Below are 144,179 nucleotides of genomic sequence, written 5' to 3' on the forward strand. Positions count from 1 at the left end.
CTTCCTGTCTCCATGCCCAGTAAAATGAGAAGATATGCAAATAATAGGAAAATGAGGCTCCTACGCCTTTCTACAAAGATAACACAGGCCCAATCAATGACTGAAGTTCTTCCCAGCCCTCAACAATGGGGCGTGAAATGTAGATAACCAAAGCCAACACCAGAATACAGACCTTGAGAAGCTCCATCTCATTGCTTGTTTGTCAGCTGAAAGTTGGCTTAAAAGGCATGTAACAATATGGTTTATGGCTTTCAGGTTGGTAATAACAACCTACATTGGCTACAGCAGCTATGCCGTGGGGCACCCTCTCTCTTTGGCCACATGTAGTCGTACTTTTATGACACAGGTCTCGTTGCAGGGCTACTGCAAGCAGCTGGACCTTTTGCCATGTGTTTTCCTTGCTACAGCTTGAAATAATTCCTGGGGATGTGTTATATCCTGAAAGCTGAGACAGCCCCGGACCAGAGGAGCCGGGGAGCTGCCTGCACTCTCATTTCAAGAACCAGTTGGTGTATCACAAGTGGGCAAGTTACACCAAAACACTCATGTTTCAAATCCCGGATTTCTCCCCCAGAGGAAAGCTTATGCTCAAAGGGCTCGAAATAAGTGGTGTTCAGCAGAGGGTGACAATGTGCATCACAAGAGGAAAGGGGTCTTTGCTTTCATCTCGGACAGCATCCTCACTGCTGCCCCAGGGACAGCAAGGGATGGGGCAAGAGGGAGAGCTGGTGGGGGACACACAGGGACGGTGCAGGGGACAGGTGTAGAGGCTTGGTTAGAAATGCATTGGGGACCACTGGAGACATGCAGGGAGTTTGGTGGGACGTGTGGAGGGCGGGGGGGGTATGCACGGCATATGGGGACACTTATGAACGTGCAGAGGAACATGTGAAATACATTGAGGGGTGCATGTGGAGGCACAGGAGACACATGGGGGTGAAGGGAGACACATGGGGGTGTGGTGGGACACATGGGAGCATGGCAGGACACGTAGAAAAGCATGGAGGGACAGATGTGGGAGGACAGCAGGACACACGTGGGGAGGCAGTGAGATGTGGGGGCATGGTGGGACACATGGGCTTATGGTAGGAGCATGTGGGAGCATGGGGAGAGGTAGGAGTGTGGGAGCCAGGCATGATGGGGCATGGTGTGACACAGGTAGTGGGACTTACAGGAGTTGCGCAGTGGGGACACACTGGGGATCGAGGCGGGATGCGCGAGGCTTCTCTGGGCAGGTGTGCCCACCTCCCACGGGGCCCCACATGTATCCCAGTGCCACAGCCTGCGGTGGGCAAGGGGACGCGGGGGGCTGCGCACACTTTGGGGGCCAGGGAAGTGAGTACGAGCTGCCCCAGCTGCATCCCCCTGCATAAAAAAAAAAAAAAAAAAAAAAGTATGTGTGAATAGAATTATACACAAAAAAACCCCATATATAACAGATATGTATATGATGATATGTGCATATATACTTACAATTAATTTATATATATATGAAATAAGAAAGCAATGATGGCCAAAGAATGGATCTGGATGGCAAGGGAAAAGTACAGTGAAACCCCCACCCACTGGAGAGGAAAGGTAGCCCATCCCTGGTAAGGTGAGGCTGGGGTGGGGGGTGGGGGGAGGGAGGGAGTTAGTGGGGCTCTCGTGGGGGACATCTCAGGTATGCTCCCCCGGGGCCCAGAGCAGGCAGGGTTTCTTTTTTTCCTGGCATGCTCTTTGAAAGGGAGGAAAAAAACCTGCCTGTTCATTGAAAACCATGCATCTGGCCCAGCGAAACCAGTAGAGGAAGTGTCAGACCCCACCCAGCAAAAAAACCACATGTGAGTGTGTACATATGTCTCTATATACAGATGGCTCGTGGGAGTGGTGGCTTTGTGGCCAAAGGGTGCTGAAATCTCCCCTTTGCGACCATGCCTGGGCTGTTCCCCGGGCTCCGACTCCGGCATCACTCCACCACTCCACCAGCAGCAGGTCCACCCAGCCACCAACGCCGCCCACCAGCCTTTGGGCTGATTAAGCTGACAACAGACAAAAGCTGGCTTATGCAGGAGGGTTTTTCATTTAAGCCTAGCCTGCCTTTATTTAAAACTCATTTACAGCTCTTGCTTGGTTTAAATTCACCAACAGAAGGGGATAGGTGGAAAGAAAAGCGTGGATGTACTCCTTTCCCTTCTCTCCATCCCAGCGGTGCAGCTTCCCTGGGAAGGAAGGGGGTGATTTCCTGGTGTCCCAAGGTGGGAGGAGGGAGACCCGAAGCTGGGATTTTTGGGTGGCCAAGAGCAGAGCAACCCACTCCGCTTTGGAAGTGGGACTACTCTTCAGCTACATTTGGCCACAGTCCAGATTTACTGTTGAATCGCCCTCTGAAGATGAACTGTAAAAGAAAATATGTTAAGGCTCTTGGTGTTTTCCAGTCTTTACGAAAAACTGGTATATTTATGAAAAACTGGTATATTTGCTTTTCTTCCAAAAAAAAAATGTAATTCAAAGTCAACTATTACAAGCTAATTTAAAACGTAGTGTTTCTACAGCCCAGTGCCTTTCTGATAACAAGAAGCGAGGATTGGATTGTTGGATTATTTTTCTTTTTTTCATGTTTACTTTAAATCAAGTCAATCTGTTTTTCGCTCCTGCCACTTGTTGATGTGGGAAGCAGCGTTTGTGCTTGGAGAGCCCGTGACTACCAGCAGCAGTTACTGCTCGTGGCATACACAGCCCGGGATGCTCAGTTGCTGCTCCAGTGCCTCCTCTGCCCACAGTTCCACACAGCTCCAGGGCTCACCCCTTGGATCAAAGGGATGCTCCTGCTGAGTTGTGTTGTGCCAGTTAGTGGGATTTTGCACTTTCTGCCCCAAAATAGTGTTTGAAGCTTGGTTGTCACACTTGGCACAGAGCAGGGGCATTGCCCCAGGTGGGAGGGGAACCGATGTGGATAAGATCCCTCAGGTTGATTGCACTGAACCTCCTTCTCTGCTCAGTGGCTGCCTTGGGGATGGGGTCCAGCTGCCAAAAGCGCCCCCCAGGGCCAGCGGGGACCTGCCCCAGGACCTACCTCCATGGAGCGAGCACCCAGAGAGGAAGAGGGAGCTGTCGGAAGACACTAACAGCACTGAAATTAAAAATGAAAAGAGAAAAAAAAGGGAAGCCAAAGTAGAAATTCAGTTACTCTTCAGAGCCGGGAGGAAGGAGTCAGCCTGTTACACAGCTTTTACTCCACTGCTGCTAAGCTCTTCCCACTGAACAAGTTTAATGGGTAATTATCAGTATATGTCAGCTGTTACTTCAGTGCTGGCAACATCTGCATTTAGGGAACATCTGTTTATCTGTGAAGTTGTAAGTGCTATAGTTAACATAGCGGTATTTAATTCCTCTTTTTTTAAAAAAAAAATATTCAACCCGGTCCACGAGTACTGTGCTAGCGGTACACATGAAAATCAGTGGTCCAAAATTACTATAAATTAATGAACTTCTCCTTTCCATGTTCTTCCCCAGCCCCAGAGCCCTGTCTTGCACTGCTTCATTGTACTGACTCGAAACAAACTGAATAGAAGTTGCAATATCTTAGCACGTTTCACATAACGATATTCCTGGCACAGGCTGAAAAGCATCTACTTTAATGGGATTTGAGGGAGGGGGGTAGCGATTTAGCTGGTTGTTGGGAGGAGGTGCCTGTATCAATAGCGACTGAGGCATCTCAACAAGACAAAAAGAAGAAGAAGAAACCTCTTGGGAGAGAAATGCTATTGGGCTGTTGAAGCTTTCAGATCTCAGAACATCCTCTATTTCATTTACAGCTCCTCTGTGACTAAATACTATTTTCCAATTACTATATTGTGGTGGTGGTTTTTTTTTTTTTCAGTTGGGCTCCTTATCCTTTCTTCAAAGCAACGTGACCACATAGTAAACTGTTTTGGAGGAGCGTTTGCTGTTTGAGGTTAGAAGCTGAAACCACAGAGTTCCTTATCTTGTCTTTCTGCAACTGTTTTTGAGCTAGCAGGGCAAAAGAGCAAAGCGCTAACAGTCAAAATCTTTTTCCCCTCTCCCCACCCATATTTTCAAGGCCACAGGAGGAGAAGTTCCTTATGGGACCCAGCTGCTGGCACGCTCTGGTTTTGTTGTCTGCGAACCAGGTATGAACGTGCTTCTGAAGGGTAGGCAGAGAGGGGAGGCAGGGGGTTGAACTGGAAGATGGAAAGGAGTCACCAGACTGGCATGGTTCCCCCTGAAACCTGTCTTTGTGGCTTAGGCAAAAGCTCTGGAAAATGCAAAAAGGTTAATTTTGCTACCTTTCTTCCCCAAACTTTCAGTGTTCGTTATTTAACTGCTGCTGAGTCTTGCTAACAACTGTGTCTGGGTGCTAAAGCTGGTGGGAGTCTTCCTCAGTACCTGGGCAGTGTGGGAGTGCTGGCTGGGGTCTTTTCTCATGGGTTGCAGGTTGGCATCTAGTGCGGGAGGGTAGCGACTACCACTGCTGCTATCTGAAATAGCTTTAGTAACCCTCAAGAGAAGACCTTTGGATAAACCCAGGTGACACAATCTGCTCTCATGGTTTGATTTTAGGTTACAAGCTCATTAGAGGCTTCCAACTGGGATTAACTGGGCCACCTTCCCAGGCAGTGGTGGGGCCCTGGGGGGGCTGTGAGTGTCTGGTCCCCTGTGCTTCACCCTGCTCTAGAGGTACCTAGAGGCCTTTCAAACCCACTCAAGCTTTCCCAAGCCTTGAAGTGTATTTTGAAGGCATTTGTTTTGCACAAGCTCCAGTCGACCTAGTCAATATACCCCAACTTGATGTTTTTATACCAGAACAAGAGTGCTGGTATGAATCATTTTGTAAGGCTACCTCCTTGCAGCCTCCCAGAATTGCACGAGTACAACAAAGTCTAGGTTTGGTACTTAGTCCTGATCTTTAACAACAGCCATACTTGGGCTTCAGTGGCTTTTTGATTTGAAAAAAAAACCAAACCAAACCAAAACAAAAAAACAAGAGATAAACAGCTTCTTAGACATATCTGATACGTTATCATTATCTCCAAATAGTTGTTCCTTGCTGTGACAAGATACCCAGCCGTTTCAAGCATCCTCGGGCAGGTACCACATGCCTCCCTTGCTCCCTCCCTGTGGTTCGTCACATCAAACCAGCCCTGTAGGAAAAAATGGCACAAGATCTGCCCCAGAGCACCTAGAACACTGGGAAGCAGAGGAGGAGGAGGAAGAGGCAGCGAGCACAGGGGCTGGAGCGTGTTGTGACCGAGAGCGAGTCAACAGCACACAGCTGACTAGGTACCCTCACCTCTCGAAGCTCACGGCTGGGTTCAGGAGACGACACGATTTTTCTAGTGGTGAATGATTGCCTCGATTGATGGATTGATTTCTGAGCGAAAACATTTGTGGTATTGAACCCCGAGCGGCGTTCATTATTTGCAGTCAGCCGTCAGAAAATTACATGGAAATTTCGCCTGAGAAGCAGAATTAGTTTCATTATCTGGAGCCCCATCTTGAAAACACAGCGCTGATAATGACCTGGGTTTAGTGCCGGCTCTCAGAAACTCCAACTTTGTTCTTGAATAAGACGGCCAGGAGGGCTGTGTTTAAGCAAACACTTCCTGCTGGCAGAAGCCGTTTCCGAATCACTTATCAAGCATAATGAGAGCCCAGCCGGCTTCACCTCGGAGGCTGACTTCTCCCCACTGCTTGGCCCTTAGCTCAAAGTCTAACCTGAACCCTGCTCCTCCTTCAAGCTTCAGACCATTCCTCCTCAAATTAACACCCTGCCTTTGTTTCTGCTGGCACCTGTCACTAAAGCTGTATCCCTTCTTCCCAGGAAGAGTCCTTAGTGACCCCAGGAATTACATGCACAGGTCTGTGCCCGTCTTCTATGTATTTGAGCTAGTTTTTGTACGCCTTTCCTGAACACCACCGGTCAAAACCAGAAACTACATCTCAGGTTGGCCTCTATAGCTTCATTAAGCTCATGGCTTTTATGTGTAAACCCTCCTTCCTGTGGGACCAGCCATCATTTCACTTCCTAATGTTTTTCCCTGCAACCCTCTGGCTTTTAACCTAATACTTGCCTTGCTGGTGACTGCTCCCCATCCTAACCCCAGGGGCCTGGCAGGGGTTTGGGTTCACAGCTCCAGGGTCCCACCCAGGGGAATGATTGCAGGATGCGACAGCATTGCCTTCCCACCACACATGACCTGTCACCTTCCCAAATGGAGACTCCTGACATGCTATGTCACATTGGAAAGCGCATCTTCTCGATAGCTACTTAATCTCCAAGACAGAACAAGGCCTGATATGTCTTGGACATGAGGATGCAGTCTTATTCATCCCCTCCTTCTTCATTAATTTTCTTCTACAGCCAGTGGCAGCCACCATCACCCAGGGCGGGTGCTGCTCAGCTGGGGTTGCCTGGTGGCTGGAGCTGCAGAGGTGATGGGAAACCGAATGGAACCTCATAGTGATGGTGTGAGTGGAGCCGAGGTGTCCCTCCTCCCGGGCATCCCGACTTGCAGCATCCTTGCCTGAGCACCAACCCAGGCACTGCTGTGGATCAGCATGGGGGCAACGTGTCCCATCCAGAGGCAACATAATCCAGGTCTGCAGGGAGGTGTCTCCTCCTTCCCACTGGCTATTGAGAAGGTGGGGAGACCTGCTAAGCTCTAGCTAATTGTTAAATATCTACAAATCAAACCTGTATATCCCACTTAGAGTTAAATTAAGGTTTGCGAAGTGCCCAGGAGTGAAGGGCACCCTGTGGATGCACAATATCACTGCTGCTGACAGTGTCCTCATCTCTGGACAGCAGTGTGAGACTGGAGCACATTTCCATGAACTGGAGCTGGTTAAGGAAGCCAGTGACTTTTCTCTTTCCGTATTTTTTTTTTTGTTTTGCTAATTCATCTGTTGCACGAAGGCAGGGGTTGACAGGTCTTGCAGCATGTTCCGAATCACGGGCTGAGAGCATCCTTCCCCCAGATGCTCGCAGAGGGTGCAGCCTGTCTGGGTGCTGCAGGAGGCAGAGCCAGCAGCCAGTACCCGCTCTTCTCCCAGCTTCTCCCCACTTCACCCTTAGTGGGTCAGGGGCAGAGCTGATGCAATTGCCTTTGCCAGCCCTCAGGGGACATTCCTCTATCCAACCTCGTCCATGTCCTCACCGCGTGCCTCTGAGAGCACCCAAAATCCGGTGCTGGCCACAGGCCTGTGTGCGGAGGTGAGCTCAGACCCTCCGGCCTCACTGGAGCCTGAAAGCATCCCTCCATGTGCCCTCCTCGCCTTGGCCCGTCTCGCTCCCTTTCTCCGCTTTATTTCCTGTGACAAATTTGCCGTGCCGGGTCTATGGAAAGCAGCTGGAAGGGTTTCATGCCTGCAGTGTTTTTCTCCTTCTTTATCCCCCTCAGCAGGCTTGGATCTATTCAAATCACCCTTTCTTTTTCTTTTTTTTTTTCTTCTTTTCAGTGCAGCTTCCTACAATTTCAGCTTTTTGGCTGACTCGGGGCTTGAAATCTGTCTTTCCTCTTCCCTGACGCTTCCTCCTGCAGTAACCCTTTGTGCACCGTGGACTTGCTTTCCACAAGCACATGGAGGTGTGTTATGAAGAGCACAGAGGAAAATTGCTGCCTTTTCAGTGGGACGGCTCCCACCGCTCCCAAGTTACCACCTTTAACCTCCCAAAGGTGGTGGGGGTATCGGCTCCTTCACCCTGCAGATGCAGACACGCAAGGGGAGAACACTGGGGTGCTGTGCCTACAGCATCTATGCAGCTCCTCACCCTCCCATGGACTTTCCCAGGAAAAAGTGCTTGCAATCCCTGTGTCAGAGTCACCAGGACATGGGGTCTGCCTTCCCCCCAGCCCTCCTGGTGTGTTTAGGATTTGTCGTGAAGTTCCCAGCACCTGCTCTGAGTGACAGTAAATCTCTGAATCTACCGGTGAAGAAACCAGCTTGATGCCCCGGCTGGACATCGTTCTCTTTCAATGCCCCGCTGCCCCCCTCCTTTCTCTCTTTGGCTTTTTTCTAATATTATAGGCAACATCTGACAAAGCCACATACATGGAATCCCATGGCAAAAAGTTTTCAGGGCACACTGCAAGCTGTTCCAGCTCCATCCTGCCAGACGGGTAAGGCGGGTAGATGCCCAGCATCTTGGCACAGTTTGCAGGATCAGGCCCTTAGGGACAGTCGGGGAACGCAGCCACCCCATGTCGCAGCTGCCTCTGCTGATAGAGCAGCTGTGCCTCGGGCTTGGAAGCCCCCAGTTTTGATGGCATAAATGCAAACACATTTCTAGCCATCTCGCGTCTTTTGGGGAGTTGCCACAGTCTGATCCAGGAAGGCCAGCAGTCAGCTTCTCTCCCATTTGGCAGATGCCTGTGCAGCTGGGAGCCCGTATTGGGACACCAGTATGATGCCCCACCACCAGCCAGCCATGTTGCCGGCAGTGGTCCAGAGCTTGTGGGATGCAGATACTCACAAGCTCAGCTGTTGCTGTATCAGCAGTGATGGTTTCCCATTATTAGATAACAGTTAAAATAGGGCAGGATGAGTTATCGGAGGGGAATGGGGTCTCCCTCACTGGGCTTTTACGAACCTACCTGACGGCAGGGAGCTGCAACAGAAAAGGACATTTTTATTTTTATACTGATTTTAACCATATTGGTAAGCTGGCCCAGAGCTGGTCTGCTGATTTTCCTCTGCTCTCACCAGGGTGTGTTTGTGTGATGACTATGTGTGTGTTTGTTTCTGGATGCTGTGTGTATACTATCATACAATTCTGTTCATGGCTGGAACTTTTAAAAATATTATTACTATTATTATTATTACAAACGAATGCTTACACACAACAGTGTGACCTTGGTACCCACTTCCCGAATAGCCAGTGCCTGATGGTTTGAGTCAGACGGGGTGCTCAGCACGCTTATTCCTGGAACAGGTCCCCAGGTACCACAGTTAAACATCTTAACTTTATGCTCCAGACCGGGAAGCTCTTTTGGGTTTCGTTCCTGTTTAAGAAACGCATTCACCAAAAATATGCTTTTGCTCATCTAGAATTTCATTTTGGACGTTAAACAAGCCAACGGCAACAAGGCGAGAGTCATCCTTGTTGGACTGGTCAACGTCATGTCTCTTTTTAAACAAGGCGGGCGTTCCCAGCTCACAGCCCTGTCGACTCTGTGCCCCCATCCTGGTGGCACCGTGCAGGAGAGGCTCAGCACCCAGCAAGCCCAGACTGGTCAAAAATGAATGGCAAAGGAAAGACCCCCACCAAAAAAAAAAAAAATAAAAAAAATCACTCTCTAGAAATGCTCCTTCCTACCTTTGCTTCACTTTTTCTCTGTGTTTTTTGTTGGTTTATTTGGGGTTTTTTTCATATAATTTCATGGCATTTCATTAGTGCTGCATATTATATAAGAATATCTTACTATTTTTTTATTCTGTTTCATTTTAAAACTATTAAAACCATCTGCCACTTAGTAAACACTAACATATTTTCTTTTCTAGATCAAAGTGTCTCCTGTCTGTGTTGTAATGGAAGTTTGACATTATTTTTTTTACAAGACAGGCAGGAGACACTTTGATCAGGTGCCAAACTGTTTCACTACAACAAACAGGCAACACTCTGAGCTAGAAATGATAAGATGTTATTATGAGCTGTGATGATTTCACGACATGTCAGCCGTAATGTTAAAAAACCCACCCTACATAACATATAACATTCAAAATATCAGTGTGAAATTCCAGATTTTTTAAAAAATGAACAATTTATGAGTTGAAAGCATTCCTTTTATATTTTTCACTACAAAACTGTGACCCTTTTTTAGCGTTTTTTGAATATTTTTTTGTAATCCTTTTCATTTCAACAAATGGGTATCTTCTGTCAAAAACGCTCCATTGAAAAAATTCTGATGGAGTCGACTTGAAAAGCTTTTCTTGAAAGCCTTTTTTATATACAAAAGATTATTGTCCCTGTCAGAGAACAAAAGAATCACCTGCTGGCTTTTTTGTCCTTCCTAAATAAATTAATTGCTCGATGATTGTTTCATCCATGTTTCTCAAACACGCTGCTCTCTGCTGCTCCAAACAGCCCCCCCATACATTTGCCTTTTATCCTGGGATGCAGGATGCCTCCACAGAGAGCCGCCGGCTTTCCAATAACACAAATACTGTAGATACACGCTGGGGAAATAAAACATGTGTACTGTCATTTCTGTCTTAATTTACATGCTGAAGAGGAGAAGGGCTCTTCCATGGTCATCTATGTCAAGTGCCCAGGCACCGAAGAGGGGCTGGGCATGAGTGTGTAGGCCCTGGAAGCTGCAGGTGGGACAGGTGAAGGCAACCAGACCCTCTTCCACCCCTTATAAGCTGGCCTACTCCTGCTTTGTTGAGAAAAGCTATTCTAGCTTTCCAGGTGGACAACCATGGCCAAGAAAGGGTTAGTTGTCTCCAAAGGGCATGGCAGCTGGAGGGGATGTCCGCAGCCCAGAATAACTGGTAGCAGAAGGGCAGCAGCATGCACGAGGGGAGCCTGTCTCACCAGTGTGGAAAGACAGGCACTTCTCATTTGAAATTTGCAATTTATCCCACCCTAAAAGAGGTGAGAAACTTCAGGGGCCCACAATTTGTTTCTCTACAATGGTTAGAAAGGAATCAAAGGTGACTCTGTTGTAGAAACCAGACAAAAGTTGAATCCAAGAAAAGTTTGATTGGGTATTAGGGAAAAAAAAAAACATCATAAAAACTGGAAAGGGTTGACCAGAGAGGCTGTTGGATTTTCATCCTTGGAGGTTTCCAAAACTCAGCTGGGCATGGCCTGAGGGACCTGCTATAAAGCCAAAATTAGCCATGCTTTGAGTGGGAGGTTGAATCAGATGACCTCCACAGGTCCCTTAAAGGCTCAGCCATTCTACATCCATGTTATGACATCCCTACAACTACGTGGGATGAATACCAGCTCAGGAGATAACAAGTCTGACATTTCCCTGAATCTGGTCTCACATCCTTACCCACAGCCCACTGCATCAATCACGTTTGCTGCATCGGTGGTGGTGCAGATCGACATCTCCTATGCCTGGGATGTGCTATTGGAGGCACAGCACTCAACCCTTCCAAGAGAAAGTCCTTCGCTTCCCAGATGACTTCATTTCAAAACATGTGTTGGAACCAGCCTGGGGTTGAAGGACGTGTATCACATCGTCCAAGGTCAGGAGGAGACCCCAGGCAGCGTTGGTCTGCGGGGTGTTTCGGCATGGGGAGTTGTTTGTAGCAATACAGCCACACGCTGGTGCACTGTCAACACATGGAGCGCTTCCCAGCGCAGCCCAGGCCGCCGCACACTGGGGTTTTGTGTCAGCATGCACAGTAAAAACAGACGCCAAGTGTGGGCCACTCCATGTTTAGGTCGGCTTTCCTCCCCTGATGGTTCGGGTCGGTGGGTGTCACTGCCCCGAGAATGACTTTCCAGCATCGGCGGAGCAAAGGCTGCTCAAGAAACGATTGAGCCTTAGCTCCTCTTCTCCCCTTTTAAACACAGGCTGTTTAGAAACAAAAGCAGTGAGATTGTGTACATTTTGTCATTTCAACCCAGCAGCAAGTACTTTAATGTGCAATAAATCATTATTGAAGAGAAGGTCAGAAATCCAGGGCCTGAGAGGCTAGAGGGTGCACTGGGCATTGCAAACCAACCAACAGGAATAAGTGTCAGTTGTTTAATTGCCTAGGGCTCTCCCAAAACTCACAGCTTTCATGTTTTTCTTCCTGAACGATGGCATTCAGGGTGCATCAGCACAAGGCAAAGTCTTATTTTTCCAGTTTTATCCTGGATTTATCCAGGATTTATCCTTATTTATGAGAATTCAGTGTTTTCTCCCCTATGAGAAGAAGACCTGCTTTCCACAAGTTGTTTATTGTTTATTATTACTGGTTGTCTGTTAGCACCGCTTCCCCTTTCTCGCCCTCTCCAGGCAAAAATCAAAGCCTTTCCTACAACCTGTGATGCTTTAGTACCCCAGGAGTTAGCAATTAGCTTGTGCTGTTCCTCCATGCTGGATGACCCAACTGACCACATGGCCCAGCATGCCTGAGGGCTTCGGTCCTCACCAAGACAGGGAAACCATCAGGATGCGACAACCACAACTCCCAAAGAGCCCATCTCTTCCCAAATGAAGATACCACAAAGCTGTAGCCTAAATACAACAGTTGTTTGCCAACAAGTCAAAAACGTCTAAAAAAATCTCCCCTCTGGCCCAGTGAAGGGACCACCTGGTGCCCAGGAGCAGATGAACACGACGTGGCACCATGAGCCTGTCCGGTTGCAGGAAGCTCCATCAGCCATGCCCGTTCATCTCAGTTGAAGAAGGACTTTGATTTGGGCTCGCAAAAGGGGTGGGGGTGATGCACACCAGGATAAACAGAGTTCATGGACCACAGCAGAGACCCTTGGAGAAGTGTAGCATTGCCTTCAACCGCCATGTTTGAGACCTCACATGGCTGTGCTTGGCAGCCACCGCTGTGTCCATACCGTCTGTGCAGCAGGCAGCAAATACCCCACCCTTCGCCAGCAGGAGGAATTTGAAGATCGCCAGGGGTACCATGCTGAGGTACACCACACATGAACAGTTTCCAGGTCCCAAACGTGTCATTTAAACACCTTTTTGTAAAACGTTCATGCCTCTCCCAGCACCAAAGACGCCTCCAGAAGGACTGATCTGTTATCCTGCTGCCCCCTCGTCGAAGTGCCTTGCCCGCCCATTAAGTAAACAGTGCTGGAAACCCTTCCTATTTACCCACTCCAGCAAAGCCCTTTGGTTTAACCTTGTCAGGATGCATCTGCCGGAGCGGCAACGTACTGTATGTTCTGCCTCTCTCTTCGCATGGGTCAAGGAAACCGGCTGCCTACACAGCCATCTTCCAGATGGAACGGTCCCATTCGCATCCAGACCTTCGTTAGCACTTGCCAGACTTGCGCGGTACGTGAGAAACGCCTCACGTGTAATTACAGGGCTTCGGTGTTCTGCTTAATCATTTGGCTGACAGTGGAATACAGCTGTCGAAGGATTTGCCCTCTTGGAAACCTCCCAGTCCACACATTTTAGGACAGGCGAGATAAACTAAACCTCCAATCAGGCTCATGATAGATACAGTTTCATGGGGACTGGGGGAGAAAAAGGTTGAACTTCTTCAGACTTCGTGTCCCTGCCCATGGGAGGCAGCTGGGAACAAGATGATCTTTAAGGTCCCTTCCAACCTAAACCATTCTATGATTATGTTTTTTAAAAGATTATCTCTCTTCTTTTCTCCTCTCCTGATGTAGTTCTGCAGAGACGACAGCACACGTAGGGGTCTGGAGATGGGATCGTTACTGAGGCTGGTTATTTTTGTTGGAAATGGCCCTTGCTATTTTTCAGTCTGTTGATTGAGCCAGCGGTTTCCGGAGAACAAAAAAGTCAGTGCTTTCTCTTGACCCTTCATTGCAAAACGCAACCTGAGCTTTAGGAAACATGTAGTCGGAGGGTTCCCATTCCTCGGACCTGCCCTCGTCGTTGGAGCTACTGTGAGAAAATACCGAGGGCTGTAGGGTGTCCATGCCACCAGGCGCAAAAGGACAGTAGCCCCAGCTGCCTGGACATGGTCCATGAGAGCCCCTTCTCCAAAGAACAGGGCAGTTGATGCTGCCCAGTGCCCAGGTTGTACATGCTATAACAAAAGCACTCCAGAGAGTTTTTTTAGGGTGAATGATGAACGCCATTGCTTCTGGAGGCAAAGTGAAGTCTAATTTTGAGGGGCTCAGTACATCTGCAGCTTTGACGGAACCCCAAGTTGAAGGCTGCTTCTCCTCACCTGTTTGCATGGCTAAAAGCAAGCTGGCGTTTGCTTTCTCCATCTTTGCAAACAAGGTTGCAACCTGTATCCCTGCCTTAAGGAACCTATTGCATCACTTTTGATGATCCAGAACAAGGTCATCATTTGTTCCCTCTCCAAAAGCAATTAGTATTTCAGCTTGATTATTTGCATGTAATAAAAGTCACCAGACAAAATACTGTGGGTATGAAAATGCTCCCTAATAAAGAAATTGATAAAAGGTAATTAAGATTAAAGATCCAACATACACTTAAATAACTTGAAACTGTCACACATCAAGAAAAAAACTTTGGCCCCACTTTGCGAATTGGGAAGATTGATCTCGTGTTTCTGTTTAACCCCAAACAGAATTAATTAATTAGTTTCAGGGCAGTGTAACACCAAAGGCAGCTTGTGCTACTGTCAGAGCACAAGAACAAGGCACAGCAGCTTTGCTCCAACACGATTTCAGAGCTGTCAAAGCATCCAAAAACCTCCTAAGTCAGGCTCGGATAAGTCACTTAATCTTAAGAAATAATTTTGGATTTTTTTTTTTCTTGTATTTCTTTTCTGATTTCTGGCTCAATGTAGCAGCTCATCATTGATATTTTCAGCTCTTTTCCTCGGAAACTGCAGGCTAGAAGCTGACTCATTCTTAATAGAAGGTAGAAGGAGCATAGGAAGCAGCACAGTTTCAGGAGCTCAGACTTTAATGGGAACATCAAATCTATCTGGCATTACGATAAGGTCATCAGAAATCAGCAATATTGAAGGTGTATCCTGGGTGTGCTTCTAACATAGATCGCAGCCAATATATACACGTGTATGTCTGTACTGACGGTGCCAAGTAGCCTTGTGGGCAAACTTTGAAGTTAAGTATAGCTAGAAATGGAGTTTTGTGAAAATTTAGACCAAAAGTTTTACTTTTCCCTCTTTTTAAAAAGAAGAAAGAATTTGATGTCTGTATGTTTTCATAAGCAACATCTCAAAAGGGTGGATGTGCTTTCATTTAAACCTTGCCTCAGCTGGGTTGGCCTCAGCCCTGCCAGGATGACATCCTCCTCAGAGAAAGAGAAAGCAAAACTTTGCACAGAAATTAAAGTGAGTCATTTAATGCTGTCATGCCAAATGAAAACCAAATAAAATCAATGCTAATAAGGGACGCCAATACCCAAAGTCCTCTCCTTTTCTGAAAGCAGAGAATTACTTCTTTTAAGTATCCAAGCGGACAGGCAAAGGTGGTGAAGGTGAGGAGAGAAGGTCTGTGGGGGACACCATGTTAGCCACGTGAACCTACTTGAAACTTCAAGGGCAAGGACTTGCAGAGGACCTCACGACACTGAGTGCCAGGCAACACATCCAGAGCAGAAAACTCCAGGTCTGAAGTGATGCCCATGGGCTAGCAGCACGGACTGTGGCCAGTGCCGGGCTCCAGGCGTGGCGCTATGCTGGGGGGCAAGCATGAGCACTGGAGAGCCTGGGGAGATAGACTGGAAAGGGACAACTGGTGAACTGCTCTTGCTGAGTGAGCAAAAGGATGGAAATGAATTTAAACACATGCCTACAGGACGTGTCCAAAGGCAACTTCAAAACATGGGTTTCCAGCTGCAGCCTCTGCTTAGGGAAGTCCATAAGTTGTTGGCTGCTGGCATTTGAGAAGATGATCAGGAACACAGATGGCTCCACGCCTTCCCTCGTGTGTCTGCTGCTGGTCACAGCCAGTTGGAGATGTGGGGCTAGCTGGGCCGGGCCAGTCCTCACTGACAGCCCAGGTAAGGACGTTAGGGATGGACAACACATTGAGTTCCTCAATTTATACTGAGCAGACGGCATCACTTTAAGTGTAGTAACATCGTTAGCACAGTACTTACCCCATCTGGAGCCCAGCATCTAGCTCTGGAGCCCTCAGCACAGGAAAGACATGGACCTGTTGGAGTGGGTCCAGCGGAGGGCCACGAAGATGATCAGAGGGTTGGAGCACCTCTCCTATGAAGACAGGCCGGGAGAGTTGGGATTGTTCAGCCTGGAGAAGAGAAGGCTCTGGGGAGGCCTTATTGTGGCCTTTCAGTACTTTAAGAAGGTTTATAAGAAAGGTGGGGACAGACTTTTTAGTAGGGCCTGTTGCAATAGGGCAAGGGGTAATGGTTTTAAACTAACAGAGGGAAGATTTAAACTAGATATAAGGAAGAAACGTTTCACGATGAGCATGGTGAGACACTGGCACAGGTTGCCCAGAGAGGTGGTAGATGCCCCATTCCTGGACACGTTCAAGGTCAGGCTGGACGGGGCTCTGAGCAACCTGGTCTAGTTGAGGATGTCGCTGCCCATGGCAGGAGGATTGAACTAGATGACCTTTAAAGGTCCTTTCCAATCCAAACCATTCTATGATTCTACTTACGCTGGATCGATTAAATAGGAGATTCTGTGATCCCAGCAAGGGGCTTGCTCTCTAACAGAAACCCCCACCTTTAAGAACACAACTGCATTTTTGGGGCAGTAATTTGGCAACAGCTTTTAAGGGACAATTTAGCAGGTGGGGTTCCAGTATCAGGTGCAGCATTTTTACACCAGGTACTTCATTAAGTGGTGTGTTTTCCACTCATGCCCTGGGTCCTGCAGCATGCGCTTGGTTGGGTGGGAGCTGGAACAGCAACGAGCTGCCAGGCTGTGCTGGACTGGGGTAAGATTTTTCATGAGCAGAGCCACCAAAGATCACCATGCGCAGAATTGCCCTCACCTTCTGCGGAGTGTTTTTTGTTTCTTTTCATTTGGTTGAGGTAGTTTGGTTATTTTTTCATTGCTCGTTCTTCTTGATTAATTCAAATGCCTACCTTCAATTTATCTTGAGAAAGACAAAGGATCTAACCCTCCTGTCACCAATGGACTGTAGACATGAGAGCTTCCTCCTCTCTAAATTACTAGTAACTGTTACCTGTATTTTCACATCCCCAAAAGGAAACTTTTTTTAAAGAAAGGGACGTTTGCCGCTGAAGCAGCTGACTCATGGTGAAATGCAAACAGGGTTGTGGTGGGGGTTGATTTTACCTCTGGGCTGACTGCAAGCAGCCACGTTGAGATGAAATAAGAGTGCCGTGGCCCAACCAGAGTGTTTTCTCCTGGGCTATGGGCTGAAAGCCCTCACCCAATGTTGCCTGGTCTTATGGGCCCTCCACCTCCTGAACCAACAGGCTGATCATAGATGGCCCAGAGGGTCTGGGCACATAAATCTGCTCTGCCAAAACTCAGAGGGCCCAAGAGTGAGTTTAAGCACTGCAGGTGTTGAGGATGCTCCAGTAAAAGAATATCCCCAAACTTCCTCCACTGGCAACCCTTTGAAACAGATAAGGGCCCACACCAGACTTCCCTTCCCCTGTAAGATTTCACTTCATTTATTACAAACATATTAAGAATTTCAATATTGGGAGAGAGGAGGTGGGAGAAAGGGTACTCTCTTCAAACTTCTTCACATTTCCCCTGCTCTGTGCGTGGTTCATCACGGCAGCTTGGCCCAGGTATCTGCTCCCAGACCTCACTGGCTACCAAGGCCACCAAAGCAGCCCAGGGCTGGAGCAAAAATCACTGCCCAGCTCTGATACTTCCAATATCAATATTGGCATCCAACAGGTCACATCAAAATATGGCCTTTCCCACTGCCTCCCTCTATCCTAGATTTACCTTAGCATCCCCAGCCCTGACTTATTTCTGTCCTATCGTTGGTTAAAGCTGCTTCAGTTTTCTCCATATGCCCTGGCATTACAGCTACTGCTGCTCCTTAGAAAGCCCGAGTGCATTTATGGCACTTAAGTAGTAAATTGGAGTAATTGCCTTCTGAGCAAACAGGCTGTCCTGGCTCAGATTCTCTTCACGAACCCATTAAATGGGGAGCTGCTGCTCATTAAGAGCATGACTGAATTTGATCCACCACCCCTGCTCACTGGATTTAAAGGTAAAGCTGATGGAGAAGGACTAGGGGACTATTTCCTGCACTGCCTACAAGTACTTAAACTTCCATTCTCCTCTCGCCTCCCCCGGACAGAGCTGAAGCGCTCTTATTGTCACTGCTGGGGTGGGTCCCTTGTGAATGGCAGGTGGAGAAAGCCCATGGCTGCAGGGCACTTACCAAGGCTTTGCTGAATCCAACGCTCAGGGGGTACGGATAGGCACAGCATCCCGACCCGTCGGGGCTGTACTCAGCTCCCTGAAGGCAGGAAAGCTTGCAGAGAGCTGCAAGCCACGTCCACTCCCCATGCTCACCTTCCCTCTTCACTTCTCTTGGGGTTTGGGGTTTTTGTCAACTGCATCTTTTCTACAAAGAAGCCCACACAAACCTCCCTTCTGACTGCTGTCACTTGTGATTTTGCGAGCCTTTACAATCGGTTCTTAGAAATGCTTTACGCAAGACCACTAAAACTCTTTGTAACATTCCTCTGGAACACCTTTAAACAAGGTTGTACTATGCGTCAGGGACCAGCCTGACATCACTTGGAGGTCACCTTCACTTCTAAGGTCATGGAATTATTTCCAAAGAGGTGTTCCTCACAGAGGCATGGTGGTCTGGCTTCACCAGAAGGTGTTTGGACTTAACACTGGGTCACCTCACAGAATCACAGAATCATCTAGGTTGGAAGGGACCTTTCAGATCATCGAGTTCAATCATCAACCCAACACGAACAAAACCACCATTAAACCATGCCCCTAAGCACTACGTCTACTTGTCTTCTAAATACCTCCAGGGATGACAATTCCACCACTTCCCTGGGCAGCCTGTTCCAATGTTTCGTTGCAGAAATTTTTCCTAATATCCAAACTAAACCTCCCCTGGCGCAACTTGAGGCCATTTCACCATGAGCAAGAATGGTGGCCCTGGAAGCAGCTGGCACCAGGTGATATGCATTTACAGCACTGGAGACAGCAAAGTCTGTGGAAATAAAGAAGTCAGACTTCTTTTGGCATGCATGTTGCCATCGATTCATCATGCTTTCATGCCCGTGCAAAAGGTGCAACAATTTACCCTCGGAGCTCCTTTAGACCTTCTTCATCCTACCTCCCAAGGCAGAAAGATGCTACTCTGCAGCAGCTGCTTTCTGTATGTTATAAAGCAGACATGGTGGCTGTGGAAGCAGTGCTGGGTTTCTAACTTCTCTCCTGCTCTGCAAGGAAGAAGGAATAAGCCGCTACCAACCTCCTATGCATTTCAAGCATCTGTAAGCTGTCGCTGTGCCACCACAGGGCCAGCGGGGCAGGAGGCAGAAGTGCTGGAGCAGAGCGAGCCCTGCAGCCCCGGCGAGCCCACGGCGTGGAGGGCACTGTGTTCTGGCAGCGGCTGGTTTTGCAGAGATCATGAGTTTAAGCACATATCTAATTGAATTGCAGATGTCTTTTCTGATGGCTATCTGGTAGCAAAGCTTTGATTAAAGCAGCAGCGGAGAGGCAGAACAGGCTGGTTCTCAGTAATAAAACTAATGGAAGGAAGAATGGCCATTTACTGCAGCCTCCGCAGGGAGCATAATGCAGGCAGATACTTTAAAACTAGATTTTGGGGGGAGATCTGAGAGCTCAGCACAGATACCCAGCTTCCAGCTCCTAAAGATCCTGAACGTATGTTGGACTGGAAAGCAGCTGACAGTAATTTAAATAATCCACAAATAAGCTCATCTCCCTCCCTTCCCATGCTCCCTGATGAACAACAGATCTGCTTTTCTTTTGGAAGGCCATAGATGTTTGTTCTACTTGACTTTGTTTTTCGAAAGCTGACAAATTCTATTCTGCTGCCCCTTCCTTACTTCCAGGATTCAGGTTGAGTTGCCCTGAGTTTACACTCACCAGATCTCAACTTCTCACTATTTTACAGTGCCTTCAGAGCTCCAAAGAGGGAGAACTTGAACAGTTCTCAGTCCACCCGAACTACAAGACTGTAAATTGGAGTGTTACGACCTTTCCTCCTTTTCTTTTTTTCCTGCAGCCACTTTCTCATGACAACTTGAGCCACATCCAATATGTATTACCACATACACATCACGAAAAGCTACCCCCACCCAACGCAGCTGAAGAATCAAAGTTAAGCCTCAAGATGACCTAAGAACCTGGCTTAGCTCAGGAACAAGGCTTTTGAGAACTGTTTTCCTTTTCTTCAGCTGGCCGTTATATTGTACCCGTTTTGCTACGTTTTGGGGGCTTCTTGGCCTTGTCCCAGCCAAGCCCTCTTGCCTCTTGGCCCAGCACAACTCTCCTGGGGGGCATCTCAATGAACACCCACCACCTGGGACTTAAGTTTCAAGGAAAGTCAACGCAGTTTTGCCCATTTCCCCTGTTGAGCTGCTGCCCTTTCCCCATGTATTTACAATGTAAGGAAGTTAGTTTATTCCTGGTTTGGCTTTTAACTTCATTGTTGAGCTTGGCTTTGCTCCTGTTGGAAACTGGACCCCGGCGCAGGAGGGCAGTTGCCAGTGTCTGCTGGAAAACTCCTTGCCATGGGATTTTTCAAAAGCGCCGTTTGTTGGCCTCGCTCAGCACATGCTAAATGCAGTCGGAAGAGTCTGCTTACTCATCGCAGGAAAAGGATCGGGGCAGTGGCAGGTGGTTTGGTGGGTTGGTTTTTTTTTCCCCAGAATATCCTCAAACAAGCATTTTTGAACGCCTCAGCTCCTTCCAGACTTCCCAGGAGTTCCCTTGAGCAGCCACCCTCCGTTTCGTTTCACACATCTGAAGTTACACTGACCGGCAATACTTGGAATTGGGCTGATTTCCAGTTTAGGCAAAGCCTTGGATTTATAACTCATTTCAGGTTCACCCCAGCAGAAAACTCTCCAGAAAGCTAAAATGCATAATCCCAAAGAGAGAGGAGAAAAGCAAGAAATAATGCAACGTCTGGAAGATGTAGAACTGTTACTAAAGCACTCAAGACACTTAACGAGAGGTTTTGCAAATGGCATATATTAAGCTAAACAAGTATGCCTTCAGTCAGCGAGCTCGAGTACTGCTATTTCACCCTGCAAGGAATAAATAATAATTAAAATTCTTTGTATTGAGATTAATATATTCACTGTAGCTACAGAAATTCAGGGTGGTAATTCCCAAATAGCCTCGGCTGGGTTCTTTCTCCAGTTGAAAGACGGGAAGCTGCCTCCCAGGCACTGATTTATTCCATAAGAATTAGGGAGAGGCATCTCTAAGGCACTGCATTTACTCCGCTGCTGCTGGGAGGTTTTGTCCGGGTGCTCTCCGGGCAGTTTTCAGGCATGTAATGGAAGCATTTTTCTCTTCCTCAAGTATTTGCAGAGCCCTCAGAATTTGGACAATCTGGACCTGCCTTAGAATTATTTGCCAAAAATTATTGGGTTAAAAAACAAACAAACAAACAAAAAAAAGCCGCCAAGAGGGAAAAAAACAGCAACTTGGTCTCCGTGATAATTTGCTTAGATCAGTTTATCATATTGCTGTTAAAAATAAAGCAAGTGTGCAGCTAAATGTCAACAAGAAGTTAAATGACAAACAGCTTGAAGATAGCCTGAAGACTTACTGAATTTGTGATACGCAGAGAATAAAAAGCCTGACACAGAAAAGACAGAATGCATTTCATTTGATTCCTACTGTGGATGAAAACCTGAGCATTTCAAAGTTTGTACAAAGAAAAATTCTGGTGAAAAAAAGACAACAGTCTTGACTATTGATAACGTTTGATTTAAAGCGCTCTGAGGAATGATTTACAAAAAGCAAAAATCAAAACAATTCATTCCAAAAGTATTACAACACAACTGACTGAAACATCTACTCTTTGTTTGGGTCTCCAGTGCAATTTTAATCAATTTGAATTCGCTTCATGGAGGGAGGCTGCAGTTTTGACAGAGCTGTTGCTACAATCATCTCAGCAACAAAACTTTGCTAACTTGTGCAATTAATAAACAGCTCCAAAACCCAGCTCCGTAGTTTTAAAACTATTCAGTACCTAAGACTAAATGATCAGATTTGCCAACATTGAAGCACAGTGTACTAAAATTATCACTGTATTACTCAATCAAAAACCTTCAGGCTTCCAGATACCGTATTAAAGAAGGGTTAAAAAAAAAAAAAAAGTATCTTGGATTTAGAATATGCTCAGGCTGTTCTTCAAACAAAGCAGAAGAAATAAACCCAGAGGTCAATCTCTTTTTTTAAACAAAAAAGAATTCTTTGCAAATTTGGTCAGTGAAGTGGGTGAAAAAGCCAATCTGCATTTTAAAATTGACTTTTTTATAAACTCAATGTTATGGCCTGGAAGTGCTAAAGAGACATCCAGAATATAAAGGCAACTGGAGACAATTAAGCCATTTAAAAAGCACCAAAATTAGCATTCCTTTTGTTGGATCCAAATAATTCAAGTGCTGTTCTGCCACAAAGGCTATCATCAATTTCTAATTTTAGCTTAATCCAAAAAAAAAAAAAAAAAAAAAAGCATCTCAACATTTCTCTCTGGCGTTTCCTCATTAAGAACGCTCTTAAATTACAGACTGAAATCTCAAGAACACAAACTACGAATTAAAGTTCACACTCCCACAGACACACTCATGCGTGCACTTTGATACACTAATTCCAAGAAAGGTAATGCAACTACTTGTGCTGTGATACAGCTAAGCAGTGCCTGGGCTGCTGCGTGGCGAGTACCCAAAAGCAAGAATTTAGCTATAAATCACACCAAAAAACCCCAGGTGATCTGTCCTGCCTTTGAAACCTCAGCCTTCTCGTTTTCCTCTGCTGACTACCTGACTACCCCTGATAACATGAAATTCCACAAGAAAGGTATCTCCCGATTTTCATTATATGGAGGTAAGCAGTCACCGAAGATGCTATTAAAAAAACTTTTAATTACTTTTGTAATTAATCAATTTAAGTCAAATTAATGCCTTGTATTCAAATTTTAGGACACCGCTTTCAGGGTCAAAGTACTGTCCCCACTACTCAAAGTACTGACCATTTTATCTCATTAATTGTGAATTAATCTGCAAACTATCCAAGATTCACATCCTCAATATCAGCAAACACAATCCACTCCAAAACTGCAAATTCCTTCCCTCCCCCAGTTGCAGGCTGTCAATCACGCTGTCTCCAGTCGTTCACCTCAAAAGCTGTAGGGTTAGATTCAGTTGTATTTTAATCATCTTTACAAAAGAGAAATTTTTCAAACTGAATGGGAACTTTTCTCTTCATACAGAACTGCAAACCCGTTTCAGAAGGCAGAATTAATACTACACACCAAGTTCACACGATTTCAACTCACAAAACAAGCATGAAATAATGAAGATAGGAGCTGCGGGGGTGAAAGTAAGAAATTCTTTGGAGATCGAGATTTCAGCCTGGTCTCATCACTGGATGTTTTAGGGAGGTGGCGGTGCTACAGCTGACCTGCTGGGGAGGCTATAATGCTCCCTGCCTTTGTCACCCTGAATTAAGGGAGTCAGAGCTGCTGCCAGCACAGGAGGACCCCTGCCCAGGCAAGGGTGCAGTCTGTGGCCAGAGAACAACTGTTGCACGAGATTTATACATTCTTGGCTGGTCATACAGGTGTCTGTGCTCCTGCTGATCTATGACTCCACATATAGAAGGCACCCAGAAGTCCTGACTGTACAGGACTGGACCAAAACAAGGAGCTTTGCTTAGTCAGGTCCCCTGCTCCCCCCTCCTTCAGCTGACTTCACGCTCAACGTGTTTTTAAGAAACTGGGAAACGGGAGCTGCGTTTTTTAGCTGAAACTCAAGCTCTCAAGCCAACAGGCAGGATCTCGCTTCCTGACCTCACTGCTCATGTAAAACTGCATTGCAACATGTTGAAAGTGATTGCAGTTAACATTAGTACAATATACAAACAGTGATTTATCAACATTGTATGCTTTATTGAAAGTTGACAAGTGCAACAGTTAAATACATTGACGTGTTACAACTGTTTAGAGAACATGCACAAAAACATATGCATACTACTATACAGATCATATGCAAAAAATCCATAGTGGGAAATCCAATTTTTTTTCTTTTTTTCTTTTTTTTTCTTTTTTTTAAATTCTTTGCTAGCAGGGTTTGATAATTTTTGGAGTGGTTTTTCCTGTCTTGAACCAAACTACAATGAACAAAGATTTACTTCAAGATAATCAGCAGCCAGGGAACTTCAGAAGTTACACAAACAGCATAAATCTGCCAAATTCTGAACAGTTGCGTAGGTGCATTCTTATTTACGTAGCTTAAAAAAAAAAAAAAAAAAAAAAAAGACTTTCCAAACTTCTTCAGATCAGCCAATGAAACAACTAAACTTCAATCTGTACAACCTAAATAGTTACAGTTTTCTATTTTACAAAGTAATTACACTAAATACACAAATATACAGTAGGCAAATAACCTTCATTGTAATTATCCTATGACCCAACCGTACGTCACCTACCTGCTTTCTATATATAATACAGCTTTATGCACCTGTCCACTGCTTCAGAAAACGGTGCAAGTATTTGCACTTAAGGTTTCAGGTGACAATTAAGTGTTAAACACTGACTTTACCTTTCTCCCTCTTCCTCTTAAGATCCTATGCACCAGTCCTCATTTTGGAACCCCAGTGCACTATGGGGGATTGAGCCATCGCTTTTTACTCCAGTCTATTTCTTCATATTTCCAAGCTTGAAAAGCACTTGTATCAGTTATGTCACTGGATGAGTGGAAGATTTAAAAACAAACCAAAAAATTTCAGGCATGCAGCTTCGTTTCTCAGCCATTTGCAGAAGCTGCTCGAGTCCCCAGTGTACTTGTGCTAATTCTCTGGAAGAAGTTTATTTTATTCAATCAACCTAAGAACAAAGACTCCTTCAAGCCAAAGGGGGAAAGGAGGAAAGAGAGAGACAGATGAGTGCCGGGGGAGAAGCCTCTCCTGATGTGTGCAGGGCATGGAGTCCTCAGTCTGGGTTGCAGAGTGCACTGAAATGGATGAAGGGTGGCTGTGGCGGATTCCCGCTAGTCCTTCTTGCTCTGGGCTGTCCAGAGGCCAGCGATCATGATGGCGACGACATCTTGAACTACGCTGAAGGCCCTGACCCCTGTGACGCTGGCTGAGCAGGCTGCTGTGTTGTCCCTTGTGACTGGGAAGAGGAAGGCGGGGAACCAGTCTGCAGCTGCGCTTGGAATTGGGCAAGCTGCTCTGGGCTGGCGAGTGTTTTTAGCAGAGTGTTTTCTTGCTCCAGCTGGGAGTTCTTCTCTATCAGCTCTTTGATTTGCTCTTTGAGGACCTCCACTTCCTCCCTTACCGCGTACATCAAGTGACTCTTTACCAGATCCTAAAGCGCAAAAGAAAAAAAAAAAAAAAAGAGTTTATGTGTTAGGAGAGCAGCTCACCACCACGCACGGCAATCCCACCCAGCTCGGAGGGAGCCGCGGCAGAGAGCCGGTGCGACCCCAGCTCTGCTCGGGCGCAGAAGAGCATCCCAGCTCTGGGGGCCACCTGGCTCATGGCCCAGGGACCAGCAATTCTCCCTTTGCAGTGGCCGAGACCCGCCAGGGGCTCCAGGCGGGATCACACGTGCGGCTGCAGGGGGCGGGGCCTAGCGGCGGGGAGGGGGCGGGGCCAGGAGACGGGGTTCGGCCCCGCCCCCGTCTCCTGGCCCCGCCCCCCGCGCACCGGCTGCAGCCAGTTCTCAGCGCAGGTTGCCGCATTTCCCGCCCCTCCCGCCGGCCGCGGGTGACGCCAGAGCGCGGCGCAGCCAATGAGCGGCGGAGTTATTTATAGCCGGGAGTTAAAGGCTCGGAGTTTGCCTAGCAACAGTCGGCAGAGGCTCCCGTGAGAACGGCTCCAGGCACCGCTCCAGTAACAAAGGGGCGGACGGGCCCCAGGCGGGGTGGCCCGGAGCGGGATGCGCCGGAGGGGGGTGGTTTAAAAAATAAATAAAAATTTAACTGAAATCACCCCGAAACACCCCCGGGCTTCGGTGCCTTCTGCCCCAGCGGCGCCCCTCCCCCGCCGCACGGAGCCGGCATCAATCGTTCGGCCGGGCAGGAGGCAAAAGGGATGCCGTCATTCCCTCCCCGGCATCGATAGGGAAACGTGCGCATTCCTCCCCGCAGGATGCTTTTTGATCAATAAAAACAACCACCACCACCCGAAAAAAAAAACCCAAACAACCAAAACCCAAACAAACAAACAAAAGAGATAAAGCCCCCCAAAAATTAAACTCACCCTCCCTCCCTGGCCCCGCTATGTAAAAAACCGCGTCCGCGCAGGGGTGAACCATCGCCCGCCGCATCCCCGGTATTGTTTACCGCTTTAAACATAAACAAGGTTTTATGCCCCAAATCGGTACCTACCATCGCTTGCTCGATTTTGTTGTCGATAGCTACCACGCTTGCACCAGAGGAGCTGCAAGAGAGAAAGAAAGAAAGAAAGAAAGAAAGAGAGAGAGAAAAAAAAAAAAAAAAAAACATACAACATTAGCAGCGGCTGAATTATTTAAGAGACAAGAGGCGCGGGCATTGGTAGCCAGTTGGCTGCGAAAGTCATCCTCACGCTGCCCTGCCGCCGCCGCCGCCTCACCGGGATGCTCCAATGCAGCAAAGCAACCTGTGAAGCCGCCCCGAACCCCCGCCTGCAGCCGGGATCAGATATCCCGGCATTTCCCCCCCCCGAACCCCCCTATCCCTTCTCCCCAGCAGACCACAAAGATGGAGCTCGATGGCAGGCTGCGGCAGCAGGGCTCCGCACCGGGGAGGGAGGGCAGCCCCTCCGGGGAGGCGAGGCGGGCGCCCGGTGCCGCCGCTGCGGGTTCCCCCGGACAAAGGAGCCAGCCCGGCGTTCACCTGCCCCTCTGCCGCCGCGCCGGCAGAGCCCCCCTCGGACACAACACTTATTTACCTACTGTCGAGCCTCAGGGACGAGTTGTCGGTGCCCAGCAAGGACGATAAGAAAGAAATCGAGAAGTGTCTTAGTTGATAAACTCCTAGATCCATTGCCACCCGTCTACAACATTGGGCATTCATGCAACCGCGGCCAGAAACGCTCCCCGGAGAAATCGGCTCTCCCTCCTCCCTCTCGCTCTCCGGGCGTTGCTGTGTGCGGGGCGGCGGGGCAGCTCCGCCGGGCGGCGGTGGTGGCGGGCGGCGGGACCCTGCGGGACGCGGGGCTGCGCTCGGCCAGCTCCGAGGTCAGCGCTCCGCCGCGCCGCACAAAACCTGGCCATCCCGGCCCCCCCCATAATTTATGCGCCGCCGCCGCCACTCATTGGCTGCGACGCCGACCGGGCCCCTCCTCCCTCGCATCTCATTAGGCGCGCTTCCCCCCCCCCCCCCCCTTTACCTCCCCCCAGCTCCCTTCCACGGGCCGGCAGCGCCCACGCGGGACGGGGGAGACTCTTCCCCCCACCCCCGACACGCCGCTCACCGTGCCTATTTCCACCCGTGAGAATGGAGGGGCAATTAAAAATAATCATAATAACAACAATTAAAGGCGCTCGGGAGCGGCGGGGAAGCCCAGCGCGGCCCGGCCGGCTAACAGTCGTCGTCCCCCGTCCCCCCCCGCCCCTACACCCCCCCAACCCGCTGGCGGGAGCGCGGCCGCCCGTTGCCGCGCCGACAGCGCCACCTGTCGGCGGACGGCAGCGCCGCCCCGGGCCGGGCCGGTCCGGTCCCCGCCGCAGCCGCGGGCCGGTCCCCGCCGAGGTAACGACTGTCCGGGTCCCCGGGGCTAGATCCACCCGGCCGTGCCACCGCCTCGGCTCGGAGGATCGGCGCTCCGCCCCCGGCGCGGCAAATTTTAGCCCCCGGAGAACGCAACCGGTACCCGACAGCTCTGCCCGCTTCGGCTGGCGGTAAAAATACACGCACAGATTGATGATGCGCGCTGCAGACACAACTGTCCCGGACCGCTACAGATCTGCTAAAGCGGCAGCCATCCCTCAACACGGGCCTTACGAGCCCAAAAAACCCCCATTTATTCAAAAAGAAAATATTCAGCCATCAAGGTCGGCCCACAAAAAGCACGCGCGGCACAAACCTGCAGGTTTCTAGCAAGCCGGCTAGTCTTCTACAATAATCTTCTACAATAACACAGAAAATGCCTATTTGCTCATTTTTAGATTGTACTATACAGCACTTAACAGTCTTCAAAGTTGCAGCACGTGCATTAATAACTTAGGAAAAAATTCTCTTCCCACCTAACCGTGGTGTATTTCTCAACAAATGTTATGCTCTCGTTGTGTCATGGAACGTGGTCACTGCAGTCACAGCCAGCCCAAGTGACCCCGCTCTACCAGTAACAGTTTGGAAGGAGACCCAAGGCCGAATTAGGCTGCCGCAAGAAACGACCAACCTCTAAAAATACCATTTTCTAGACCTGCACTTTCATCTGGCATTACATGGCACAAAAATAAAGCCAAAAGCCTCTTCCGTTCTCTACAGCAAACTTCTCCAAGTCACACACATGGCACAGGTGCTCATGCCAGAGAAGCAGGAAAGCCAGGAGGCACGGAATAATCATCTTAAAGCTAAATTTAGCATTTGCGTATCTGCATCATCCTTCTTAGTCTATTTATGTTGTCCTAGTCTACTATTCTTTCATTCAATAATGCCAGCAGAGTAGTACGAGCTAATCCTATTCACGAGAGAGGTCACATTTAAGAATAAGAGCGCTTCAGAGCTGCTTTTCCGGTACTACATACATTGCACATCCTGCAAGGGCACAGCTCTCACCTCGCTCCTTGGGTACCCGGGGTAAGTTGCACAGAATAGCACCTAACAGGCTGAAAAAAAATAACAACAGAAAAAAAAAAATTCAAACAAAAAAACCCAACCCAACCCCAAACCCATCCTTGCCTGTATTGACTTGCACATTTAATAGCGAGTAAACGAGAAGCAACACATTAAAACATACGCATCAGGCTCCAGCTTCCCACCTTCTGATGGACAAACACCAGTAGCCACACATCGTACATACCAACTAGCCGTTTCCTTTGCGGAGGCTACTTACTACACACGATGGTACTCATCGTGTTCAACGATCAAGTGAGCCATTTAATCAACAGCTCCAAAACCACATTACCTATACCGGAATCTGTATCAGGTCCTGTCCCAGACTTGATCTAAATTAATGTTTTATGAAGGGTTGGGCTTGGAAAAAAATTAAAAAAAAAAATCAAATCAGTAACGTCTCAAATGACTCCTCATCTTGGCAGTTACTAGGGACACTGGAATTAACAAAATTGCAGCTGGATGCAAACTCAGGGGCAATCTCTGTCCCCCCGAAGCTCCTAATCAGAAAAGGGCAGATTAGGTGTAAAAAGGGAGACATCCTATCTCTGCTAATTAGGTCCTTATAAAATGACTCACTTCAGATAGCAAACTCACCTGCCTGAACAGACATATCCTTGAAACGCCTGCTTTGCTGTTGCAGGACAGACAGCAGACATTTGTATGTATTTTCATTTGCGCATGTGAAAATAAAGTCATGGATGCATTCCAGGACAACTGTTGGTGCTGCCATAATGAGTGATAATTATTAAATGCCATCGTTTCCACTTATGACAGAAAAATGTTATCATTCTCTGACTAAATTAACAATAAATAATATTCCCCTCTTTAATCTATATATTAATATATCTTCATGAAGATACAGATACAGTCCTAAATCCAATTCCCACTAAACTCATTAACCATCTTCCATTAACTTCAGCGGGCTTTTAGCAAATTCCTTCATTTATTTTTAGATGCCTACAAGCTGAGTTGTGATTCAAACAGAAAGCTGTCAGCTGCGTAAGTAGGACTGCATATTAATATGCATGTTCTGCTTTGCCCATCCTATAAAAAAAAAAAAAGGCAAACCATAAAGTGTCCCTTTATGGCAGAGAAAGATCAGAGCTCTCAGATCATCTAGGAAATAAAAAACATGATGTACTACTTTCATTCCCTAAACTGGGGGAGGGGGGGGGGAGCATCACTAATCTCCAATGTTCTTACCTCAACACCCCGTTGTCTCCCTGACAAGGGCAGAGACTGAACTCCATATTTAAATGTTGGGGTTTTGCTACTGCTTTTTAAAAATATAGATATCGTCTGTGAAATAAAACAATCTATGGAAGTTTTAAGGAAACTAATCTTCCAAACTCCCTTTCCCCCCTGTTTGCTCATTGCTTTGTCTCCCCTCCTGCCTCCTATGTCATGACATTCAACATGCACCTCACCAGGATTATGTTGTTTTGATTCACTCACCCTCCCTTACAGCCCTAAAAGGTAGTCAATATGACTACTGTGTGACTCAAAAACCTTCTAACCATTTCTTTTAACACCTCTTTAACAGATACTTCACGATATTCCTGCAAAAACTTACAATTTTACATTCCTGGGAACAGAGGTGAGAAAGGCTGCAGAATTCCTCCTTTTTATAAAGCCACTCTGGGTCTGCACTGGGGTGGGACTAATTCACGTCCCTCTTAGCCCCCGATACCCGACAAGGGACATTTGTTCCGAGTCCTCTCACAGGGAGGATCCTGTATGTCTATGAAGCACCCCAGGTGTTCACAAACTGCATGAAGTAACAGAAGAAGGCTCGAAATGGGCTACTGAGAGACAAGCAGAAACGCAATATGCTGCCAAATAAGTAGCTCACCAGCATCTTTGATCCTCAAATAAATTAACTGCTTAAGTTGAAATATATAAGGTAGTGAAAGACTTTTTAGCACACTTCACCTTTTGTAGTGTTTCAGTTCTTAAACACTGTTTCTCCCACTAAATAATTTCTTCTTGTCTCAGTTTAATCATGCTAAGCACTTGAAAAAAAAGTGCTTTTCATCTTAAGCACATAATGAGGTGAGCTGAAGCACACAATCGTTTTGTCTCCATGAGAGTCTGGTTTGGCATATTTCTGCGTGCGTGTTAAAAAATTCTTTCACTTAAAAAAAACACCTTCTCTTTCAAGTACCTTGTCAATGCACATTCCCTTTAGATTCCAACATTAAAAGCAGTAGACATGCATCTCCTGAAGTTCAAATAAATCTCATCTTTTGACTATGTTGCAAAGGGGCCACACCAGAAACCGTATTAGAAAACAGCAGTTTCTGTCACAGCACACTTTCATCTTACGCTATAGACAGGCTCAGATCCTGTGGACTTCAACTACGATTTTCAACTGAAAAATAAGAGTACTAGAGGTTAAAAAAAAAATAACCTGTTAATTACTTGAGAAAAGGCCACACTAATTAGATTCTACATGACATCTGACTTTACATTTCACTTGGCATCTATACATCGTCAATAAATGGCAAAGTACTGTTCTGCCTTAAAATTAATAAATTCAAAACTATTTGTGTATTGACAGCAACCCCCTGCCCAGTATCCAAATTAAGCAGAATTGCTCCAAGCTAATAACCTAAAGAGGAAACTCTGGCGGCAGTTGACATCAAGGACTAAAGGATTATTTATTTCAATAGACCATGATTTTTTTTCTTCATCTCAGTAAAGGTACAGGACAGGCTGTAGAGGCTGCCCAATTAATTTCTTCCCCACAGTAAGTCGGGGGGAACAGTAAGTCTGTTTTTTTTTAACAGACTAAGGACAACCCCCCTTATCCCCCCCATCCAAAAAAAGTCACATTCAGACAGCGTAAGGTAACAACCTCAGCCAACTTTCTTCTCCAGCCCCAAACTTGTAGCTAGGATGGTGATTTAAAGAAACCAAGCCATTGAGAACTTATTGCTCAGCTCCAAAGGCTAACATGTATTTAATTTCTAGTTCGAATTCCGCAGATTTCAATTTACCTATCTCTGCTAAATTGAAGAACCTCTTGATATCAGATATTACTCTCCGTTTTCCTAAATGTGTGCTTTTTCCTCCCCCATAGTAAAGTTATTTGCATCTATAACTCTGTTTGCTAGCAACTGGGTTTTAGTTCCATGAAAAACAGATAAAAGGGAAAGCTATGCAAGATGCCAGTGAAATGAAGTACTATATTTGTAATTTTTGTTTTCCCCAGATGTGCAAGCATAACTAAATATTCAGCAGAAAGAATACACACACCCTACTGGGGTTCTGGAAATAACCTGTCAGTGTCTCTAATCGCAATGCATACACAGAAGTATCATGCTGTGCGCTCTGCACAGGAGACAGAAGGCTGCATTTAAAAGCAAGAAGATAACCATGTAAGATCAAAAGAGAAACATGGAGTGGTTCTTGCTGGCTCCTCTGAGGATATCCTCTTCCTTTTTTACAGGCAACTAATTGCTAAGTCAACCGTAGTTGTTTTTAATGAGAATTATAATGATTCTACCAATTTTAATGCTGACAAAATAAAACACAAGGTCTATATCAAGTCCCTGGATATAGACAAACACAGAGATAATCCACTCTTTACTGGTCAGAGGTAAAGTCGTATGCAAGGAACTTCTGCAAGGAAGTATGAGCCATCTCAGAGCCATTTTGATGCTCAAAGAGGGACGTGCGGCATCCGCTTTCCTGAGATCATCCATAGATGACCATCTAGCAATGCTGTTGGGATGAAGGACCCTGAAGCGAATTACACTGAGTTGCAAAGTCTCCTCACGGAAGTATGTAACTCAAAACCTGAATTGCATCCAGATGCTACACCACCTAAATTTAAAGAGTTACACATTCGCAGTAACATGTAGTTTGGGAATCACAGGCTTTCCTAATTTCATATCCAAGTTTAAAATGATTAAGTGCAAAATATTTAACTGTGTTAAAAGTGAAAGCCCTCCTCAGTATCCCATAAACTGTCCTTGACCAAGGTCTGCAAGCGGGAAAAGATCCACCAACCGTGTTAGCATCCTCAAAGTTTTAAGTGAGACATCTGAGCCAGGAATTGATTTTCTTTCCTCCAGAAAGCTGCACACAACGTCACTCTGCATGCTGTCACTGTCCCCAGGATGAAAGGGGAAAAAGAAGTTTAGTGCCATAAAACAGCATATGTAGAGAAGCGATAAAATGTTACAATCTTTAAGTTTCATTACCTAAAGCACCGAGATGAAATTACTTTTTCCTTTATGTGAAATTTGATTTAAAGAATTTTAGACTTAACACATAAAAGGAGCGTTCAATTCCCTTACACACAGGTTTCACCTGCAATGCTTTTCTCAAAGCCAAGGAGAACACCTCGAAGAAAACCCCACTTAGACTAGCATTTAATCCCACTTGTTCTAGCTGTACAACAACAGATTTTTTCAACCGTGTACTCCAAAATTACACGAAGAGGGGAGGAAAGAGTCACTGGAGCATTTCAAGTTACACCTAACATAACAAAAGAAACATAGCAAGTATAGGAAGTGGTTTGGCACAGTGACATGACCAGCATTTGGAAAGCTGAAGTTCTCTATATTAAACAGCATCTCTGACCCAGGGGGCCAACAGCCCAGGAGGGACGCTGGGACAGTGGCTGACACTCATCCACCCCACCCTACCTTGATAACACACCATGGGATTTAGTCATCGAATTAAAAAACCAGGCAATTTAACCTGTAACTGAGAAAGGTCATCTTTTATTTTTTTTTTTAAACTCTTAATATCTTCTATTTCCTTAACGCTGTGGAAAAATCATACCAAGTCACATAAAATGGGAATACTACATCTTACTGACTGGTGCTAATTATGGAAGGGGGGGATGGAGGACCTTAAGTCCCTCCGTTTCCCTTGTCCCCAGCTCCCTATAAAGCCTACACCCTTTGCGCTTTCTTTTTTTTAAACCACTTTCCTTCCTCTTTTCCCACCTCCTCCCCATTTTCTAATTGTTCCCCTTGAAACCAGATTGAAAATCTTGGATCAGCTAATAATTTAGTCATGCTATTAAGAAATTATTTATATGGCATAACAGCTGGCCTACATTTCTCACTGAATATCATTTTCCCTTTGATGGCCACTTTTCAATTCAGCACTTGAAATTAATCCTCTATTTCCCACAAAAGTATATCGCGCTAGAAGCCAACTGAAAGTTGCTAGGAACAAAGCCAAACCTCCTGCAATTAACCAGTGCACTCCTATGGTCTTCAGGAGGTTTGGAATGAAGTTCCCTACTCCACCTTTTACAGAAATTATTACCAACGGTCAATGATGATTGACTAACCACTTAAAGGGGGTCTACAGGAAAGATGGGGAGGGACTCTTTATCAGGGACCATAGCAATAGGACAAGGGGTAATGGTTTTCAATTGGAACAGGGTAGATTTAGATTAGATGTTAGGAAGAAATTCTTTACTGTGAGGGCGGCGAGACACTGGAACAGGTTGCCCAGAAAAGCTGTGGATGCCCCGTTCTTGGAGGTGTTCAAGGCCAGGCTGGATGGGGCTCTGAGCAACCTGGTCTAGTGGGAGGTGTCCCTGCCCGTGGCAGGGGGGTTAGAACAAGATGATCTTTAAGGTCCCTTCCAAACCAAAGCATAGTACAATTCTACGATCGAAGAAGAAAAGTACAGAAACAAAACATGAGGTAAGACCGAAGTGTGGGAATGGAACACTCAGGAGGAATTCAATCTGCCGTGAACAAGGCTGAAGGTCCGCCAACTGCTCAGCTTTTAACGTGGCAGATCACTCATTATCACCCTGTTGTGCAGAACTATTAAGGCCATTCTGTTAAATAATAATAAACTCCCAACACCAACTCGGTTAACACATGTAGTAGAAGACAATAAGGTGAGAGTTCAATGCCACTTTTTATCCCCAGCAAGCACTCTAAGATGACAGACCTCTAATCCAGTTGTCCATTTACACTCCTACAATTTAAGTCTCTTTGCAATCGCTGGCAAATGCCTCCGAAGGTATTAGCAGTATCAATGAACAAGTAGGTGAATGACTTTCAGATTAACTCCCTTGGCTCTAATGCATGTATATTACACAAACCTGTAATAAACTATTTCCTAATTTCTGAGGGGTCAAAACACTCTACTTCAATTGTGTTTCAAGCCACAGTTTATCTTCTGGTGACTTCCTAAAAAATTTAGAGAAAATTCAAGACCTGCTGTTCCATCCAAGCAGAAGTGCACTTCAACAGGCTGAATTCACTCTAATGTATTTAAAGGTATTTTTATACCTGAATGGAAACTCTCATTTATAGAAATCAAACCCCTTGTACCTCCACCCATTCAGGAAGCATGGGGGGAATTTCCAGAAACATGTAAGAGTGTGACCTGATTTACTGCACAGTGCAGTTTATCCCAAAGTCTTGCTCCCCTTTACCAACCACCAAGTCGGGCACTTGCTGGACAATTTCCTGCCCAGTCTCTGATTCCCTCCCCCTTTCCTGTGCCAATGAGAGGGATCTGATGTATGCCTATGCTTCAACTCAGCAGGGTGTTGAGAAATAAGTACAGCTAGACCCTGGAGCGGGAAAGTACTCCCAGTCTTCTTAATCCAGGCATGGCTTCAGTGATTTAAGAGTCACAAATCCTGCTGACTCACAACTGCAGAAATCCCAACAGAGTATCTCCATGTAAAAAAAACCAAAAAAACAAAAAAACACACAAACACAACAAACAAAAAAAAAGCCCACACCACCACCAAACCCCAAACATTTACACTCTCCTCACTGAAGGAAGAAATTGTAAAGCAATACTGATGTGAATTAGAATGCAAGATACCTGGGAAAGTACGTAAGACTATGAAGTGAGGTGTGCTTAAAAATTACTTTAAAATTAGAATATGTATTTATCTGTCTTTAGGTAATCTGACCTGACTGTGCCTTATGGCTTTAGAGACGTATTACCCACTTCAGCACAGAACTCCGTTCCTGTAATCCTGCCACACTGCAAACCGAAGAGAACAGTCAGAACAGATGTGCCAGCTCAGCATATTTTGAATATGTCCCTGGAGCACCTTCTAGGCCAGAGACTGCAAACGGCTGGCATACGTCCATGTCATCTACAGAAGGCCTGTATATCCTGAAGTCCTGGTTTCCTTCAAGTGGGATTCAGCCTTCCTCAGTATCCTACTGCTCCTCTAAAGGAACCCCAGGCAGTAGAAAGCCCTAATTTTCCACAGGACTGTATCTTCTAGCTTATAAACAGCAAGTACCTTAAGACTGTCAGATCCACAGTGGCCACGCGGAGAAGACACCACTGACATTTAGCCACCCTTGAGACAGACATTCTGCAAACAGCAGAAGATATACTCTTAATCTTTTAATACACAACTTGCGAAGGAAAGATTACAGCATATTATTTCATACCTATTCTGTATCTGGGTAATCATCTTCATGCAGAGTTGGCTAAATTTATGAGTGGCATCCTGTTTACGGAGCAGTCCTGTCCACTCCCTAGCGCTGCTGATGCTGGTTTTCTTGTGGATATCCACCTAAAATACGTTTCACTACCTGCTCCAAGAGTTTTTTGTACAAAACAAGGTCTGAGCTCATGTATATACTGTCAGGCACCTAACACTTCTTGAAAACAATTACCTCATCCTCCAGAAACCACTGTCATTAAGATGACACCTTGAACCTTTGTGGCTTAAAAACCAAACTCAAAACAAAACAAAACCCCTACAAAAACAAAACCCAACCAACTCCAGTATCAGAAGTCTGAGATGAGTAACCCACTTAGTAACGCCTAGCAGTCCAAAACAGCTCCCAGGTACATTTCCTCATTCTCATGCAGGGTGTTAGCCCGGGTGCCCAGTGGCCACTCTTCTACAGCATCAACGTGGTGAGCTGCCACCCTGCTCTCAACTTGTAGGAAGGAGAGAAAAGCCCTACTGTGAGACAGGATTTAAAGCCCCCCTCTTCCAGCTTTACTGGTGGAGCCAGGGAACCACTGCTGCAGCAGCTTGTCCCACCAAGCACAGAGGACAAGTCATCTCTTAGGGACACAACCCTAAGGTGGCCTCCCATCTTGGGAGGCATTGCCTGCTCCCACACAAGGTACCAAACGGGGGAATTCCTCTCTGACTCTTCCCGGCCACTACTAATTGCCAGAGGCCCTGGGCAGGTAGACGGTAACATCAATCAGCGGTTCAAGTACAAGCAATCATGACAGCTATAAACAAAAATATTTGTAAGTGAATGTTTGAGTCACAGGGTAGCACTGGTGCAACTGAGATAGGATCCTGCCTTGAATTAGTTTGCCCAAACCTGTTTTTCAGCCCCATTTCTGAAGAACTCAGCATTTTAAAACAAGCTGTTGATAAACTGGTAGAAACGAACCATTGAACCGATTCAGAGACTGAGGGAATTTACTGATACTGATAGACTGAAAAATGTAGAAGTACTTGAAAGGATCCTTGAAATCCTTGGAAGGACTGAGACGTGATTTAACTTGAGTGGAAAATTAGCTTTAAATAGAGAAAATACTAGGTTTCAGGCGTTGTCAGATTTTTATTATAGTGCATCTATTTAATATTTGCCTAATGATGAATTAAAGTCTGCCTTTTAAAAAGAGTAAGAAGGACTAGCTCATAAATATAGTGTGGTTCTTATCCCTTGATATTATCAGGTAGAGACTGGATGCCCTTCACTGAGGTATCCTTTAAACAAACTGCAGTTACTGAAGTTCAGATAGGGATGGCCTAAATATAATAGCACAAGACACAGAAGTTTTTGTCCCTGCCCTCAGTACCGTTCATGTTTTTTAACCAACTACAGCCCACCTTAACCATCCCAAGGGTTGGCAGGTGCACCCAGCACTCTCTTCTTCCAGCTGATGCCATAAACAGAGGCTGAAGCATCTTCAGACTTTTTTAATCTGTGTTTCCAGCCAAGTTTCAAAAAGAAATATGGAGGATGCCACAACACTGTTCATTCAGTACAAATATGAAAAGTGCCAATACAGACCGATCTCAAGCAGGCACAGCCACCTACCTGCAGTCCGCGCTACAAGAGAAGTAAGATCTCCTGCACAGCCATTTATACTTTTACCATTTTTATATATATATATTTTTTTTTCCAACCATTTATTACCTATTTCCATACTGCATAGTTCTGAACAGCTCCTCAGTAGCACAAAGACATCAGGGATCACTTTTCCAAAGCACCTTGGCAGAGGTCCAGAGCCTAAACTCTAGATCTTGGACTTCATTCTGGCAGCCAAACTTTAAAAGTATAAAGTATTTAACCTTGTTAAGAGTAAGAGCCCTTCTCAGTATGCTGTACACTGTCCTTGAGCAAGGACTGCGAGTGGGAAAAAGATCCTCCAATTGTGTCCGTATCCTGAAAGTTCTAAATGAGATCCTCGACCTGGGAATTGCTCCTTTTTCCTCCAGAAAGCCACACACAACTGCACTCTCTCTCGTAAGATATTTTGTGTTTAACCTGGAGAAAGCCAAATGCTTCTTTGCATTTGGCCCATGCATTCAGTGGGGTCAATTTTGGAAAGAAAATATAACCATATGCAACATCAGCCAAGAACAGCTGCAAGAGAGCTTAAAGTTTCTCCTTCATTTGCAATTTATGGTGACGTGACAGCCAGCCAGCCTTAATTCACAGAAAAACAACTAGAGCAAAACCAGTGTCTCTGAAAGAGAAACTAGAGGAAACAACAGCAAATGAGAAGTAAACAGGAAGCAGCTTGCTGAATAAGAATACAGGAGATATCATCCAAATTTTCTGTATAACACTAACAGATGCAGGTTTTGGGTTATGGCTAGAGGTGCTACTATGCTGCTATGTGTATCAGTAAAAATCAGTTACAGCAAAACCTCTTAATAATGCAGAAAGGTCAGAGAAAAATCACACGTCTACTCCATCACACTTCTTTCATTATACATTTTATGGAATAGATTGTTTCCTGCTACGAACCAGTCTTCTCAATATTACCTCATTCAGTAATATATAATGCCACAGGTCATTGCTATATACACACGGTGCTGAAGCATAACATACCTGTTGTCATCATATTTCAATTGCTATTATAGAAGATTTACATTACGCTGGTTCCTTAGGCATTCAGATGAATGAATTTAGTTAAATTTTTAATGTTTGTTTGAAAGTTCAAGAATGTTTTCAGAAACTGTTGATTGCTGAAGAAATTAAAAAAAGAGGTTTTTAAAAAAGTTTTCCAATGTGTAAGTTTATATTCTTTAAAGAGGCACTATTCACAGAGAAAAACTATCTCCACAGGCAATACCACAAAGTGACAAGAATATCAAGTGAAATGTATTAATTGGTATTTGTCAAGATGTACATGATGAGAGCAAAGTTTTAGATTTTAAGGGTGTGGCAAAAAAGCACCAGTTCAGAGACCAGAAGTTGTGAAAAACACATTCTGTGCTCCCTCCCACAGAAGGGTATTTGCCTTCTTTACACAGAACAACAACTCTGCAACATGAAGAGTCAGGGCATTTTTCCCCCCACTGTCATGTATTTTTAACTCAGTAAAATAATTCTTCCCGTTCACTGAGTTACTTGGTATTTATTTTAAACACTAGAGAGGAAAGAGATCAAAAACATGCTTTGCATATTTCACTGTTTATATGGAAAAGTTAATAAATGTAACTTGCAGATGACTAAGCTGAATTTCAAAGCCTCTCCAAACATTTTCAAACATTAACTAAACTTTTCTTTAAATGTGTGACAAGAGAGAAGATAGTATATACTATGTATGAAAAATATTTGAATTAATACCAACTTGTTCAATAGTAAGTTTCAAATCATGTTAAAATTCTCATTTTTTGTTTAGCATTACGTCATTTAAGATTTGAAATAATTGGAATAACTTTATTTTAAAACAGAAAAGTACTGCAATGGCAAACATTTTATAATATGGATTATTTTAAGTATTGCTGTAAAGATAATCTACATCTCTTGAAATGTCAGTGAGTAAGTAAACCTGTGTGACACGGTAGTCTCAATCAGTATGACGACTCCTAGCTTGAAATAATTTGAAATAATTTTAACGAGTACCAATCACCTTGGTTTAGGAGAAGCACTTTTAAGTACTTGCTCAAAGAAAATAGTTTAAAAAACCATTAAAAAAATAAAAAAGAGGGAGACAAGTAAATCAAGCACCTAAAAATTAAAAACTTTATAAATACCTCTTTAGATGCTGTTCCAGATCCAAGAATAGCACTTTCATGGTTATTTGGTCAGAGCCTTGTTTCTGGAGTAGTGTCACTTTCATTGATGTATCTATTTAGTACCTGCCGATTAGTTTCCCTCAGATGGAGGGTCAGAAGAAATACCTCTCGGTCCTTGGCAGCCGTGCGATTAGCATTAGCATTCCACTATTAACCATGGGTCCTGAACTCTGCAGCACTTTCAAGAATCTCAAAGCCTCGCCCGTTAAAGATTATCTGCTCACTTCTATTCAAAGTTTGCAGAGTTTAATAGTGGTTGGTCATAATCAACAAAAACAAGAAGGGCGAATGGTGACGACGCTACAGAACCTGAGATCACATGGTGTTCTGTTACATAAAGCATCAAGAGAGATTAAAATCTTCACGATTAGGTTTTCAAATGCATCTTCTTTCAGCAGTGCCAAATTCACCAACTCTCAAGCTGATTCAGCCTGCTCCCACTTTTTGTAAAGCACATGTTAATTGCTACAGGTAGCTAATTCTGCTTAGAGAAAGGCAGCTGAGTTGCACTGTTTCTCAAATCCAAGCTGTAGTGCTTAATGGCAACTGTAATTAGACACAGAACTGACAGTACTCAGTTTGCTAAAAAAATATTTTACACAGGCAAATGCTATCCCTCACTGCTATTATAACTAGAACCAGTGACAAGAGTTACAGTCCTCTGCACACCAAATAATGATAAAAAACTCATCATGTATCAATCCAAAATTCAATTAAATATTGCATATTCTTCCTCATTAGAAACACAGATCAGCGTAAGGAATTTTTGGTGCATTGTAGTACATCCACACCATGTAACTGTGAACCTACTTGCATAGGTACCATTACCCAACACTGCTTCAATGCAAACATATTCCTTCCTCTATCACAGAGAATGGTTTTCAGCGTGAACAAAAGTTGATGGCTCACAGTACATTGTAGAGAACTGAACAAGATTCACCTTCCTAGTCTACACACGAGCTGGAGAGCCAGAGATAACCCCTCTTCCTGCGAGTACCTGGCTACTGGCACCACATGTGCAGCAAGCCCCAGCACAGAAGAGAGCATAGGCACTGATACTACACTCATCCGTGTAAGTCAGACCAAGACCACAAAAATGCAGAGACAAAACCAGAAAACAAACCCAGCAAATGTTACTTGGGCTTACTGCTGACTGCTAAAGTGATGTCAGATGTGCTTCCTCAGGTAGATTTGCATTGTAGGATTATACAGGAAAGAAAAAAAGCGGAAGGGCCAAACAAGTTGGCTCAGAGCGCGGCCATCTACTGTTTAGTTGTACCTTGTCAAGGCACTGAAGAAGTGGCTGATAGCAAGATAAGCAGGTATTACATGACAAAAAAGAAAAGTCTGGCTTAGGGGAAGGAGAGGTAAAGGCAATCCTACTTATTAGAACCAACAAGTTTACTGTCACACAAAGAGAGTGTTTTGGTTAGGAGGTAGGAATGAAGCAAACAAAAAGAAATAATATGGTAATATTTTTTTCCTGGGGATGAGGTTGGATTAGTCCCCCATTCCCAGAGGCAAGAGGGATTTCAGATAATTTAAACTAGGCATCTGAGCTACTAACTGTGAAGCACTGCAGAATGTTTCTAAAAGGTCATCCCAGAGCCTGGTGCACCTGGCTTGTAAGGACAGAGCATTGTGTTCCTTTTAAAACACACCAGGGAGATTGAAGCAGACAAGTTACACTTTACAATAAATGTTTCTCTCTTTACATGAAGTCCACCTCCCTCAGCACAGTATGGAAATGGGTAACAGTCGTGGCTCATTTGAGCATTCTCCTCTCACTCCCACCAAAAAGCCATGGAGGTGGGACCACTCAGATGGCAGAGAAGCTGTATTCCAGGATCTTGGTCCTTGGAGACGCAGCAGACAGGTATAATGGCCCTTCGAGAAGGACACTTACTCTGAAACCAGAGCTACTCTTGAAAGCTTCAAGTGAAGACTAATATGGTACAATTGCACATAAAAAGAAAAGGGCGGGGGGAGAATGATTTGTAGAAAGAAGTGGACTTTCAACAGGCTTTCAAGGAACAGTCAGCTAGGAGCAAAGGGGAACAATTATAGCAATCAACAACTATTAAGATGAGAAAGTTTGACCCAGTATTATTGAATAACGCCAATGTTCAAGATGAAGTATTACTTATAGCAAGGAGTCTTGCTTATTTTAAGAGCTGAAGCATCAAGCTGACTAGAGAAATGCTCTAAACCAATTCCAGAAAGCTGAACCAAGGCAGAAATCATCATTTGTGTGGCATCCTTACGTATCCTTTCATAGTCAGAGACTTAGTACAATAATAATCCCTAATGAATCCTACCGGTTACGCTATCTTATATCTCACATACCCTACAGACTCCCTTGTCACAGAACTGCACCAATAGAGCTGATGGCTTTAGATTTTAAGCTGCCCTTTTCTTAACCCTCTTTAACATCCTTCTTGCTATCTCTGTTGCCTGTATTCCCCTCTGTAAAGCTGCGAAGTTGACATCAGCCAGGAAGACAATCATTCTCCATAACTGTTGTTGCACACAGTAGCGCATACAGACAGACACTGGTCACAGGTGTTTCCCACGCTGCCTAAAACAATGGATACACATTGAAGTACATTGGAATGGGAAAGGGATGAAAGCAGTGACATTAACCTTTCCCGTGGAGAGTCTTTACTTCCTACTTTCTCCTTTCCTACTCCAAGACGTCCTCTGAACAGGAGATCCATCATGCTAGGGGCTGTGTCAAGACAATTAAAAATAAGGTCCTGTAAGTTGTGCACATCTGACCAGTATAATGCTCAGCTCCAAAGCTGCTCTGACTCAAATCTGGATTCCTCTTATAACCAGAAGGATCATTAAACATTAGATTGCATGGGGGGGTGGGGAATCAATTTCTTGAGACATAAATCTAAGCACTCAGTACAATTTATGAAAGACAAAATAACTGTACTATCAACTCATGCCCACACACAAATAAAAAGATACTGTAAAAACAGTTATCTTTCCAGCATCCTCCTCATGACCTTACGCTAAAATCCTTGAAATTTGCTCTGCTTATTAAAAGAAGTCGTGTCAGAGTTAGTTTAAAAGTGAAAGGCAAATATATATAACTATATTTATATATATGCATATATGATGCAGGACTACTGAATATAGTCAGCTGCTTCATTCTGCAGAGAAGCAAGTATGCTGCTGGGCCCACAAAGTCATTCATAGCTCCATCTCCGGTAACACCAATTGCCTTTTCCTCATGCTTCAGCCCCAATTCTGGTCTTAACTTTACAGTAAGGCAACATTCACAGGTGTTACTTGATGCTAATTATCCAGTTATGCCTAGTAAAATGGTTTCTATACCATTGATCTAAAAGCATATAATTCCAACTCATCATCTTTTTATTTGGGGCGTTTGTGCCCCAGAGCAGTCTTATCCATTTCATTTATCACCTTCATGAAAAACAGCAAAGAATTTGCTTTGTCAGTCACCAGATTGAAATCAAATTAAATGTTACAACGTAAGCACTGCAGAGGCAGGTATTCCAATAACCACATGAGTTTTTTCATAAGCATTCCCATAAATTTGCCAATTCTGGTTACAATGCAGTCAAGTAATTAGAAGTACTGCTCATTTACATATAGGTCAACAACAACATACAGGTAACAGAAACCACAAAAAAATTGTAAGTCAACTGGATTAATTAAGCAATGGAACATTTTTACTGCTTTGAAAAATAGCCTCTAGCTGCAACCGAAAAATGCCTGAAGTACAAGGATCTTCTTTCTTCTCCTGTCACATTCAAGAATTCAGCACCAAGCTACGCTTTCCTTCCTTTGTCCTGAACCACTCTGGCTGTTATATAAAGTGACAGATTGCGCACAGATGAATTATCATTGTGGGTACACTAGGATGTCAGATACGGGTAAGTTTTAGCATTTCATGAAACATAAAACAACAAGATTTCATGCATGATAGCATCAGGGTACCTAGGTTCCCTCCCCCACCCCGCCCATTGCTCTTATGTCCAAAGGGGAGGAGGGAGCATATTTCAAGGTATTTAACTTGTGGTACTCCCTGACAGTTTTGCTTTTAAAAAAAAAAAAAAATACATCAGCCCAAGTTTAGATTTAACCTGGTAAGTGAATGAATCTGGCACTCAGCATACAGAATTTACTGTTTATGTCAGTCTGAATGAAGTGCAGGACTTCAGCACGAATTCCTGAGCGTGTCACACATCACTGAGCTGCCATACACCTTCATGGGGTAAACATTTAGCAGGTTCATTTTCCGTGTACTATAGAGGACTTCAGAGACAGCTTGAATAATCCAGATTTTACCGTGGCAAAATGCAGAAAATAAAGCGCAAGCCAACCTTCAGACTACAGACATAAAAAGCCCTATGGTAACAATGTCAATTTTGATGTGATGCAACAAACTAAGAATATATTTCAAATTCTGAGGTGCATAGCAGTACTTGACAAAGCAGAAATTATACCAGACAAACATTCAAGCTCTTCTGGAAGCTTTAAAGTTATAAGCATGCAATCCTTAAGATATTTAAGGGTTAAAAAAATTACTAAAATAGTGATCAGAGATTGATTAGTATTTCCAAAGTTTGTTTTGTAATTACAGCAGTGTCCAAGACTACTACTTTAGGGGTTCAAAAAGACCAAACAAACATTTATATGAAGTTGCAGTGATTGTTTTTACAGCAGATGCCCCAAACACCATTTGCATCCTAACTTCTAGGTTGTTTTTTTTAATACTTTATTCCCCCCCCCACACACACACCTTAAATCAATCTTTATAGAGTCCTTTGGCCCAAAATGTTTTGCAAGGCTGCTAGTCAGTGACAGCAGCACTCAAAACCCAAATCTGACTTCAGAAAATATTCATTAGAACTCATCAGTGAAGCAAGGCACGCTGGATTAAAGGAAATAAAACTGACAATGAAAAAAGGCAAAAAGCACAAAAAGCTGTACAAAGACATCTGCACCATAATGAAAACCAAAGCAGTTAAGTGAAAGACAAGCGCATGGATGCCAAGTTGGGAAGCAGCTCATTCCTAAATGCTAGCAGCAGAAAGCACTGCTGTACCTTTGCTAATGCTCATATTTTGAACAGATGTAATGAAGTGCAGTTAGAGAAGATGGCTTTATTTCACTCCATCGTTAAGCAGCTCAAAAAAAAAAAAAAGTGTCTTTAGCTATTAACAACCTAATTAACCATCTAAGAAATATTGTTATACATCCTTTGCAGTCATCACCAAGTGATACAAAGGTAAGGCTTTCAGTTACACCAAGATAAGTGTTGCAATTGCACAGGATTAGCCTATTGTTTTACACTTATTTTTTATTTTTATCTTGGTACCACTTACATATACTGCCAAACAGCAAATCCTCCCTGTGTGAAAGATCAAGAAACACGTACAGGAAAAAAATCTCACTAGGTCTGAAACGCCCATCTAGCCTGGGAGCCACATCTAGGAACGGCCAGAGGCAGAGGTTTGGGAGAGAACCCAAAAAGGTAGGCAGATAAATGTAACTTTCCCACAGCATCCTCCTACCTGTTGGCAGCCTGCAGCTTAAGGAGTTCCTGCACAAGAAGGAATTACTTAGTGTTTAATAACTCAATAGGATTTTATTCCAAGAACTGGTTCGGTTGTTTTCTTTTGAAGAAATTACTCACGTCTCGCAGTTCTGGGACTTTGTCTCTGGATGGTTAATTCTGAGTTAATTACCCACAGAAGAAACAGTTTTCAAACTACCAAATATGAAGCATCAACCACCCTGTCTGCTAATGAGACGTGAATTCGCATCTCTAGAGCAGACCTGATTTAAGAACACATTAGGAACACTTGGAAGCCACCATAAGCATGAAGGAAGAGTCTTCTCCAAGAACCACAGTGAGCCATCTGCAAGTGAAAGCTTTACACTCCACCAGCTGGAAGTCACTGAACTTTTAGCATTTAATAATACAGAAGAACAAATGTCCTCAAAGCATATTCAAGCTGTGGAACTATGTTAGTATCAGGACAAAGAAACACGTTAAAAAAACTGGGTAAAGTATCTTGGGGGGATGCAGTAATTATCATTGGTACTGAACATGTACTGCCAATTAGAATATTTACTGATTACTGCTTTTTTGTATTGTGAAGTTCAGTAAAATCAGACTAAGCCTACAGGAGACAAGCCTTGCATCTCTTCTACTTTTACAGCTGAGGCATCTCTTTAACCTCGTTATGCTGCATTATCCTGAAGCCAGCACTCCTTTCCTTCACTGTAGCACCTGTGAAATCCAAACTATCAGAATCTCTGATTAACGTGAAGCCCGATTAACACGGACTGACATAGCACAATAACAGCAGCTCAGCATTTTTTTGCTACAAGGGACTGTCAATTTATTTTGCATGTTACATCAGCTGAATGCAAAATTAGTAATGATGGATTTATGGATGTTCAGCTAGACTGTAGGGGAAGGAACCCCCCCACACACACACACATACACCCCACCCCCTGGCATGTTTGGTTGTGTTGGGGTTCTTTTTAACCTATGCATGCAAGAGAAATCTTGAGAGTACTATGAAGTTGCCAGTCACGTAATTCATGAAATGGAACCTCACGGTTAAGGGGAAATTAATTTAAACAGACAGCTGCAGTACAAAGAGGGACTCACAAGCCTTCTTATTGAGACGGGCCATCCAAAACCTTCACAGAACAATTCCAAACCAAATCTGCATCCTGCCCAAACCTCCGAACTGAGACTCATCACTGGGTTTGGGCTAACAAGTATCAGTTACAGACATTCCTGGCCACCAGAAACTCCTCAGCAATAGGAACTTTATAAGACTAGATTACAGCTGACATTCCTTGGGCATTTAGCGAGATCCATATTAAATGAGCAAATTAAAGATTTACAACAATGTATTTCTAACTATTACCAAGATAGGAAGAATTTTTAACTCTACAGCTCCCAAATTTCTCCTTTCTTTCGGACCCCAGAAAGCAGCCTGCTCTCAAGGAGCAGTTCAGGCCCAAAAAGCTTTGGGGTCTGTGAGGCTAGCCTCTAATTTTTAAGAAGGCAACATGTTCCGAAAAGGAGGCCAGTAGAAGAATGATGCAGCATCACCTCTGAGACACCACACAAGCACAAATACATATAGAAATAACCAACTGCTTTTGGAATTTCTAGCACAGCACTTGTAACATGACCTTCAACACCCTAAAGCAAGCTGCAGAGACAAGAGGCTGGGTTTCTCTACCATGCCCAACACTTGCCTATGGAGGGAGCAACACCTTGCTGTCCTGATTCTCTTCTTCAATTAGGTCAGACACTCTGCGAGGCAGATCTAGCTAAAAAGTGATTCTCTGATGTTTAAACTAGAATAAAGCCCTCCAGGAACCCACTGCTACCAATGGGAAGGCCACTCCACCAGGCCCAAGCATTCATTCAGCTCCAGGACCATCAGGACTGGAGATACTGCAGCAGGAATTCTCATGAGCAGCACAACACCGGCACCGCACATGCAGAAGAAAGAAGGGTGTAACTTGCTACTGAAACTGAAACTTCAGGGTCTGACGAGTTTTCTGTGCATAATCGGTTATCATATAGATAACTTTCATGGTGCTGTGCAACCTACTCAAATACGCTGATTCCTGTGAACACATGTAAGTGCTTAAATGAAAACAGCAGCAACAAAGTAATATCACAGGTAGCAAGCTAACTATTTTGCCATTTTAAGCCACTAATGCTACAAGGTTTTTTTTCCTGCAATGAATCCCAGCAGTGGCCCACCCTGAGTGATTAAGCCACATTAGTTCAAGTGTCAACAGTACCCTACCATTATGGGTCAGTTCCTTCAGCAGGCATTGGAAGACAGCACTAATCGTATGCTTCGTTATTTTTACTGTGAACACTTAACTCTTGCACAGCTCTTACCCTGTATCTATTTTGGTAGTCTAAATTGAATGTGTTTGGCAATGTTTCTTTCAGAAGACTGAAAGTCATAATTCAATTTTCTTATCTGGCTATGTAACAACAGCAAGCAATTCTGAAATTAGCTGCTTCTGACAAAGCATTTTCTTCAGAGACCTTCTGACTATATTTTCATTTCTTCCCTTATCAGTAAGGAGCACAGAATGTGTCTACATTGCAGATGTGCTGAAATGCCCCTCTCTCAAACCAGAAATTGGGACTTCGGTTCCGTAACCAGCAATTACCAGTCATTGTCTTCTTGAAATTAATTGCTCTCATCAGGTAAGTAACAGCTACGGAGGTTATTTGGGAGACAAAAATAGAAGTCTGGAAGAGTATTACGGCATCTCACAGAGGAAGAGAGATTACTTTTACATATGCTATTATTAATGAGACTGAGAAATGTATTTAACATGAAAGTAAATATTAAATAACAGAATCATAGGAAAACCATCTAACTGCAGATCTGGAAACTAGAAGAACACGTCAGTGAACTAAAAGATATAACAATGAGAAGAAAAGAGTAGAACTAAAAAGGCAAGCAGGCAAGGAACAGGGAGAAAAAGCAGTCAGAGAAAATAGCAAGGAGAGGACAGCATTAGAGAGAGAAGGGTCAGGAACTGCATGAGGGAGTGAAGAGGATAAAGGAATTATGGGCTAAAAATACACAAAGGTAATAGCAGATGTTATTTTTTTGGTACATTTAATACAACATCTGAATAGCAGAAAGAGCATTTCTAGAAATGCCAGATTTCTCTGGAAAAAAAGAGAAATATAGGAAGGGAAGGATTACGAAACTGGATCTACAGCGAGCAGCTGCCAAAGCCCTACAATTACCCTTGGCAGACCAGTACTTTGGTTCATAACCCAGTGCCATGACATCACTGTCTTATGATGACAGCTTTTGGAAAAGAGGGGAGAAAAAAAAACAACATGACATTTCAGACTCTCAATCTTGCTTCTCTGCATATGTGAGCAAAACCATCCAGGCTATGACGACTCTCTCCTTAGTTCATGCTCCAAATACAACATACTAGAGAAATACTTTAACCTAAGGTACCCGAACTAAAACAGTTATGTCAGCCAAAATCTTTATGTGGCTAAACTTATCCCACTGGAAAGGGGTAATGCTAGGGAAGCTGATTGCAAAACAACCCATACAGCCCTGAACTGCGCTGTCCTGCATTTTGTAGTCATGCTCAAAAGCCTCTCCACTGTGCAAATTCTCCTGCTGGGAGCACTGCAGTCCAGTATAGCACCAGCAGCCCTTGGTTTAACCACTATGGCAGGTGCCTTTCAGTAGAGGTGGGTTAAACAGTACAGCAATTAAAAGCCAAAAGTCAGCCTACACCCATCCTTCCACAATCACAACTCATTTGGTCACCATGAGCACAAGGATTTTTTAAGAGAGCAGCACTATGTGTGAGCTCTGAACAATACATTGCTATTTTCACTCCAGAGCACAGGGAGGAAGAGAGCAGGGAGGAAGAGAGCAGGCATTTGAGTAGGGAGGACAGACGGATGGACACAAAGCTGGTTTATTGACCTATCTGCATTTCAGCTGCAGTTAATAATGGCTAACACTTCATATTGTTCACTGAAAAATGCACCAGAAGCAGTAAGGATGATGGGTTCTAAGTATATTCCAAAAAGTCTCTGTACTTTTTGCTTCTGAGTATCAATTTATCAAGTTATAAGAACTGAGACTTCTTGTTTCCAAGGTGCTTGAAAAAAATCAAAGTTTATTACTTTCTCCTTCAGTGAACAGTTCAATACCCCATTAAACATTTGCAGTGATCCCTATTGGTACATACATACTGATTTAAGTCCAAAGATGTAAGTAATCTGCTCAGGCATTCATGGCAACAGGCTTTCCATTGACAAAGGCTGAACTTTCCATGTTTTAATAAAAGGACTAACATAGCTAACAAGACAAGTTAAATAACATTCTTTTCCTCTCACTCCATTACACATATTCCACTATTGTATTTCACAATGGGCTCCGACTAATGGCCATGAAAGGCTCTCCTACTTCATCCTGCCTACATGTTCTTGTCTTCTCCTTCGCACTGAATCTGATGGAAAACCAAAATTATTATTACCTGCTACACCATGTCAACAATATAAAAGTGAGGGCAGAAATGAGTGACTGGCAGAGGGAAAAGAGTAAGAATATACAAATATTTTTCATTCTAGGCTGCTTTCCCCTTCCTTACACAGGCACAAATGCCAACTCCTCTATCAGCATAAGGTCTTCCAGGAAACAGAAGGCAGGAAGTGCTACCACCAAAAAACAAACATGAAATTTTTTTGTTGTTATTGTCTATCTGGTTGTTTTGCTGTTGTTGTTTTTAAAGCAGGGAAGGAATAAGAAAAGCAGATAAGGAAAAAAATATTCAGGCCATTTTCCTGGCTGATCATCTTTTCTAGTGATAGCCATCACGGCAGTAGGATTTTCCCTTCCCAATCTACAGCTAAGTGTGTGGCACGTCTGGTTCAAGATTCATTGCACTGTGCCACGTAGAGGGCATGCTCAGTAAATACAGATGCAAACAGACTGATATTTACCTGTGTCAGAAGTTTATCAGAACAATTGGAGAACCACATTCCAAAGAAGATAAAAGCAGGCGGGCAGAAAGGACAGCAGAAAAGAGAAACAAAATTAAATTATAATCAAAGCTATCATGTTAAGCGACACACAACAGCAAGTACAACTAACATTATGCCTGTTACATCAAGGTTACTTAAGCCATGGATTTGTCACCTGTGACACTCTCTGGTCCACTCAAAGGAACCTTTCAAGATAAGCACATGGTTAAAAAGAAAAAAGTCTGCTTGCAAGCTTACTGAAAGTAATTCACATACTGGATATCAAGAGGTGTTTCCCAAAGCTCACTTCAGCAAAGACATGGTTAGATGTCTAGAAGATAGAACTCAGCCTAAGGCCCACTATCCCTGCCTGCCTCTCCACTAATCACAGAAGCAGCCCAACACAATGCATCTCCTGCATTAAGGTTAGCCTTTATATTCTCCCCTCTTATAAAGCAGTTTTTCCAGTGGCCAGCATAAACCAAACTCTAAAAGCAAAGCTCATAAAACAATCAAAAAAAAACCCTCCAAAAAAAGAAATCAATTCAGTGGACTAAGAGAATTCCGGTAGCTAAAAGTCATTGAGGACTGACTTCACAAGGTTACCAAGCTAAGGCCCTTACAGTGAAGGAGCTTAGTAGAACCTTTTCTGTTCTTATGTTTCGTTCTCTTGGCTTCTAAGCCCGTTCACTTCTCTTTCCCCACCTCCCTGATATTCTTTTCTCTGTCCTTTCTGGTACTTTTCCCTCTGGTTTAGTAGACTGGCACACAGTAAACCTTCCAGGTAAACCAACCACCCCCAGAAGACACAGTTGGCAATCGAGTTCCAAGTAAGAGGTTAGTGTAAGGAGATGGATAGAGGGTGAAGGCAATGGATATCAAGCATGCATAATTCATCTGAGCTACAGCTGTCTCTGGAGGGAATGGAGAAAAACTGTTTCTTCTAGCATATCACAGTGTAAGGAAAGCTAAAATCCACAGCATACAAGATGACATCAGTCTGACCTTTAACAAAGGTAACAGCGGGGAAAAAAAAACACCACAATAAAAAAAAAATATCATAATATATTATCTTAAACTGCACCCTAAAACCATTTTAGGTTCTCATAATTTTACATTTAGTTCAACAGCTCCAAAAGTGATCAAAACCTAGCAACTCCCATTGCTCTCAAGAAGAATAGCTGCACTGTGATTTTTTAAAGACCTGAATCTTTGTTCAACTGCACAACAAAAGGTATCTGAAGAAATTGGAACATTATCATCCTAATTCTGTTTTATCATTTGTCTCAATTACTTTCTTGCCAACCTGAATTAAGAGAAAAATAGTTTTCAGTCTCAAATTGCTGCTTGTGCATAAGAAAGTTTTCACTAGAATTAAAAGGTATTCCACATAGCACATTTTGGGTTTTAAAGCAAGTGGTTACTCATGCTGGCTTGAGACTCCCTTCATTCACCAGTTAGGGGGCTGCTTTTTTCTTTAAGGCCCCTAGTGTACAGCAGCTCATCTGCCTATAAAACACTAATACATCTCCACACAACAAGCATGAAAGACAAATTATCCGTTTTTGCTACAAATACTCCTCTAAATGCACAAAACCAACTTTTTCTAGTTTTATTTACTTCTGCACCAGTTTAATTCTATAGCAAGATGAAACTGCCACTGTTATCAGCACTAGAAATAGGCACCTAAAATAGCAACGCAGCTTTAAAAATAAACAAACACCACCAAAAAAACCCTGTCCTTTGACCATGTACACAATGTTTGAGGACAACCAAGGAGGTCATGCATATTTTTAATCCTCCCATACAGCACACTGCACACAAAAGTAGGAATCAGAAGTGCACAATGCTTGTATAATCTGGAAGTCCCCCGTGTCACTGTAGGAAGGCTCAACATTATCCACACCAGCTCCGCCCCCGGAGAGATCCTTATATGTGAAATTAACTTTTACAGTCACAGTAAAACAGAAAACAGGGAACTCGTAAAAATTGCAACAGGGAACTCGAACAAGAAAAATATAAAGTGTAAGTACAGGTATAGACAATTCACTATTCTTCTCCCATTAATGATATCCTATGATGATACAATTTGGGAGTTATTCAACCACTACAATAATTAAGGATGCCTTGAGAGTACCATACCCGAGTGAAATCTGCTCCAATACACTCACACCACAGCCTCGGCTGAACGTAAAGCAGCCTTGGCACCTTTGAAGCTTTTTCTGCCTTTCCTTCCTTTGATGCTTCCCCCCTGTTGGGGTCTGTGGGCTCGGAGAGGCAGCCACTCCTCTAGTCAGATACACACAGCCGGCTTGCAGAGGTCAGGCAAGCCCCTAATGATGACTTCTCCCCAGAAGACATTTAGAGCTAGATTTCTAAGTTAAGAGCCAAACAGAAATGAAATTTAAATAGGAAATCCCGAACCAGTACTCTGCAGAATCAATCCATGAGAAGGTGAAATAATCACCATTGTACATAAATGCAAACTAGCCACATTTGGTGTCAGCAAAAGCAACCCTAATGCTATTACCTACTTCCATCAACCCCCACAGAAGCCCATATATAAGGTCAGGGTAAAGCTCCCTCCGACTTACTGTCAGTAGCATTTAATGAATGTCATACGCCAGCAGTCTACACCCTTATAAACGACAGTGGAGCATCACACCGTTCCTTCCCTCGCCACACTCCCCACTAAAACGAAGAACTACTGTTGGTTTGGTCAGATGCAGATAGAGCTATGACTGCAGGTACCGGTAGTCAAACACAAGTTATCCTTGACCAAAGCTGTTCTGGTTTTTACTGGCTATCAAGTGGTCTTCAGATTGAATGCTGCTTCTAGTGAAACAAGCTACTTAAGAGCGAAACTCAAATCAGTAGTTCAGGACATTAACGTCTCGTGGGGGAGATCAAGACCTCAAATTGTGCAAATTCCTCATATTCTGCCCATTTCGTTTACTCAGCACTGAACTCCATCGCCTTTTTTTTTCCAAGGAAACGAGGACTTGACCTTCTGCCCCTTTGCAAGGCCTTTCCTCTGAGGCTGCATTCGGTGCTAAACTTCCCCTGAGAAAAAAAAACTCAAGTTATCGACAGCTTCTCCTGATTCCCGAGGGCGCCGCTTCTGTTAAACAGGGTTATTTACCCTGTTCACGTTAACTCGACAAAATTTAGCGAAAAAAGAAAAAAGAAAAAAATAAAGAAATCTAAGGCCAAAACGCGCCTACGTTGCTTAAAGCGTTTATTGAAAGGATGTTTAACGAGCAGGGAGGGAGGCAGCGGCAACTCAACCCCGACACCTGCTGGCCGCTGCCGGGGGAAGCCGCGCTCCCCGCCGCCGGTTGGAGCGGGAGGGCATCGCCACCCTCCGTACCGCCCGGGGGAGAGGGGGGTGGGTGGGTGGGTGGGTGTGTGCCTCCCTCCACCCACTGCGGATTTTGGGGTTGGGGGGAAAAAAAAAAAAAAAAAAAAAGAAATAACCCTCCCGGGGGGCGCCGAGGTGCCGGGAGAGCCCGCTCCGCCGCAGGGGAGGTTGCGCCGCCGCGGCCGCCAGGGGGCGCTGTGAGCCCGGCCGCCGCGCAGGGCGCCGCATGGCGGCCGCCGCCGCCTCCCAGCTCCGACGGGCCGGGCCCCGGTGATCCCCTGCAGCAACGCCCCCCCCCCCCCGCCCCGGGACCAGGCAGCCCCCCCGACTACGGTGAGTCCCTCTGGGGGCCCCTTTGGGCCGGAAACTGCTCTTACCACCGTAAAAATAGCTATATATAAAAATAATAATAATAATCATCATCACGAGACACCCAGATAAAATGGGATGCGGTGGTGCGAGCTCTCCTCCGTTCCTCCAGAAAAATGCTTTATCTCCCTGAAAACAGCCTGAAAACTAAGACACAAACAGGCCAATTTTTGCCTGTATTTACGCAGATAATAGCTAAAAGAGAAGGGCACAGAAGTATCTTTTTACACAGAGGCCGGGTGTATAAATAAGAGCAACCTGAACCCAGCGACAAGCAGACAAAACCCAACTCACAGCAAAAAGCGGGTTCTGGGATGACAAGGGAGCGCATCCCAGACTGGGACCTGCCAGGCACATCTGTCCCCAGCTGCTGTGCATCCCCCCCCCCCCCCCCGCCCCCCAGGCCTGGACCACACACCTCCGACCTCTTCTCATATCCTCCCCTAGTAATTTTCTGTACAGCACAGAACGTGCCGAGGGGACGCTCGCAGGGACCGAGTCCTAAAGAAAACCCGAGCAAGTAAATCTCTGCCCTGGGCCAAATTCCCATCAGCATCCCCCCCAAGAAAGGGGATGCAGTACCAACCCCACCAGCTGGCCCCTTCCCTAGGACATCCGTCGCTCAGTCACTCATTACACTTTCAGGCCTAAAAAGAGCTCAGGGCCAAAACCTGTGCTGTTTTTTTGTTTTTTTTTTTCCCCTCCGAGTAAATATTTAAAGGCCGTGTGCGTGCAGGAGAAGCCCAGATAAATCTTCCACGTACAGGAAGCCAGCGCAGCTTTGATTGCTGGAGCCTGCTTGTGAATGGGGGCAGAAAGAGACAGTGATCTGAACCAGACATGGAACACACCGTGTTTTTCTTGGGAGGGTTAACCTCCAAAACGCCACGACAGATAGGCTGGAGTACACCGCGCTTGCCAAGTCAAGTCAAGCTAAAACGCCCTCCCTTCCCTCAGTCCTCTGATCAGCAACAAAGTCACAGACCAGGGTAGCAAGTTACTGGTATCACACCAGAACATCCCACGCTTGATGAAAAATGACATTTAAAAAAGGCGTTTCACATTATGCCTCCATAAATTGAGATACATCTTTTTTTCCCCTCTTTCAAAAACACTGAAGCGACGATATATTTAAAAATCCTTCTCCTTTCCTAACTGTCCTGACTGCCACTTCTCAGATTAAAGTAATCCTTACATTAATTGGATTACTAGATTCCCTCCAGTGTCTTCCTGAAAGCTCCCCTAAATTTACTACTTTCCATTGCCAGGAGGTCATTAGCTTACCCACAGCAAACACATGCCCACTGCGTTGCAGCTTTATTGAGAAATCACCCTTATCCCTTGTGCCAGCCTCGCCAACGTATGACAGCTAGCAGAAAAATCCAAAAAAGTTGTTTTAATCGAAGATGCCAAAGGGTCATTGCACTCTCCCCCCCAACCCAATCCAACTTTGCCTGCTGCTAGTTACCTTTGAGCAAATATTAAAGCAGCAAGACATTATACACTCAAATCCTGACACTATTCCCAGGGAAACTACGAGGAATAAAATAAGTCCTTGCTGAACCTAATTTAAGATAATACACACAAGTGCACGTCTGTGACACAGGCACACAAATGAGGTTGGTACGTCAGAACACACAGATTTTAGACAGTCTTATTTTCCAAGATTTTATACTGCTAGAACATACTTTTAAAAATCAGGTTTTATGGGGGTTTTTTTGAAAATATTTCTTTATCAAAATGGGAAGCTTAAAAAAAAGAGTACTCCACCACGCAATCATATCCAGTGCTGCTGAATATATAATTCAGTATTTTTCCTTTTTATGAACACCCAAACACTTGAAGGTATTTTTTTTTGGTTTTTTTTCTTCCTTGTTTTTGCTGTTTGTTTGTTTTAACAGAGCACCAGCCAACATGGCAAAGACTCATTCTTCAACTGCCAAAAGCATCACTTGTATAAAAGTGATGTCAGCACGGTTTTGTTAGTAAAGTTGGCCTTCTCTCTGAAGAGGCAGAACATACACATTGCCAGGTCAAGCATTAATGGAAACTATTGTTAGTTTACTTAGGCCAGCAGCGTGAAAGCTCGTAAGACCAGACGACATCAAAAAAGATCTGGGATCACCTCAAACCCTCACTCCAACTCGCTGCTTCTGAAGATCCATAGGCTCAGAAATCCAAGCTACTGAAGACAGGGCAGAGGTAACAACAAAAAAAGGATTAAGCCTTGGGTTTTTTGCATTCCTCCACCTCATCCTCCCCCTCGCTGAGTTACCTACACACGCACTGGAACACGGTATTTTGCAAGAAAAGATGGGCCTGCAAGATTGTGAAAAACAGGCGTTTTACACAGTCTACCCTTCCAAATTTAGTCATGAATCAACTGTCATAACAGGATTTGACACAAGAGTCTGAATCTTTTGTTACTGTGCCAAGCTAGAGTTTTGTCTACTACTGTAGTTTCAATACCGCACGTAGACTCTACGAGTTATCTGATCAAAACCGTATCTATACTTTTAATTATCAAAGCAATATTTTATCCAATTATCTTAGTGAATTGGCTTAATTTTCTTGGTTACTTTCTCAAGTAGCTGCATTCTTTCTACTGCCTACTTCATATAAAATTACAAGACTCTTGGAAAATGGACCTTGACCAGGATACACAGAAAGAGGAATACCGAAGGGCAAGTATCCTTAGTTGACAAAATGTCTTCTGCTATAGGTTCTACAAGTTAGAGGAACTGAAGTTTACACCTTCAAGGTATGGGAGCAAGTAATGACACAGCAGCTCCAATAAAAAGAAAAAAAGCAATCAAGAGAAGAAGGTAAAATGAAAGCCTTGGAAACCTCTTAGTGGGTGCTACCAACCACTGAATAATAGATTGGAAGGGTTCTTTGGAGTTCACCAGGACCAACCTCCTGCTCATATAAGGGCTAACTTCAAATGTACATCAGGTTGCCTGCCGAAGCAATTGAACAAGAACAGACAGCTCAGAGTTAATGAGCACTGCTACCCTGACAGACCACCACAAGTTGGAAGGTGCCTCCTGAAAGACTCAGCCTTAGGAATGCTGAAGAGCAGGAAACAAAAATAAATGGTGCAAACTTCATACGGACCTTTCCATTCAGATCAAAAGGCCATGCGTTTCTGATCCCTCATCCCCAACTAAAACAGCAGAAGTTATTTTCTGAAATAGCAGAAAGGAAAAGACCAGAGCATCAGAAGAACTACCAATCGGTTCCACAAACATTACAGCTCTAGGATATAAGAGCCAGGAGAAACTGTATGGCTCAGCAAAAGTACAGTTACAAAAGTACAGCAGGCAACTCCTCAGAACATACCTTACATTAAGCTGTATTTTAAAAATTACTTTAGCTCCAATAGCAGTATCCTTTAGTATGTTACACACATCTTCTTGCAACAGTTTAAGCTAAGAGATCATACTAGCCTGAAAAATAAGAAGTATAACTAATTCTTCTCCCTCCTGGATGTTTTTTATAGAGAAAAGTCACTTTCCTTAAGTTTTCCACTGGCGAGGATAAACAAGGTAGCAGCTGAAAAGAACAAGAAAACTCAGTACAGGAAACCTTTTTGGAAGTGCCCAAATTAAATTCGAACTGTGGGGCAGGAGCGCAGAATACCAAAGTGGAAAGTGACAGTGAAAAGAGGACCAAATACATCAGTCACACAGAAGGCAACTGGTTCCATAGTACTGTCCCAGACGAAACCCTGCTCACTTGCCTTGCAAAAAAAATACAACTAGGTTCTAGCTCCAAACCACCCAGAAATCTCAGGAACTCAGGACAGTCCAACTATACCACCAGATCATGCTGCTAAAATCCAATTCCATATTTAAGAACAACATTCACAAACAATTATATTTGTATGATAGTATCAGGTATGGTTGTATATGGTATTAGGTATGATGTCATGATCCAGGGTGCAGACAGCATTGAAAGAAGGCTACATCTGAACTGCCAAGAGAGATCCTATCTAAAAAACAACAGACTGGTCCAAAACGTTAATGCTCTGAAGACTGCAGACTTAAGACTAAGTAGAATCCATTTTGAAAATGCCAAGTCTGTTTAACAGGCAGCTATAGGTAATATTAAGAAAAGGCAGGCAAAAAGTTAAGAACCTGCCTATGAATCTATATGAGTTTTATACCCTCCGGTGCTGTTCTGTAACACTCAAATGAACACTTTTACAAAGTCCAACACCTACGTATCTTAGTACTATTTCCTTTATAATGTATCACTCGATGAACCATTGTTCCAGTCCAAATGTTTAGATGAAGGCTGCCTGAATTAAACCACCAGTAAGTTTGTTAAAGTGCAGAGATATATATTTAATGAATAACTCAGTAGGTACTGGTCACAGTCACTTCTGGTACTCCAAAGCAAAATAAAGCAGAAAAGGAGAACAGAAACATTGAAATTAAGAGATGTAGAAATTAATATTGCTGATGTCTGTAAATTCAGAGAATAAATACAAAATAAAAGTACGTGAAGCATTAAGACTGTATAAATGAACTGGAGATGTATCTTAACCTTGTATCATCCCATTTAACGTTATTCTTAAAATGTCTGTTACACAACTACAATTTCAAGTATTTAAGTCTATTTAGAGTCACTTACTTTTTAAATACCAAGCACTCTCGCCTGCACCAACTGCTAATAGCAACCACACACTTAACCAAATGTCTTTCTATAGCTTCTATGAGTTAAAGATTGATGTTTCTACTGTTTCAATAACTTGATGGTCACAAAGTTATGATGAAATTTTCCTTTTTTTTTTTTTTTAATGCTAGTTGTTGTACTCTAGACTGAGCTCTAACAGCAAGGTTAGAGACACGCTAGAAATGTTTGCAATACATGTTTGCTGAGGTTAAGAATAGCGCAAAGATAAGCAGTTGCCTAAACTTGGCAGTTATGAACTGGGACTCTACACAGGCACAAAACATTCTTCTGATGCTCAGACTCATTTGTTCTCGAACACTGACTGTCCCGGCTCCAAAGCCATACAAAAGTTTAATGAAGTGACAATCCCCTGCTGTCACAAAGTTTTGAGAGATTCAGGTCACAGGAAAAAAAAAAAAAAAAAAACAAACAAAAAACACACACCCACAAGGGTAATTTGACACAACAGGAATTCACTGAAGAGAATTAGATAATAGGTGCTGGGAGTTGGGTTTTTCTTATCATCAAGATAAAAATCCTTTTTTTTCCCCAACATTGAAAGAGAAGGCTCACACTTGGTACCAGCCAATGTGTGTATATTTGGTCCTTAAATCTTGGGAAGGATTTAAGGAAGACTTCTGATAAACCCATTCTTTTCAAGGGAGTCATCATTCACAATCATTTCTTTCCCAAAGCTCTCAGAAGCTTGAAACATCTTAACGTCTTACCTTTACATGCATTCATATTAAAACTAAACTCAGAGGGGTAGGTTAGCAGGGAAAGGAGCAGAGCAGCAACACACATCACATCATCCACGGCAATTGAATAAATCTGCCTTCGATCAGCAAGAGTGGCATACTGAAATCTATCTTCATTAAAAGCACAGAATTTCCCACAGCATTTGTGGGAAGTATCAGTTTTGCAAATTTAGCATTATTTGATCTCACACACCATCTATACCATTTCTCCTGAAGCCACCATAATCCTGCAGTTACTGGAAAAATAACTTAAAGTCATAGCAGCAATAAAAGAATTCCCTCAGCCTATAAAACACACCTATTTTATTTACAGTGAAATATGTAAATTTTTATTTTACATTTCACTTTCAAAAATAAAGTATACTTAAGGCCTTGTATGTATCTGTAGAGCCCATCAGACTCAGTCTATTTAAAACTTGATGTAAGAACATTCATAAACACCACTAACAGTAACTTAAGTAAGAGTAATTGTACCTGTCTGCTCTGCATTAATTTTATTCAGCGCCAGTTAGCATAACATGTGAAGGTCTATTAAGTTTAAATGCTTCCATATTAGAAGGCTGTACCGAATCATTTTTCAACTAATTGTAATTAAACAGGACTTCTCCCTAGAATCGGTCATAAATTTCTGAAAACAGATCATGCACAACGGGACAGGTTCTTCACCTAAATTAGCCAGACATGAAAATTCTTTCATCTTCTTCCCTTTTTTTTTCATAGATTCTTACTGGGAAATACCTATGTATCTATTCATTTTAAAAGGAAAACCAGAAACAATGGCATTTTGGTCTCTGAAAACACAAGAAGGTTCTATTTTTCAGTAAAATAGCACTGCTTCACATCAGTATGCGAGACCATTACACTGTCATTACATTTCATAATCATTATGAAAATGGAACTTACAGATTAACAAAGGGCAGACAACAATCTGGATATTTCCTCATCACATGTAATGGACAAAAATTAAACGATCACAATTTTAGACTCAAGTGTATTTACCTCAGCAAGTGTCTCCCTGTCTGCACACAGAAGATATTGAAGACTTTTCATTCTTCTTTAAAATAGCTGCATCTCAGAATTAGCTTTCAATCAAAAGTTACTCTAACTAATGATTGATATTACCACTATAAATAGTTACTGGAAATAAAGTGTTGAATAAATTGTTAAGCTAAATGGAAGACTTGTTTTATTCCTCAGATTGACTCTCCAACGCACTAGCCATAATCAACAGTATGATCCACAAATACTAGCTAATAAAAATGACAGCAGAAAACATGAGAATTAAGAAAAAAAAGTCAGGAGTTCAAAAGGCAGAGCTATAAGTATTCAACATATACCAAAAAAGCATCATCAACACAAAATAGTAAGAATTATATATACAGCATAAAGAATCTCAAAGATTTTTATTCCTTTCTTACCCTAAAGAGCATAGAAAAGAGTGAGAATCTCATTCAGCTTCTCTCCCCCTATATCATGGGATACAACTTTCATGTTTTTGTCTAGGTAATTACTACTTTTGTCTTTTGTGAATTACAGTATCATCCATTTCCAACTGAAACCAATGCATTTATTAACTTAAGAAGGATTTGGGCTTCAAGTCATTAAGTATTTCAGAAATATAGGTTAACCTATCTATAATTAGCATTCTTGATGATTTAAACATGGTTTGATGATTACCAAATTCATCATCTTTAAATAAACACTTCTGACTCAGCATCAGCAGAATAGAGACATTTTCACCAACTAATTTAGCTTAAGACTTTTTGGCAAGCAAGAACAGGAAAGAACCAATAGCTTTTGTAAGATCAGTGAAGGCAGGAATAGGCATGCAAGCATGTTAACAAGTAAAAAGGGAAAATATTATCATGAAACTGAATCCAGAATCATTGCAGACAATTGTTCCCATACTCTGGTGTTTTGCATTTTAAAGTGAGTAATCAGTAAGCAGACACTACATAGACAAAAAAAGTCCTTATCTAAGTATTCGGGTAAGGGACCTACCCTTTTTTTATTATGATTAAATACTAACATGCTTTAGAAGTCAAGTTGTATCTTGTAGAAGCTAACAGAATATAAAATGGAAAACATTTATTTCAGTACTTAGTGGTCAAAGAGGATAAAGCTAATAACTTTTGAATCAAAGATTTAATCCTATAATGGAGCCACAGCGCTCAATTGCCAATGATGAGCAGGAGTCATGTCAGCAAGTCACCTGCTAAGCAAGCCAGGAAACAATACAAAAATAAAAAGTGCCGTGTATCTGTAGTGGAAGAACGTACAAAGACTGAAAGGACACATGCCCACCAAGATCCTCAGCAAACAAACAAAACCCAAAATCAGGTACCAGAATTATTTGAACAGTTCATTATTGTCCGGAATTGAGACCTTCCCACAGCTCTCAAGGAGCTGACCCCTATTCAAAGGGCAGATCCAGAACTTTACAGGTCATCTGAACTCCAAAGTTTTGTTTCCAATACATTGGTGTCACACAAGGCTAATGGTCAATCTTTTTAAACACTCACAAAAAGATTTTTTTTTTTTCCAAAGATTCATATAATCCTATGGACTAGTTTATTGATAATATACACACAACCACCAATAATTGCACTAGAACACAAGTCATTTTGCCTATCAAGTCTGAAAGTCTGTTTTGTCTACAGACTCCTTGGAAACTTGGTTTGCATAACACATTCTTTCCAAAAGACTCCTCTGCTGAAATTATTATATGTTTTTTTTTTTTCTTGTATTAAAGATGAGGTGGTTCTCTTCCAGTTTCAAAAACTCTATCTGAATTTTTTGTTAAGTTCAGCAGAGGACCCTTCTTTCTATCTTCATTAGGTAGACAAACACACCTTTCCACCCTACAGGTTTTTAACTGAAACTAGTTCTTTCCTTATTCGGTAACCCCCTCAGCATTTATATATTGCATTGACTTATTTATTCCACATTGCACATTAAGATATCAGAGACCTTTAGCTCTCTTTTCTAGTGTGTTACATCAGTCTTCAGCTACTAGGCAGCATACCATTCCTCAAATAGCACAAGCCATTCAGTTTTTTTAGCAGTACGCACACATGAAGCAAACCATTCCCCATTTTTCCCTTACAGCAGTCGCTTTAAAATAGATGAGACCTTAGAATGATGCTGAGTGTCTAACGCGAGCTTCTCCAGAGGCCTGACCATATATTAAAAATAAATTAAAAAAAAAAAGTGACAAGTGTATCTGTACTGGGTACAAGAATATGGCTGAATACAATCACATCCTATTTACACAATGCCTGTGACATTTTGAAACAGCCTTGCAGCAAAATATCTGAGGCTCCATAAAGCACAACAGCATCAAACATTTACTCACATGCTTGCTGCAAGCAGCTTTCCACTTTTTCTGGAATTTTTTTTTGTTTTACTTTGTTTTTCTGGTGATTACTTCCTCTAGTCAAATAGGTGGCTGGGAGAATTCACCAAAGCAAAGTATTTTTTAAAAGCTGTCAACTTACTTAAACTGTTGTTTAGTAATATTGTCTAATCTTATGTATCTAGAAGGTTTTATGAATGATGGCTTTTGTTCATATTAAGCTTTGTACGTCATTAAGGAGAAACTTATTATAGGTTTAATATGATTTGCAACCTCCGCTAAATCAAAATAGAGGACTATCCCAGGAACCGGAGGCACTTTAATTACATGCTGCTTGTCTGGATTTTTCTTTAGAGGGCGCATTCAGGGAGCAGGTTTCAAGGTCAGATTTAGGACCCTGCATTTTGCCTAAGAATTCTACAAAATGAAGTGCAACAATAATAAAGGACAACATGCTACTAAAAAAGGTTTCATTGACAGTCTGAAAATCAACTTAGAAGTCTAGCAGGGGAACAATGCTGTCAAACACAATATGCCTACTTAAAGTTGTATTTTAAACCCAACTTTATCTTCCAAATGATATATATTCACTGTTAGTGATAAATGGTGTAATTTCAGACCTTGGACTTTCTGCAAGCCACAGCATCTGTAAACCTTTCCATTAAAATAATTTTCCATTATTCCATTATACTACTAAGTTTCCTATGCTTTTCACCAGCGCAGTACGTTTGAAAACTGGAGTCAGTACCTCCTGAAGTAAATGATCTCAGATGCTCATTTTGAGCTCTGAGGAGGAGAGATTTTTTCAAAGAGCCTCAGCATCTCTTCTCAGACTCACATCCCTTTATCAGTAGCTGCTGAATCCATCAGCCCAAAAGTGGGTGACGCTGCCCCAGGGTCCAGCCTGAGGCCAAGCACATGTTCCCCATTGGGACACACACCGACACACGTGCACAGCACATAGGTACACGGCTGGCCACACAGGTCAATGCAAACTCAGCACTTCAGTAAACACAAGCAGCACCGACAGCCTCCTCCTGCTCCTCTCTGATCAGGGTGAAAGTCCATCAGAAGAATATGTACATATGTGCGCACACACAGAATAGGGATACCCCTGTAACTTGGGCCTTGGGCTCACTCTCAGTCTCCCTTAGCAGCTGTCCCCAGACCTTTGGTCTCCCCAGCACGTGGCACACAAGCCCCCTCATAAACACACTGACACACTCCCTACAGATCCCTCTAGGATCTGGCCTTGGACTCTCGGTCAAGCCAGCAGCTGCCCCCAGCGCCTCTTGCCTCTCTGGTTACCTCATGCACAGACAAACAGGGGTCTCGCCAGACTCCACAGCCTCCCCAGCAGTTGGCCTGGACACCCAGGTCCTCCAGTAGCCAGGTCCTCCAGCTGTCTCATGCAGATGCATGCATGCTTTGCCCGGACTTCAAACCCACTCAAGTGTCTTCTCCTACCCCCTGGCTAGTCCTGCTTCATAGTCCCTAAGATCACACACCGATGGACGCATGCACCCTCACTCGCCCCAGCCACATGGACCCATCACCCATGGTGTAACTCCAGCTGCTGGCACGCAGTCCCCTATAGGCACACACTGTAGGCAGCCCCTACCCAACAGAGTTTAACAGGGAGATGGGACAGACTGCACTGATCAGGGCAGGGCATGGCCAGACAAAGATACTATCCAGCCACCTACTTACACACATCCAGCCCATTTTATCCCTTTGCCCCTTTATTTTACTCATGGTTGTTCCCTTCCCCAAAAATCACCCTGATCCCTCCTTTCCCCAGCCTTGGTCCCACCCTTAAGCATCCCATGCTGAGTTGTGTACAATCCCAAAACGTTCTTCCCCGAGTCCCACAGCAAGTCCCACGGAGACCATATGCCCCCTTCCCAATCTGCAAGCTGAGCCCACAGAACCTCTCTGTTTACTCATCAAGTGTCTGTCACCCAGGTCCTCAGGGCTGATGCTCTCCAGTGACAGCCCTGCCAGGAGCCAGGTCAGAGGACTTGTTTCTGAGGAGGTTACGGGGGTTCCCCTGCCAGCCACTTGCCTCAGGGCTTCTCTGTGCGGAGACACAAGCTTTTTAATCACATAACCTATCACCCTTAATATTTCCAGATGGAACATCCAAAGCCATTCCAAGAGTATTTATCAGAGCCATGAAAATAACATTTCAAAGTTCAAAGCTAATGTGTTTGGAAAATCATCATGTTCACCACTTGTTTTAAGTTGTGGGGTTTTAGATTAAAAAACACAAGCACATCATTTATCAGATTTAACTTACTCAAGCTGTTGCTCTTAAGTGTCAGGTGCTTGCTCATGTGTAATCCTAATAAACGTTTTCCAACAGTTATCAGGACACTTAAGCAATACAAAAAGCACCACATACCTTGTTGACCGTATCATATTATATTTGCTTTATAAACACTCATGACTGTTAATGTTATTGCTAAGCAACTGGACTATCTACCATACAGTATTTGCATAGCACTGTCTATCAGCAAACAAATGATTCTGAACTCTTTCAGTTCACAATTCAGAATTACACACAAATAACACTGAATAGATTAATTTTTTTAAAACTTTTGATAAAGTATCCAAATCATCAGATGACAAATAATTCATTCGCCACTAGCATTTAAAAGGTTAGAACTGTAAAGAGATTAAAAAGCATGGGAGGTTTGGTTGGACGGGAGATGACAGGAAAGCTGAAGCTTTAATTATATAGCAGCTCTGCAAGCAAGAGGAAGCAAAACTAAAGACATTATATGGAATTTGCCATGTACCATTTTATGCCTAGAAAGTGAGGGAACTCAGCTCTCCTTACTAGCTGTTACAGCAGCTGCAAAGATGCAAATCTGTTCATGCACAAAAGAAAAAGGAAGGGGAACAGACAAAGAGGAACCAAGGCTGTGTTTCTTATGTTACAACTGAAAAGCTGCTCTCTTCCATCACCTCCCACACATTACCTTTGCCAGGAACCCTAATTCTGTCCCTTCTCTACCAATACACGGTGCAATAGCTCTTTCAGATCCCTCTTCATTTCCATTTTCTCTGAAAAGCAGTTTTATTTTTATTTGAATTAAAACCTCAGCGTTTCCAAATTATTTGATCCCTATTACATAATTTACAATATGGCAAAACAGCCACTGTTACTGAATTATACTCTAACGCCCCCTCCCTGAGTTTCACTGATGTTAAATGGTGCATTCCCTTATGCAAGAAATCATACAACAATTCATATTCCGAGAGCAATGAGCTTGGGTCAGACAAGCTGAGTGAGGGCACATGGCTAGGCAATCCCACTAAGGGCAAGCAAACCAGGTTCTTGCAGGGTTTAATACAGGGAGCAACAGTTGGATTTCAGTGAGGGGCTCTGAACATCTGGACCTGACAAAAGTCGTGCTCTCATCACTGCAATGATGAACTGAAACCCTGTCAGTCACAGGTATGGAAAGGTCAAATATACAGTAAGAGTCAGCGTAGCTTTTTAAAATGCCCCACTCTTCCATGCAGAAGCATCATCTCTGATGAATGGTGTAAGCAGCCATACATCAGCAGAAGAGCAGCAGGAGGAGCTCACATATTCCTGTTACTGTCAGGTCAAACCAGCGGATTATTTTAGAACTACACCATAAGAGACACGTTTAAAATAGACAGATGAATGATATGAATTTGGAGTGGTGGGTGATACTACAAAAATTCTGATTACCAAGCGTCTGGAATTGAATGCTCTACTAGCTAGAGATTAACCCAAATATTAGTTAGGCAGGTTTTCTAAGCATGGAACTTCAGAAAAATCTATGGCCGCCCACACAACCATATGTTTAGGCTATAGCAGACATTGCCAACATAAATAGCCTTATTTTTTGGTTTGATCCTTCCCTCACCATTATTGATTTCTCACCTGTACCTGTACCTATTGGGGAAGCTGTGGAATCACTGTTAGCAGCCTACAGCTCAACATGGACATTAAGTGCAAAGAATCACACAAAAGAGGATATACAACAAAGACCACACAAGAGAATATACAACAGATTTAAGCCACTTTTGCACAAACACTGACCTACTAGTACTGTTTGTGAAGTTTCTAGGACACGGAATATCTTTTCTGTCTTGAACATGAGAGAGGAAGCTCCAGTTTGCTTGTAAAGTCCGCATTACAACAGCTGGGGTAGAGGGAGGAAGAAGTGGCAAGGATGTCATACCCACCAAGTGGAGGTGGGTAGGCAAAACAGAATATTCCTACCCTTTTAAAAAGGGAAAAAAAAACCTTCTAAGGTGACACTCTTAAAATTTTAAAGCATATGGCTAATAGCAAGAATTCTAAGTAGACAGAGTAAGGCTGAGGACAAAGGACAAAACTCCCTACCTCTCCAGCCCTACCATGTCTAATTAGTAGACATTAGTAAAAACATGTTCCCAGCAGAAAAATTAATTTAAATAATTGCTTCCTCAGGTTAAATAGTTTTCTGAAACTATGCATGTTTAATTTTTATACAGTATGTATTTTTCTGACAGTAACTGGCACCATACGGGCCTGAAGTCTCCGTATAATGGACTACACATTAACTCTGTTTTCATGTTAAAATGTAAGGTATTCTGGAGAATACATCTCTGCATTTTTTGAAGGAGAGTCAGGGAATACAGGAGGAAGTGGTACAAGACAGATGGATCCTTTAAAATACATTACATATGCTTACTCAGATGAACAGTCACAGTTTTTTAAATCATACCATAAACCCACTATTTTTCAATATAACAATGAAAGAAAGAAGGGAAACAAAACATGAACCATCAGTGTCAATGGAGAACTACTCACATACTGATATACCGAGAAAATTTTAGTATTAGAATGCAATAGTGTCATAGTGTCAAATTTGTACTGGTTTAATTCCATTATCAAAGTAACAAGTTGGACCAAATTTAACACTAAATCCAGGCACATCTGGATTATGCTAGAACTTGGATATCACAGTGGTAACATGAAGGTGTGAAAAGGGGCCTTTCAAGAAACTGTCTTTAGATACACGTAACAGTTACACATTACCTAAAATTCTCAGAAGGAACTATTACAGAAAGAATTAAGAGAATTTCATCAAATTTAATGTTGATGAGAGAAACACAAAATTAAAGATCCCTAGTTAAACTGTTACGGTTTCACCACTCAGGTTACAAGGAAATGACTAACGTTACATCAACAAGTATTTGTTATACTTACATCAACATTATTTTAACTATTCTTTGTGCTGATTCTCCTTCCATGGAAAATCACAAGTGCAGTACTTAGTTCAAAGTATATGTATGACGGAAGGAAAACAAAGTCTCTATGGCTCAGCAAAGACCATTTCCTATTCTCACTTACACTTTCAGTCCTATTTTAAAAGGCAGTCAACTTCACTAAATTACTTCAGTAATTGTGATTCCTTTATTGTAACAACTAATCTGCTAAGAAGAATTTATTTCATCTACATAACATCAAAATAAGCTCTAGAAAAAGGATTGGTAGAAAACAAGAACTCTAGCCTCAGATTTGTATTAGAATAATTAAAAAGTTACGACCAAGCTGTAGAAGATGTTCAGTCACGTATCTGTAGAAGCAGAAAGCACGTATTTCTGCATATGAAGCACCATCTGCAAGCAATAAACCTCTCTATCTTATTCTGGCCTCCAAAACATGAATAATGGCCTTTCACACAAAAGAAACACAGCTGGAGGGGGTGCCAAGATAAACCTGGAGTACTTGTATTTATGTACCGATTCTCCTACACAATCATCAAGAGTTCCCAGGAATAGCCTCTCCTTGAAGCCTGTGTCTCGCTTCTCCCTACACATGCCCCAAACTACATCACCTACTCTGACGTGCTCTAACAAATAGATTTAGTATAATCCAAAAGCTGTTAATATGCCCCGGAAAGAGAGGAGCAAAGCCCCCAGATCTCCAGTTGAGATGTCAGAACAGACCCTCTTAACAGCACTAGCAGGACTGCTTAACGTTGCCTTTGGGGAAAAAGCGCTGCCCTATGCAGAGTCATCCTTCCAAGCAACAGTGATGTCAAATAAGCACATGTTTAGAGTGAGAAGGTACCCCATAATTTGCAAGACAAACACAAGAGGCAACTATGTCTACCAGAAATACTGCTGACATGGCCTTCAAGGGCACATCAGCTCACAGAGCATAAAATCGAGAAAAAGATTCCTAAAATGTAAGACACCACGAGCTGGTTAACAGCATTAGATAGTACCTGTCTATTCATAGAGACGTTGCGGTCCTTAGGAAAATGCAGTAGCCACCTCTCAGGGAGGCTGCACTGCAGTAACAGGTTCTCTGTTAATGCCATATAGAGTTCTTATGCCCCCCCTACAAACAGGAAATTAAAGTGATAACAATGAATCCTCTTGAGTCCCAAGATGAATGAAATGTCTTTTTATGAAAAATCTTTTTATAGATTGCCTCATTACTCAAAAGCATCTCCTCAGAACCACTTCAACGTCTGAATCCACTTCTAAATCAAAATTATTTCAATAATTTTTTTCCTTCCAGTGGGACCTTTGGTCTTGGTCTTACATACTGCTATAGTTGTGACTGAGAAATATTCAAGTCCACCACATCTGAAGTTTAGAAAGTACTGAAAAATTGAGGGTCATGTTATGTCACTACCATTTCTAGAGGACATGATTCCACTTTCGTCAAGCCCTAGCTTGACTTTATTCCAAGTTTCACTGAGCTAGCTCACGCAGGTACTAAGCCACAGGAGTGGCAAAGCCTCCTCTTGAGAAGTACATCTAGTGTTGTTTTGTAACACAAGGAAATCCCTTCTAGAAAACCACATTTACAAATACTTGTTCTGAACCAGGCTTGCATATCTTTAAACTAGTCACATATCTATTTTTCATCCCTGCAATAGCTACTGTGAACAAGCAGATTCAGCAACTTATTCCTATAAACATCTCAATTTAAGATAGAGAACTAAAACCACCAAACTCCACAAATGGTTTAAAAACCCATACTGCTTACATGAGCCATCTCTTTTACTTAAAATGCAAATCAGTGATCACCAAAACCACGGTAATACTTTATTTAAAAATGAAAGAATTAACTGACTTAATGCCTTGTTAATCAGTCTGCGCTCAGCATTTAAACCTCACCGCCCTTACAGAGAAAGAGCTTTCAGGTCAAGTCAAAAAAGCAGCACACAGGAGTAACAGATGGTCAAAAAAAAAAAAAAAAAGCTTCCTACAGCCCTATCTAGTGACAGAGGAACGCCACCACTGCAGTGACTGATCACCGCTCCTTGTGGAGACAAAACCATTTAGTTACACATTAGTGCAGAATCATCAAGAATGCAATATAGAAATACTGTTTTGAAAGGCTGGGGAAAAGTTGTTATAAAGCCCTTACCTACTTAATGATTAGATGCTGGGTTTGATGGACTTTAAAGTCAAAAGGAAGAAATTAAAGTTCCGAGTCCCCAAGGTTTACAAAAGTGATATTCTGCACCAACACACTATATTTATCTATAGAAATATATAGACATATCTATTTATATACACATATAATCTCACTTGCACAGAAAAATATACTTGATACTCCCAACATGCTCTTATAGCCTGCAAGAGTTTGGAGTTGATATAAATTAATGCTTTTAATTTACCGAGCACTTAAAAAGGTAGTAAAAGTAATGATTTTGAAGCTGTAGAAAGCAATATCCTCTCTCACTGCATGTCCGCACTTTAAAAATAGTCATCTGCATCCTTAACCCAACCTCCTTATAACCAGAGGAATAGCTTCCCCTAGAACCCTCACAGAACTTATCTTAGTCTTTCTGCAGGCAATCATATTAGTTGCTTTGGTTTGAGCTTGTTTTAGCTTTAGCTTTCATTTTAAAGGTCAGTATGAGCGTCTAGTGCTATGAAGCAACTCTTCAAATACATTTCAGACATCAGAATTTAATTTAGCACTTTTCTTTCACCCTTCAATATAAATGTCACACAATATACAATATAATCTTCAAAACCCCCACAATATACTGTTATTCAACTATAGATCCCTTTGCAACCTGACAGATACATACTTGTACATATATATACACACACACACACAGGTAATACTCATGGGTTGGAAAGATATATGTTGATTTCTTCTATTTACAGTAGCATAACATTTGATCTAAAACACTAGTATCTATTTAGTTCCCTTACCTGTAAGAAGGCTTTAATTTAGCAAAAGTCTAACAAAGTCACAGCTAAAGCTGTCACAGCATAGTAGAGGAAAAAAAACCTGAACTTTTAAATGTTTAACTAAAAAACTTCTTTCTGCTATCTTTACAGGACGAAGGCACTACTACAAACCCAGTCAAAAAAATAAGGTCAGTGTGCTAACTAAGACAGGAACTAGGCAACAAGGACAGAAGGCATATTAGAAGTAGGTGGTCTTCACTAGCAAAGCATCACACTATTCACAAGTACGAATACTTCCTTTCAAAAAAACCCGTAAGTTGTGGGGAAGAAACAGGGTAAAATGCCCAGTCCTTGAAGACAATTATTTTTGTGTCCTGTTAAAAAGAAACATTGTATCATATATTATATTGGACTTTATACCATAGTTCTTAACTCCACCTTACTAGGATTTTGGTCTTCATGAAGTCCTTGTATGACAGCCTATACTTAAGTTGGAATTTTGAGGGAACAATTTTCAACTTTGGGTCCAAATGAAGAAGTTCAAGTTCATTTGAGGTGTAGATAAAAACCCTTGCCTTATAAACTAAATTAATGCTTGTACTGAAATAGCATCCATGGGTCTCATTTAACAAGCAAAGTCTCCTTGGCATCGAACAAAAAACAGAAAGAAAAATGACATCCTGAATTATTTTATACAGACTAAACTGAAGTTTAGATTGGGGGGGGTGTGGGGGGGTGGAAACAGTATTCATAGCACATTACAGTCACCATAATTCTGGGTTAAAAGGTAAATTCCTTTATTTTGATATAGGTTGACGCTTTAAGTATCAAGATTACTGTATTTCATAAATTAGGTTACCAATCATATCGAAAGCAATGAATTTTCCAGGTTTATCTAACCTGCAAGGATTCTCCAACAGATGGGGGGAGTTTGCTAAGTAAATAAAATCTCCTCACTGTGCCAGAAATTAAAGACGAAACACGGGGGCAAAGAAGAGTGAAAGAAATATGGGAGTTTTGGCAGTTTTCTTGTATTTGCTTTTAGCTAGAACAGGGAAAAAAAGCTGCTTCAGGCAACAAGAACACCCGCTTTGCAGAAAGCCAGTTACTACGTGATTTACTCCAGTGCAGTCCACATGAGTTTTCCAAGGAGGAGTGTCCTGAGAATAACTGAGTATCACATGCCAATCAAACTGGTGAGACTATTCACTGAACCAAGGCCTTGCACAACATGGTTCTCAAATATCTCCAATCTAAAATTCTACACACTCTGTGCAAAGAAACCAGTATAAACAGTTAGTCAAGTCGTAACTTCTTGCATATCCTTCAGCATTTACATAAAGGCAGAAAGGAGGGTGTCTTCATAAAGTACACTGAATCACAGAGCAAGCCAGATTTTGAAACAGTAGACGCTCCAAGAGGGACACAAAACAGATGGTAGTTCAAGGTGACAAAATGTGACAATATAAACCATTCACTGCTTAAGTGCAAAGGCAAGTGAAGAGCCTAGGTTTATCTCATTCATTCATATACAGTGCTCAAGCTCTTAAAAAATTTTTTTAACTTACAGTCATAAGGAATGGGCAAGGAACATAGCCCTTTCTAGCACTATTATGTTGCCACCAGCTTTAAAAAGTCTCTGAAGGAGGCAGAAAATTAATCCGAAACAGTAACTTGAGTTCAACTACAAGCAGCAATTTGGGTGTTAAGGTTACCTGGAGAGACAAGCAAAATGCCCTGCAGCTGAAGTACTGCCACACTGGAAGCACTTGTTTGACTGCTAGCCACGGAGATACACTCCAGTCTTCCAAGTAATATGTATTTTTAGAGAACAATATGATGACTGATACAGGGACAAAAGTTTCCTTGATTTTTCTTGAGCATTCATTCTCTGAACAAATGTAGTATCACTGTTCATCTTTCTCATTTGAAAAACTGCTTTATTAAAAACAAATAGTTCTGAGCTAGTTAAAAAGGAAGTATTAGAGACCTGACTAGTGTACTCTTTCAACTGGGATAGATAGGAAGAGCCTCCAAAATGGATGCAAGTATAGGGAAGAACAGCTGAAAAAAAAATATTGATAAAATTTAGCATTAAGACAAGGGAACAGACACTTAAAAGATATCACCAGTACAATTATAAAGGGAACAAAAATGTCATTACAGAAATCACTTCTTGGAACACTCCTCAGCATAATACGTAACAGAAGGAAGCATTATTGTTCCCTGAAATACTAAAAATTTCATCAGGTGCTTCGTAAACGCTGTTTAAAAAAAGTTCAGTGATCAATTAAGCAACCTATGAAAAATAGTTGTATTTTAGGATACTATAGAGATAAAATTAAGAAGAGATTAACACATGAAAAGCTAAAAAAAGTTTGTTATAGCCTATTCTCATTTTTACAACTACCCTTAATTTATTAGGAAAGGAATTAATGTAAGTTCTGTGAATGTCCCTATTGTCATGTCCCCATCAATTTTTTTAACCTATTTCTAATTTCAACCAGATCCAACAGAGGCTTAACAGCTTCCGAAGACATACAAGCTCTCAAAAAGTTATATAAAGATAAATGGACAAGTCCAGGAGCCCTTCTAACTTGTACTAATTTTCCCCTTAAAAAAACCCAAACCCTGCAGCATTAACTCAGCCATTTTAGACACCATTAGGTGATAAACATAACCAGTGCCCAAAGCATAATAAAGCTTCAAATCAGTGCTGATACTTTATTGGACAGCAGAGAACCTAACCACACAAGTTATAAACCTATAGGAGTCCAGACTTTACTAGTGTCATTGCTTACGGAGGTGGAGGGGGGAAAGCTTAGCTGCTGCAAGTGATTTTCTGTCAGGTCTACCGCCTGTTAAGGGAGAGTTTCTACATTAGCTGGCTGCTTCTTATTCCAATTCCTGCACTGTTCCAGTACCTGACTCAGCCTCAATTTCTCTGCAGTCCTGAAGTCACCCAGGAACACCCCATCTGTACATGGCAACTGTGCTGAAGTCAGCCGTTTTTCATTTACTCTTACGTGCTTCAGTCTGATTTCAGCTCTCCATCTCATACATGTACTCAAAAAACATTTTGCAAATTAATTTTTCATGCTTTCTTCATCTGATGCATAGTACTACCAGAGTTCAGGAAGACATTTTCAAAAATATTTCAAACTTCACTATTCTGAAAACCTCTAGACACATGCTAGCAGCAGGTATGTGAAAATTCCCCTGAAATGCTTGGGAAAACATCTTTATCTGGTCAAGTCACAGCTTATGTGTTTTCAAGGTAATTTCCATCGTGTCTCAGAGATTCACGTTTCACATTCACATGCTACTTCACTTAGGCTCCACATTAAACAGTATTTTCCTAACCTTGCATAATACCCTCCCTCCCTGGTAAACGCCAGGATATGCAGCTGTGGGACAAGGTAACAAATGAGAATAGAATTAAACTTCCACCTTAAGGAGCTGAGATTTCCTGATTTTATGACTTAAAGCCTTCCCCTAGCCATAGGGAACCAAGCTTTGGAAAACCTAGTAAGTATCTGTTATTTGTCAGTAATTTCTGCAAAAGACATGTCCAAACAGTCCTTCCATTCTTTCTGTAGCCCCATGCAAAGAGTACAGAACAGTGTGTTTTAACTTGTGTTTTTACAAAGGTTTCCTACCAACAAGAAGCTGAAAGTTTGCAAGCTCATGTTGCCTAGGATGTTAAACCAGTGTAAGGTAACATTCTAAAAACAGTGCATAAGCTGCAGAAAATTCCATCATATTTTTAATAGTATTAGAACAATGGAAATACGCTGATTTACCATTTAACCTACAGCTTCTCCATAGCATTGTTTGACAAGTCTTTTCATTTTTCACCAAAAAGGCTAAAACCAAAGACAGAGACAGGTAATTTCCTTATATGCCATGCCAATAATTCTAAAGATTATTTAAAGTGGTATTAATTTCTAAAGAATTACTTTTCTGAATAGTAGTTTCTATTTGATGGTAATCTTTCTGCATTCATATTATAGTGATTTTAATGTGGGCTCTAAATGAGATAATTCCATCCAATGAATAAACCTCAGTTCAAGTCAGCACAAAGCAAAATTTTGGGGAAATCTATCTACATCACATTTGAAGCTTCAAAAGTCAATTATGGTCACATTAAATGTATTTATAATCATAAAAGTTTCATTATTCTTTCAAACGCTACTTCAGAATTACAGATGGTATCTTTATTTGAATTTGGCAAGAGGGGGGTCAGATACTGGTATGGTTGAAATTGTTGAAGTAATTACTAAGAAGAAAACCACCCCAAGCCATACGCCCCTCTGGGCAATCTCTTTCAACCATCATTTTATGAATCAGGATTAATAACATTATTTTGCCCCCATAAAAGTGATACTTGTTTGTGCAAGGCAGATTTGTTCACTTACTGTTAATATCACAGAAGTCTAAACCCCCCCCACATTTTCCCAACCTCCACTTGATAGGTATATAGAAAAAGCAAGAAACACCAGTTTCCAGCAGGGAGAGAGAAAAGGAAAACCACTCGTGTGACAGTGGATCAGGAAATGAAACAATACAGGACAGTTTATTAGAATAGTAATTTTATATTCTTAAAAAAGAAAAAAAATCAGTAAGTCATCAGGGAAGCATCACTGTCACCAGTAAAAGAAACACAAATTTAATATGGTCTTCAAACCCATTTTTTAAATAGTTAATTCATAATGCCTTCCATGCCATTTAGACAACCCAGCTTCTTAAGTAGCATAACGAAACAATTCCTGAAATAACCCACCAACTGACCAACTCACCTCATGTTGCTGATACCAACTTATGAACCTGGCTTAGGAGCCGCGCAGCTGCCAATTCTTCATAAAGTCCATGCAAGAAACCCATGGAAGGGTTTGACTGTTTGTTACCATTGCTTTCAGAGAATGCCTTTTTCCAGTTTTCATTTAAAACCAGTTTTCTAAACTAACCCTTAAATCACATTCATTCTTTGAGGGAACAATAACAGAGGTCTGGCAAACCAAGGTATCAATCTACTCTCCTCAATCAAAAAAGAGCTGAAAAGGGACTGTTGTCACTGCTACCTCCTCAGATCCCAATGCCCTGCAAATGGGACTGGCCAAGTGAAATCCAACTTATAGCACACGATTGCTGATGGAATCAGTCTGGCTTTCTGAAGTTCATAGAAAACTGTTGATGTTTTGTTACCCATCTCCCTCACTTCAAAGCAAGGGAATATAAACACCCCAGAACCTATGCTCCTTATTCTCATTTTCTTGTTTATAAAATCAACATTTTCTGGTTTACAAAAGAAACACGTTTTTTGATAAACCTCCCTTCCCTAAACTACTCTAAACTGACAAGGCACCCCTCACACAAATGACAGGTTTAGCTGTGGTTGAAGTAGCAACATTAGCAAGATTTCCCCCAAAATTTCCTGATCTTCACAGAATACTTCCTCACTCTCAAAGCACCCCATAACAGAGAAAGAGTTGCAACACGAGCTACAGAGGGTGGATAGAAGGTGGAAAGAAGGAAGCAAATCTTTCAGGTTAAACAAGATAGCTCTTCTGGGACAGGAAAAAGGAGCTGTCAACAGCCAGGATTTTATTGACTGGCTATGAAACAATGAGGAGGAGCTGGCATCTGGTCAAGAAGATGTAAAGGATTACTACATAAAGTGAGTTAGGTAGCTCAAATGGTCAGGGAATCTTAAAGAGAATAGAAAGAGGAAAAATAGGAACGCTACAAGTCTATCTTGTGAAATTCTGTTAGTACTGGCGACTAAAAACCTCTAGACTCATACAGTGCTTTTCCATGCTTCCTGGCATTCTGGAATCAGTCAGAAGAGTCACTCAATACTCATACAATTATGTTAAGTACAATATAAACAAGAAGAAAATGGTTTTAGACATCTTTATTATTTTAAGAACACAAAGGCAGGAGTTATTGCTCTAAAGATGTACCAAGAAACCAGGATTCCAGCTGCAAAACTCAGAGCATGATAGTGATATGCTAACATAATGCTGATAGACAAGAAGTATCAAAATACTGACTGTAGAACAGCAACAGGGATTTTGGTTTGGTTTTTATTTTTTTCTTCCCTACTTGTGCCTATGGAGAGGAGGCGGGGAGTAAAGTCATTTTAGCAACTGAGACAATAACATCAGAGACAGTCCTCAGTGCCCCTGTTATTTTACTACAAGTATTTTTGTAAGTATTTGATGGTCTTAAATTTACTTTATACTACAGGACAAAATGACCAAAAACTGTGGCTGAGGCAAGTATACCTATTAAGAAAGGCACAAAAGAAATCAAACCTTAGAAGGACTAGAAGTTCGAAAAACAGGTATTTTCAACTAAAACCACTGCTGGTACAGATGGCTAGCCACAGGTGTTAGTATTTATTTCTGAGACTCAGACCTTCAGCTTATAAATTCTAGATTAGTCCTGTTCAGTACACAATGCATGTCTGTACCTATAACAACTACTCAATTTTAAGGTCATCACATACATATTTCCACATATTAAAAAAAAAAAGTATTGAATTTGATACATTAAAGTACTTTCTCTTTAAACCTTAAAGTTCACAAGTGTTACCGTGGTTGCATAGTTTAACACATGCATCCGACTATCAGTTTTCTAAAAATACCAGGTTATAAATTTAGCATTTTACTCAATAACCACAGAAGCAGCAAGACAAAGACGTTTGATATTCACAGCAATAAAAGAGGGTATTAAAAAGCCATCCAACAGATAGCCAAATTTCAGGAAGTCCAGTGAAAATGGCTCACTACATAAGTATGTACTTAAACAGCACCATCTGAACAATTATTTTTAGAATGTACTAAGACTGCAATGCATTCCAGCATAGTAAGAAGTCCCGACTGCCATGAAGCAGTAGCCTCGGGGCTACGTTAAAACTGTTCAACAATTTAAATACGCTGGTGAATTTAATGAAAGATCTAGGCATCAGTTAAAAAACAATGTTTTGTGGTAACTGATTTAAGAAATTAATTGGATTCAAGCACAAGCATCTGACTAGTTTACTCCAACTGCCTGAAGCAGAGAACAGGAAAATAAAACTGCTCTTTACCTACTGCCAGAGCATCCGGTTCACCCTCCTGCCACCCCTTCTCACACTCAGCTTCAGAACAAAGCTTTCCCCTACCCTAATCTGAACATTAAAAGTCAGTCCTATTCTTCAAAACTGATTTCCTACAGCAAAAAGAACAAGAGTACATGGGCATGTGCGTGTGTTGTTCACTCCTGCCAAACATAAGGTTTTTATTTGAGATCTCGCAAGACATTTAATTAAGTTTGACTATAGAATCCCCTTAGGGGGTAAACAATTAAAGCTTTCTGCTTTCTAACAAATAACTTTTCACTCTTAAAGAAAAATCTAAGATTTTCCACTTTCATAGCTCTCAAACACTTCCAATGTACCTTTTCTCAACACAAAACCACAGGAAACCTCAAAAGATGCAGTAACTTCCCATATTGCCATTGTGACATTTTTCCTAGTTAAATACCATTTTCACAAGAAGCTTTATTAATATTATTTCTAATCATTTAAATGGATTATAAGTAGAAAAGGCTTTACAAATATAACAGTCTGAACCACAGCAGAACCCTGTTTCACAGATTCATGTGGCATCTCCTATGCAGGGGACAGCAAGATCCAATCACATTATCAGACCTGTAAACTCTTAAACTTGGTTTTATCGACTTGATCTTCAGATAGGAAGATACCAGGTTTAGCTTTTATAAAAGACATCTTTATGCCATTGTAACAAAAGGACCGTGGGAGGCCAAACAGATTTCCTAAGGAATGATGCATTTAGAAGTAATTTTCTGCCTAGGCCTCCATTTCTAGGGTGGCTCTGTGTGATGGAAAAAGGAGTCATTTCTTTCCCAATCCCATTTTTGTCAGGAGATCCTGCTTAAGGAAGGCCAAGATCCAAACCCAGTCATCTTCCAGCAACATAAATGGCTCTCAAGATCTTCTGCTGAAGGCTTGTGATGCAGTATAAAGGTTAGAAGGTGTCCTGAAGCAATTTGGAGGGAATGAAGAGGGAGAGAAGAGTCACAAGATGCACCAAAGTAATAATGCATGTAACATAGTTCCAATGACTTCAACTCAGCATGAAAGAGGAACTCGTAAAATCTCCTTAGAATTTGAAGTGATTCCTTTTGCTAAAAATCAAAAGGAAATTTAGAATAAACTTCCTGGGCCAGCAATGACATAGCTGGAGAAAGAAAGGTCTAACTGTGGGCTACCGATGTTTGCAAGGAAGAGGCTGCTGCTCTGCACAGCGTGAAGCGAGGAAGGCAGAATTTACCTGAGCTGATTCTACTGATTCCTCTTCTCTGGCCTTGAGGGACTGACAGTGTGTTAGTAGCACACCCCCTAAATCAGCGCATCACTGTCTATTTCCCTCACATGGACAAAGGAACAGGACTTAACACACCCAGCAGCCACAGGTTCCTCTGAAGGAAGAACATATTTACACATTTATAACTGGGGAACTTTTTCAGTTCTGGGAATCAAGTCAGATTGCAAACCCATTTGGCGGTCGCCACCCTACTCCACATTCAAACCTAGCACTGGTGTAAAGAGACAGGGAGGAGATGACAATTGTACGGCTATGGGCCACATACAATCACTGGTCATACCGTAGCCCCAGCCACCAGTTTTTTGCTCTTGACTTAGTTTCCTGTCTAGAAAAGGGTCAGACAATGTCACTAGTGCTTCAAAGAACTGAAGTACAAATATGACCCATGGACAGGAAGCTTACACAGAAGCATAAGGACATACTTTCCAAGTGCCCAGGATATTTTTTTCTCCTCTCTCTCTCCCCCCCACATTTTTTCTTTAAACTGCTCACACTCTTTCCCTCTCTCAGCCTAGAGAAGAGGAAGACAACATCAACAAAAAAAGCATAGAGAAACAGCATAAAGTCCATCCTTCACACCTGAGCGGATGGCAGTTTCAAAGGGGCCCTACCTACCTGCAACCCTGTTGTTTGCTTCAAGAACTCTGTTTGCCCAAGGAAAAAGAGACGAGCAAATCCTGGAAGCAGATCCTTCCCCAAAGGAAGTTTCTTTCTGAGTCTGCAACCTGGAGCTTTTGCTTGAGACTCAGTCCTCTGAGCGGATTCTTTCTTCAAACTCTCACATTGGTTCTTTACTTTTGTGGGCAGCTGGAAAAAGAATGAAGCCGTAGGCTGAGGCAGGGACTCCATACTTCCAGGATAGGGAGGCAGAAAGACTGGAGGGGAAGGAAAAGTGCTAGTTGGTAACTTCTTGAATCATGATCTGCATTCCCTCATTTTCTGCCACACAGAGACATACACATAGTCACTGCAATAGGGGAGGATGACAAGAGATGAGTACTAGACATGCAGTTTTTTTTTCATGCTCTGATGCCAAAAAAAACCCAAAGTGTTGAGCTGTGAACTTTCAAGACTTTTAAGACATCTACCAATAGATGAGATCAATCATAAGATGCTTTGTCCAGAAAGTTCTCTCAGTTTGTTACAAGTAGATGTAGGTGGAGGGGAAAAAAAAATTAGAAACATTTAAGTGCTCATTTCTTGGGAAAAAAAAAAATCCAAATCTTTCCTCTGTTCACTTTCTCTCACGTGAATTAAAAATAGCATCTATTGCAATGCAGTGAACGTCTCCCCATAATCTCTTTAAGAAGAAACGGTCATACTTACCTGAATGTTTCCCTCACCAATGACTTCCTAACCCCACCTACAACTCCTCTGTAAAGGCTTTACTCCAGTCTCAAGTCTTCTACTCTATTCACAATCAGATCAAACACTGAGAGCAGTTTAATGCTCTTGTGACAACCTCTAACAACCTAGGCATGTTATGATTGCTGTAGAAGCTAAGAACCTACCCAAGTTCCTGGATTTCTAGAATATTCCTCTTTTTTCCTGAAAACCTAGATGTCCTAGCAGTTGTCATTACTTGAACAGTAAAAATATAATGCATGAGCGCACTGAAATTTTCTCCTTTGCCAATCGTGCAAGGATAGACTCCTTTGAAATTTTATCAGCTGCATGGAGCCAACATGCAACAAAAAAGAACTAGAAGTCATTGGATTTAAAATACAATTATATGCATAGCCGCTTGCGTATGCATTTCCTGGTTATTATCCATTGCAATACCTTTTTGCACAACAGCAACAGTGCCTGGTATTTGCATGTAGGGAGCCGTTGAGCTGCCTGCCTGAGATGAGGCACTATCATTTTACCTGCAGTGCTCTTCATTGCTCTCAAGACACCAGGCAAAGTACAATCCAATAGTTAAACAAGAAGGTATGCTACTCATTATGTTTGATGCAATTTCACTTAATTCATTTTGGGGCAATTTTGGTGGCATTTCTTCATCCTCTCCTTTAGAGCACACACTTAAACAAAACAGCTTTATATGGTTAGGTATCTCATGTGGCCTGTAATTATATGCTCTCCCCTCCCCAAAGAAACTTTCCTTCATTGTGCTCCAAATAGTACAAGGAGAAGTTGGACAAAAAGCTATGTTTTGTCATTAAAACCAAAGCAATAATATATTTTTAAAAGCTATCTGTAATTTTTGGAGTTAGGAGTAGCAGACAAGAGGATTCCCCCCCCCCTTTTTTTTTTTCCCCCTTTCTTTTTTTTTTCCAAAGAACTTTATATCCTACAGTAGTTAAAACAGAAAAATCAGCAAGTTTCTACCACAGAAACTGCTTGGGCATGCAGAAAGACACTCTGCTTCTTGGTTCCTCTGAGGACACCGAGTATGGTGATGGTATCTCAATTTAAGGTAAGAGGTTTTGCTCTAAATAGCAAGACTATTTAATTAAAAAAATAGAATTAATATTCTTTTAGTGGAATTTCATGATTTTTCAACAACCTGAGACCAAGACGTGTCCCTATGCCTTCAATTTGACATAGCGTCGCTTTTTTGATTATTTCAGATCAGCTTTAGAGAGCCAGGTTCAGTCTTTTCATTCCACATGTATGTTTTTGTGAAAGATGATCTTTCTGTTTCAAAAGAATAACTGACCAACACACACAAAAGTGTACTTGGCCAACAGATGTCTCCAGGATGACATTTATACTCTCCTCTTCCAGTAAGGTAGAGGACACAAGACAAAAATAAAAGAGAAAATATAATAAACAGAACACATCCAATCCAAGTTTCTACTGCTCTGTAATTCCTGGCTAAGAAACTGTCATAAAAGGACAGTATAATTGACAGTACCTTTCTTCTTAAGATTCCCTTGTGAATATAAGGCTCTTTTTTATCAGATAACTTGTAATACCTTGAATCTCAGGAACTTTTCCAGTTGCTAATACTTGTTACCTACAATTCATCGCTACAATGCCAGATACAGCATTATAGGCTTAATTTCAGGTGACGCATTGAAGCCTACAAACACTACTAACACTTCTGAAGTCAATATTCTTTTCCAGCTCAAAGTAACAGAAGGTATCAGAGCAAATCAATCAAGAGGAAGCAGCCTGACCCAGCTTACTGCGGGTTCCTTTCAAACAGGAATCTGCCTGGGGTCTCTTAAGTATCAAGATAAGGCTGCCTTTGAGAAATCCTCTTTCACCAGGGAAAGACCCTATCCACTGGAAAAAGACTCCAGATCACCTTTAATATACTGCACAGCGCAAAATCAAAGTCACCTACTGAAGTTTCAGAGATGTAGACGAGTGGACTGCTTGGTCTTATTCTATTGATGTAGCATTTCAGCACAAGAGACAAAGAAACAATGTAAAATTTAAGCAGGGGGAAAAAAGCATTTAGGAGGACTTTGTCAGTTAGCGTTTTCCTCATGGAAAGAGATGAACAACAAAACAGTTTCTGGAAGATCAAGCTGAAACATGCTGTTAGGAATCATTTGTTTTTAAATCCCTTTCTTTACATCAAGGTCATAATATCTCCCCTTTTCCAAGAAAGGGGAAAACCTTTCCTTCTGAATTTTATCCTTTCATACATCTTTCTTCCCTTGAACAGACTTGTCTTGAACTCTAAAGAATAAATGAGGTTGGTAATCTTTGCATTCTATCACAAATACTAGCCTCATTGATCCCTACATTCAGATATGTATTTCAGACTGAAACAACTACATCTTCCTGCATTTTGGCAGGAGAAATGCTAATCAATACTCCTCTGCTCTTCTAAATATTTAAAAGAATGGAAAAGAGGTCTAGAATAAACCATCCAAAGTACCTGAATCCCCCTTACAGGAATTTTGGGTGAGGTGGGTTTTTTTTTGTTCCCTCACATCAATCACCAGAAGTGATTCACGCTACTGAGATGGGATGTTAAGCCAGCTTAAGGAGTTGAATATACAACAGCTCTTCTCAGTCACTGTATTGTAGAGTTTGCTGATTTACCTCAAGTGCAGGCTGTGATGGGATCCTTCTAGTTGGAGCAGGAAGAAAATATGGCTGTGATGACACAAAAACAACTTATGTTGATGATCTTCAGATATAAATGAAGTCAGGAAAGGCACTGGTAGTTCTGTTCGTGAGCATACAGAAGGAGGTAAGGAATCCTACAATCAATGTTCTCATCTCCTTTAGGCAAAGGAAGGAATCTCTGCAATGTCCTTCCATAGTGACCTGACTGTTGATAGATATTCTGGGAGGAAAACTCCCCTTAGTGCTTTCTTCCACCTTCCTTGTCTACATAGCAGGTTTCACTGCTACTCACTAATTCAAGAGCCAGCGAAGAGCGATCCCATTTTCTGCATCAGTGTGGTTCTGCTCAATAGCCAGTAAAGAAAAGTTTAAACAATTGTGAGTAAATTCTACAAAATAGCATCTGCAAAATAAGCGAAAAACTGAGTCTGTGTATTTGGTAAATGGTATAGACCATAAGCAACAGTAGTTTTTTTTATTTCTAATGCTGCCGCTCCAACAACTGCAAGATCCAAGTGAAAGAACATGGAAACAAAACACAAACTGCCACATCCGATTCATGTTACCCACAGCTAGATCAACTATTTCTCAACCCTCAAACTGAAATTATAAAGCATCATGCAATTATTTTAGATTTAAAGTGCAACTAGCCATATGGAGTACTCGCAGTTCCTAAAATGAAACTTGTTCTAGGTTAAGTAGTTGTTCCCCTGCTGCCGTTAGTCATACCTCCAGAAATACGTGCAGGCTGCAAACCCACTGCAGGATCTATGCACCAGCATCCAGTTGAACTGTTATTCAAAATAAACACTGTAAGAACAACAAATTTTAGCAAAGCATCTTTCTCCTGGAAACTAGCACCAACATGACATGCACATTAAAGTATCAACAGGAGTGATGTAAGTCTGATTGTTTAAATTCCAAGCTACTGACACTACGAAAAAAATACTAGTTTCCCAAAACTTCCTGGTTTTGTTTTTTTGGGCAGGAAGGGGAGGAGGGGAATTGACAGGAGAGAAGGGAAAAAGTCATTAAGCATTACAACAGCTATACCAGATAACGTTATCAAGTGCCAAGATGGAAAAAAGGCAACAAAACAATTGATCAATGTGTTGGATTTTGAAAGAGTGTCATGCAACCCATCATTAAAAGCTAAACTTGCAGACAAATAGAATGGCAGGAATCTTGACTTTCTGAATCTCAGAATTTGTTTTAAAGCATTTAGCCTCTTTCCAGAAATGTTTTGTGTTCAACTTTAAAGGCCTACTGAAAACCAGAGAGGGCCACAGAGTTGTCTGGGTTATCAGACAAGTCGTCCGACAACACCTACTTGAGACGGGCTCAGGTACCAATCCCCGAAACACCCTTCCTATTGCCAGTTTAGGACTGGTAAAAACCTACGGCCTTTCTGAACTCAGTGTGACAGAGAACTCTAGAACTGTATATAGCTGTCACAGCAACACACCTCTGAGAAACATAGCCAATATTTCTTGGTGCATAGGTAACAGCAGCAAAACACTAGCGTATAAAATTGAATAATTGGTTGATTATAGAAAATACCACCTTGTAAAAATAATTCCAATCCGTAGATGCATACATTTTGTAAAATTAAATAAATGAGTATTTGTTAAACGATGTTATAATTATGCTTTCATCTTTAAAAACTGTTTTGCAATAATATTTTTAAATGTCTTTATTAACATGCTTTTTGTTTCTTGTCAGCTTTGTACGCCAAGTACAGTTGAGAGTAAACCTTTTTTTTTTTTGGCCTAACTAAACCACATTTTGAATCAGATTAATAGACTTTACTGGCACTAATACACATTTCCGTCATAAAGACAGACCATCATTCAGCCTCAAGGAAATTCTATGCTTCTGGGCAGAGTGCACGAGCCGGTATTAAAAAAAAAATTAAAAAAGGAAATCAGTTATTTTAAGACATCATATGATGCCAAATTATTCACTTTTTTCCTCCTTAAGAAAGCCACCAAAGGTTACAGTATTTATGTATACCTTGAATTTATTTGAAGAAATTGCACAAAATCTGTAGTTTCTTAACATTAACAGTGTCTTTGTACTTTTCTTTTTAGCTCTTAATACATGGCTTGCTTGATTTAATGTGATTCTATTTACATGCAATTAGCTTACATAAATTTCTTACACTTTTTTTTTTTTAAAAAGCACCATTGTTCCGAGTTCTCAATCTTCACATAATTCCTACACTTCTCTGGTCAGGGTCTTTCAGTCAGTCTATCTGTAGAACCTGGAAGCTGAAATACTACACATAAGCAATGTTAAGAGGAATGACTCCAGTACCACTCAGCAGCCACACCAGACTGGATGACCATGATTTTTTTTTGTTGTTCTTGTTTTGCGTTTTTTGGGCAGGGTAGGATAAGATTCAAACTGAGTTTTCAGGTGAGAATAGCTCAAGGCTTTTCTCTGTAGGTTTTAACTCTCAGTCTTCTCCTTCATGACTTTCTTCTGGTGTCTGGGGCTGCTGAAGAACTCAAGTACAGCAAAAATACCCCTTTCATGCAATAATTACTCAAATATATACATATTTAATATATTAATGCTAGTAAAAGGTAACATGGATGTACTGGAAAAAAACTAAACAAGTGAATTGCTACTTTAAAAGTTGGGTTTTGAGAAATTGTACTTTGGAAAGTACTCAAAATATGCATTTCACAATTGAGCACTTATATGCTTCCCGTATCAAATACAAATTTCTACATTTTTCACATTAAAAGAACTTCTTGACTCTAGAGCTTACAAATTTATCATGCAATCTAACCAACAGGCTTGAGCCTTTCCTCATTTTCAGTAGCAATAAGGACCCTACAGCCAAAACCGGCCTGAGTTTTCCAGTGACTGTTACTGCTGAGACACAAACTGATGTCAAATGCTATTGTGAGCTGTGCGAGTTCTCTCGCACTAAGAAGCGTGTGATGTAACTAAGGCTTACTTTTGTCTAACACGAGCTGGTGACAGTGGAGACAGAAACCAATTTAGAGTCATGACTTGCAAATGACGTGCAAGCACATCATGGTATCTCTGCAATATATAGGCTGACTCTCAGGCTCAAGATTCAAGTTTTAAAAGTCTCATGTGCAGTCAGTCATGTTTTAGATTAGAATTACATTCCTTTTTTTATTTTCACCTGGTAGGTGTTAACAGTACATAGGCATTCTAGATTATATTGTACTGCTACCACCACACAAAACATGCTGTCTTTAATTGGCAAATTAAATGTTTTCTGAAGATTTGCTGACTTAACTTTCCTTATTGGACTAATGCCTCAAATTCACCCATGTTTTAGTATCAAATTAAAATTGTGTAATTCTCTTAAATATGACTTGGAGTCAGACCACCACAAGTTCTATAACAAAAACGTTCATAAAGCAGCTAATGTAAAGGCCATTTGAAATGTACCATTTAGCTCTGTGTTAATTAAAACTGCTTGCATTGAGTTGCCCCTATATCTTCTCTTCATGCAAGCACCTTCACACCTACCTGCTGTGATCAGCCAGAACTCCCAGCTTTTGCACTAGACACAATTAACTTTGGCAGTGCCTCTTCACAGGCATATACCAGTGTGCAATGTTTGATTGTCATTCTGTATCTGTTGAAATATTAGCACTTGGTTTAGGTTGAGTGCAATAAATAAAAAAAACCACAACAGTATCAAGTCATATGTAACAAAAGAATACCCATGAAAACACATAAGGATCTAGCCTAGGCTTAGTGCTTTCACAAAATTATTCAGAACAGGGAAAAAGACAGACATCAAACAACCATACCAAAATAGAAACTTACCCCACTGACTGATCTGGCTTGGAGAGTGTTTAACCATACCCTGAATCTCACAGGACCCTCTTTCCATCAGTTTGAGTCAAGACTTCATTGACCAAAATAAACACAATCCAGGGCAGATAAAAAAGAGCTTCCCACGCACTCGGGCAAACATGCAAGACACTGTAACCCCTCTTGATAAAAGAAAACACCATTTGAATCATTACCGAACACTTCTGTATATGACTAATACATACAACGTGGACAGTTTATTTTGAAGCAAGTCTGACAACACCACACACCAGAGATATTCTTGACATGACTCTCATCCAGCATGAAATTAGTTGCCTGATCTCCAATTTCTGTGCCAAAATGTAAAGGCCAGTGTTTCCTCAAAACAGTTGTTCTATTTAATAAAAAGCTTCTGCCTGTAAGTTCCTAAGATCGGCTTTCCTATAAAAGACCAACAAGGCTCCTTTCCTTCCATCACATTTCTTTTTAAGGCAAGATTCCAAAATTAGTTTGCAGCAGGACCAAGAGAGATCTGCATTAAAGTTCTCGGGTTTTAGCTGTATATTATATGCAAACTATTTTATTTTCTACTTAATTGCTTTCTAGCTACCAAAAAAAAAAAGTAAAAAAAATCTCCCAAGCATTCCATGCTGCCATTATTTCTACATGCAAAAAAAGTTCATATTAGAAAACTACCTTTCACACTCTTAAATTAAGTCAAACTCCATCTTCTAGTTTACTGAAACGTACAAAAAAGGAAAGTATAGTGAATGTGACAAAGTTTGACATGGCCAATGTAAAGAAAAATGCAACGCAGATGCCTAATAAAGTAAAAGTCCTTCATTGTTGGCATGTGCTCAAAATTCATTCTCTAGAGGCATTACTCTAGAGTTAAGCATTACATTACATAGAATTCAGCTGAGAATGAGTCTGTATTTTAAGTGTAGTTACAGTTCCAAATAGCTATTTCCCCAAGTTTTAAATGATTCTTAATTCATAGTTTAATATCTGCATAACTGAAATTCCCATAAGCATTTTGTGAACTAGACCAGAGTTTAACATTACGTAACTGTTTCCCCCCCCCTTTTTTTTTGCTGGACAAGCATTATACAATTATTTCATGTATATAATTTTACATGTGGACATCAGGTAGTCTTCTATTCTTTTATTTCTTAACTATTTTTATGTAGAATTCAGTCCAACAGAAAAATTCCTCAAACAGAACTGCCAACTTTGTACTCCAAGATGTGACTTACTGTAACAGCCTGCTATTCCTGGCCTTGGCAATCTTTTAATGTCCTTTTTTGAAGTCATCAGGGAATTGCCATTTACCAGTTAAGTTCTTTCATTCTATTTTACAAAATAAAGCATGCATATATATGTAAGCAGTCTGCATGACAAAAGAATCAGATATGGTACCCAATAAAATACATTCTAATGGCACTTGCATAGGCAACTGCACAGCTTTGTTAGCGAGAAGCTATATGAGGTATTGGGGTGAGCACTGAACAGCACACTGCAATCCAGCATTATAACAAATTTTTTTTCACATTAATTGAATGTGGGTTTCGGAAATATGGCATATTCAACCCTATGCTAATCAAAAGTTTACTTCTCCAGAAATGTATCATAATGTATTAATTATTGATATTATGACCCGACACTTTAATTCACTAAATGTTTCTCTCTTGTACATTTAAAATACATAGACAGAAAAATGGGGTGCAGTAGAAAAATCGAGAGCACTAACAAAATATTGACAGTCTTATTACCATAATCAAGTAATAATTTGTTTTCATACTTAACAGCAGTTAACATGCAATGAAACATATTTTCTGAATTCAACAAAGCTATACAGAAGATGCTTCCCATCTCCAAAGTGGGGGCAGAGAGGACTGCAGGGGGAGGAGGATATGCGGAAGGGTACACTCCCCAACTCCAGTGGAATGACTTGAACACCTGTGAGCAGGATATACATTGGCAGACCGTTCTTGAAGAGCCTATAATTTAACCATGATAACCTTGGCGGCCTTTAAGGAAATGAATCATTAACTGGACTGTAGAGATTTGTGAGCTCCACACCACCTACAGCTCTAACTGCAGCAAAATACTACTGAGTATAGACTAAAAAAGTATGCAAACATATGATTAATCTTTAACTGCAACTTAATAAACAGCTGTAAAATACGTTATTGAGAAAGCTAAGTATTTTAAAAGGAAAATAGACAAAATGTAAATCTTAACATTCTTCTCACTACAGACAACCACTTCATGTCTCCTTTCTCCACCCATTCCCCAGCATGCATTAACACAACACATATTCCTTCCCTCTTCTTTATCACTTAAATCAGATCAAATGGCTATTCTGAGCAGTGTCTGAAGTATTAATGTAAGAAAAATTATGTCTATTTAGCAGCTAGCAATCAGAAGTTGGTATCATCCAACTGCCCTGTTTTACATCTATAGTAAGGCAAATTTAAACTACTATTACATGTTCATTTGGAGCATGGAATATACAGTGTAAACAAAGTTAATCTGAGGTAAAAACATGACACTATGGACAAGGACATCAGTAATCCATCTCCACATGGCCTAGTCATAAAGTACACAATTCAATGGGAGGAACCAGAGTTACTATGAGGAAGCCAAATTCACGCAAGCTTAACAATCCATTTCAGAGTACTAGCTAACATTAAACACAAAAAACTACAAGTTATAGGAAAAGAGGGCTCATAGCTATCATAATAAGCTTATCTCAATATTTTATTAAAATTATTCATTTTGTTTAGTAATTTACTGGAAGTTTACTTACTTTACACACAGTTTACAATTCCATAAACTTGGAAATTTCTAGTTACTGCACTTAAATGGTTTGCAATGATAAACCACTCGGACTCTGCAAGATTAGTGCCCACTACACATAGTTCTCTCTCAGTTTCGATTGGGTCTTCAAAACAACCCAAAAAAAACCCCAAAAGAACACGACAAACCAAGAATTTCTGCTGTGTGTCCCTACAAAACAACCTTTCAAGCCACTGTTCAATTTAAATCCAGCTTGACACCCAAAAAATAGGAGCGTCGTGAAAGCAATGGAGCAGACCACCCTATTTCTGCCTCCACAAGCACAAGGCAAGGGATGGCAAGAGGCACCCGCAACGTTCCTCATTCTGATGGACAACGACCAGCTATCCAGGTAGCACATCCCAAGCTGAGACAGCAGCAGCCTCAGCCTGTTTTTTTTCAGGCAGCCAGCAAGCCAAAAGACACAAAGCAAAGGAAACTGCAGTGGGGAAGCCAGAGGAAAGATACCAGAAGAACGGAAATTATTAGGGGCAAAGGGAAGAGCAGGATGGGAACAGTAAAAGGAAACTGCAGTGCCACTGTTAAGAAGACTTTTGATAGAAATCCCTAGAATCTCTAGAAGCTCTACACACAGACCCCACCTCTTTTTTTTTTTTTTTTAAACTCCAGTACTCATGGAACTTTTTACTTGTTTCGCAACAACGACACAGACTTCAAACTCAAATCTTTTTAAGGTTGGTTCCTACATCCTACACTCCCCCTGTAGCAGAGCCACAGACTGGAGTGAACTCCACCGACTTGAACGCTCTTGCAGCATTAACTTTCTTCATTTATGAAGCCACTGGCAGGACTGGAGCCAATGTTATGGGCATAATCCTTAGGCTTCAACATTAGCCTGGATATTGCATCAGCCATGCTATTTTTAAGTACAATTCAGCTTTTCTTTCATGATCTGATGCAAGCCTATACGTTTTTTTGGTTTTAAACACTGTTCAAATGTAGTTTGTTCAACACCACCTTATTTGCCAAATACTTAAGAGCCATTCTAACATCGTACAACAGTGCCTACCAGTGAGAAGATTTATTAAAAGCAGTGATTGCTATGCTTGACAAGAGAGCTGCTAATATTAAAATTTATCCTTCTGAATAATATGAAAAGCTGGCAAAACATTTTTTGCCATCACTTCCATTTTACAACTTTAGGCTGTATGAAGGACAGTATCAAAACTGTGCAAAAACATTAAAAGGTGTAACAGGTACTAAACTCTGGAACCAAAGCTTTTCTAACAGAGGCACACACTAAACAAACAAACAAACTGCATGACAATTGACAATGGAGATTTTGAAAAATCAGATTATCAAAGTTTAAATAACCAAACTAGAGTGATTCTCAGAAAGACAACTTTCAGTCTTCAAAACTTATAACCAATACACATTCTTATTTGTGCTGTATTTCAAAGAGCTTGATCAGTTGAATTTACAGAATCAAATTTTAATGCAATTTTGACATGTAGGTTTTTTGGGGTTTTTTTTGGATGATCCATGCACATATTAGCACTTACCAGAGCTGGCAGTCAAGCACTTAGAAGAAATTAGGCCATGTTAAGAGTATTTTGCAATAGATATAATTGTTCTTCCCCACATTTCTTTTAATTGCTTGTACTGGGGGAGAAGAACATTAAGTTCCCAGGTTTTAAGTACCCAACATTTTAGAAATCCCTTCATCTTTAACTAATCAAAGCATGGACAAATGTTTTGAAAGTGTTCTCCAACTGCAAATGGTTTTGAGTGCCCAGTTTGAAGTATCCTTGGCTCAGTTTCAGGAGCATTCTTCCTTTGAGACCCCCTCAATACAAATGCATTTTAGAAAAATATGAAGTGAGACTAGTCTGCGCTAGAATAAATACAATCCAAGAGACGGCATGAAATAAAGAATCAACTAAAACCAAAGAGGATTTATTAGAACATGAAGTTGCAACATAATGGAATGCAACAGATGAGTCAAAAGTACAAGAAAACTGCACTGGAAAAAAAAAAATAAAAATGTTTCTTCCCAGTCCTCAGTCCTCTGAGGCTGGGGAGGAACAGATGCCCTTCACTGTATATTACCTTATTTTTGGTTTACCTAACACAAACCAGAGTTCAGAATAATTCCACAGAAGCAAAATCACATTTATGAAACATTTATGAAAGGTAGTGCATACTCTCTTAGAAAGAATTCCCCTTTTTTTAAAAATAAAAGCATAGCGAAAAGGGTAGTTGGAAAGAAGAATTTGGGAGTTCTCAACCTAAGACTGCAGCAGAAATGCAAAAGAATTCTTTATGTGGTTTTGCTGAGCTTTCCCCAGTTCCTATGCTGTGTATCTAAAAAAAGCACCTCTTAAAGTTTTCAAATAGTTTACAACCTCAGAAAAAAATTTAGTATCTGAGGTAATTTAACTCAATTAGGAGGCTACAATCATTGGGTTTTTTCTCACACTGACTTTATCCTTAGACTTGCTCTCATTTTCATCAAGGCACGTTCAGGATGACATTTGAAATATTAGCAATTTCTCAGCCATAACACTAATGTATCTTTAGAAACTCACCATGGGAAACCAGGCCAATAATTTGTGAAAGTCCTGTTGTCATGGTAATATAATCTGACCCCAAAATACAGGATCTGGCACGGGGAAGACAGACTTACAGATATCTGCTCTCTCCTGTTTCTTTTAATACTGAACATCCTAGCTTTTTCAAAAAGTTTCACAGAAGTTCATGAACAGGTAACCATCAGGCTCAAAACAGTGTGTTTGAAGAGGGACATGCAGCTGCCAATTCCTCCACCTTTGTTTTGCTTCAAGTTATCTACCAAAGCCATTTAGCAATTCAACAAATAGGAAAAAAAAAAATAGTTTAAATAAATCTGAATAAGGATTCAAAAGCATATTCCATTTTCTTGGCTCCAGTACACCCACTCTGGTCTGCTCACTGGCCAAAGTAAAACCACAAAAAAACCTAACAAGTTCTGAATTACTAGTATAACAAAAGTCTGAGCATGTCATTTTCACCAAATCATCCATTTATGCCACATTGTCTACCAGTTCAGAAGAGACAAAATGAGGAGAGGAAAGTGATGAACAGAAACTTTCCAAAGCTATAATATCTGGAAACATCAGGTCTAAAATACCTTGTTTGACTTTGTGATCCCTTAAGGCTGAGACACCAAGTCCAATGGACATGGTTCTCTGCTTATGTGACAAACTACACCTACCAAGCTGCTGCCTCCTCTGGAGGGAGTTTCAGAGCCTGCACAGGTTGACAGCTCTCCAGAAGCTTATAGGATGCTGCCCAAAGCAATGGGGTAACAGAGTACCAAGAAAAGTGGAAGAGTTGACAAACAGACAACAGCAGATCAGCAGGTTCTGCTGCAATGCTGCGTCAAACTTCATAGTTCTTTACTCCAAGCTTCTGTTCTCCTCTACAAGCACCAGTGAAAAGGAACCAGGAACACAAGAACAAAACCAAGACTTTTTCTTTCCTTAGAGGTCTCCCCAAAAATATGCATAACAAAATTAAAAACCCCTCAGTCCCAAAGGGTTGAGCTCAAGGCAGCTTTGCCGATTGCACTAGGGATTCCAAGACTAAAGGAGCCAGGAAAGTGGATATGATATGGCTATAAGGCAACAAATGATGAAACTAATCTTAGTTATAGAGCAGAGGCAGCAGTAATGTTCCTTATGGTGCTTCTAGAAATTTTACTTTACAGAAAGCTACATGTTCTCTCTCAAACTACAGTGTAGTAAACTAAATTAATTAAAAATAAATATTCACAATAGTAACACTTAAGATATAAAACTGTACACAAATTCTATACGTTGCTAAAACTTGCTACTTTTAAGTCAAACTGACAATCATATAATGTCATATAATCATAAACTAAATATGGACCCTAAGCAGTGCCAGAATTGTGGGCTTAACAGAAAAAATCCTAAGGTGAATTCACGACATCTCTTTTCCTTTTCCCCTCTCGAAACATCCCATCTGAAGTCTTCAAATAAAGAAAACTAACAGGTCAGGGAGGAAGGCAAAGAAACAGACAGCAAACAGAGAAAGGTAAAGGAACCTTAGGAAGGAAGCAAGCTGTTTGAACCAAGCCAGTCACTGGAATTCACAGCAGTATCTACATCAAGTTTCTAGGGGAAAAAAAAAAATCTAAATAAAATGCAGGTGTGTATCAAGAGTAAATTAAAGGTATTAGAGAGAAACAAGAATTATCTGCAAGCTTAAGAGCACTAATGTAAGTCAGGCTTGCAGTCTACACATCAACCTAATATATTTAAGATTTTTAGTTTCAGTTCTGTGATGGAGGAAGAACGTTATCTCTGTTGTAGTGAAGCACCGCCTTCAGTTCCTGTTTTACCATCACAGGTCACAATTTCTATGTTCATTTAAAAAAAAAAAAATAGAATCACCAAACAAGTAATCATGCTTCCTTGCTGCCTAAGTAATATAATTTAAAAGAACAATTTACAAAAGTGGGTTCGCCACCTGGTTGAGTTTGGAAGGGATCTCTGGAGACCACCTAGACCAATCCCACTGCTCAACTGTCAGACAGCAGAAAGGAGTAAGAAGCTACAAAAGGAATAGCAAGCTGCGAGATGTTCCAGTGTACCCACTTCTGAGACTTGGAAGCAGGCGAGGCTAGCAACGAACAACCACCTTCCACTCTTCCTGCCCCTTTTTTAAAAGGTGGGTAGCAATGGTACTTGTACTTAATTATAGGAAACTGATGCTACATTCAAGAGACCTGTATACTAATTTTTGGAAAAGCATGCTTTTTCTTTACAGGAACTATCGCACATTCAGTGAAGTACAATGTGCCACAAGGCTATTAAGTAACTATATTTAACATAATCATTCTGACACTTCATTATCAAATCGGTAAACTTTCTTGTTTACACGTGTCACAATTTGATGTTTCCCAATTTAGGGGAAACTTTTCTCTATTTGTCAAGAATCTCTTCCAAGCAGTATTGCACACCTTCACTGACGGGAACAGTCTATTATTGATTCGTAACCAAAAATCTATACACAGCAAAACTAGGGCATCACATAAAAAGCTTGCGTCTTAAAGTTTTAATTTCAAGAGTGAGACGTTAAGTGAAGATGGTAAATCTTCTCCAACTGATACAGTCTTGGATCTGTGCAATAATGGTATTTTTTAATTTATAACTACTTGTTTGGAAACTGAAGAGCCAAGAGACAGCTATAGGAAATGTGTGAATTTTCTTTTATCTATCTTTATGACTTAACCCAACAAACACCAAAAGAGAAAAAAAAAGTGTGAACAGAAACAGAAGCTTCAAAGAGTCAGTTCCAAAAAGTGCAAAGATAGCAAGTAATATTCAGGGATGTTATTTTTTATTGACTTCAAGAGATTTTCATAGGGATGCTTTGGGACACGTTGCGTGACTAGACTAGACACTTGCATGCCAAGACTACTAAATAAACCAAAAGAGCAAGAAAGAAAATAATGTAACCCCTCTTGAAGCATGAATATTAGCATGAACTTTTTTTGGTTGGCTGGGGTTTTCTCTTTGGGGGGTTTTGTAGGTTTTTTTAAGCGTTGAGTTGTATTAATTCAAATCCATAGTTATCAAGTAAATGCTTACAGTCACTTGGGACCCTTTAAAGACAGTGATTTATTTAAATTGGGCCAAAATAAGGTTTTAAACATCAAAGATTTGGACATTTTTAAAGCTATGGTATCTGTTCTAGCTTTCAGAAACTAATAGCCACATTAGTGATATAGAAAACACTATACTGCAAACACAGTAGAAGAGATGTGACACGACTCATGAATAATCCTGGTTTCAATAAGAACTCTAAGTACATGTATGTTTTCAGCTAAAGCTACATTATTAAAAACCTTAAAGATATAAAAAGTTTCAGAAACTACTCAAAAATCACAGTTGTGAAAAATCAAAATTCTCAAGTGGAAGGTATCCGGATTTTGGTATCCCTATTTTTGGGGTTCACTGATGCAAGAGATAGATGAGACATTCAAATATATAATCAACTGTGTGTCAAACCATGGCAATTCACATTTTACCCCCTTCATGCTAATATTCCCTCAGAGAGCCATCCAGACAGGAAAAAAAAAAAAAAAAAAGAAAGAAACATAAATAAGCAATTGCAGTACAAAATCTCAATGAATTTTTAGATGGCTACGAGTAAATTCCAATAGAAAATTCTTCCCTGGCTACATCACTCATTTTTCCTCCAGGGAAAAATGGGTTCCAAATATCTAGAAATAATAAGCATTTGTCAAAGGGTTTGAAATTAAGCCTGCCTAGATACAGCACAGAAATAACTATCACATCATAAATGCTAAATATCTTAAGAATCCTTTTCCTAAATCTATGCAGAATTGCAAGAATGATCAAATATCAATTAAAAAGTTAAATAAAACTTGTTGTCCATCTCCCTTCACAGATGGGACTTCCATGGTTGGGATTTTTTTTTTAAATTAAGTAGGCTTTTATCACACAGCTAATTATTTGCACTGGTATTACTAACCTTTAAAGGACAAAAACTATTAGTACAAACAAAAGAATTTTACAGCTTGTTTTGATACTGGAATGCGATGTAAGGTTCTTTTGTGCAGCAACTGAAAAGCTCAAATAATATGGGGGATCAGATCATCCAAACCAAAACAGAAAAACAGTGTTACACAAGTTATCTGAATCGGGTTCCACGGTATCTCCTAAAGCTTCTGGATTTCAGCAGTTTACATTTTAAAGTAAATCAGATACTAAAAAGGAGTATCAAGTTTTTTTGGTAGAGATCTACACAACATGCAAGTGTTTCTATTCTCCTTTGCATTTTTTAAGGGCACTGACATCAGGAGACACTGATTTCAAAGCAATTTACGTAGTACAAATTAGGCACTGAGCTGTTTTGGCTTCCTTATTTTTTCCTCTGAGCTTTGTCTTTCTCCTCACTCTACACACATGATTTTTTTATATCTATTTTCTTTTAACTTAAAAGAGTTTCAGGACCATTTTGGTGTACTATTTAAAAAAGTATTTAAGCCACATCAATTAACCAAAGTATCTAAACACTCAGCAATACTAGAAACTCAGTAGTACCTTTCATAATTTTCTTCCATTACTCTCAAACCCCTAATTACAAAAGCATGATTGTTTCCAAAACCAGAACAGCAGTGACAATTCTTTTCAAAGGCGAAACAGAGTCAACACTTAGTTCAAAGTAATTAAAAAGAAGACTAAGAGGTCTAATCAGGAGCACCTTAAGTCCTCATCCAGCAGAAACAACATTCCGTCCATCCCCACAGTCTATTAACCAGTACTGCATACTTCGAACACTTCTGCTGAAATCATAACCGATTGCATAATAGAAGTTTGTGCAAAAGGCACCTATTAAAATTACTGGCACTAAGTTATTAGACTAATTAGATTTATAAACTTATCCAACTCAGCAGCCAGTGTTTTACAGAATTGCTTGACATGTTGAGAGCAGTTTAGACGCTTAGTGTTGAACTGTTCATCACAGGCATCTCCTGTTTTATGTGGGAAGCAGAACATACACATACAGTTCTTACATTCACATCTTAAAAAAATGTTTCCACAATACCATGAATATGGAAAAGACAAGATTTAACACTTGTGAGATCAGAATTCACTGATGGTGTAGAAAATGCTTCTGAAAAAGGAGCTAGCCAGTCTAATTAGATATACCTAAACATACTGAGTAAGTATGGCAGCTTAAAATAAAGGGTTAAAACAATATATTGTGTTACAGAGTAATATCTAGAGGAAGAAGATATATTTACAATGGTCTTGGCTTTATTTTCCTACCTGCCCCTCCTCACCTACCAGTATGTATAAACGTTCTTCACCAGAAGATTTCTTCCGTAAGAACATACTCTTTTTAGTCTTAATTATCAGCATCCCTCTTTGTTCTGTATTTTGGCTACTTAACCATCTTCATGAGCATAGTTTTCCCCCGCAGTCAAGCTTCTACTTCTGATCTTCAAAGGCCCTGCAGTCCTGCATTACTCAGCCATATACAAATTGCTGTCTTTTTCATGATACAGATCAAGCTCAAAAAACACAGATCAATAAAGTCACCAACCTCTTCAGATCCCTTTCTCCTAGGATGCTTTAGAGATATCAACAAAGCTATATTAAAGAGGGTCAGATACATTTTCCGAAGAGTAAAGCTACATACAAGTAGTTTACACATGTGGTTGCATCCCCCTCACCAATCTTTAGCACAGACTTTATCTTCCAAGAATATAAGATGCTCATGTTTGTCCCTCTTCCAGCAGATGTGAACTGTGGCATGTGGTAAGCACTAACATAGTAAGAATTATGGTTGTTATTTCATTATGGGTACTTTATGCCACTTCCAATACTCTGTACCCGTTTCCTGAGAAGTTTAAGATATTCAAAACTAAGTGAACAATTTATCACCTTAGAATTCCCATAAACACAGCGTTTTCCAATTTCACCTAGAATATAATATGATGAAAATTTCAAACACAGACTATCCAGCATAAGGAAGAAATAAATTTAATGAGCAGTAGTCAAAGTGTAAGTAGAACACTTGGCTAATCCTATTTTAGTGTTATACAGCACTTTCTACTCTCATATTCAAGATACTTCATTAAGGCAATGGAAAGATGAACTTCTTACATAAAACAGGTTATAGACAAAAAAAATGGATTAAGTATAAAAATTCATGCCAAGACACTAACACTAAGTAAAACCCCATCTGCTAACTGGTCTTATACATTAGTTATATGCCATGCAATGACTTGGGAGTGTATTACCTTGTTTTTTTGAATTTTGTATTCCAAGGCAAACACAGTAACTTCCTCCAATACTATGTGATGTTGTAGCCAACAGGGGATATTTGAGAGATTTTCTAGATGGCAGATACAAACTGTTATGGTACCTAATAGGCTTTAGTAAGTGTGATTAATTTGAAAAAAAAAAAAAAAGAAGTTTGCCAAACTTTTTGTATTTAAAACAAGATCAACAAGATTCCTGCATTTCTAAATTTATTACTCATTTGACTGCTGACTTGCAACTTAATTGCATCATTTATGTATAATCCACATCACACTCCACTTTAAAATCTAATCAAACATTCTCTCCAAACATCAAGTACAACCCCTGAAAAGTCTGCAGACTCCTCCAGCTTCTGCAGTAGGATTCCTGGGAAGGGGTGCTGTAGATCAAATACAATACTAATATTTAGCCAAAAACCACATAAGGAGAGAAACAGGCAGATACAGTACATGGGGTTTGTCTTAACCCAAGTTTTGACTTAAATCCTTCCCACAGCGGTACTGGTTTGGGGATCATACTCAGGTCTTCTCCAAGCACAAACTCATTAGGCAAAACATTAGTTTCCACAGACTGGACAAGATATACACATTCTACTCTGTGTAAGTATTCTGTCTGACTAAAACAGAAATACAACACAATTAGAAGAAAGCTATTTTCAATATATTACAAACTAGAAGTTCTAAATAAAGTCAGAAAAAAACCCCTAAGTAGATTACTTGGCTCCTTTAGGGTTTAGTGACCTGTGACGTGCTTGCTGATCTGCAGGGCATCTGATACGCCAGCAACTCTAGAAATCCGGAAGTCCTGAAAAATGTGCTCCAGAATTTATCAGTAGCCTAAAGTCAAATTCCTCCTCAATGTTACTTACTTAAAGCACTTGAAAAAGCAGCACTGTGATGAGGGAGGTGTTTTGAAAAAGTTACGCCACATCTCAAGAATCCTGGTAACACTCTTTAAAATGACTATTAATGCCCTGGTTACAAATGTGACCACACAGGCATGAATCAAGCTGAACTGTCCTGTTAAAGTTTTTATTTATTTATTTATTTTTATTGTGAAGACAGCTCAGAGCAGCTTTGGTAACAGCTTTCACCTGACAGAATGGGAAGCAGCAGTGCAGGAAGCATTTCACATCTTTTATTCTGAGTCCTTTGCAGGCAGCAGTAAAATTGAGAACCTGGTAATTTTAAATGCTTACTACTTGCCTATTTATTCATTATCAAGAGCTAATGGAGTTATCCACAGACACTCTTAGAGGGGTTATCACAACAGAAGGCCCTGAGGCAGGATGACTCAGGGAGGAGCAGGGAAGGAGGCTGCCAAAGGCCATCCCTCCTCCTGGTACCTGCAGCATCCTGCAAAAGGACAAACATACTTCAATCCCATCACATAACCCCTAAACGTATTTATGTTTATAAAGAAGAACTAGCCTAGCAAGGCCTCTAGTGTATCCTGACATACAGCCAAGCATTTGAAATATACACAAGCAGGAAAAACAGAAAAATCCGACTGCTGAAGTTTATTTTTACCTCACTAGTGCGGTTGTCACTGTGCTCTGTACAACTTCAGTAATTCTTCGCAGCTACCTACCCTACAAGCACTCCTATAATAGTTAATTATTTTGTGTTGCCAATAAGAATTGTTCCTGTTAAGCAACTCTTTACAGGATTTTAAGCTCACACTCAAATATTTTGTTAAATAAGCGTAAAATTTTAAAATTTTAGAAAATTTCAACGTCAGAAGCTGTCTTCTGAAGCTTTAACATTTAAAGCATTTTTCTTTTTTTACAGGCCTCCTGGATGTTTGCCAGCGAGGTTCTAATGCCACTGCTATAGCATCTAAAACGCTATTTTAAGCCATTGCTGTGCTGACCATTACATTTCTCAAGCACGAGAACAGCTTCCTGAGAAATAATGATTGTGAATAATTGTTTTTGTTGTTAATGAAACCATAAATATCTTGCTTCTGCTTCCATGACATCTTAATTCCTGACCTATGCTTTGGAAGAGCGTGGCAGTTGTTACACCTTTCCCTACTTTAAAGATGCAACCACCTCTAAACTTTTGCTACTCCATGAAGCCAGTAACATCACTGCATCCCAGCTAGCTCTTAGCAGCTATGGGATCAATTGCAATCATGCACATACGGCCTTCTGTACGTCTGTTTTTCCATTTTAATCTATCAGTTTCCTCTCCTGCCCTCATGCTTTTATTTTCAATAAAGTGTAAATAAAAAAATAAAAAAAAAGAAAGATTCAAGTTGTAGTTTATTTGCTGTTTGGAATAAGAAGGTATGGAGCAGTACCCCACCTTCAATAGTTGCCAGCACCATGTACTTCAGAAGTCACTGCAAAAGGTAGCTACAGCAAATCTGTCTCAAAAAGATGTACTTGCTTACCCTGAACTAGCTAGAAGTAGTCCTAGAAGCAGAAGCCAGAAGTCATTTACTTTTCCATGTACTCTTATAATTTTGTATAGTTTCCAACATAAGCATACATAATATACATGTACTCATATGTTTTTAAGTGTAGCTAACTTCTCGACCTCCACCATATTTTGTGGCAATGAGCCCCACAGACAAAACCTTTCTTGAAATTAGCCAAGGCAATTTTACCCGTGTCCTCTTGTTCCCGAATTATTTGAGGGCACGTAAGGTCCGGATCATGTTCTAAGCTAGTTCTCATTTATAATTTAAGTACAAAAAAGTGGATATGTTATCATAGCTCTAGGCTCCTTATGAGTCATTGTCTCAATCAGAAGATGTAGGTTTACCATTAGCTTTAGAGATTTGTTTCTTGGTTTAGTTATTACTCCATCATTTCATTTTGAATTCCTTCTAATCCCTGTAGATCATCTTTAGTCATTTAAAAAAATACACCACCACAATTGAATTCTGAGAAGTTTAGGACAAGCTCCAGCTACACAGCAGGCCATAACTCATTAGCTTTTTGTTTCCCAAGGCTCAAGTTAAAGTACTCACTTGATTCTACAAGATGGGACATTCTGGGCTTTGTATCTGTCCACACCAAAACCAAATGACCATTTTGGCATATTTAGCAACAGATTCAAGCCTCTTAAACATATTAATTCATCACAGTAATAGCGAGTAAGAGTAGTAAATCCTTAGGAAGGCAGAAGTGACCACATGAGACACTCCACTCTACTTGGAGAATGTATGTGTGAAGTAAGAGAAGAGGAAAGGTACTGGCCCTAACACCGGCTACACTTCCTGCTGGCACCAAAAGTTAGGAGCAAGCAAACCTGGCCGACAAGGACAAAGGCCTACCAGGACAATACAAGGGTCTTCTGGTTAAGTGACTCTCTTACTTATATGAGTAAGAGAGGAAAATAATGCAATCTTCCCACAGTCCGACAAGAAGAATTAGCAGCATGCAAACTCATCGTTTAGTTAATCACTCATACCATTCTTTTTCTTACCTTTTTTCTGCTACAAAGACTCACCAGACTGCCTCGCTTTCCTGAACCAAAGTATTTATCATTTCATCAAGAGTTCTCAAGCAAAGAACAGCAGACGCTGAACTAAACTGGACAAATGGAAAAAGCACAGGACACAGTGCTAAAGCAGAAGAATTGTAAAACACCATTCCAGGCTTAGAAACAGGATATATTAGCTCAAGCGGCATAATCTAGCTCTGCAAGTGTTGCATTTTGCCAAGGCTACCAGGAAAGGAGCAAAACAAAGTTTTGCAGCCTGTACTTAGGCATGCAAGCAGAACAACACAAACAGTTCACATCAAGAAAATAAACTAGGAAGTCTTAAAATGCAATTTGCAAGCACATAAAGAACACTAACCTGAGAAGTCTACAATTAACATCAACCAATTGCTTCTATTACTTATAATTCTGGAAGGTGCTGGCCTCGAGACTTAGGCATCAATTACAACAGTCACCTCCAAGGATACACAGCATCCCCACAACACTTGGTCATACTAGCCAGACCTTACAAAATTCACTTTAGCTGACTGAAAGCTTCTCCACTAGTCACTCCTTACTATGGCAGTGGGCCTCTGGCCATAAGCCATGAAGAAGGAGTAGAGAGAAATTCTTCCATCCCTTCCCAAGAAATTATATTGAAGGTAAGAGGCATACGTTTCTAGATACCTTTCTTGTAGAAGGCTAAAAGTTCAGAATCTCCATTGCAAACTGCTCCAAAATCCAAACCTCAATTCAGGATTTTTCAAGCTCTCTACTTCACAGGGCTCTATTCAACTTCCTTTTTCAGCAGCACTTTCTTCTACTATTATTATCAATTGCTCAATCAGATGAATTAACACAAGTATGTCCTTCAAGAAGTTCAAGCTGCCAAGCCATCAGCAGCCTTCTGGCATTTTAGGTGTTTATTGCCATGTTTCAAACACTATTATTATTTAGTTTTAGTTTTCAGAAAAGCCAGAACTGAAGAGATAGTCTTAATTTTCGTGTTTCATGTCTGTGCAATCCTAGTTCAACCCACTAACAGCAATTTACTTAGAGAGAGAAAACTGCTTACTTCACTAGAAAAAATTGCAAATCTCTGTTCAGACACTGCATTTCAAACCATTATCTTACCAGTTCGAGATTACAAACAACCTTTATTTATCACTTAAGCACAATCTTACAGAAACTGGTCACATTCACTGACAGACACTATAATTAAACAGTATTCAGACATGGCTTGATCTTCTTTCATAAAGAAAAAAAAGCATATTTTTCCCAGCAATTATGTTTGCTTGGTACATTTCTTCTGTGGTCGCTTTAGGGAGAGTAGACTACCAGTGGTAGTTACTTCTTTTAACTCTTATTTCTGAAGCAAAATGTAGATCTTTCCAGCAACTTCATGATTTCTGAAAGGGCTTTGTTTCTAAATCTTGCCTCTTCAATAGAGGCAGACAACATAAATCAGTGGCTGGCAACGTGCAACTGATGAGCAAAAATTAAAACATCTCCAGTGTTCACCCATCATGCTTGAAGTATTTTGCACAGGGACAAATAATTTTAATAACTTCATTATAAATTTATACCTAAAATAGATTATATATTTAGTATATAAAATGCTACAGAAGATAATGATTTTTCATATTATAGTTATATGTTTAAGAATGGTGCCCAAGAAAGTTGAAGTTTTCAGTAGAAAAGAAGTTCTAGCACATAATTTACAGAAGGTCTCCAAATACATATTGGAATTTACTACAGGAAACAAATTTACACAGACCTCGCAGTGCCAAGTTGCCTATGCCAAATTCTGCAAAGCTACAAGGCAATATTATTTGATGAATGCAATCTGCATGACTGTTCTAGTGACCACACTAACAAAACCATGGGAAGACCTGTCTGCATACACAAAGCCTACAGAATCCAGAAGCTATCAACTTTCCTCTTAAGACACATATGGCACATAGAGTGCCTATCATCAAGTACTTTTGTTCCAGAGTTATCTGAAAGCAACTTTGAGAAAGTAATTCTAAAGAATACCTATAAATTCACTGAATTTAGGATTTTTAAAAGTCAAAGCAGAAGAAAGGGTGGTTGAGATTTTTGGATAACTGCATGAATCTTACATTGATCTGACCTGACCTTTCATCTAATATAATACACAAACTCCATCATTTACAAAAAGGTATTCCAATGTTTTGGGGAAATTTTTGTTGTAGTTGTTGAAATATAAAAGTGAATAAAACATTTTAGATATTTATAAAACGTACATGTTCCTGAAACATTAAGAATGGTTTAGTCTATCATGTTCAGAGACTGGATAGGAAGGAACTCCTTTTAAAAATAAAACTTTTAAAAAAAGCAAGCTTCTTTAAACATCTCTCCAATTAAAAAGTATTTAAAGGGAGGGTTCCATGGCCTTCCTAAACACTTTTTAGGTCACTAAATATCAAGACAATCTTCTATTTGAAAATACTTATGAACACTTAATTTCTAATGTCCTTTACAGATTCCTTTGGAGGACTGTTTGTGATGCTTTCAGAGAGAACACTTTCATCCAATAGCTTCACAGGCACTAAAAAAAGTATGTTCTAAATATTTTAGGTATTTGGACAGTAAATATACACATTAAAGATTCCCAGAGATTGGATTGCAATGGTCAGGCAAGTACAAAAATTGAAGTTAACTACTGCTAGCCACAATTGTCTGCTATAACATGTTAATATTTATTTTGCCCCTTCCACGGAGCACAGTACTCTCTAGAAGCTGAAAATACCTTCATGCAAACCATCATGTACCATTTACACGTTAAATGCCAGCAAAATAAAAAGGCTGCTCAATTACTTCACTATGCTCCAGCATATGCAAGCAGCACCAAGAACACATCTGAAGAGCAGTCAGTGAAACTTTACAGGAGGTGCTACCCTACGCTTTCATGACAAAAGGGTGACTCAACTATTTCAACCCAGTCGTATTCCAGAGATTGTGTACTTCATTATTAACAGGATACCTCATTCTCTGCAGGAATATACAGATTACTATCCTGCTTTGCTGCTCTGCTTTTTCATAAAGCACTACAAACGTTTGAGATTTTGCCTGCTTTAAAGGATGACTACCTTAAAAATCAATTCAGAAATAATATCGACATCAGACAGCAAGTCCTATAGGATCACCTTTTCTGCTTTTTGTTATAAAGCAGCCAGAAAATTGGAGCCCCAATTCACAACTAGGCCTTTTAGCTACTATCCCATAAATAAGAAGAGGCTGTATTGCCAACAACTGCATATACTTGGCTCTAACACACACATGCCTGATACTATTTCAAAAATTAAAATCCCTTTTCCTACCAGAAAAAGAAAGAAGAAAATCAAAACCACCATCATAGACATTTCACACCTTCTTTCCTCCCTCCTCTCTCTCCAATCAAATACGTGCTGGAGAACTCCTCTCTTTCACAAGCAATTACAGAATTGGAAAAAGTCTCACAAACTTGGAAAGAAAGAAGAGAACATGGAGGCACATGCACATCCCGCCCCGTTCCCTGAACATTTATGAGTAACTTGCCATTTCACCTAATTTAGGATATTAGGCCTACTAAAGAAACACTTGGCAGTGCAATATGCTGATCCATTCTTAACATAATAACCTCATTCAATAGATTAAAGAGGGGCATTTATACCTTGAATTCATTTGAGTGCTACAGTAAATTATTTAACAAGTACTTAAAATATGTAGTCATTAACTCATGGTTCCTTTTATTTTATTTTCACTTGGTCTTATTCTGTAAGAACGCAAGAAATGAAACCGTAAGAGCAGCAATTGCTCCTTCTCTCACCAGCAGGTTTGTTTAGTTTTTTTTTTTTTAAGAAGAAAAGGAATTAAGGTTTATATGTTCTCACATACATGTATACAGATATACAGCATTCAGAATTTTAGACCAAAGAATTAAAAAAAAAAAAAGAATTAAGATGTTTAGTAGACATCTCAAGTTAAGGCCAGGTCAAGATTTTCACTGAACAGCTGGTAACAAACAAACCATAACACTGAATACAAACTAATTATTACTACAAAATTCTTCCTTGCCAGTTGTCAGAGATGCTGAGAGTTTGAGTATCCTGTACTGCAAGTGACATCAAGGGACAACAACAATTAGTACTACACACAACTTTACACACACACCCCACACACACCCCCCACCACCAATCATGAAACACCCTGAGTTGTTCTGCTTCCCCTTACATGCCTTTCTATAGGGCAGACACTGCTGCATGAACCCTCAAAAATCCTAGAGGAAACGAAAGCCTTCCACTTCTGTCAAACACAACCTGGAAGTAAGAATTAAAATGCTCTTTATAGCCCACAGACAGACTTCCTCAAAGAAATACGGAATCTTTTCAGATGGTAGAAAAACACATTATGATACTTTGACAAACATACATACATACATCCAGTAAAATTACCAAGCTGAAAAATAATCTTCCAGGAAATCTATAGAAGCCGGGTTGTTTTTTTTCTATACTTATCCCAACTCAGAGGCAATATATGCCAAACAAGTCACTTATAATTCAGATCCTGCCTGAGAAGTTTTCGCTTGCTCTTCTTTAAAAAGAGAAATATTTCAAAATTGCAGTCACAACATAAGTCAAAGTAATCATACCCAAGTTATTGGGGTCTATTTGTAATCACAGTCTTCATTACCGACTATAACAGTACTAAATATTTAGAAACACAAATTTAGCATGGTTACACTTTGAATTCTTTGATTTCTACAGTTTCTTTTATGTAAGTTATGACCGCCAGTCATCATCTCCCTCCCATCTATACACAACCGTGACAGAGTTGGGTGAAGTGAAGGTCAGAGGAAGCTTAAAAGGCATTTGAGTTTTCTCTCATCTTGACAGGGATTTCATCCCTCTACATTGCACAGGGAGTTCAAAGTTACTGGGAAAAACATTAAAGGGTATTTCTATACCACACATTTGTTTACAATGATTCAAAGGAAAATACCATTTCTAAACCAAGCAGGAGCAATCCACAACAGATACTAAGTTCAGAAGCATAACACTTTATGCAATTAAAAGGACTGTTGACTGGCTATGTAAGCACCAAAGATGAACACTCATTTACCAATAACTAGGACTGTTACTGACCCATGAGAACATTAATTACAAATAAAAGATCAGCAATATCTGCAAAAAAAGGTGTAATTTACATTTGACTTGCACCTTCCGATCTTACAGGAATAAACCAAGTTTAACACTGAGGATACAGAAATAAGCACATATTAATAGCACTGTGTGCTGAAATCACCTGATCTGCATAACTCATCTGCTACATTTTACTACTACAGTACAGTAGTAAAAAAAAAACCATTACTAAATGCAGTAAGACACTGACTATTGTTGAACGTGTATCCACATTTTCAGCAGCTTTCAGTACTGTCCCTAATACTTTGATACCGTCACTTAAGCAACTGCTGGAGAAGTTCAAATCTTCATACATATGAAGAAAGCAGAGCCCTGAAAAATTCCTGCTGGATATCTATGCTAATTAAAAGAACCAAAAAACCCAAAAGACACACAAACAGAAGGTTGGACAAGTACTTAAGTCACACACAAGTTTAAACAATTTGCCTGGCCAAGTGGTTTAGCACACATAAGCAGCAGGTTAGAAAACACTCTACAAACAACTTCCAGTTGCTATCAAATCTATACCTTATGAGAAATTCTGTCTACATTTTTTAACAGACTGTGGGCCCATCTGTATCTTTCTGTTCGGCTTAAATTTACGGAAGATGTTCTGCTGCCTGTTAAAGCAATTTATAAAACCGCACTCCTCCACTATACTCAAAAGAATGGGTTATTCAAAAGTATATAAACAGATGATCAAGATACTTCTCAAGTTTTATTAAAATAAACACAAAGCACAGATTTCTGAAAGTTTCCTTGAGAAAAAACAAATGTCAGTGGTACCTGCATTTGTCCCTCTACAAGGATTAGTCAGCTTCAAAAAATCTTAAACTTCTAATTCCTGAATGATAAAAAACCCTCAAATTGCTTTCCTTCCTACTCTATTATTTTAAGGTACTTTCAAAATTCTGCACTCATTTCGGCTTGTACGCTACCTACAATCTCCAGCGAGAAAGGCTAATTATAAAGGGTAGTTTGTTTAGGTAGCAGTTCTCTGCTGAATGAAGGAAAAGCTACACTGGCTCTCCCGGACCATCACTAGCCCTGTAGTGCAAGGAGAAATATGAACTGAGACAAGAGCTTCAAGCTTAAATGCCTACAGTACTTAAATATATGTCTTGATTGTCAAAGGTACTCAATATATGAAACTTCACCACTACATACTTCATGAAAGCAGTATAATATAAACACTTAAAGAAAAAACCACACATGTCCCTGCTCATTGCAGGGGGGTTGGACTAGATGACCTTTAAAGGTCCCTTCCACCCCAAATTATTCTATGATTCTATGATTTAAAAAACACATGACAACACACATTGGCCTAAGTGTCCATACTGACATGTGAATTTTTCATGCTTGGCATGGTAGTGAAAGCTTGACTTTATATACATATAGAGAAACACTTAAGACTCAAACATATTCCTATGTTTATACAGCCCAGTTTAAATGTTTGGGTATTTTTTAACAATCCATATAGCATTGTTTTAAACTTACTGTAGTTATATTTAGGCTCAATATACGCTTCCTCTAATTTTAAATATTGTGATAAAAGACTAGTCAAATTCTGGAAAATTACTAACCGAATTTTAAAAAAAAAAAAGGTTAAATTACCAACAGCATTAAAATAACTTAGATGAAGTCAAGATCTATGTTAAGACTATGGAGCAGAAAAAAATAAATTCAGGAGACATTTCAGAAGCATAAAAAATAATGCCAAAATAATTTAAAGAAAGTGTAATAACAAATGAACTGCTAAAAAAAAAAGTGAATGAGGCTACTGTGACTTTACTACTCTATCAAAACAAATGTTCAAGATTCTACTTTGCAAGTGTAAGAAATGTCATAGAATTGAACAAGTTCAGTTATTAAAGCATAATGTTGTATCTAAACTGTGAGTGTTATTCTTAATTTCTGCACAGCACCAAAGTCAGTCGTCTTAATTTACTAGGTACTAGCAAATCATTTAGTCCGTAAGGTAACCAACAATGATAAAATACCCGACCTATCACAGGTAATACTCTCTAGCATTTGCATGTATGGGATCATTACAATCCCTGCCTGCCAAACATTTATATCCTCGAAATCTCTCTCTCAGGAAAGTCTATCCAGCTTCAGTGGAAGATGAAGACTTTCTGCGTATAACTGCAACCACAAACTCCTGCTTCAAACACTGATAATGCGTAATAGGTGTTTGGAGGCTTGCACAAAATGAGCCGATAAGGTTTTCTACACCACAACTGACTGTATCACAATTACTGGCTTTGTTAGCAAATTCCAAAGACAGACCAAGAGTTAAAGTGTTGCAAGACATTAAGCCAGAAGGATGATTAGGTGCTCCAATTTGGTACCATAATTATGCTGCGCTTCCACCATGCAGTTTGTAACTCCATGAATGCTTTAGAACAGGCTAAAATAAATAAAGTGGTATCTCCAGTCACTCAAAAGCTCTTTCCATCTTAGCTCTAGGCTATGGTTTCTTGTACGATCACACTGAGAATAAACTAGTTCCTTATTTATGGTGATCATTACCATGAAATAATTTACTGAATAATCTTATCCTTAGTCCCTGCTTAGTATGCTAGTAAAGCATGCTTTTGCTTAATAGCATTGCCTTTGGTGGCCTAAGTGCAGTAAATGAAAGGCATAGACCCACTTTTAAAAAAAGTTTTCAATCATTTCTTGAAGTATAATACGTATTACACACAGCACATTTTAGTCTCATAAATTAATCAAGAACAGAAAAAGAACCAGTGCATTAAATCAATGAGAACAAAGACACACTATTCTTTTCTATTCTTGGTTATGTTTCACCTACATCAAAATGCAAACCCAGATCACACATTATTCCCAAAAAGGTCATACCAAGAATACACTTGCTTTTATTATACTGATATTCAGGTGTGCATAGTTTCTTCTTCTAAAAGAGTATACTAACACCACCGTTTACAACTTGATCTACTTCCTAAGCTGTTAGGTCTGAAAAGGCTTATTTACTTTATTATCCTCTTAGAGTGGACAGCATTATTAAAGGGGTTCTTTTTTGTAGCATAGGTGTGCTATCCATACGTCTTTTTACCTATGCTAAACCAAGGCACATTAACATTTTGGGGGGTTAATTTTTTTTGGTACTATTACTACTGTTATTATTTTCCCCTTCCATCCTCATAACTTTGCTAGCCTACCACTGACCATTACAGTCATTACTCTGTTGTGGCATTACCTAGATCACAGTAACTTGTAAAGGCTGAAACACTTCACCACCAATACACAGACTGACAAATGGGTAATTGATTAGCCTTAACATAAAGAATGCAACTCCTGAAACAGAAACAAAGATTGCTTTTCAACACAAAATACCGTTAAAACCTTTGTTTGGTTGTTTTTACATACACAGATGATTTCTATACACTGACAATTTCCAAAGAGCAGACAAAAGTGTAGTGCTAAGGACCATTTCCTGGAAATCAAGTTATCAGTTGGAAAGGTACATTTCTCAGCATCTCCAACAACCTGCCTTATCTTAAGTGCTAAATTACTGCTTTTACAACCCCCAGAAATCTGTTGGTTCTTCCTGTCTTTAAAGACAATGCAATACCAAGCACTGTAGCAATCCTTAGTTCAAAGCGTATCATGGCATTCAGCAAATGCATCTATAAAAGACACCAGGAAAAAAAGGTCCATCCACACAGGTATTGCCACCTACAGCCAGCCAGCAGACATACAAAGTGCAGACCCTGAATTCCTCATCGTTCTTTACTTAGAGCAGAGAGCTAACAAAGTCAGTTCTGCCAACAATAGGTATTTTATTTCATCAGATGAAGTGAGAAGCTGGACTTGTCAGCATGACACAAGAGCAACCACATTTTCTTTGCCAGTGCTCTCTTTTTACTCATGTGATTTGCCATTACCAAGGGCAACTGTTTTTTCAAGTTCCATAAATAGCCAAATTGAAGATATGAAGAGACTTTATTAACAGTCAATCTCCTAGAACTGAAGTTATGCAATTTTCATATTGGTGGCAAGACTGAAGCAAGTTTAAAGTCTGGAAAATGGAAAATAACAACACAGTCGCTAGGATGCAACTAAAACAAAATACCACCATATATCTATGCTAAGCCACCATAAATCCTTTGTTGTACAGTATCTTCTAAAAGTGTCTTCTCCCTTTTTCATCAAATACACAGAAGCAAAACTTACAGCAAATAAAAAAGCCCATATAAACTCTAAATCAGCTTATAAAATAAAAATAAGTATGCAAAATAATTACCGCATCAAAAATAATGTTTAACTGAAACTTCCAGTTCTACTTTAATACATTCATTCACTACTGGTTACTAACATCTTCAACAAGTATTCCATTACATCTGTAAAAATCTTATTTGTACTTGATCAGCCTTCCTATTCCATACTTGCAGACATGAAGAAAATTCATCCAATTTTCTGACTGTACCCTTGCTTTACAAGCTAGTACTAGTTGCTACTACCAGAGATTCTCAAAGGCTGTTCACAAGCCTTTCACTTCTCACATTCAGTTTTAATCTTCCAACCTCTCCACAGAATAAGAAACCAAAACATACATGGCTATATGGAAAACATTTCCTCCACTTTTTTTTCCCCCCCTCTGTCCAGCTGAAAAGGTATCTTTTAATAAAAATTTCTCTTCAAGAAGAAAGTTATGAGAGATAGATAATAAAGAATACTTCAAATCTCCATGTCAGTGTTATGTGTTTATCACCACCTTTTCCTCCTTTCTCTTTTGTTTCACTGTTGGATGAAATGCATAAACAGGTGAAAACAACTTGGATCAGACTAAAGAATGCAAGCATCTCTACAGGAAACATTGTCAAGGACAGGGAGACAGTTATTAGCTCTCTTATCCTTCATTCACAAAATCTGCTTTTGAGTAATGGTAAACAACGTCTCAGATTAAGCTATTTTTAAATTCACTTACAGCAGCCCTTATAAATACTGTAAAATATGTTGATTTTTTAAGTTTTCACTTTACAAGTAATATAAGATGTATACAAGTCTGTACAAAATTTTATTGCAAGCATCTATAGCATAATAAAGCATTGTCTACAAAGATATAAAACTGATTTTGCAACACTAAATATTCATATACAAAAGAATTCACTGCCATGTACATATGTGGTTTTCCATACTTAAGTTTCAAAAGCATAAAAATAAAAGAAATTCTCTTCTACAGTTCTAGAGATGAAATACTAAGCTTAAAAGACCACCTCTAAAATTGACAGGGTTTAATAACTGAGCTGAATAAATTGAGGTAACTGCTGCAAATCCAAGAATCTAAATTAGAATCATGCACTAAAATGAATCCATACCATAATTCAAGCTAAGAAAAAAAAATACTTAACACCCAAAAAACTGGCCTGCATTTTTGCAGATTGAAATATTAGAAGAGATGATGAACCTAGCAACATAAACACATCTATGGCATGCTCAACAGGCTGAAGAAAGACTAGTCAGAAGAACTAGGGTTGGGGTGGTTGGGTTTGTTTTCTTTTTGTTTTTAATGGAGAAACTATAGTGGTATTACTTGTATCCTCTCTTTAATAAATAAAGTCTGCAAAATAATTTTACATACAGCATTCTGCCAAGCAGTTAATTTCTAATATCTCTTGTTTCAAGTCCCAGTGATGATTAAAAAAAAAGAAAAAATAAATCGTTCATACTAGGGAAATAAAGGTTACAGTTTTCAAAGCACATACACTCCACACTGTATATATATAAAGGGCCATGCCCTGATAACAGGCATAGAACGAGCTGCAAAAGTTGTTCTAAAAACTGAGCAGGGCTAAAGACTTAAAGATACTGGCGCATCTTTAAATGCAATTATATACAGGTTTAACGAAAGCTGGGAGTTAATCTAAACAAGGTATTACGTGGGTCAGATGTTTTTTCAAAGGCACACTAAGTGGAATTTTACAGCTTCTTCACTGGCCCAATTATGTCATCACTTACTTCTTTCTCCTACCTTTTCTCTTGTCAGGTTTAGAATCACTTGGGATGTATCAATATAAATCATCAGTGATATATACATGCATGTGCATATGCAAGACAGAAATGGGGATTTTATACACATACATTTACAGTGTATCTGCTTCTTAAATGTTTATGTACTTATACAATACGGTACCCTTTGCCTCCTGTAAAAGGGGGAATGATCTAACAAACAGGCAAAAAACTCCCAAGAGAACTCTAGTCAGAGACATCTGATGGCCAGAGAAGTGAGGAGCCAAGCACAGTAACAGCGTATCTCACGCTACCCTTAGTAAGTGATGAGGTCTAAGCTCCATACCAAAAGAAATTCCAGCCAAGATGACAATACAAATAACACCTTGCCCTGAGATCCCCTGGAAGCGGAAACAGAAGCAATTTCACTAAGTTTTTAAATGTTACAGGCAGATATACAAGGAGAAGTCCTGCTGTAAATTATCTAATTGTACACAAAAGTGACCTAACCATGCAAAAAAACACAATTATTTTTGGTCTCCATTTAATAGAGTCATATCCTGCTCTGTAAAGAATCTAAATGATTTTCCAACTGCAGCTAAACAAAAGTGTAGTCTACCTGGAGATGAGAGATTGAACAAAGACGCAACATGCATGAGAGAAGAAAGGATATGATCTTTGGCTAGCCAAATAACAGAGGAAGAAGGTATTTCTGGCTATTGTTACCCTGAGGGATTTAAACATTCTGGAAAAACTACCAATCGTGACAAACAGCTAACATATGCTCTTAAAATCAGGGTGCAGTCACATGCTAGATGTCATTTTCCAAAACACTGAGTATCAATGAATTTATGATTCTCTTACTCAGATGGGATCCCCCTGAAAGCTCAGGGGGCTTTTTCAGTTGGTTAAAAAAGCAAAAAGCAAACAACAGAAAAAATCCACCAACAACCCACACCACAGAACACAATGAGACCCATGAAGAGAAAGATTAGCATTCTGGTTTAGAAAGACTGAAGGTAGGAAAACCAAAACACCTTTTTGAGAAAAGTGGCTGCTAGTAGCATAATGGTGACACTGTGGGCTTTAACACCTCAGTAAGTCTTCTACCACCTTCCTGTATTTATTGACTAAAAAACATAATCAGAATGAAACAGTGTTGGAACTTGTCTTCTAGCACTCCTGGAAGACAAGCTGCTACTCATTATAGCTCTCTGGCATCTTAGAAAGACATGATGAAAGCCACTAAGACAGTCAACACCTCATGATCAACATAATCAGAGACTGCTGATAGAGTTAGTATTTTCAATATTAATAAAAGAATCCAGCCTCTCCCAGCAACCTGGATTTTTATTTTTTTTTAAATAAAGTTTGGCCACTGATATTACTCCTGATTTAAGTCATGGCATCAAGAAGATATTTAAGAAGTATTTCACCTCCCATTGCTACAGTATTTTTTCCCCACATTGTGTTTAGTGCTTTGTCTCCTTACTTGAGTCTCAGTTTTTCTTTTCTAGTGTTCTTTTCTGTCATCTCCCACATTCTGAAGGCAGGCTATTTATCTTAAAGTTACTTCTCCCGTTAACATAGCTTATCCTTAGACAAGAAGTTCTTTGGGAGAACCACCACAGTCTTCCTGTCCATTTGTAAACATGTATCATAAGAGGCCCTCAACACAGTGAGGGATTTCCACGCATAATTAATATCAAACAACTGCACTTTAAAACTGCTGTTCGGATCGCTTCAGCCTGCACATGCAAAGGCCTTTCACAACCGACACAGCTTCTCTGCACACACTGTCAAAGAAATGAGAATATTCACATGCACATACTATTATAAGACCAGCCAGTGGTCATTTATTTGAAAAGGTGAAGGTGGGAGAACATGTGCAGTTTCTTACTTTGACTGCATAGAATTGGTGCACCAGACTCAAAAGGCTCACCATCCCTCCGCAGGCCTGAGCAGCTCTCACAATGGATTCATGCTTTGAAGCAAAACCACCAAGACCAAAAGTGCCCCAAGTTCAATTTGAAGAGCCACAACGGTGTTACTGAACCTCCCTTTTCCCACCAAACTCATTTGCCTAAAGCATCTCTTGGCTGTCAAAGAGAAGGCTTCTACATACACCACAGACTTGCAACTGGTTCAACCTGAGTAAAGTCAGTACTTGAAAAAGAGAAGCTGAGGCAGGATGAAGTCTAGGCTTGTGAAAAGAAGAATCTACCTAAGAATAAATATTAATTATTTCGGTGTAATAAATAATCTAAACTACAATCACCACTAGCGTACCCACATTCCACAGTATTCTTTTGTCTTCTTCTATACAATGGGAATACACACACTGTCACAGATTGTTAAAACACAATTTACCCACGCAGTAGTTTCAGAGCATAATCAATACAACCCACCCCCTCAAGAGAAAAACAAGTATTTCAACATAATACCTACATGCCTTGGGACCTGAGAAAACAGTATTTCTAATTAAGACAAAAGCATCGCACTGCTTCTTTTCACAGAACGGCTGTAACGAGACCTCCAAGTTAGTGCAAATCAAACTATCAGTCTATCTTTCAATAAAGTTACAGGCCATCTTACCTCTCATCCTCACCATCCATGAGAGGCGTCGTCAATGGCAGCACCTTCAGCGGAAAGAGGGACGCAGAGGATGGCATGTTGCTGCTACCACCATCTGAAACGGCCGATGCTCCAACACCACTATCGCCACCGGCAGCTTGAGGTAAACCCACCAAGGAAGGTTCTGTAGGGCGCCTGCCATCTTCGATTTGGCTTACAATTGACTGAGCTAGTGATTGTGCAGGGAACTGGGTAGAGCTGAGAGGCATCTGCTGTGGCACACTCTGTGCCACCGGCATACCTATACTTGTTGATATCAAGGGAGGTTGACTAACGCTTTGAGCCAGATTCCCATTCTGCACAGCCGAAGCTTGTGCTACATTCTGCGGCTGTCCCAAACCTATAGAAGCAGAAGGTATGCCAGGAGGCACAGCTGAACCAGCTTGACTTGGTGCAGGAACAGTACTAGCAGAAGGTATAGGGCTAACCGCAGGCATCTGCTGGCCGGTCATCCCTTGGACTACAGATTCCACTCCTTGTGCCTGCGGCTGTACAGCTAACAAGGTGTTCTGCTGAGCAATGGCCATTTGCTGAGGAAGGCCTGAAGCGCCAGCCTGTAATCCCTGCTGCATTATTCCTGTCTGCACAGGCTGCACAACTTGTGAAGATGGAGGAGCAGCCGTTGACGGCATGACTGGAGGTGGAATTTGGTTTGCAGCAGACGGTGGTTGCACCACAGCGGCTACGCTTCCTTGCTGCCCAACGTTCAGCATTTGACCACCGGTGGCTACACCTGGTATGGCTGCTGGGGCATGGGCAACAGGCTGAGCTGGGGCAGCAGCTGGATGTGCTTGCACTGAAGGCTGCATGCTCTGCGCCTGGGCAACAGGAACCAGCTGCCCAGCTCCTACTCCTGTAGAGCTGGGCTGCATGGCAGGGGCTGGAGTCTGGAGGATCTGCTGATGTTGAATGTAGTCTGGCATAGTCCCCGTAACAGAGCTTTGGTTCACCGGCTTAACGTGACCCGCGGCCATCTGCGTAGGAACTGGCTGTTGCTGCGGTTGTTGCTGTTGTCCATACTGCAACTGCGGCTGCTGTACCACTGGCAAAGTCTGCACCGGCTGAGAGTACGGGAGCTGCTGTTGAGCCATACTTTGAATGGCAGGTTGCTGGTGGCCCAGAGATGGGGATACACCTAGTATATTAACTGGGGCTGGCTGAACCCCAGTAACAGTGGTTAGACTGGCCTGTGCAGGAGGTTGGACCCCTGGCTTCTGCTGCGGATAGTTTATGTCTTGAGAATGCAGCTGGACTTGTGCAAGCTGTGATTGAGAAACACTCTGTGGTATACTAGATGCTGGAATTGCCGGAGGAGCAGCGCTGCTAAAATCCATCTGCTGCGGACCCACACCTTGAAATGCTTGCTGCTGTACCACAGTAGGTGCTCCCATTTCTCCGCTTCCCACACTTTCTGTATAGTGACTCAGTGTGCTTACATTGCTGCTAACAGAACTCCCACTGGTGCTCTCCCTTTCAGAAGTCACTTCAAGCGGGTTTTGTTTTATCGTCTCTACTGCTTTGTTTACTGCTACTCCTTCTGAAACAGCAACAGTGTTTTCTTTATCATAGAATTCAGTGCATGTCCATCTACCTTTTTTGAAAGGTTCAGAACTAGAATCTAATTTTACAACCCTAAACCTTGATGTGCCAGATGCAGGCTGCTGCTGGCTTGATCCCACTGCCATTCCTGCAGTTGGATTAGTAACATTGTTAATGACACTAGAGGAAGCACTCGTACCATTGCCAACACCACTCAAGATATTCACATTAACATTGCCGCTAGTTCCAGACAAAGCATTTACATTACCAGTACTCGTGATGTTGCTTAAATTTATAGTACCAAGCACGCTGCTTGCCACACTAGAACTACCACCACCCATATTATTTAAGGTACTAGTTCCAGTAGCAGGACTTACACCTAAATTGCCAGGAGTACTTGTAGTGCGGATATTAGACACGACAGATGCCGGGGAACCAGTGGATGATGCAGCAGAAACTGGTGCAGTTGATATAACATTGTCAGAGCTTCCAGTTGTTGATAGTTTTCTAAATGAGGGACTGGGTGGTGGTCCTCCAGAAATTGGGGCACTGCCCACCCCAGGATGCGATGGATGATGGTGTCCATGATGGTGGTGGTGAAGATGGTGGTGGTGATGAACATGATGGGGATGAACACTTCCATTGATCACAACACTCTGCTGTGGGTGATGAGGCAGAGGAGCATGCTGCTGAGGAAGATGAGGCTGGTTTGGAGAAACAGCCCCAGGAGTCTCTGCCTCTTGGAAGTTATTTAAAGTCTCTTCAGAGGAGCTCCTCTCAGGTTCTCCCAAGTCAGTGGCCCTGGATAAAGAAACATCCAAGATTTCTGAAGACGACAGGTCTTCAGTGTGGGACTCATCCAGGTCATCGTAGCTTTCTGTATCCTCAGCTATGCTGTTATTAGAGCTCATACTAGCTGATATCTGAGCAGGGGTCACACTCGTAATTTGGAAGCCACTTTTCTTTTTCATTTGAGCTCCAGTCTGTGCTAGAGGCTGTGGCTGGAGCTGAGACTGCGAGAGGAGGTTCAGGCTTTGTGGAGGAGGGGGTGTCGGCTGTGGACCCGCCGATGAAGATGCTGCAGGAGACGGAGGCGGCGGAGGCTGGACCAGCAAAGGCGGCTGATAATCCTCGGCGGAGAGGGCAGCGCTCCCAACGCCGGTACCTGGTGCAGTGGGAGCAGTAACGCAGCTGCTGCCGCTGCTACTGCTGCTGCCCCTTCTAGGAAACATTGCCGGGTGCGCCATCTTCCTAGCACTAATGTCTGCGGCTGAGTCAGGCTGGTGCATTGTATCGGGTGTATTTTAAGAGTGCAATTCCCCCGGTATGGAGAGAGACAGACACACACACGCACAGTTAGCTTCGCGCTCACGGCAGGGCAGAGAGACACCGCGCACAAACCGCCCCCCCCCCCCCTTACCGACCACCCCCCACCTCCCCCCCCCCCCCCCAACTCCCGCCCGCCGGCTCCCGCAGAGCACGGGGCTGAGGCGCCTCGGCACCGCCGCTAACCACCACCCCCTTCCCCTCCCCTCCTCCTCCCCTCCGAGACAGGGAGGGGGCGAGCACCGGTCCTCCGCCGCCTCTGAATGTGACACTTTCAATCCTCCGCCATTCACTTTCTTCCTCTCTTTCCCTCCCCCACACCCCCTATGGATTCCCACCACCACCACCCTCCTTCTCGGCCGCCACCCCCCACCCCCAGCCGGCTGCGCCGCTCCCCGGAGGAAATGCCCGCGGTAGCCGGCCGGCCCCGGGGGCGAGCCCCTTCCTCCCCGCGGCTCGCCGGTAAGAGCCGCCCTCCCCGCGGCGGCCGCCGACACCGCCGCCGGGCCGCCGCCTCCTCGACGGGGCAAGGGCAGCTCGGCAGGGCCCTCAGGGCAGCCCGGCCGGGCGGCCGGCGCCCCTCGCCATCGCCGCTGTAGTAGTAGTAGTAGGAGAGCGCAGATACGTACAGGACTGGCGCACAGCAGGGCGGCAGCGGCAGGCTGAGCCGGGCAGGGACATCCCCGTCAGTGGCAGCCATGGAGCTGAATCATTTTGGGTATGAAAGAGACGGAATAAGGAGGGAAAAAAAGCAGCAGCCCGACAAGAGAGTCCATGAAAAGGAGGGAGGGAGGAAGGGGGAGCCAGCCGGGCAGCCTCTCTCTCCTCCCTCTGTGTCTGGCTGTCTCTGGAGGAGGCTCCGCTCCGCACGCTCTTCCTTCCCCCTCCGCCTCCTCCCCCTTTATAACAGGCGGCACCCGCTCTTCCTCCGCAGAACCGCGCCTGGGATCAGTCCTCCTCCTCCTCCCGCCTGCGCGGCTGCCCCGTCCTTTCTTCCCTCCGGGTCTCTCCCGGCTTCCCTGCCGCCGCCGCGGGTCTCTCCCCCGCCCGGCCCCGTCTCCTCACGGAGCGCTGGAGGAGGGCGCTGCGCCGGGCTGCGGGGGGGAGGAGAGAGAGGGAGGGGGGAAAGCTCGCCAAAGGGGAGGGCAGGCGAGAGACAACGTAAGATGGCGGCGGCCGCGCATGCGCGCCCGCCCGGCAGACATAAAGCCCGTCTGGACCCGGTCGGCGGAAATCGGCTCGGCTCGCGTGGCGGAAATTGCCGAGCAGCGCCGAGCCTGGGGAGGGGGAAGGGCAGGGTAGGGCGGGGGGCATCCTCTCATGGCGGCGCTCTGGGACGGGTAGGGGGCAAGGTTGTGGCCATGGCGGGCAGGCAGACGCGACCACCACCCACCATTCTGGCCACCTCGTCTCCTCAGGTGCCCCTCTCCGCCTCTTTCCCGGCCCGCAGCATGACTGTGCCTCACATGACCCGCCGCCTCCCTCCCTCCCTCCCTCCCTCCCTCCCCCTCTCCTCGGCTCCGTTGCGGATTTATTCAAGTTATTCATCCCCCTTCCTCCCCTCCCTCGGTCCAGAATATTCCTGCCCATTTCTTCCTCCCCGCACATGGGGGAAGCGGAGGATCGGGGCCCGCCTTCCCCTTTGTGCCTACCCCGGGCGGGGGTCGCCGTGGGTGACTCCCCTCATGCCTCCGAAATGGCTGCCGCCCCCGGGGGCTCTCCCCGCTCAGGCGGCCGGGGCGGGAGTATGGTGTCAGCGGGAGGTGACCGGAGGCCCCCGGGTGCTGCCACCTGGGCGGGTGGAGGTCGACCCTGGTGCCGGCGAGACGGTGTTGGGAACGGCAGGGCTGTGGCGGGGACACGGACACCGCCGGGGCTGAGGGGCAACGAGGCCCGGAGGCGGCCGGGCCAGGTGAAATCGTTCATCTGTGACACGAGTGTGAGTGTAGATGAGCTTCTGGCGAGAGCTCGAGGGGAAACACAAAAGGTATTTTTCAGTTACTGGACAGAATTGAGGTGAAATCCACCAGCCTTCCTTTGCTGACCCTGTGGCTCTCCTCAGTGCCAGGCAGAGAAGCTCAACGCGCCTGTCATGGTGGGGCTGCTCCATTCCAAACTGAGCATCTCCTCATCATGGAGCCACAACCATCTGACTGACCTGTGAAGGTGTTCAATGCATACAAGTCCACCAGGAAATTCGTCTTTGCGGCTGTTAGTGTGCACAGAGCTGTGGGTGCCCAGCAGGTAGGCAGGTATCTTGGGGCCACACAAGCCCCACAGATCCACACCATCAGCATCGTTCCACCTCTGCCGTCAGCAGGACCCTCTCCAGGAACGTGATAAATTGGGCGTCCTGCTTTCCTATGGAGAGGTGGATAGGTTCACGCCCTCTCCCCCGTTTCTCCAACAGCATGGTGGTAGGGTACCTGGAGAGCTTCTGATGATGCCCCATCCCTGAAGGTGCCCAAGGCCAGGCTGGATGGGGCTTTGAGTAACCTGCTCTAGTGGGAGGTGTCCCTGCCTGTGGCAAGGGGGTTCAAACTAGATGATCTTTAAGGTCCTTCCCAACCCAAACCATTCTGTTTCCCACCTCCTAGCAGCACATCCTGGTCTCCAAACACCAGGCACCCATGAGCTGGTATAGGTATCTCAAAATGCTTCTTTGAAACTTACCCAGTTTGTATGGAATAATAAAATTGTCATAGGGCTTGACTGGCTCAGGCTAATTCTGTAACCTGACCATGAAGCCCGCTGGTTAGGACAGTCAACGGGGAATGGTGGAAAAAAAAATAGGGCTTGGTGTTTTCTGCAGTGAATATTTAAGCACATGAAGAGTAGTAGAGCTTTAATGGCAGAGAAGTTGTGAGAGTCCGAGGTGTTATATCATATAGCTGAGTCATTAGAGAGTTCTTGTGGGAGATGTAAATGTTAGTTCCTTCAGGCAGAGAGGAGATTTGAGTCTCTCGTGTTCGGTACATGGTGTTTAATCACTGAGGTACTAAAAAAGCTGTTTTTCTAGCCCCATTTTGTGAAAAGGGTGAGGATTCAAGGTCACACACGCAGTGGGAGCTTTTGCAGCCTGTTCCTGAATTTCACCCTTCTGTCTTGCCTCTCCCTGTTAACCTAGCTTATCTAGCTCTCACTCGGTGTGGGGACAAGGGTGGCTTTGAGAAAATCCTGCCTTTTGCAGTCTAATTCCTTTTATGTCTGGAATGCAGACATGCAGCTCAGGTCTCGAGGTACCTGAAAGGTAGACTTGCAACCCTTGCTCCTTCCGTGGCTGTGGGACACTGCCTGCACTGAACAGACAGTGCTGAACCCTACGAAATTATTGACGTGCAATTAAATAAGATCCTGCCTTTTTCTGAGAGCAAGACGGTATTATTCTTTAAAACTGATAATCAGATAGAACAGCTTGAAGACCATACTACCTGAACATGAGCTTGCTACAGGAAGAGCCTTCATGTAACCCTCACAGATTTCAGGAAAGCATCACAAAGGTGCCCACAATCTGTCTACATCTTGATGCAACACTGAAGCTTTATATGTGTCTTTAATGAGATACTCACACGTGCAAACATTTTTTGAGATGAGAGCCCGAGGTTGCAAGCCAACTTCTATTATAAATTCCTTCTAACTTATTAGAGCTTATAACTTTCCCAGAACAATTTCCTTGAGGAATTAAGTCTTCTATGATTAGTCCCAGCTCAAAGATGATTTTTTGAACAAAGTCCAACTACTTTTAAAGCACATAGGCTATGAATACAGATGAATCTTTTTGAACCTTAAAAATCTATGCAAAAGTAACTCAAAAAGGATTGAGCTATAAAGTTTGTGTGTATCCAATAGACATTAACAAGCCGAAAGAAGTAAAACAGTGGTATTGTAATTGGTTAAATGTTTGGTTTTGCACATGCTAACTTAATAACACATTCATTTTGAAAAGTCAGTAGTCATTGGGGTTATAAACTTCTCAGTACAGCATGTGAAACAGTTCTTAAAATTGACTCCACATCATTCTCTTATACAAGAGAAACTGAAGAAAAAATGAAATTTAGATAACAGTGTTCACTTATCTGCATAATGTGGTCACTGGTCAGTTAACAGTCCAAATGACTGTCTAGACTAGACAAAACACATCTGAAGTGGCATGTTTGAAATTAATTTTGTAATGTAGTTAGTAAATATGAATGTCATGTTACACATTTTTTTCTTTGCTTACTTGTTTTCATTATGTATATGCTTGTGCTTCTTTCATTTTTTGTAAGACAGTCTAAGCATGAAAGTGGGATTCTCAAAGATTTTAATTCCTCTTCATATTCATCAAGGTTTATGAAATTAAAATTAAACCATTGAAATCGGTAATTTAATTGCTATTAATTGTTTTATTAAGTTGTTGTTCAAAGTGGGAAAAGAAATTTCATCGTATACCTCATTTACAAACCACCAAATATTTCAAAATTCAGCCACAACAGAATTGACCACCTTCACTTACAGACAGAAAGCAAAATCACTCCATAGTTATTCCAAACAAGTCCCGCTGCTGTTTTTTAATAAACTTTATCAATTGACTAGCTGGAACCAGAGTGCTTTTGTCATCACTGGCTGGATCCAGCACCTTGTTCACCGTGGTCAATGCTCATGGCTGCAGGGCAGACGGTCCCACAATCCCGTCGTTACCTCAGCTGGAGGCTGAAGTCTGCTGGAGGATTGCCAGTTATAGAGGAATCCCCTTGGATCACGTCTGCTACATCCACACTTCCTGAATGAGTACGCACGGATGGGCTTGATGCAGCAGCCCTTGCTGCCAGGTAGGGAGGGTGTGTGTCTAGAAGAACTCTTATTTCAACCTTCAGATCTTATCATGCCAGGTTAGTGCAAGAGAACAAGATCTTCACAGTGCAAATACGTAGAGATCTGTCTCCCATACAGGTAATATTTCTTCCAACGAGCCTTGTTGCCACCACAGATTCTCTAAGGATAGCAGAAGAAGCAGTCTTTTAGTATTTTCTTTCTTTAGCTTCTTTACTATGTGACACAGTTGTATGCATGCACCTTAGTATATGCAGTAGTTTGTGTCTTTTCTGCAGAGTAACTATAAAGTCAACAAACAGGAATACTATTGGATTTTTAGTCAAGACAGTCAGAATCATGGCAAGTCAGCCTGATATGTGTTTTAAATCCCATGTGACTGCTTCATAAATAATTTTTTTAAAACCTTTAATGAAAAGAATTTTTTATGATACGAAGCTGCCACTGTTAGTTTAGACAGAAGGCTTTTCTGCATTCATTAATATTGCTGACTGTAGTCTCTAAGATGATTTGCAACGGTGTATGCAGGTTTTTTTCTTCCTTCTTAGAGAAGTACTCCAGAAAATTCTCACCTTTCAGCTCTGAAAAAGTTGTAATTCTGCTTCTGCATTTTCTTAGAAAGTTCAAGTCAAGTCTTGATCTTCCTTTCTTGTTTTGTTTTTAGTTGGCTCTTTAGTTGGTTGATTGGGTTTACTGACTGATTCCAAAACGCCTACTGAGACATTTTTCAGTCCTTATTTTAATTCTTGTGAAATAATGTTGAACTTTTTGGAAGGGGAAGTTTTCTCACAAGTTTTTATAAAACAAATGCTTGCAGAAATTAACAACTCCAGTAATCTTTAAAAAAAAAAAATCAGTCAGATCTACTCTAATGCTAATCGAAATCGTATCTTTCTAGATCATCTGGAAAAGTTGTTTTAAATTATTCATTATACCTGCACTTGGGGAATGTGGCCAAGTAGGTAGTCTTTTTGTTGTTGTTGTAATGGGGATTGCATTCAAATTCAGATTTTATGAAAGACTTCTAGAAGCTTTTAACATCATCTATAGGCATATTGACTGTGCGCACTGTATTGTAGGAGTGAGGGTTAAAAGTATATCCAGCCTGTGACTGATGCCTTATCAGCCAAAACACCACCATGATTTTATCACTGTTATCATCTTGCTCTCCTTTACTTCTCCATTTTCACTTGTGTTTGTAGTCAACTGATGAAACTGCATCTTAAAAGAAGCAGCAAGTTCTGGAAAACAGCTGTAATGAATGCAGTTCCATAATTAAGTGTTTGTAGAGTGCAGGTCTTAGATTGTTAACTGTTTGATCTTTAATTAGTCAGTAAAGTGGTATATATAATTAAGCTGAAGATCAAATGAAATAAATTATTGAATCATTGAAAAGTGGTCCAGTTGTTAAATAGACCCTCCCTTTTTACCTCTGGAAAATCTGTGAGCAAAGTAGCAAGTCAACCAGTTTTTTAGATTAGTTTTAGTTTTCATGAATTATAAACATTTGCATGGGACTATTTAATAGTATTGGAAATGTGAGCTCTTGGTTTGTAGTTCTCAGTCACAAAGATTGTGTAGAATTGTTCTCTTTTGACCGATCCTAACCCTGATAGAGGAAAGCACTTAAGGAGATGCTTTGTTTAAGAACGCACTTTGTGTCCCCTGACTACACTAGGGGACATCACATTCCATGATGTCTCAAAGTTCTGCAATTTATGTGTGATTTTCTTGAATGATCAAGGGTGAATGTGTCTGTTGTGATGAGGCACAAATCTTTAAAATCTCAGGCTAGGAATAAATAGAGGGATTTTTGAATTTCCGCACCCCCCTGAACCAACAGACTTGTTTGATGCAGAATTATTTGGAAAAGCAGAATGTGTAGTGAGTTAGTATTTATCACCGCGACATTTTTTTTTTCATTATATTATCACATAGTCACTCGAGGCAGGCTGTCCTAGTTGTGAAGGGTACAGAGAAATCCTTCTTGAATTCATTTAATTGTCTGAATCTTGTGTATCTAATTTTCATCTCCCTTTCAACTGTGTCAACAGTATTTCTTCCTATCTAAAACATATTCTGTGGAGGCAAATATTTGTTTGCGCAAATCCAGAATTTTCTATTGGACAGTACTTGAGCAAACTTAAACTTTGGTTTTCATATGCATTAGTCGTAGTGTAACTGAACTGCTTACTGAAAGCAAGCACAGACTGGTCATGAGCACAGCAGAAGCAAACACAATTTTTATGAGTAGTCATTTGGTACGTTTTTCGATAACTCCAATAATAAAAATCACCTATACTGTATTATTTCTCTGCTAAAGGATATACAGACTTATTCACAGTAATAGTAAATTTAATTTCTCTGTTTCTGTGAGGTCCTCAGTTTGTTTCCCTACTTCATAATATATTTTTCAGGCATCTGCTCTTTGATTATCTCTGCATTTTAAATTAGTGTGACACTTTTGCTTCTGCACACATACACTGACATGCCCTGAAAAGTCAAATTAAATGCCCTTGTGACAAAATTCAGTGGGAAACATGTTTAGGATTTGCAACTCAAGCACAAGAAAAAAATTGTCTTTATCAATTTCAGTAGAACAAAAGATGTGCAAAGTCCTGACAGTTCAAACACATAGTCAGAGGCTTAACTTCAGTCATGTGAATAGTCCCTTTGACTGTTAACTTTTGGTCACTAAACCCCTAAAAACTTAACATTAAATGTGTAAATATTTGTCGGCTCAGAAGACAAAAAGATGAGGTATGTGCCAGGGTGTGGCCTTACAGAGCTTTAGGATTATGTTGACCTTTAGTAAGAGCGTTGAGTCCTTATCAAGAAGAAAGTTATTCCATATGCCGCCAGACCAGGTATTCTCCAATATTGTTTGAAAAATGTTGATTTTTTTATCCGACAGGAGCTTTGTGTTTTAGCTTAAAAGCCAGCCCGGTAATACTTCACTGCTTTAGGATCAAGCCACGTTACCACGTTTCCAGTTTTACCACTCATTAAGGCATTTTAACTGTTATTAGTGAGAGACTAGAAAATTGCCCGTTTTAAACAAGGCATGAAACAAAAAAGCATGTTCTTATTGATTAGAAAGCGCTTTATTTCTGCTCAGTCTCAATACCTTTATTAGTCGTTCAGCATGGAAACACTGACGAGAGTTGAAAACCCATCGGGGTTACTTGCCACATCTCGCTGCCAAGTGAATTTTTAGATAATAGATGAGGAAAGACAGAAACGGTGTCAAAACAACACCTCAGACCGTGCTGATCAAGGTGCTTGTCCTACTTGAATGAGGGGCAGTGTGTCAGTGTGCCCGTCCTGCGAGACAAAACACAGCGACGCCGTAAGTGAGGGAATTGCTTCCCAGCACTCCCTGCCCAGGGTCTCCCCAGTGACACGGTCATCTCTTTTAAACCATCTGTAGGAAGCAAGAGACAAACCATGGTCAACATGCATTGCTAAATCCAGCTCAGGAACATCCAGGGCACTTGCTCTCAAACTGAGAGGTGTCTTCTCAGCAGGTAGTGAGGATGGTCAGCAGGGAGTACTGTGTCCAGCTCTGGAGTCCTCAGTACAGGAAGGACGTGGACCTGTTGGAATGAGTCCAGCAGAGGGCCACGAAGATGATCAGAGGGTTGGAGCACCTCTCCTATGAAGACAGTCTGAGAGAGTTGGGGTTGTTCAGCCTGGAGAAGAGAAGGCTCCAGGGAGACCTTATAGCGGCCTTTCAGTACCTGAAGGGGGCCTACAGGAGAGATGGGGAGAGACTCTATCAGGAGTGGAGTGATAGGACGAGGGGTAATGGTTTTAAACTGAAAGAGGGTAGATTTAGATTAGATTTTAGGAAGAAATCCTTTACTGTGAGGGTGGTGAAACACTGGAACAGGTTGCCTAGAGAAGTTATGGATGCCCCATCCCTGCAAGTGTTCAAGGCCAGGCTGGATGGGGCTTTGAGCAACCTGGTCTAGTGGGAAGTGTCCCTGCCCATGGCAGGGGGGTTGGAACAAGATGATCTTTAAGGTCCCTTCCAACTCTAACCATTCTATGATTCTATGAATCCTTGGTGAGAGGACTTCTAATAACTAACTCCCTGTTGGTGTGGGCTGCAGGAGATGGTGGTTTTTCACTTTGTGCACAGAGGAAGAAGTTAATAGGATACAAATGAAATTCACAGACATGAAGATGAGAAGTGGTGTTGAAACCAGACAGATCCAGGAAATAAGACACAGACTTAATATTTCCAGAAAAAGTACATTTGCTTAGTTCACACACTTAGCAAACACAAAATTAGATGCAATTTTGGAATATAAAATGGATGCAAAGTAGCATTTTTAATGTTTGGTAACATTCGTAAAGATGCTGTTGCTGATATACCCTAGGAATTGTAATAATTTAAGGACACTGTGGTACTAGAATTATATTGGAGAACTGGAAATAGTCCAGAGAAATGCAACAAAAGTGATGTTGGAAAAGGCTGGATTTTCAGTCATAATGTGTATTTATTTTGCAAGTGTCTGCAGATAATAATCTCTGACTGTTTAAAGGAGGGGGGTGATATTTGAGACTTGGATTCAGCTCACCCCTGGTGAAGCACCTGAATTGGAAGTGTTGCTGTAGAACATCTTGTAGAGAGCAGGAACCTTCACCTACAACCTCTGCATCCTCTGGAGCTGCTCATTCCTCTCCATTGACTGCTAGGAGAGCCCAGGGTAATTAGATGTCTAGCGTGTGTCTCTCAGGAGGGACCTAGAGTAAGGTGGGAGGTACATGAGCCAACGGCATAAGAAAAAGGATATTTAGACTGAACAGCAGAACAAACAGTTTTGGTGATACACTGGATACTAAGAGTGAAATACAGCCTGTGAGAAAGTGATAGAAAATCAATGTCAGGGACACTTAAATTCAGCCAAGATAAAATACTAGAAAATTGCCCGTAGAGAGTGATCCTATCCTGATCCGGAGAGGGCTCATATGATCTGTAAGATTATTCCTACCATTAATATATACTATACTCTTATCTGGCAAACGACAATAATCTATAATTTAAGGCTCTTACCTGATACCAGAATTAATGTGACAGCTGATTCTCCAGTGCAGGAACGAATGTGGTTTTATTCCTCAACATTATGCTGGGGAATAAAATCACATTCTTTCTATAGATAAATATATGTATGTATATAAATATATGCATATATATGTACGTTTTTATATATGTGGGTTTATATGTGAATATATATACATTGTGTTACTTATATATATAATTTTGTTTTTCCCTAACTGAAGCTTGGTGGCGCTTGCAGTGCCTGCTAATTGACACTTCTGCATCCCCCTGCTGTCAGATACCATTAGCTGAGGGTGCTCTGAGCTGGGTTCAGCCCAACCTGGGCAGTCAAGAGCTCCTTCCTGTGTTTCTTGCCTTCCTTCGCACGAAACTGGACAGCTCGCTACGGTCCACATCAACGGGACCTCCCAAACCAAACACCAGCAGGTAGAAGAAAACAGATTTGTGGGTTCAGCCCTGGCTTTATGTTGCAGAGCTTGCCTGCTCTTCTTTGCTCTGGCATCCACTGTGTTTGGAGGCAATGATGCTTCCCGTTCATTTAAAAAGTGTCCAGGAAGACCAAATCTGTATTTTACGAATTTCTTCATTGTTCAGCCTCTATGGACTGTCCTAACATACCTTTAACCTGTCATTTAAATTATATACTGTGTTCCCCAGCACAATGAAATGCATTTGTTGCTGTGCTGATTCTGGGTTTCTTTCTTCATTTGTCTTCTATCCTACTTTTCACTTCTCCTTTTCTTTAACTCTTTCTCTATTCTGATGCTTAGATTATTTTCTTTCTCTGTAAAACTTCCCCTTAGCTTAGATCAGCTCTAGCACATCTATGCATAGCTGCCACCACTTTCAAAACGCTGCTTTCAGACTTCCAGTTAGACCAGCTTCTTCTCGGGTAGGGTCACAGAGAGGTTATGCTGCTTCTCAGCTAATCCTTTGAGGCCTAGAAACAGGTTTTTCAAGCAGAATAAATAACTCTGCTGAGCCATTACGCTCGTTACAAAGTGTTAAATAGCTGATTTCAGTGTTTTTGTAGACAATGATGAGTGAATACTGCGTTTTGTTTCTTTTTTTAGCCTGCTTTCCTAAGGAAACAAAGCTTACACAACTGTTCTGCCTGGCTGTCCCTCTGCTTGTCTGTCAGCCTCTCTTTAATAACTTTGAACCTGTTGGTTGATTTCAGGCTGGGATAAAGATCACAAAGGTATGCTGGCCCTAAAGTTCGTGCATTTCTCCAGCTTGGGAGAGGACAAAGTCTTACAGCACCGCTCTTCTGGGACAACAGGCATCCCCATGGCCATTTGGGGTGGCAGTGGCCATGGCATTGCAGCCCAACCTGCTGGCTCTGGCCAGCCACCGCACGTCTCTCCATGGGGGCAAAGAGCTTGAAGAAGGGGGATGTTCTGCTGAGGAGAAAAGCGTTGATGAAGTGGGAAGGACGGAAGCTTGCTTTGTATGGGGGACAAAAGTCTGTAGGTGACTGAGTTTCATTTTTGCTGTTGTTCGTGGAACAAGTGTATTTATGACAAAGAGGAAAGCGTGCAAAGAGAGTTTCCTTCACAGGAGACTCTCTTCTTGGAAAGAGTGTATGCACATCGTAGACTCACTGTGTGTGTGTATTCATTTTTCAGTTGCGTGGACCAAAATTTGGATTAGGGTCACTAGGTGCCATTGAAATATGAACAGGAGATGTTAAAAATATTGCAGCAGGAATGTTCAACTTTGTTCTTTGGTACCCAAGAGACAGAGCCTATAGCTTGCAATTTTCAGTGTCCTCCTGGGCATTCGAGTTTCCAGCTCCTCAGATTCTTAATCTTCTTCTCAGCATTGCTACAATTTTCAGCTGTTTATTCTTGCAGGAGGCTGGTCTCCAGATATCCAGTATCCAGATATGCAATATTTGTCCTCTGTTTCTCTTTGTGCTGTGGAAGATGAGACTTTGCAGCTGCTGGTTGACAGACTTCATAGTCTAAGATTTTAACGTCTTCATGTTTTAGCTCTGGAGGTCATGGCCTGAACCACTAATAGCAAATAAGGTAAATCATCTGATTCATGTGTTAAGCAATAAAGGTGCACGTAATTACAGTGTCTCAATAAACCGATCACAGTGGCAGCTAATACAAACAAACTAAAGAACAAAATACGAACAGCTATAGGAATGCTAAAAAAAACCAACTCGTGTGTCTGGCATCCAGGGCTGAGAGTTGCTATATCATATCTGAAATGGGTTCCCGGTGGGAGTGAATTCTAAATAAGGTGCCATCATCTAAACAAGTCATTCTGCCAGCAGCAGATTTAATAAGGCCTATTTCCTGGGGGTTTGCACTTCATACTTGGATTCTCCATTGTCTAATATGGTACCAACCTTGTTCCAAGCTTTTCCTATGGATGGGGCACTCCTAACCTCTTTCCCGTGGAGTTTCTCTGGCAGTGGCCATACTAAATCAAACACTCCCAGGGAACATTCCTGGCTGCTTCAATTCGATCCTCTGTATTGTCACATTGTCTGAATGGGCACGGTGCTGGCCTGTGCCTGTGCCCACTAGCGGTCTCTCAAACGGCTCCTGAACACAGTTTGGGAGCAAACTTAGGTGTCCTGGTTTGAGGCCATTTCCAGCAAGTAGTTTTTGCATTTGGCCACCTTGTTTTGATGGGCAAGAGCATTTAATAGTACATGGCTTGGGCTGTTCGCTGCCTGCTGCACTTCATGGCAGAAGATGGTCCTGGAAAATCTAATGTAGGAGTGTAGACATAGTCTCAGGTATCTAATAGGGCTTTGACCTTTTCTTCGGGACTACTGGAGCTTTTATCAGTTAACTAACTGCCTGTTTATACAGACCCATAGGACATAAGCATGTTAGAGATCTCTGCTGTGCTGTCAGATTTGGCTGGAAGTGTCTGAGAGCTTCAGAGTCATTAGTAGGTGATGGACAGTGATGGGAAAGGGGAATTCACAGACGTGCAAATTTACACACACATTTGTGCACGTATGTGTGCCTGCATACAGGCTATCACAAACCTTTCCTAAGGAAATCAGGCTAAAAATATGGTGGACAAACACAAACTGGTCAAACCTGGCAAGGTGAGCTCTGTCACCAGTCTTGGCTGTTTTGATGTGGTTTAATCGTGAGAGTTGGAAGGGACCTTAAAGATCATCGAGTTCCAACCCCCCTGCCATGGGAAGGGACATCTCCCACTAGAGCAGGTTGCTTAAAGTCCCATGCTAGCCTTGAAAACCTCCAGGGGTAGGGTATCCACAACTTCCCCAGGCAATCTGTTCCAGTGCCTCACCACCCTCACAGTAAAGAACTTTTTCCTAAAATCTAATCTAAATCTACCCTCTTTCAGTTTAAAACAATTACCCCTCGTTCTATCACTCCACTCCCTGATAAAGAGTCCCTCCCCCTCTCTCCTGTAGGCCCCCTTCAGGTACTGGAAGGCCTCTATAAGGTCTCCCTGGAGCCTTCTCTTCTCCAGGCTGAACAACGCCAACTCTCTCAGACTGTCTTCATAGGAGAGGTGCTCCAACCCTCTGATCATCTTCGTGGCCCTCCGCTGGACTCATTCCAACAGGTCCACGTCCTTCCTGTGCTGAGGACTCCGAAGCTGGACACAGTACTCCAGGTGGGGTCTCACCAGAGCAGAGTAGTTTAAGGTAATTTCTCAGGCAGCCTGGCCCTTTAGAGCTCTTCATTTGGTTAGGCCCCTTGAATTACTTCAATTGGACTGAATCTTAAGCAGAAAAAAGGCCACTGAGAACTAACACGTGCTTTTTGAACACATTTGACCAGATCGTGTAGCAAGCGATCTACATCCGTGGGTGTGCACAGATGTACGTGAGCTACCACTAAACCAGCTTGGGGACTCTGAGCGGTGTAGTGATCTGAAGCTCAATACTGACAGTTGAAGCCACTTGAGTGATGGAGTAAATTCTTGGTTGATGAGCCTGTCCTGAGCTCAGGCTAATGCATATGTTAGCATATGGAAGGTGCTCTAAGAAGGTTAGGTCACTGATATCTCAGTATGTCAGAATGGCCTGCACCCCAACAGGGCCAGCACTCTGCACAGTCTAGAGCTTCTGCTGTTGTTGCTGTCCATTTCCAGCCTGAAGTACCCTCCTGCCCTTTGAAGTGTCAAAGAAAACCTTGAAAATGTGACCCGCTGTAAACTTAGGCAGCAAATCTTCCTGAGTCTGCAGGCAACTGAACCAAAGGTTTCAGGCAGCGAGAAAATAGCATGTACTTTCTGTAGCATGAAATCTTCAAGAGGAGAGTTTAAGAGGTCAAAAATGTTATCTGGTTTACATCTGGTCTCTTTAGTAGGTACAGTTTATGTTCACAGTCTGAACCTGCTTCTCTTGCTTCCCCTGACATACCATCCTTCCCTTCACCCCACTCCCCCAATGCCTGAACATTGAATTGATGATATGCTACCAGCTGCGCCTGCTTTATTTATCATGCACGAGGGGAAGAAAGAACATGTGAACATTTGTTTTTCACCTGCGTTCTGAGTGATTTCCAAACGATCTGCACTGAAAAGGAAAAAAAAGTCCTCATGAATTTCTATGAGGACTCACAAAAGTCCAGATTCTTCATGACTGGGATGGTGACTATGATTTTATTTTTTTAAAAACAAACCGAAAAAAAAACCCTAAAAAAAAACTCTATCGGGAAACAGCAGAAGATCAAAGTGGCAGCCTTAAAGACAGGATGGTACAACTAGCAAGGATACAAGACATTACAGGCTGTCAAGATGGTATTGTTCAGGGCTGTCAAAATTAAAGACAATTTATGCATTGTAAGGACAGGCTAAAATGAAGGCCTTGCAACTACAGAGGAACCTAAACATTATAGTAATCTAGCTGCTAGAAATATCTCATTGACTGAATGTTAACGCATCTGTGAGATTTTCAGGAGTGCACATTGAGGGCAGCAGAAAATGGAATGGAGTTTAATCTGGAAGGAGACAAGAAAATTATGTCTTTCTCTCTTAGAATCAAAGCCAAGGAGAATTTGGACGCTTTCCATTACTTCGGACTGACTCAGCCTCTTTTTTGAATTTAGTGTAGTGTCTATTGCAGAGATGCCAACAGAGCTATCCATCAGAATGCTGGGAGGAAAAAGCACAGGTGCTCTCCTGCCCCAGCTATTTATAGGAAGGGCTTGCAATCACATGTGGTACAAATGCCCTGGTTGAGTTTTTACATTCCAGAGCCCTAAATCCAGCTCTTTGGCTGAAAACACAGCTCAAAAAAATCTAATTGGCTATCACTTGTAGCTGTTTAGCAAAGCTGAAGAACCAGGAATTAAATTTAGCTACAGGAGACTGGGAAAGGAGAAGTAAATTTGGGAATCTTTGTACAAAACATACCGGTTTGAGAGAAAGATATTAGGGCACTAAAGAATTTGCATGGTATGTTAGTATAATAAGATTTTATCAAAACTTTTACATCCAGTCGTATGCATATTTGGGATGCAGAAAATGCTATAGCTCCTAGATAAAGGCCAGGATTTGGATTGGCACATCTTTCACTAAACTTCCCAGAAATTTTCTATTTGTTCTCCTGCTGTTTCAGGAAATCCCAGGTAAACTAATTTTTTTCTATGGTGATGAATGTTGCTGTGGGCTTTTGAAAGTTCTCATAATTTGTTAATTCTTAAGGCTAAAAATTATAATAAGTATGAGAAACGTCTGGGATTAAATCAGAAACATTTGCAGCCTACTGAAGAAATCATTTAGAGCTTTGCATAATCATATGAACATGTTGCTTCTCTTCTCAACATGACTGCTATTGTCTCAGTTGCCATAATAATTGTTTCAGTATATATTTAACCACTTATTTAAATAAGTCCAAGCAGACTGCAAAGACAGCAACAAATAAGGAAAAATTCAGATTTTTACCTGTCTCAGGAATCTTCCAGCAGTTTTGCTAAAACTGATGTGGAAATGCGTTGACCTACTTCGGCAGAGATCTCCACAAGAGTCTTACAGGACTTAGTGTCTCTCTGCTCTGTTGTTATTTCTTTGTATATTCTTTGAGCCAGTGGTTTGTTACAAAGCCACACGATCAGTTGTTAAATTGCTGGTGGATAAAAAAGTGCATATTTAGGAGGAAAAAAACCAAACCAAACAAAAAAAAAACCAAAACCCACAACCAAAACCCAAGACCCTATTCTGTGCAGAGTGAGGGATTGTGCTTGTTCAGAGGCAGCAGACTCTGTGCAGGCTACCAGCTCACCTGAGAAGGTAGTGGAAAAGACAGCATAAACAAAGGGCATTGGCAACAAATCCCAGGATATTTAGTTTTGCGGGAATACCAGACATCGTAGAACCTCTTCTTCAGCTGGTATAAAGAAATCGCGTCCCAGCAGTACTCTGTTCTGTCTTGTGCAAAACCCCCTTTCAGAAAGGCACTTGAATAGCTTCTGGGAGCTAATAAGGTGGCTATGGCTATACCCAAATTTTGGTGGCGGCAGCATTTAATCCTGTGCCTCTTGTTTCCAGTGTGTCCTGTAGCTAACAAATGTTACTGTAGGGAACCGATGAAGATTGGCTTCCTACTGATGAAAGGCTTTTTCTACAGAGCACAAGTGCCCCTGCCAGCGAGGAGCCCAGCAGCACTGTCCTAGCACTGTGTCTATAAATAAAGTTCTGTCACCATTTTACTCCTATTGTTCAGCCACATAGTAGAAAGCGAAAGCCCTACATCTAATGTATTACTTTTTTTTAACCTAGTTTCCCAAAGATTTGAAACTTGGATAGTCGTCTTTTGAGAGTGCATATTTTTCCCAGTCTTTTTCTCTGAACCCCAGCAATTTGGGCAACAAAGCTGGTGAGGTGTCTGGAGAACAAGTCTTATGAGGAGTGGCTGAGGGAACTGGGGTTGTTCAGCCTGGAGAAAAGGAGGCTGAGGGGAGACCTTATCGCTCTCTACAACTGCCTGAAAGGAGGTTGCAGCAAGGAGGGTGTTGGTCTCTTCTCCCAAGGAACTGGCGACAGGACAAGAGGAAATGGTCTCAAGTTGCTCCAGGGGAGGTTTGGATTGGATATTAGGAAAAATTTTTACACCAAAAGGGTTACCAAGCATTGGAACAGGCTGCCCAGGTGGAATCACCATCCCTGGAAGTATTTTTTTAAATATAGACAGGTAGACGTAGTGCTTAGCAACATGGTTTAGTGGTGGGTTTTGTCCATGTTAGGTGGATGGTTGGACTTGATGATCTGAATGGTCCCTTCCAAACTAGAAAATTCTATGATTCTAATTATTTCTGAATGATATGCCATTTCTACCATATTTGACCAAAAGACAGAGGTCCCAAACACCTTTAGTTTGTACAAGCTTAGTACAATGAGGGGAGAAAGGTTATCATGTAACTTTCACTCCTGATGTGACATGAGGATGGAGAGAAGAGCGTAAGAGAAAGAGAGAGAGCGAGCAACTAAGGATATTGCATAGAAACCCTGTAGTTGTAGCTCTCCCCAGCTTCTCAGATGCAGCTGGGAGACGTGCAGCTGCAGAGAGCCAGGCTATCCTAGCCCTGTGCTGCAGCAGCCGTGGAGGGTGGTTGCATTGCCATTACTAATACAAGAGCATATGTGAGGATGATGACTTTATAGTACTGACGTAAGGTAGGTGGGGAGGTGACACGCCAAGACCCACACCTACCATAACATCATAACGTCTCTACGGAAAGCCAGCGCTATTCTCCCGCAAATCCAGAGGCTGTCAAAACGCTCTGTATGTAATTCTCTGTGTGATAAGCAATGTGTACGTTGCTGTGACGCTATCAGGAGTTCCCCGTGCAAGTCATGCCATCTGGGAAGGGCAGGCTCATTCTGGAGCAGGAAGGTAAGCCGGGCACCAGCTGTACATCCCACGTCCACACCACTTTTAAAGCATACTTAAAGGTTTGCAAAAATAGCATGGAGTTCCTTAGTAGCTTAGTAGAAGAAAGAACCCCGCGAACTCTAAGGTTCATGGGCACAGAGTGAAACCCTGATACTATTGGGTGCAATGGCAATCTGCAAAGACTGGGGTACCAAACAAAACAGGACCCCAGAAAACAGCTGCTCACCAGTTCTGGTTTAGACTCCAGTGGTTAACATCATACTTCAGAGGAAATTCAGCTTGGGCATAGGCAGCTATCAAACACAGTTTAAGTTCCTGGGTGTTGGGTTTTTTTTAATGCTTTGCTTCCATAGCAAAGTTTCCAACTCATAATCAAAGGTGCAAACCTTTGCTTAGCTGTAATAAAACTAGCTGCTTTCATTTGGAGAGTGTCCAAAGTGTCCAAAAGGGATTAGAGTGAATTTGATGGGGTGTGGCACAAACTTTTTTTTTTTTCTCTGGCGGAACCAAGCCAAAAAAAGAGGCTTTCACAAGCAGAGCCTGTGGGTACCTTCAAGCCCTGAGCAGCTCAGCAGTCCCAAGGCACATCTCCTATCAGAAAAGTCAGTTTAAGAGCTGGTCTTGCTTTACACCAGGAGAGGTGCACAGAAGTCTTTTGCCTGGGTTATCTAGCATGTCTCTAGAGGAGCAAGTGGTAAAATGACATTCCACAGCTTTGAGAAATATGTAGCATCACACTGTATGTTCACAGTGTTTATGGTGAGTTACCTGAAATATGAAGACCAAGAAATGCATGATTTTGAAAAAAAAACAAAACCCAACTAATATTGTTTTCTTGAAGTGCTGAAATAGCACAAGATAAGCCTATCAAATGAAAGCCTAGCTCCACTGAAATCAGTAGGAGTTTTGTTTGTGACTTCAAAAAAATGGTAATTTTACCGTAAACGAGTTTATAGCTTTCCCTAGGTAGGGACTACAAAGTGAAACCACATCCCTGTACAGTAGACAGGTATTTGCCAACTGGATTTGGGTTGGGATTAGAAAGAGGTAAAATTTGCTCTGTTCTTCCCTTTCAGTCCTCTAATTAATTTCTGCTTAGTTCCGCACTGCCTTCTTTTGCTGCAAGGAGCAGACATTGAATTGGGATTGTATGTGTTGACAGTCCCGGCTTGAGCCTTCCTGCGGGTTGGCTGAGATTTAACAATACATTTTTTCCCATGGCATTTTCTGTCACATATTTTTTTAAACAAACACTATTCTGTCAGCTATAGAGAGCACAAAGAAAGATGCGCTGTAAAGCAGCAAACAAAAGGCAATTTCAGGTTTAGCATTTGCAAGATTATATAATTATATTGGCAACACTCCTTTTCTATAATCTCTTTATGAAATGTATATTCTATTTACTGTGCTATTCAGAGGGATAAAGGCAATTAAGGAGCATTTCATTAAAAAGAATGACTCAATTTACCTTCGGCCACAGACGCATCAGCTTTACCGACATTTTACAGAGTCACTGCCAACAGATCTGGACTTTGGCTTCAACCTAGGGGAAACGGACACCTGGAAATGAGCTCAGCTGTGCATCTACTCCCTGCCACGCTAGCTGTGAAAACTCTGAGGAAACGTGCAGAGCCGTGTGATGTCACACAGCAAATATTTGGTGCCATCACACATACCATGGTACTTCGTGGTCAGAAGTAACCTGTTAAGGTAGCCCATTTTTTCCGAGAGAATAGCCTTACGGTGCGATTGCTGTTGACACCATTGGTCTGAGCTTGTTCCCTTTGAAATCAATGATAAAATTCCTGTTGTCTTGAAGAGGAGCAGTATGGGGCCAGGAAGCCATCGAGCTAAACCACCACGCACTGCTTTGAAAGTTAAGGAAGCGTTAAGGTCAGAATAATAACCTTCATTAAGTATGACAAAAATCAATGAAATTTGCACTGTCCAGCTATTTGGCTCGTTGTACATGCAGATTATCTGCATCTGGTTATCACACTTTGTAATCCCAGCCTGGCACTGACTGAAAAAGTGCTTTACAAAACATACAGCCCAGGGCAGGAGACTCCATAAAGTCAATGTTTTTATTGCTTTTCTTATTGATGTAACAACCCTCTTGTCATGTAGCTTTTCTTTTCTTTTTTCTTTTTTTTTTTTTTTTTGAAGAGAGGGAGAAAAAATAGATGATATAAGATGATAACTTAATGCAATGATTGCTGGTTGTCCATGGAGAAGCATAAACTTGACCCAGGATTTGGAATACAGCCGAGAAAACTGCTGAGAAGATGGATCTTTGGTGTCACGTGAAACAGGTCATTGTGGGACCCATTGCAGAGCCTGTCTGTGGGGTCCGTCTTTGTCTCCACAGGCACCAGTGTCCCCCTCTATTGGAACCACTGTGCTGGGCACTGGGAATCAGTACTGACAGTTCTTGTGGGAGAAAGGTACTTGCAATTAAAAACTGCAGGTATGGCGGATGTTACAAAATAAAAAAGAGATGGGGAGAAAATTGCAAAATAAGAGGACGGAGCAACCATCCTAAAAGAAGCACTTGGATACCTGAAACAAAAAAATTGGAGAGTAGTGATAGAGCTGAATCAAGTCCCTACTACAAAAGGTGTCTATGTTGAGGTAGTGGCGATGCACCTCTTGCTGCTGGTCCATTAGCCTACATGCTGCTCTGATCTCTGATGTCATCAACATCTAGTTTGGGATGGTGTGCATGCAGGGAGGAGGGGGGGCTGCAATTTTGCTTGCTGGAGCTTGTAGGAACACTCTGGGTCCCCATATTCCTGTATTGTGATCCATTACTTCGAGAAGAAACACTGTGTGGGCTTATTCACAGGCATTTGCCTGTGGGCTTGCAGGTTGAAGATGGCTTGAAGACTGACGAGAGCGTGCAGGTCTGTCCTGGTTTGAAGTAAAACCGAACCAATTTTCTGTTCTGTAACTTTACATCCTAGCTAGGCCTCCTCTAACTCTCTGAAATTAACGGCATATTGTGGAGAAAACTGCTCGTTCTCAGAATGATAAGACCAATGTTTGTGCTCCATGCCAAGGAACGAGATGCGGGGAGGCCCTTGCTTATACTTATTGCTGTAACAACCAAGGGCAGCCAATTTCGTTATTTGCCCCCTTAGAGGGTTGGAAATGGAAAAAACGTAGAGGGGTCACATTGGTGGGGAGGAGCGGACAGGACAGGTGACCCAAACCTGACCAACTGGGGTATTCCATCCCATCTGCCCCATGCTCAGTATAAAGGCTGAGGGATCAAAGGGTCAGCCCCCTTCCTGCGATGGCCAATGTCCAGAGAGGACTCTGTCTGTTCATCTGCCTTTGATCCCGATCCGTGTGTTCCTGACTCCAGAGCTGGAATCCAGTTCCCATTCGTCGCTGAGTCCAGTCTGGGACTTCCCCAGTGCCTGCCGGTGATGTGACTGTCATCCTGGGAGCTTGATACGGTTTTGTATATATTGTATCTATTTCATTATTTTCTTCTTTATTTTTATTTTAATATTAATTCTTCATTAAAGTAGTTTAGTTCATTCTAAACTTCTGAATCTCCTTTATCTCTTTCTCCTCCTCTCTCCTCTTTTAGGGGGGGGGAAGGGGGGGGAAGGGCCATCTGTCAGTCCGGTTTTGGTAAACTCGGCCGAAACCACGACAAGGTCCCTTCCTCCTGGCCTGTCACTTAAATGGAAAGCAGCACAGTGCCTGCTGTAGACTAAGAGCGTGGGCTGGATGGATAGAGCTGCCACTGGGGTGCGGAGGACAACCTCGCTGGCGTGGAGCTGGCCCTTCCAGCAGCAGGAGTTGTCCCTGCAGCTCACATTTCTGCTTGCGTGGCAGCAACCACAATCTCACCTCATCTTCCTCCTCTCCACCTGCAGCATCCCAGACCCGACCCCTAGGGCTGACAGGGAGGAGGTGAGGGCTTGGTGGGAATGAAGCGGGGAGAAGGGCAAGCAGCTCTGGGCGTGGACTGGGGCGAAAGAGGGTGCATTGCAGAGTGGGGATGCACAACCCCAAATCCTAGATCAAGCTGGTTTGGCTTCTGAGGTTGGACTCCTTCCTGGACAGGAAGGTCAGCGCTGCACAGCATTGTTCAAACTACGTCGACAGAAAACCTGGTTAAACGTAAGTGATGAGAAAAGCCTGGTGGGACAGGGTCAGAAGGAGGAACAGACTTCTAAAAAGTATCGGGCAAAACCTGACTGGCAGCTTCCCCGCTTGGCCCGCTGCAAGGGAAAACGTGCAGTATGTGCCTCTGAACTCTCCTTCCAGAGGTCATGTACTGAAATAGTCTTTTGAGAGGATTTACACAAGCTAAATGGCCATATTTTATTTTTCTAATAACGCTAGTGTTTGCAACCGACTGGCATAAAACTTGTGGTATAAAATACCGTGGCATGCTGCTCAGGATTCATCATAGCAGTGAGGCCATGGAAGCTGGTAACGTTTTTATGTGCTAGGAGCCTGCTCGCTGGAGGAGGTATTAAGTTACAGTGAACATAATGAAATGCTGTAACGTATGAGCCTGAACGGACAGGGGCATTTCCAAGCAGGCATCCCATCAGCAGCAGGATCCAGGCTGCTAACAGGCGTTGTGACATTGGGCCTTTTTGCTCTCCTGAGCTCTCAGATAAATTAGCTTGTTATTGCTTCTTCCCCAGGCACAGCAGAAAGTTCTTACTGCATACGCCTCTTAGCTGAATTAGGTTGGTACTTGGCCAACCGTGGTCACAGAAATTTTGTTGAAGAAAGCTCATGCTGTTGGCTGCAATAAGCGCTTCATAAGTGGGTGATCATTACCGAAATACATTAGATAATAGAGGACTTATCGTTCAAACACTGTACCCAATAAAGATAACTAAAGAAGCATGGCTATAACATTGGTGTAAATATAGAAACGTATCTGTTGCAAGTTTCTCTTTTTCTATCTAGTGTCATGAAATCTGAGATGGAGCGTAACATTTATTTTACATACCAGAAGAAAAATAGCTTAAATAGTAGTATTTGTTATTCAAAAAACACCTATTTTTCATTTGTTGTAAAAAAAAAAAACCCCAAACTATCTGTTATTTATGGTCCCACCAGCATTGTGTACTATTTGACCATGCAGCACAGCTTGTCTCTGACAGCTTGGTTATAAGAGGACTTTCTTAGGAGATGGAAAATGTCTTTGCACCTCAATCTAGAGGAGTCCAAATCCATAGTGTCCATATCCCAGGAGACAACTGTAGCTCTGTAGGTGGTGCAGTCCCTGTTCTTGCTGAATATAAACCACTCTGCAGCACAGGTTCGTGGAAGCAAGATGGTAGGACAGGCTGGAAGGTAGCTTTCAAGGCTCAGGGTTTAGGAACAGAGGATCTTAGGACTGGTTTTGTGTTTTACCCAACATTAAATGCAGGTGCTGCCTTGGGATTAAGGACCTGAACCTCAGGCTCTCCTTTCCTATACAAGTTCTTTGCTCACTGGTGTTATTAAGGGTTATGCTATTTCATCAGCAAAAAACATCTTCCCAAGGTCATTAGTTGCAGCAGAGCCCAAATATTCAATATTCTTTTGGAGGGAATATGTTCTTTTAAGTTAGAAGTAGTATTTATTGAATTACACCTGTCCTAATTCTGGCTCCTAGGAAGCGAACATTCAGTTCTCAATTTGAGGAAATCAACAACTTTGTATCCTAAATACAGGTCAGAGGCTTATCCATGATGTCAACCAGAGTATTTTCCATTTCTGTTGGTATAAACCCAGAACTACTCAGTTAAAATGCAGTGATTTATAGTAGAGGCTGATTTACACAGTTTTAATCAATATCTGTCTTCATCCCAGTATTTCACACTTCTGAATGCATGTTATAGAAACTGTTCTGCAGGAGGCTGGAGATCCTCCCTTCCAGCTCAGGGTCCAGTCCGCTGCTCGCTGCAGTCTCTGGGAAATTTTCCATGGCTTCAGGACGCACTGGAGCTGGCTCACAGTCTATTCCTTTTAAAGCAGCAAACTGGTTTAGCAAGCACAACCAGCGCTTTGCAGACAACTCAGCAATTACGGGATCATATAACTACAGTAAGAGGCTGAGCTGCAAATTACTGTAATTATGAATATTTCTGTTGCAAGGCAAATTTACAGCCAGATATGTCATGTCAAAATTATTTTATTTTGTGGGTAATTCTAATTTTGCAATACATTTCTAGAACTTCATTTTCCTGTTAAACAGCATTTTAATTTGAAGAGTCTATTACAGCGGTTATGGTGGATTATTGTTAGAATTCAGAGGCAGATTATGAAATGCAAACATGCTCCATCACAGGCTAAATCCTGATCCCAGGCAGAATAGCACGGTTGGGAATGGCGAGTAATATCATGATAAGGGTATTGGGCATTGTCTCAGGAAAGGGACAGTTGTCTCCAGTTCCTCCCGTGCACCCAGATAAGGCTCCCTCTGCGATACGAGGGGAGAGACAAGCACCTCCAGAGAGCTCAGCCTTTGGGGGAGTTCATCTCAGAAAACAGAAGGACTGGGGGGTGAGACGGCTCCCAACGTGCGTACCTGAATTGAACGCCAAAGGCAGTGGGTCTTTTGTATGATTTTCAGTAACTCACTTTATGTCCCAATGTCCTTTTTTTTAAGTTCTTCACCTGGACAGGGAACAATACAGATGTGTCTTGGGAGGATTTATTCACTGACAGCATTTAGGTTCCCAGAAACTTTGGTAAAATGGTCTTGCTCATTAATGAGTGGCAATTTCCCAATCGTTTGTTTATCTCAGCAAAACATCAGGTAATCTACATCACCGCCAACCCCACTTCTGACCTTAGCTCCACAATTTGAAAGCAGTACAGACTGCAAAGCGGTGATTTCCACAGGTTTAAGTCTTGCAGAGCACACCCAGATCCCAGCTACAGTACTGTTTTTTAAGCAGACCTCCCTATTTCCAAAACATCAGCTTCTCCAAGCCCTTCCCGAAGCTTCAGGAGCTACCCAAGTGTTAGTGAAGGTGATGAGCAGCGCAGCCTGGCTTCAGGGTCCGGCGTGAACGAGCGTGTGGCCTTTCCCTGCCCTGTCCCTGATTGACATTGGGCAAGTGCAGTGGCGTCACCCGGCTCCCCAGTCGGTCGGCCAAGCGGTGACCCAGTGCCGATGGAAAGAGCTGCCACCCGGGGCTGCCGAGAGCAGGAATGACCTTGTCGCCTTTGTCTTCGTATCTGGTTACCTTATGCTCCCTCCCAGGAGGAAGCCAAAAACAACCCCCATCCCTTGCCAGCTTGTTCATTAGCGGTTAATGTGTTAGGCTTGACCCTCATTTCCCCTCTGAAGCCACCTCCCCTGCTGATTGTAGGGGGCTTGAGGCATGCAAAGC

The 144,179-nt window shown here is 41.8% G+C and overlaps 1 protein-coding gene across 2 annotated transcripts; it reads right to left on the bottom strand.

Annotated features, from left to right (window-relative positions):
• Positions 1-23,684: 23,684 nt before the first annotated feature.
• On the bottom strand, positions 23,685-119,052 carry TSC22D1 (TSC22 domain family member 1). Of its 2 annotated transcripts, none has more exons than XM_074169121.1 (3): positions 116,186-119,052; positions 26,151-26,202; positions 23,685-25,126 (listed from the first exon to the last, which is right to left on the bottom strand). In XM_074169121.1, exons 1-3 carry the CDS (start codon positions 119,050-119,052, stop codon positions 24,869-24,871), a joined length of 3,177 nt encoding a protein of 1,058 aa, XP_074025222.1. In that variant the 3' UTR covers positions 23,685-24,868. The 2 variants fall into 2 exon arrangements, with proteins under 2 accessions (XP_074025222.1, XP_074025231.1); XM_074169130.1 differs by lacking the exon at positions 116,186-119,052 and adding an exon at positions 26,695-27,013.
• Between the last annotated feature and the right edge of the window lie 25,127 nt (positions 119,053-144,179).

Source organism: Numenius arquata, chromosome 1 (genome assembly GCF_964106895.1).
Source record: "Numenius arquata chromosome 1, bNumArq3.hap1.1, whole genome shotgun sequence".
NCBI lineage: Eukaryota > Metazoa > Chordata > Aves > Charadriiformes > Scolopacidae > Numenius > Numenius arquata.

Excerpts from the sequence above, each read along its gene's own strand:
- TSC22D1 (XM_074169121.1), bottom strand. The coding sequence starts at position 119,052 with ATGCACCAGCCTGACTCAGCCGCAGACATTAGTGCTAGGAAGATGGCG. Across the intron at positions 26,203-116,185 it reads ATGGATGGTGAGGATGAGAG|CTCCTCTGGTGCAAGCGTGG; the intron begins GTAAGATGGCCT and ends TCTCTCTTGCAG. Across the intron at positions 25,127-26,150 it reads ACAAAATCGAGCAAGCGATG|GATCTGGTAAAGAGTCACTT; the intron begins GTAGGTACCGAT and ends TTTGCGCTTTAG.